This window comes from Strigops habroptila, chromosome 20 (genome assembly GCF_004027225.2).
Source record: "Strigops habroptila isolate Jane chromosome 20, bStrHab1.2.pri, whole genome shotgun sequence".
Lineage (NCBI taxonomy): Eukaryota > Metazoa > Chordata > Aves > Psittaciformes > Psittacidae > Strigops > Strigops habroptila.
The window spans coordinates 4,600,582-4,730,236 of record NC_044296.2 but is presented as its reverse complement, the minus strand read 5'-3'; the positions used below and the strand labels follow the sequence as shown (position 1 = coordinate 4,730,236).

Here is a 129,655-nt window from a genome sequence, read left to right as displayed (position 1 = left end):
CAACCTAAAAATTTCCTCCATAACTAAGAGGCGATACCCTAAATACAGAACTTCCCCCTGTGCCAGAGAGCCCTAATGCGAGAGAGCAGGTTGTGGATGTGATGGGATGGAAGAGGGAGATGGGGAGTGAGACATTTGAGGCCAAGAAACTGTGGAAGTGTTTCTTTCTGCTTAAAAAGGTGGAATTTGTGTTTGCAGGTGACACTATGGAAGGCTTCCCCCCTGGTTGTTTTGGATGGTTTGTTTCTGCCTCTCATCTTCTGGGAAGAGACGGTGCGAGCCCTCAGCGAGCAAATCCTCACTGGTGAGTTTGAACGTATCTACCTCAGTGGAGTTACAGAACTATTCCAAGCAGGCATACAGCTGAGCATTAAACAGCATCCTGCCCTGCAGGAAAGCACACCAAAGGTGAGCAAGCTGTTCAGGATTTCTTTGTTCAAATGCCTGCCTGAGACTGCTGTTGAAGCTCTGCTCTCTTGGACGAGCATTGCCCCATAGCTCACCTTTTTGTCCCAAATTCCCTTCATCCCATTTCACTGCAATATAGACTGTGCATAACAACCAAGGTGGAAAACCCACCTCGCTGGTGCAGGGAAAAAGGGCATGGAGGTTTCAGATCAGATTGGTGCCTGAAGGGAGTGTCCGTGTGGAAAACAATGAGGAGAGCTTGAAGCATCATCTAAAGAGTCCCGCATCCAGCTCCCCTTGGCAGTGGCTCAGATGGTTCATGTCGTGCCCTTTCCAGCTTAACCTGGCTGTGCTGATGTGAAAATCCACCCCCCCATCCTCCTGGCACCTTCTTCCCTCTTTAGGGGAGCAGGGATGGAACAGACGTCCCTCCTTTCCTCATAAAGAGCAGAACATCTCCACCTGCCACACAAACAGATCTGAACGTGTTGTGAAAGTATCTGGGAGTCTGAGCAGCATCTTCTGAGTACAACAGCCTCCAAAGCTGAGCACATGAGGGTCAACAGCCGGTTTCTTTTTAATTTGGAAACGCAGTTTTCTGGGAATTCTATTCCTAAACACTTTTAAGGTCCTTTCTTTTGTGTAGCAGATTTTCTCTTTGCTTCTCTTTCGGGTAAAGCAGCAGAGAAGAACATAAATTCTTCTGTTTGTGGCCAGGAAGGGGCTGTTAGTGCCCCCCAGCTGCATTGCTGCCCAAATCACACCCCTGATGCCACTTTGCAGCACTCAGGGTCCTGATCACTTCCAGTCCTGCTTTGTTTTAGCTTGCTCCTTCATCCTGCACATGCTTGGCCTGGGGCAGGAGCTCAGCAACACCAAGAGGCTTCTTTTTCCCTATGGATGGAGGTTATGGATGAAGATTAGTCATCTTTCTTTGTGTTGCAAGGTGTGGTGGATCTGCAGCTACAGGTACTACTGGCTTCTTAGCAATAATCCTCCCAGTTTATTCTGCTTTAACATTATTACCCTGTCCCTCCTCCAAGACATTTTTGCCTTCTTGCTGTTTGTCCCATGGGTGTGAGGGGGTTGGGTGTCAAAATGTCTCTGTCCTGCCCCTCAAATTGATGTTGTTGGCTGGTATGAAGAGCCTGGGCACCAGCAGCATCAGGAGGCTGTAAGGAGGTTTTGGTGGTGGTCTGAAGAAGCTAACATGTAGATCCACCTCTGTCCTGGTGGTTGTAGCACCTAGAGAAGATAGATAAGTCAGCTGAAATGGAGGTGCCAGGAGATGGAGAAGCACAGCACCACTTGCCCTGCCTGTGTCTTGGGGCATTGCTCCTCTGAAGGTACCTCTTCAGCATCTCCTCCCCAGGCCTTAACTACCGCCCCTGGGTACAATCTGCAGGGCCTGTGGTGAGTTTTTAATAACAAGCATTTTGTTGTCATTTCCCTGTTTTTCTGGCTGTGTGGTCTGTGATTCAGCGAGGTGCCGTATGCCTCCGCTGTCATCTCCAGGCCAGGCTGGAGGAAGGATTTGCACCTCACCCCCGAAGCAAATGCTCTGTGAGCTTCATTTCATTGTAGTGTTTTGGAGGAAGTGAAGATGGATGGAGATTCTACCAAAAATTCCCCATTTCTCCCTCCCCCATGTTTTAGGAGAATATGTAGAAATCTCTGCAGTGTCCTCTTCTGTCTGTTACATGTAGCAGTATGGAAAATGTTATTTCAGTTCTGTCTATTTTAAGATGATTTTATAGGTTAACCAAGCAAGCAGAAGGTCTCTGCTGCTGTTTAACTTGGTGTCACTACATCCTTTTGTAAGACTCGTGGCTGCAGGTCGCTGGCAAGTGCTTGGTTTGTGTTTCTCCTTCCCCAGATCTTCACAGTAATGCTGGAGGTGCCAGTGCTGTCCTGTTTGGAATAACAGCTTGGTGGGGTTTGGAACACAGTGGAGGTGCCATCAGAAAATCTGGCCTTGTTGAGATGGCTTGATATGATCGTGCCATGATGAGTTGTGGCAGAAAGCCATGATCAGGTTTTATTGGGAAAAGTCCCTTTGGTGTCTGGCAGAAAGGAGTTAGGTGGCTGTAGGGATATGGATTAAAAATAGGAACCACAAATGCACATTTCCACTGGTTTGCTCTGTGTGTCCCTTGTTGTCTGGCTTTGGCCAAGGGAAGGGAAGGATATTGCTCTGGTGTAGCTGTGAGAGTGAGGAAGAGCTGAATCCGAACTAGGAACTCATTGGCAAACCCAGATCCAAAGCATTTGAGGTGGGTCTCCCAAGGGTCTCCCAACTCCCCTTCACCTGTCTATAAGAGCAGGACATCCACTTATTTTAATGGTGAATCCTGGAAGCGCAGGAACTCGCGTGGAGCCTGTGGGCTTTGCAGTCCCCATCCATGTCCATCCCCTCGTCACTGCCTCCTCCAGCATGTCCACAGCCACAGGAGGGCACCAGAACCACCCCATGTTCCTTCCCCCAGGAGTTACCACGTAGGTAGATGCCTCTTCAGACTTAAGCAGGACATTTATTGCCCTAAAGAAATAATTCTCTATTGAATGGGGTGTTCTCTGTTTGCAGAGCCCCCAGTGTGCCAGCCCCATCCCTGCCGTGGTGGTTCTGCAGGGAAGGGCTTGGCTCTCCCAGCCAGGAGGAGATGGGAGGAAGGTCTGGTGGAAGTGGAACCTGAATTAGTCTTGTTTAGCAATTTCCTGAACAACACCTTAGAGCAGCTCAGGCCGAACGTTGTGTGTTTAAAGAAAAGAGATTTTATTGTTTTTAATCATTTGGAAACATCTTAATTCCTATTTCAAAGGGGTTTATTATGCTCAGTAAGCCTGGGATAAACCCCTTGTGTAACCTGTTAATCTAGGACTGCCATCTGCATGTATGTGTGTGCCTGTACGTATGCATCGCTGTATACATACATAGATGGATAGAGCCCAAACTCTCTTCACCAGGAATCTTTAATGACTGGCAGGGAATTGTGTGTGTTAGCCTTTCAAGAGATAAAGGGGCGATGAGATGGCAACATCGGGGGTTGGCTCTGTGCAGGTTGAAGAGGGATCTGGAGTTGCCACTCCAGCCCATTGATGATAAGTAGACAGGAGAAAAATAGGCAGATTAAAGATAGACCAGGGTGAATATGTTAAATGCCTGGAAAGAGCATGCTGCTAATAAATAGGAACATAGCACTGCTGTTCAGGCTTCAGCTGTCTCCTAGGTTTGAAATGATGTGGTAATGTGATGTGATGGTGGGTAGTTAATGCAAGCACAAGAGGCAGACTCAGCTCTGTGCATGGGGGAGGTTAAAGCAATCACCACCTTGTTCGAACGACTTGTGGCTGGTTGAGCCCTGGTTAGTCACCAGGATGGTGTTTTCTTCAAGGTCTTCGTAACTCTCTATTCTTTATTTGCTGTATCCTAAATATAACTTTAAAATACATGCACACCCTCCCTCCCTTCCATCCCAGAGATGTTCCAAACAACAGCAAGAGCAGAGGGGTTGTGCTGCACCCTTCCTCATGTGCTGACCAGGTCTCTTTCCTTCCCGAGACCATTTAATGCCTCCTCTGTCATCCCTCACAAGAAATTACAGGTTGAGCAAAAGCAACACTTGGGATTCAGACTTAGATTTGTCTTTGGAATCTTCGCTGCTGGCAGAGCCGGGTCCCAGTCCTGCTGTTAGCTGAGAGGTCAGTGTGTGCAGTGAGCAAAGCGTTGTCATCTCCACTTATATCAAGATGGATTTGGTGATCAGGACGTGGGGACATGCAGTGGATCCATCCCTACCAAACCCAGCCACATTCAGCCAGCACAGCACCATCGGTGCCTGTCATCCCAAGAGAGGAATGTCCAGGGCAGCTCTCTTCTGCATGCTGCCAGGGTCCAAGGGCCATCCTTGGAGTCAAAGGCATTGTGCCCATGCTTTCAGCACGCCGATGTAACAGGGTTTCACTAGTGAACAAGCTCCTCTGCAGACTGATGGGGGGTTTGGCTTTATAGGAACAGCAACGGCTGTCACATGGATCTGGGATGGCTCCGGTTGTGCCGAGAGTTGGTGTTGGATGAGCTGAGGGTGGTGCTGAGAGCAGGAGGGACGTGAGCAGTTGGTGGTAGCCAGGGATGGGCTTTTCCTTCAGCCCCTGCAGCAGTGATGGATGCTCGGATGCGGGGAGGGAAAGCTGTGACGGTTCTTGTGCTGTGCAGCATGGGCTTTGCTCCTGAGGGGAGAGGGGTGTTCTGCACAGCCATGGGCACAGGGTGCCTGTTGTGACACTGCAATGGAAGTGACTGAACTTGTGCTTTCCTTCTTCAGAAATTTGGGAACAAACTCCCTGTATCGCTGTCCCAGTGGATGAGCTTGTTGCGATAGGAAGACAGTTATCTCGGTGCCTACCAGGTATTTACTTTTTCCATTTCATTGTACATCTGTTCAATTACTGACTTGAATTTGCAACCATCTTATTGAGGAGAAGGAATTGATTTCTCATTCCGTTACTGCTTCTCTTGGTATAATAAAGCGTATTGCAACATGAAGAATATCTCTGCCTGGGAACTGGTTTGCCACTTGGTAATTCTGTGTAAAACCAAGAAAGCTTTCCTTTTCCTCTGGAATGTAAATTACAGTTACATTTACTTTCAAGTCTTTGTTCTGCTGCAGGGGACTGAAGCATTCTTGGTTAGGATTGTGCAGAGGCACGAGGCTTTTGCAAATCAATCCTCAGTGGTTGGCATTTAAGGCTGCTGCAGCAGTTGGTTGCCCAGTGCAGCGTAGAGGAGAACTGGGAAGGCCTGCTCCCTCAAGCCCTGAGAAGGCTTTTTCCTGACAGGCACATCTCTGCTGCTCTGTTCTGACCCCCTGCCCATCGCTGGGAGCTGCAGCTTCATGCAGCAGCACCAGGTGGCTTGGGAGTCTGGCTGCTGCTCATGGTCCACAGCAAATGGATTGAGAGAGGGGCCAGGGTGGGCTTGGCATGTGCCAGATGGGTCTGGGACCTGCAGGTTGCCCTAGAAGGGGCTCGGTGTTTCCAGCAGCTGCACTTGAGCAAAGAGTAATTCAGGCTTGACCTTTGGATGGAGCAAAACAGTTGTGTTGAATGGAGAGAGGGAGGGCTTTGAGAGGCCATTTATTAAACTTGATAAAAGCTCATCAGGGTTTGCATATAAACCATGTCAGAAACACCTCGAGGTCCAGCGGGGGCTTTGAGGGTGAGCGCTGTCTGCAGCGATACAGGGCTCAGCCGCGGGGTCCCTGGTGATGGGGCCGGTGGGGCCAGGGCTGGAGTCAGCTCTGGGTGCTGCTGGGAGCCAGGGATGCTCCCGGCTGCATCGGCTCCATGGGATGCTGCCTCCTCGGAGCGACACTGAATACAGCCTGGACACTCCATAAAGAAAACCGTGCACTGTGATGGGTTTGGCTCTGGTCTCAGTGTTTCTCTGACCTTTAATTAAAGAGGGTCTGCAGCTGAGGTTTCCTTGTAAACCCACTATCTGTGCTTTAACCCCGATCCTCTGTAAGGAATTGCATCCGTGTACATCCCGAGCCCTGGTGACAGCCCTTTTCTGTAAAAAACATCACCTGCAGTGATTTACTCCTTCCACCGTGTGCTGGCATGGCTAATAAAAGCTGCTGTCAAAGCTGCTGTCAGAGCTCATATTAAAGATAGAGGAGAGAGACAGAGAGATTTCAGAAAAGACCCTTGGATCAATAAGAAACAAGAGTTTTCCCTGCTGAAAATGGCATTAACGGAGCATTGCCTAGTGTTTAATTAAAACAAAAAGGAAGTCAGCTGCGTGCCAGGTTTTCAGCTGAACTTAGGCAAGAACTCAGGTTTGGTTTGCTCTTTTGCAGCGAGGACCGGTGCAGCCAAGGGCGCACCAGGCACAGCCCCAGCACGTGGGTCCAGCACGTTCAGAAGCTTGCAGGTTGGGAGGCAAGTTGAGCAGTTTATGTATGTGCACAGGTAAAAGGCTGCGTCAGTGGGCTGTATGTGCAGACGGTTTCAGTGTTTCAGCAGTGAGCATAAAACCTGCTGCTTGACTTGTGTGGTGAAATGAACCCATGCAAAGCTTTGCAGTGTGAATTATTACTGAGCTAAGTCACGGTAGCAGTTGTTCCAGCCAGAAGGTTTTTGTGGAGCTGAGATCAGGTCTCTGCAGGTCCTCTGTTATCCCTCTTCACCATTAGGAGCTTGTACATGGTATCTCCTCTTTGCTTATGGGCTTCAAGAGGCGCCATGGTAGGACCATCACCAGTGCTGTAGTGTCAAGGTGGATTCTGTGTAAGTCTTTACAGCTCTTTGTAAGCCTTACTCTTGTGCCTAGAAGACTTATTTCTTGTGTTTGCTTCTCTAACTGGTTTCCTACTGTGTTGGCTGTGGGTTTTTTGAAAGATTTCCAGCTCTTTTTCCCATTCTCTTTGTTACCTTCCTGTACTCCGAGTGGAATTTATTTCTCTTCTGTAAGGGGTTTGCATCTCCACGCAGGGGTAGTCATGCCAGCTCAGAAGAGGATACAACAGAAATAACAGCCTGGAGAGAGATGATGAGTGTGGTTAATGTCACAGAGGGACAAGAACAGTATTGCTGAGCAGGAGAGCAGGCAGGCACAGGCTGGAGGGAGGGGAGGCTGGATGAACAGAGCTTGGGAAAAAATCAGTTTTTCCTTCCTATTCTTTCATGATAAAGTGAACCTCAAACCCCAGCGCACTGATTGATGTACGGTGACGAAGGTGCCTGTCCGTGTTGCAGGGCTGAGCTGTTATTGCTCAGTGCTACAAATCATCTCTGAGTCCAGGAGATAACAATGAGTCAAAAATCACTCTTCACCTGCAGGTTCTCCTGTACATGAGCACTGATTATAAACCAGAGTTTGTAACTTTCTCCTCTTGTCCTGTGCCATCATCAGGGTTGTTGCTGTTGGATGTTTGTCCCCTGCCCCCATTGCACTCTCACATGGATCAACAGCGTATTGAAGGTGATGTAATTCCCCCTGGGTTCCCACTCACCTGAGTTTGATCATGGGTCCGTGCTATAACTTCCTAATTATTGATTTTTAATTTAGGCTTAAGCCCAAATGCTGCTGGTGCTCTTGGAGCAGGGAGAGAGGGTTTGGGCTGGTAAAAGGGAGGGGAAAAATGCTTCCATTGTCCTCCAATGGCCCTTCCCTGCTCAGCTCCTTTGTGTCCGAACACAGATGGAGCAGGAAGCTCCGTCTGGACCAAGCCGACCTGTGAGCAGGAGCTGCTCTTGGCACAACCCTGCTTGGGATGATGGGTTAGTTTAGTAGGTGCTGGCTCAGCTGGACAAAGACTTTTAAATGGCTTGAGTTGGCTTTGAGGAGGCAGCAGTTTCTGCTTTCACACGGCTGCCCCATCGTGGTGTGGTTGTGGGCAGCGGGAGGCAGGGGCTGATCCAGCTGTGAGCTGCTTCCTCTCCCTGGCCTATTCCCCTCAGTGCAGACATGGGAACCTCTGCCAGTGGAACAAGGGAGGCCCCTGCCCTGGCCACGAGCTTCCAGTGGGACCTTTGGCTTTCCCCAAGTCTTGTTTCTTCACCTCTTTCCCAGCCAGGCTCCGGCCCTGAGCGAGGAGGGGAGGAGAGGAGGAGACCTGCTCCTTTCACATCCGCTGCCCCACAGCCAGCGCGGCAGAGATGGAGCTCACCAAAGGTTTGAGACCCCAATGGGGGCACAGCCCCTGCACCCACGGCTGAGCCACGGTGCTGGCCAGGCTCGAACCAGCAGCGAGCCTGTGCCTGCGTCACTGCAGCCCAAAGCTCCAACTGAGCTTGTTCCTTTGCAACCACATGTTTGGCTGCCAAAGGTGGCCTATTTTTAGAAGGAGCATAAGCACAGCAGAGGGAGAGCAACCTGCTCCCTGGCCCTGGGCACCAGCAACAAGCTTTCTGCAGTCACTGCATTACACAGAGCAAAGGCTTCAGTCGGTGCCCGCTCCTACCAACAAAGAGGTTTGCACTCAGGCCTTTCAGACAATCTTCCTTTAATACAAAGTCAATATATCTACATACACAGTGGTGTGAAAACCACTTACTGTTTCAGTTTGAAATAACAGTGTGAAAGCAACAGCACTTTGCTCTCATACAAAGAAAAAAACCTCCCCCCTCCCCCCAACTTGTCCAGTAAGATTTTGCTGCAACATACTTAGAAATTTGGGCAACTTTCACACAAATAAGAAGTAAAATCTCGAAGAAGCCTTTCATTCGATTCTGGGTTTGTTTTTTTTTCTCAGTTAAAGACAGGACCGAGGCGGGTTTGGGGGTTTCTGGGTAGCATTTGATGGCCATGATTAACCCCTTCTAGAAAAATAAAAAAGGACGAGCCACAGGCAAGCAGTGCTCAGGGCAGTGCTGTCCTCGTGCACCTCCACAGCTCCCCTCCTCATCACCTACACGAGCATCTCACCTACAACCCAGCGCACGGGCAGACGTGGGCTGTTACCTACAACACACCGTTGATGGTCAAACCCTGGGTGTGCTGCCGTGTGCCACGGCTCTGGACTCACCGTCCCTCTGCCTTCAGTCATGGTAAGACACGGGTGTGTTTTTAATCCCCCAGTTCACCCCCGGCCCCATTAAGAGTCAGAGGTGAAGGGGAGGGGGGTTGGCGCTGCCACCACCTCCAGGCCTGCCCCTCCAGAGCCACGTGATATGTCTGCGGTTGAAAAACCAAAAGAACCCAAAAGTAAGAAAAATCCAGCAAGGACGTTTTGTTCTTACATGAGCAAGTTCAACCTTTTAAATGGTAGAAAAGCAATATGTAGAAGTAGCAATTTGCACTGCATTTTTATATATCACAGCCATTACACGTAACATTTCTACAGTGAAAAAATAGACTGTCTTTGAACAGAATATGAACAAATAAGCAAATTTTTCTTTTAAATTCATTGACTGATATTCTTTGTCTTTTTTTCTTAAAAAAAAAAGGAAAAAATACACTATTTAAAAAAAAAAAAAGGTAATGTCACTTGTTACAGTTACATCGATACTTTAAAGAAAGCCACTCACAGGATCTGCCTTCGAACCATCACACTTGGTCTTTCCTACTTATTCCTACAGCCAGGACACGGGCGTAGCTGTGCCAAGGGGCTCGGGGTGACACGGCACCGGGGCAGCCCTGGGGGTCTCTGCACCAGGAAGCCGGTGGCTGCTGGAAATGAATTTCTTGGGCTCCTTTCAGTGAGATGCTCCCGGTAGGAACGGGCCCGGGGGGGAGCAGCACTGGGGCTGGGTGAGGGTGCAATGAGAAGGGGCAAGGGGCTGCCTCTCGGCACGGGGTGTCCCAGCTCTGCTCAGATTAATGCCTTTGGGGCAGCTGGAGGTGCTGGAAAGGGGGAACAGACCCAGGGGAGCTGCCACCTCTACCTGTCGCACTGGAGGGCGGGGGCCGCAGCACCCAGCCAGGGCTGGGGTTTGTGCCTCGCTCTCGTTGTCTAGAATTTTAAATATCCTAAAAAATAAATTTTGGAATTAGAAGAAATGAGGAATGTTCCAAGTATTCAAAAGGTGAGCTATAAAACCTCGCGCGTGGCAGGGGCTGTCTGCAAGGTGCCTGTAAGCCCAGAATCATCCCAATGCTGATACTGAGGTTATTAAGACTCCAGCTAGAAGAACTCCTGACCCTAAGTTTGCCTAAGTGTTGAGATTTAGTTCCTTTTCTTAGCTTTTACAGAACACCTTCAATTCTGCAAGTGACTTCCTTTAAAGACTGCCAACTATATTAGTAAATAAACTGAACTCTAATGATGTAACCAAAGTCGGTTTCCTTCCCTTCTCCAGCGGTAACGTCTCGCAAGGTGTGTTTTAGCTTTTGGATCTGTCTCATGATGTCCATACGTCCTCCACAGCGAACACCACTTGAGGTAACAAGAGCAGGTCACCACTTAAAGCAGTCCTTCAGCAGTCTCATGAGCTGCCTCTTCACGGTCCAGGTTACAACATGGAGTTCCTGAAGGGGTGTTCCTTTCAATCCTTCCCCCTGCTCCCCAATGCATTGTCCAGATGAAAAGGTACTTCTTCTGATTCAGTTTTGTAAGTTCAAGCACTCCTCCTGGGTCAAAAGAGGCCTTCCAGGACTTAAGTGGTTGGTAAAGTCTGCACAACGGATGGCTTTTTATGTTGCATAGTGATCAAAACTTCCCAGATACTCCAGAGCTGCCTGGTAACAGAACTGGTATTCATCCTATGGACAGGAAAGAGAACCAGCTTCAGAGGTTTAGAACAGCTCTTCAGGCTCCCTGCCCTGCTTTCCAGCTTGGGCAGGAACCAGGTACAGACTCTTTTAACCTCAAAGAGCTGCAAACTACTGGGGAAGGAAACCCCTTCCCTGTATAGTTTGTGCATCTCATTGACACCCATCATCCCAGCAGGAACCCTTCTGGCTCTGCAGGCAGCAGGGGCTGTGGTTGGAGGCACTGAGGTGGGGATGAGGGAAGACTCGAGGCTGGTGCCCTGGGGTGAGAGCTTTAAGAGACTTTCTAGCTGAGGTGAACTCAGCAGAGCAGCCTGGGCTGGCTGAGCAAGCATCAGGTAAGGTTTCTGCTTGGGCTGGTTTGGTTTAGGAAGGTAAAACACAGGCTCCATCAGCCAGGGCAGCCCAGGGCTTGGCTGCAGCCGTGCGGGTTTGCTGCTCAGCCCCTCTCACTGTGACAGGATGGGTCCCCCCCTCCCCTTACCTCTGTTTGCACCATTGCAGGTCGTTGTGTTCGCAGCATCTTGACTGTCTGGAAAATATCTACAACACCCTCGTAACGCATCCTCTCCAGGACGATGCTCAACGTGATGAACACTCCGGTCCTGCCCACGCCAGCGCTGCAGGATGGGAGACAAAAAGAGAGCTTAATGTTACAGTGTGCAAGTGCTTCTCTAAAGGCTGAGCCTACACCATGGCTGAGCTGTGTCTTATCACCACGTGAGAACTGGGGAGCCTCAGGGAGTCCTCCTGGAGATAGGAAATAGTGGAACTGCCAGAGGGGGTGACCCAAATGTACATTGGAGAAAGTGGAATAAAATAAAGAATTGAAAGCTTTGGGTAGTGGTGAACAGCATCAGTGTGGAAATAATTACTAATATTAGGCTTTTGAAGTTACAGAATGTGAAGAATGCCTTATGCTCTCCTACCCAGGGGCTGGGAGGTACAATTCTTGCTACGAGCAAACACAACCCAGTAGTGCCAGGGATGCAGAACTAGGCTAAGACTGGTACAAAATACTTCTAATTCCGCAGGTCAGCTCTTGATTAACAATGTGGTTCCCATCTCCTTCAGAGGATCAGCATTTCATACCTCTCCCCTAGATATAAAGCGCTGAAGGCCCTGTGGGCAGTGCCCAGGCCTGAAGGGATGTGAATTTGGGTGGCAGAAACAACAGTATTTGGCACCCTCCCCTCCAGCCACCCCCAAAAATCTGCCTGCAAAGATGGGCTGGGAAAGGAGGGAGAGAACTGTGGGATTTGAATTCTTTCTGCTCTTTTCCATCCTCAGCTGAGTGGGATGTTGCCATTGGCACATGCCTACCTGCAATGGACAGAGATGGGGCCATCCTGGCCAAACTGCTCCTTGGTCTTATGTACCTGGCCGATGAAATCAATGAAACCTTCTCCTGATTTTGGCACACCTTGTTCTGGCCAGTCCGTGAACTGGAACTGCCGCACGGTTCGTGACTGACCGTCCTGGGGAGGAAACAGCAACACTGAAACACCCTGGTCTGGGGCACTGAACACACGAGGCAAAGAAAATCCCCCCGATGTTGCTGGGTCATTGAGGGGCACAAAAAGTGAACCAAGTTTGTGTTACAACCAAGTGCAGGCTGTTATCTGGACACACAGTGATGAAGCTGTTCGTGTTGTGGCTGACAGTTCGGGAGTCAGGCTGTCAGCCCTGATCTATGCTCCTGGCAGGGAGCTCTGCCCACTGCAAACCTGCACAGATGGAGGCTGCAGCAAAGGACCATTCAAGGTGAGGTCGTGGCCTCTCTATCAATCTTGAGTGAGAGCTGCCACAGTGCCAGAATTACAGCTGACAGGAAGGTAAATCTTGTCCTCCCAGGACTGATGAGGCATCCTCCTTCTCAACCTTGCAACTAGAACGATCAGGTTCTATAACTGGCAACCTCAAAAGCAGGAGACTGCTTTGAGAGGGAGGGTTCCATTTGCTAAACACATTTCTGAGATGTTCCTTTGGATAAGAAATCTGACACTGAATCTAAGATTATTTGAGTGAATGTGGCCCTTTGAGCATGAGTAACAGTGCCTCCCCTTCATGCCATGCATTTGCTGTAGGGTGCAGAGGCTCCTTTGCAAGTCTGGGGTTTTTATTAGCTGGTTGGAGTGATACTATTTTCTGCTTTCATCTCAAATAAGCTGCAAGTAAAGCCAGAAGCTGGGTACAGCTCTACCAAAGTGAATCACTACTGTGATTAGTGAGCAGAGGTTAGAAAACTACTTTCCATCTGCAAGAAGATTCAAGTATATTCAAGTATAATCTGTGTTTGTGTGGTCTGTTCCTCATTGCAACTAATGGGATGATAATCCTCTCCTCCACTGATGATAATCCCAGACTTTCACAGAGGAAGTGTTTACACCTCAGTCCTTCCTATGGGAGCCAAAACCCACCAAGCTCCCTTGTTTTCTGTACCCACCTCCCCTATTGCATGGGTTTGAACTGCTCCAGCCCAGCCCCAGCTCCAACCCTCACAAGGACATAATGCACCACTTACCCTGGCATCAGTGACCTTGAACTCCCGCAGGATGTATTGGGGCATGTTGTATTCAGCCATGGGATCTACCACAAAGTATTGGTACCGGGCAGAGCGCTCCGCTGGCCAGTACTGATGGCACTTCTCCTGCCAAGGGCAAAGGTAGGTCTCCATTAGCCCTTGTGCTGCAGCCTCCCCCTCCATGCTCCTCCTTAGCACACACTTACCCGACCCATCTCACGCAGCTTCGTCAACATCACGACGATGGTGGAGTTGTTCTCCCACAACATCCGCCAGAAATCTTCAGTGGTCTCTGCCAGTGGCCCTTGGGTAGCAATGTAAGCCTTCTGCTGCCTGCAGGAGAGCCCAAACCCAGCGCTGGGTCAGTGGGGTCGGGGAGAGCTGCCTGGGAAGCAGCTTTGGGAAATGCATGCAAAGGCTGGAGAGTAGGAGATCAAATGGGAATGCTGGGGAAGAACTAGACCAGTGCAAGGTCTAAGGGAGCAGGAGGTGTCGCTGGTGCTAATGGTCAAAACCAAGCTTTCTCTGAATACATTTCCCAGGGGTAAAGCCAGCACGATGCCCCGGATGGAAGAAGGTGCATGCAGGTGCCTTAACCCCAGCACCACAGCCAGGGCCAGGACTGCTGCATGCACCTGACCCTGAAGGTGAGGATATGTGCACGTGGGGTTGCTTTGCTGCCTCAGTTAAGGCTCAGCTTTAGCTGCCTGGGCTCTGAGCACACCAGTGGAAGGCTGCAGCTCGGGGCATGTATTGCTTGTGGGAAGCTGTCAAAAGTCATACGGAAGTAATAAAAAGGCTCATCTGTTTTTAGAAACCTCCCACTGGCAAAATCCACCCCGCACTGACACTCTATGTTTAGGACCTGCAGCTGGAGAAGGGTTCGGTTTCTTTTAGGGAATAAGTAATTTTAAGATCACAGTGAATAAAGCTGATCAGAAGGCTCTATTTGAGTCTGTGTGTGGGTTGTTGGCCATCAGGAAGAGGGAATTCACCTCTAGCATTGTACCACTGTGTGTATGGAACAGAACAACTGACTTCTCCTGTTAAGACCTTGTCCAGCCCTTCGTACCTCTGCATCCTTGGACTCATACCCAGAGAACTCCCAGAGCGCGGTGGGCAGCAAGGTGCTGGTTACCTGTAGCCATCGATGAAGCTGGCATTGATGTAGTCTGACCCCTCTACTCCTCTGATGGGCTGGAGGCAGACCCGTGTGGTCTCGTAGGGCATGATGTTGACCAGGCGATTCTTGAACTTGTTGCATGGGAGGTTGGCGCTGATGAACCTGGAGGTGTGAGCTTTGGAGTTGGCGAGTCGCTGCGGGCAAAGCAGAGTCACAACCATCGCTCAGCTGCTTGGTTTTGGCTTAAGCCCTATTAAGCCCACTTGCCCCCCACGTTCTACCTGCTGTGTCCTCCTTCTTTATTTGAGGGGAGTGGGGACAGAGCTCGAGACCTTTCCCTGAGCAAAACTTCCCAGAGGAAAAGTTAAAAACCCCTAATCTAAGGAGGGAGCAAATTCAATCTCACTGTGAAATGACCAGAGAAGCCCCCTGTGGTCATAGGTAGGTCTCCTCTGGGAACAGCAGTAGCATAAGTCAGAAAAGTAATTACTTCTCTAACATGGAATCAAAAAGTTCCCCTCAGCCTTATAAAGGCTCCCTGGGTGCAATGCATGAATGCCAGCAGAACAAAGCTCCTGGGAGGAAGCCAGAGCCTTCCCCAGGGCCTGCTGTCCCCATCCAAGCACGGACCATTACCTTGAACTCCAGCTCCATGCCCGTCACGTGCTCTCTGGCTTCGATCTGTGCCAGCTTCTGGATGTAGGTGTAGAGATTCCTGGCTGGGACCTCTGTGTTGCCACAAGCAACAGCCTCAAGCAAGGCATCGTGTATAAAGCTGTATTGGTCTTCTGTCTGTACCATGTAGTTGCGCTGTGACCTCATGAGGGTGACGTGCCCATAAATGTCCACTGTCTTCTCATGTTTTATCCTCTCCAGCATGGCATCGATCACAATGAAGCAGCCAGTCCGTCCAACACCCGCGCTGGAAGGGGAGAAGATGAAGCAATGGATTGTTCTGCCACTGAAGAAGGGTTTTCCCTTCCACGAGTGGGGGTCTTTCTACTGCCACAAGCTGCAGTAAACACAGGGTAGAAACAGATGCATGAGGCCAAGAGGTGAACAAGAGACACACTCAGTGCCTGGGAAGGAACCACAGCTACTGATGGCCTGAGGCAAAGGCAATCTTGTTCTGGGCTGCTCTGTACGCAGAAGTACTCGGGCTTAGCCCCAGCCACCGTGTGCAGAGGTTTTGCTTTGTTCAGCTCAGTCTAACAGAAACTTGCCAAACCAAAGTTTGAGTTTATGGCACCTGAGGAAAGGATGGAAGGTACAAAGTTGTCCCTGGTGATGTGCCTGTTGCCCCTCCACGCTGATCTGTCCCGTTTCTCCTGCCTCTTCCTCTGTGACAGCCTCAGGACAGCAGCTCTCCCACCAGACACCCACTTACGACAATTCCAGGTAGGGGGCTATAGGCTGAACTAAAGGCTGGCATCATAGAAGGGCTTAAAAAGCACCTTTAATCACTCAGATCTTTCAGCAGCTGAGAAACTACTGATGTTGTAATGAGTAACATGCGTCACCTCTTTTCCTCAATGTGTGTGTGCATCGAGGTAACATCAAACTTGTGTGTAATGGCATTTGTGCCTCAGCAGGGCTCTGTGGGTCCAGGCACTTCCTGCTGTTAATAAAGGGTTTCCTTTTACCATTCCAGTGCAGCCCCTTTTTGCCCAGAGCCCCCTTGATCTGTGTTAATTAGACTAACACCTGAACCAGGCAGGTGACTGGAACTGTGGCAAGAATGCAGCAGCTGATGTGGGCTCTGGGCTCTGCATGTTGTGAGCTGACAGCTCTTTATTCATCTTCTGAGGTACATGGTAATTGCCATCTGCAAGGTTAGTGATAAGTTGCCCACTTACAAAGCCTGTTTAAATGGCAGCCTCTAGGAGAGGCAGGATTAGCTTCCCCCAGCAGCCTGTACAGAACTCAGATGTCTTCCAGTGCTGAGTAACCTGCAGGTTCCTCCACACCCGCCTGAGGAACACAAGGATGTATCCAAGTTGAGGCTGCAAGCATTCCTTGTTGGGTTGGAAATTGAATTAGGGAAAATACCTGCCCAAAGGAGCTTCCAGTGTGTCATTATCAGAGTGGCTGCAGCACTCAAACCCCCCCCCCTTTCAATCACTGTCAGCTCTCTCCTTGAGAGCTGAGGCAGCTCTGCCTCCCAAACACCCAATGCAGCGACACCAAGCAGCTTCCTAGGTCACACTCCACCCTCCTCCTTTCTCAGTGTGACAAGAAACAACCCCCACACACAGAACCAGATACCAGCACAGCACGGGCTGCTTCCCACTGCTAACACGAGCCAAGTGCTTGGTGCAAACTGAACCACTCGCTCATCATCTCAGGGAATTCTGCACTCAATTTAAACCCCAAGTATCCTCCTCAGATGTTGTCTGGGACAGGAGAGCTCTGGCTGGGCACTCGCTAGGTGACTTGCACACATTCCTAGGTGCAAGTCCACATCCTTCTGAACTGCCTCCCTTGTAGATGGCCCCAGGCAAGAGTGAGGTGAAGGAAATCAGTACCTGCAGTGCACCACGATGGGACCAGCATCAGGGGGGTTGCAGGTTTTCACCCGTCTCAGGAAAGCCAGGAACGGGGTTGGGTACTCTGGTACACCGTGGTCAGGCCACGCTGTGAACTGGAACTGGCGAACCTCCCGCTTTTCACTGGAGCCATTCTGCACAGACAAAAGGGCACCAAGAGTAACGGGAGGTGCCAACACAGGCCATGCCCTGCCTGTGCTGTGTGCAGGGAGCCCATCTCCAGGATAAAACCAGGGGTGGGAGACAGCTCACCTTATGAAGGGAGAACGTTCGAACGCAGAACGTGGCCAATTCAATGGTATCGAGTAATGTCACTTGAATCATCCCATAGGTGTCTGTACCTCGGCCTGGCCAGTACTGGTCACACTTTATCTGGAAGACAGGAGGCATTGCTCAAAGCTGAACAAACCCTGCAGGGGAAGCTCAGTCCAGAAGTGCCCTGTGTTGTTGCAGGTGAGGCTGCCCAGGTCGCAAAGGGGAGGGAAGGCACAAGAACTGTCTTTCCAGAGCACCACAACAGGGAAAAACCCAGCATGAAATGCTCCTACTGGCTAAGCACAGCCTTTGATACACCACATCAATCATGTAGACAATAGACTGGAATGATCCTGAAGATTAGAGTGAATGTACTGGGGCTTGTTAAACAAGAGAACTGAATGTGAAACTTGCCACATGATTAACTCGGAGACAGACCTACAAAGCATGCAATGGGATTGAGTGTCCTCTTGGAGTTGCAAAGGAGGCTGCAGCTTTCCAGGATGAATGCTTTGGGTTTTTTTCCAAAGCAATGAATCACTGGACTTTTAGGGTGCTGGCAAAGCAGCAGCAATCCTCCACTGACATCCATGTGGGCTGCAGATCAAAGGGATCTGCTGTTCCCCAACCCTACCCTCCAATCCCCCAGGATTATGACTAACCAGTCATCCCTCTCCTGCATCTTACCCGTGATTTCTCCTCCAGCTTAGTCATCATAACAATAGTAGCTGAACGCTGCTCCCACACCATCCTCCAAAAGTCTCCAAAGGTCTCTGGCAGAGGCCCCTGCGTGGCAATGTAGGCATTCTGCTTCCGATAGCCATCAATGTAGTTGGCATTAATGTAATCACTGCCCACAATTCCTGTATTAAATCAGCAAAAGCAAGTTAGTGAACTGCACAGGACTTTCTATATAGTTGGAAGCACGAGGAGATCTCTGCAAGAATGCTGTTACAGAGAACTCCCCTGCAAAAGTACTGGAGCCATAATGGCTAGATGGGTTAGAATCACAGCTGGGAGTAACAGGCTTTTTGCAAGTTTTTCCTAGCTCAAGCCCCCGCCTCGAGGGTCTGCATTGCAGGGAGACGAATAACTGCTTGCACAAGGCATTAAAGAGACAGAATATCAAGCCTGGAAATCATGGTCATCTTACTGCTGTTGCTAACAGGAGCAAAAGTCCTGGTCCAGGGCCCTTGCTTCTCTGGTCTCAAAAGGACAAAGCTAAGTCCTTGTCCCAGCACACCCAGCAAATGGCAGCAAATGGAGCTATTGACGCACTGTGCTGTCCATAGTCTAATTCCAGGTGGTGAGCTACAGCTGGACAAAGCAAGGAATAAAACCAGGCTTGATTCAGGCAGTAAAGGCTTTGAAATGACAGCCTCTGACTTGCTTTGAACTGCCCGCTGCCGTTTTTAGGAGTGGGCTTTTTTCCTATGCACGAGTTCCAGGCTATTGAGTTACAGCTGCTTTGCCCATGTCCTCGCTTGAGGGCTTTGATATGAGTGGCAGGAGGTGCTGCCAGAGCGAGGAGGGTGACCGGGACGTGGCAACAGCAAAGTGCTCTGAAGTGAGAACGGACCCTGGCAAGTGCCAACGCTCAGGGTGAGCTTTGGAGAGCCACGAGGCTGGCGAGAGCTCCTGCTGCCCCGTGATTAACTCTGTACCAAGTGCTTAACTCCTGCCTCAAGGGGAGCCAACAGGAGGCGAGTGGTACCAAGATGAAATTGGGTTGCTGGTCCCCATCCTGCTGCAGCAACAGCCATTGCTGCTTCTGCTGGCGAGGTGCGATCCACGCTGAATTGCCTGCCAGCCCTCAAGGGTACTTGGTAATTTCAGCTGCTGGTAGAAATGGCTTTTGATTAAATTTCTGGAGGGTTCCCTGCCCCCATTCCTGCCCAATCTGAGATTCCAGAGGGAAGGCGGCTGTGCAGCAGCAGCGGGAACGTGATCAAGGCTGAGCTTCCGGAATTAATCTCCTCTCCAGCCCCCTCGGGTCCACTCTGTAATTTCAAATGGTGGCCATGAGCTCCTGCAACGTGTCGCTGTGTGACAGGCCCAGTTACAGAGAAGTCACAGAATTAAAGCCACTACTTCTTCCTGACCAAGCAGACGGTGACAATCTGCAGCCTTGACAAATCCAGCTTTAAAACAAAGAAAAAGCAACAACTAATTCCTCCAACTCCTTTCATCTTCCAGCCCTCAGCATAAAATATAGCCTGGTAGGAAGGAACACACCAGCCAAGACCTGTCAGAACCTCTCAGATGCTGGAAAATTAAGCCTTGGCCAGTCATACTTGCACCATCGGTCCCTCACGATGCCACCTGGGCAGAGACAGGATTGCTGCCTGCATCCAACTCCTTCCTGAGAGCCAAGGCCAGCCCAAAGCCTCCTTTGCTTCTACACTCGTGCTCTGTTCTTTCCCCTTGAATGACAAGGCAACTTTTTAGAGCCTTTGCTTGGCTCACACAATATTAATCTCAGAAGAAAACCAAGCCAGAACACAGTCATCTTCACAGTCAGAAAGGTTTCAAATCCTCTAATGGCAGACAGGACCAAACCAGATTTGTGCAGCTTCTTGGCAAATCATCACAATCTGTTGTTACCTCAGAACAGCTCTTCCACTGCTCCGCGTCCCTCAGCATTACCTCGGCAGAGGGAGATTATTCCAGCAATTCCCCTGTCATGAAGGCTTCTGAATTAACCTTTCCATTCACCAGGGGGTTATTAGGACATCCCATATCCTCTCTACTCAGATGATCAGCTCTTGGTGATGCAAGACTGGTCTTAAATGCTTTATCTGTCCAGCACAGCCACACAAAACCTGAGCGGGCAGAACTTGAGTCTTATCTCAGCAGCAGCAACCAAAGCACGTGCCCTGTTAAACTCCATCATCTCTCTCCACCAAAAGCCCCTCTTATCCCAGTGTGTACCAGAGCACCTCTGTCAAGAGCCACGAGTTGTGAAATCTAATGTAAATTTTCTGACTGCAGCATCACTCACGTAAGAAGCTCAAGAAACAATTTCTGACCTACGAGGCTAACACAAACCCCTTCTTCTTCTGAGCCTTTTAGGGGCCAGGACTGCAGCAGGAGCTGCATATCAAGCAATCTTCATGTCAGTACAGCTCAGCAGCCACACCTCTGCTACGCTGCTGACACTCACATAGTACAATTAGCCCTGTGCTTACTTCTCATTCATCCACTCTCCAGGTACCCTCCACCCACTGACCTGCTCCCGCTCTCTCTAAAGCACTATATGGTCTGAATTCTTCCTGTTAGTCAGAAATGCATCGAGCCAGGATCTCCAAGTAAAGGGAAGACAGTTTCTTGCTAAATCAGCTCTCGAAATGAGGGGCTGCAGCTCCAGGGAATGTGCAGCCACCAGAATTTAACAAATGCCTGGTTTACAGAGATATCTCCTCCTTGCTAAACTCCCAGGGAGATGTTAAGAGAAGAATATAAATAGAAGGCAGCAGGGAAGGGAGAAGAGCGTTTGCAATACATTTCTCTGCAGCAACTTCAGCCTGGTGCTACCACGCAGGAGTGGAGGTGCTCAGTACCTTCGATGGGCAGCAGGATGACGCGCGAGTGGTCGTAGGCAATCACGTTGGCGTATCGGTTTTTGGGCTTGTTCACTTCGAGGTTGGAGTGCTCCCAGGTGAACTGCTGGCCAGGGTCAATGGACTGCAGGAATTGGGAGAGAAATGAGAGTCAGAGAGGAGAAAAGCAGCAAATCAAGCTCTGAATACCTGGTTCCACATGGGACAGATCATGGCTCTGAAGATCAAGCTGAGGAATGCAGCGTTCACCGTTTGCTTCCCTCAAGAACTGATCTTTAGTGTGGAAAAGCCCCAGCCTGGCGGCACATGGTGCTTATGTCCCATCTCCCTTGGTCCCAAGTGCACCCAGAGCGGTACCTGACACAACTCCCCCTCTGGCATGATGCAGCCTGCTGGCAAAAGCATCAGTGCAATTCCAGGCTGCAATACAGAGGCCTTGGATCCTACTTCTGCACTGGATTAGTTATAGCCCTGCTGATAAACGGCCGGGGAGAGAACAGGAACAAGCACATCAGGATGTATTTATGAAATGATGAAGAGGCTCCATCTGTGCATGGTTAAACTGAACAACAATTAAGAGAGCATAAATATACCAGTGTCTTGGTGAGTACTAAGACCTAGGAAGAAGATGATTAAGCAAGGACAAGGTTTATAACCACATGTGCTAATGGGATATGAAACATAAGGGAAAAAAACTTGCTGTCACGGGCAGCAGGAAGGGACTTGGCTGCTCTATATAGAGCAGAGACAGCAGAAAGAGCATTACATGGGACCACAACTCAGTGCTGAAGGTCTCCCAGGTCCAAAGGAGGGAGGAAGCACCACGGAGCCTGGCAGGGTGCGTGTGAGGAGTGTGCTTGCCTGGACAGAGGAGGGGTGAGGACCCTGGCCTTAAGAAAAGGAATCAACATGGCTTTTTCCTAGAAGGGATGAAGGAGTCAACAGTGAAATGCACTGGAGAGAAAAATCCTCTCTGCTGTCCTGGTGATTTATGCCAGGTTTGGGTGGTTGTGTTTGGTTTTTTTTCCCCTCTAAAGTCCAGCTGTCCCAGATATGGAAATTAGGTTAATTACATTTACCTCTAAATCCTCAGCCAGCAAATTAAATAAAACAAGGGCTTAATTCCTTCATCATTTTGCAGAGCCCTCGGGGTTTGCCTCAATTGGAGGCTTGGCAGGAACGTGCCGAGCTGCCTTTCCCGCTGTTCGCTCTCCATCTCCCTGCCACTGCTGGATGGTGGGACAGGGTCCTGCCCACACCGACCTGGATTCATCCCTCTGATCCCTCTCCATGCACCCGCTGCCCTTCCCTGCCTGTGCTGACCCCCGAGCTCAGCCCCAGTGACAGTACAAAACCACCTCACAAAATGTCCTCTTGCTGCGGAGCATCTCTAACTAATGTGTATTTATACTATTGTAACGTGTCTGTTTGCTCTCCATCCCTCTCATCATGCCTCGTGCTCACTTCATTAGTGATGTTTGTTTAGCTCTGGCTCTCCCACCAGAGGAGGTTGTGCTGGAATGAAGCCAGGGCACTTGGGATATTGCATTATGCAAATCAGCCTTTGAAATCTGGATAGAGCATATTAAGAGGCTGCTGCTCTCCCTGCACCCAAACGTGGGGTGAAAGACCCCAGCAGAGCAAACCCCCTCCCAGTGGGTGCAGAGCTGTGAGGATGGAGCTGCTTCACACATGATGCTGTTTGCAAGCCAGACCAGGGAGAAACCATCCCAGAACCAGTCCTTTGTTCAGGTAATATCCCCTTGCTCTCTGCCTGCAAACAGCACTGGGCAGCCTAGACTAGTTATCAGTCTAAAAACATCAGGGCATTTTATGTCTTTGAACAACAACAAAGAACATTCAGTCATATGGTCAATCTGCAGTGAAAGCAGCCCAATACCGATGGCTCCAGCAGCACCACTGCGATTTAACCAGTGCTGATGCAGCCACAGTACCAGGAGTGGACAGGAGCAGGTTTGTGCCAGCACACAGCCCTTCCCTGTCTGCTAACAAGGATGCCATTGCTACGCAGTGGCAGAGGTAAGGAGGGGGCTATGATGCTCTTCGCCTTCCCCCCTCAGGCTGCCTTGGGACTGGCCCAACCCCTTAGCCCTGGCAAGGTGGGAATTTTACAGTCTGGGATAGTAACTGGGAATGCTGGTCGCCTGCAGGAGCCCAACTGAATAACTAAACATTAGCAGGAAGGAGAAAAACAGAGCACAAAGCCCCCAGACCAGACATGGAAGGTACAAATCATCCTGTTTTCCCAGCTTTATCTCCGTGGCTGCTGATTGTGTCAGCTGTGGAGGACTTACTGCTCACCTCGATTAACTTCAGCTATCTGAAACCGGGTGTCACATTCCTTGGCTTGGCCCTCTCCATGCTCGGCATTAAGACATAGGCACCCCCAAGGACAACACCCCATCCCGTCTGTCTGGCTGCCACCTTCCAGAAATGCATCCCTTTTCCTGAAGGGAGCTCAGACCCTGCCCAAGACGCTTGCTCTTTGGCCAGGAATGGCTCATGGACCAAGCCTCTTTATGATCTGGAATTGAACCTAGCAAAGTACTGAGCAAGTACTTCATTTTCAATACACAAATAGCTTTTTTTATGTCAACTAAACCCTTATGTTTATTTGGGTGAGGGCCTTTCTGAATTCCCTGATTCCTAGCTCTGCAAAGCCATGCACAGCACTCACTCTTGCTCATACCTCATACTCTTGGGACAATTTCAGGTTATCATTAGCTTTGAGATGCTCTGTGTGTTCAGCCAGCTCGGAAACGGGGATTGGTGGGTGGCTGAGCATACCTAAAAGACAAGACAGCAGGAAAAGAATCTCATTTAATAATACCTAAAATTCACAACCATTGCACATGTTATAAGAAAGAAGAAACAAGAAAGGAAAATAAATTACAATGTAAGATCTGCAATGAAAGTAGGGAGGTTAGAAGAGAAGAATTCAGGGCTCGAAATTGTGTCCTTGGAAGTAACAAATAAAAATCAAGGAAATAATAAAACCAGTAAAATGAGAGTGTTCCCGTGATGGCCCCATTTCCAATGTGTAAATCAGAGCAAAACAAAAAGGAAAATCCAAAGAGCAGATGCGTGTGAGCGATTCCAATAGTGGACTTCAAATGAGCAAACGCTGCCAGAGGAACCTACGCAGCAAATGTTGCAGCGCCCGCAATGATCAGAAACCAACTCCAACACAAAAGAAGGGAAGGGGCAGGGATCCAGCCAACCATGGTGATGTGGGGCAGGGGAAGGGAATGCAGATGGGGGGAAGCAGGGGAGGCTTTTCAGGAATTGTCCTTTGCACAGCCACTGGCTCTGTGAGCTTCTTGGTGAGCTCATGGACGTGGTGCTCTAACCTTCACCGCTCCAAGAGTGCAACCAGGTACGGAAATGGGAAGCACTGGCTCCTCTTCCTGCTCGCGGCTGGTGGATGATGTTCCTTCTACAGCACAGCTCGCAGATGGCCAGTGCTGCTCTGCCCTCACCCTCTTTCACCCACAGGACAGGCTGTGCCAGCCCTGCCACAGCCTCTGCTGGGGACGTCATTACCTTTTGTGATGGATGGGGAGGCAAAAGATCCTCTTGCCCCTTCTCAGTCTAAGTGATGGGAAGCAATTTGCTGCGGAGACTGATGCCTCCTGACCCTGGTTCACCCTTGCAATTCTCACCAGCACTCCGTTGTGCTTGTACTGATGCAGACAGCACAGCCAGGGAACAGACTTGGTCTTCTCCAAGACACACGGGAGGGTCATGCTGCATCAGGCTGAAGGCACATCTCAGCCATGAACGGGGCTGAGCAGCAAAGGCAGCACCTCGGTTTTCAGTCTGAAGTGCAATTTGCACATCCTGCTCCAAGAGGGGCAGCTGGAGTTCTGGAAAGAGCAGGGATCCTTCCCATCCTCCCATCTCAAATAGCTACACTAGAAAACGAGGTGGAAAAGCGCTCCGTGCTTTGCTCATCTGCATTGGATCATGTTTTTCCAAAGGCTTCCCATGGTGTCTGCCAGCCGATCCCGCTGTGAGTGACAGCAGATGGGCAAGGGCAGCAGCATGCCGAGAAGCCCTGCGCAGTGCCCCCAATGAGGACAGGAGTGGAGAAGAGATGGAAGCCAGGGAGAATTTCGAGCCCCGTGGGTGTTGGTGTGTGACAAAGCAGCGGCGGTGGCAGCGGCATGGTCAGATACTCTGAAAACTCAGCACAGAGATGGCAAAGCAAGCATGACATCCTCAGTTTTACAGTGACTCTGGAGAGATGCTGCCTCCCCCAGGCCTGGGGACAGGATGAGTCTGCACAGAGCGGGCATTTGAGCCACCACTCAAACAGGGTTCTCCTAAGCTAACTAGACATCTAGTCTAGCCACCACTCAAACTAGGCATCTCGTGGCTAACTAGACACAAGGAAGTCTGGCTGAAAATAGAAGGGGTAGGGAGGGAATAGACAAAAAAAGACCTCACAGAAACAACCCCGAAGTATTCTGGAGCCTGCCCTGGCTCCATTCTAATCTGCTGAGGATCAGGGCAGAAAGTGCCTCCCTGCTCATGGTCGAAAAGCTCCTAGTGTGTCTTGCTGTCCTGTAGCCCATTGCACCTGGAGAAGGATTTCTCCTTGGCTTCTCACCCTGGACTGGAAGGTGGCTGCCATCCAGCCCAGAATCACAGCACTGGATGCACACTGGGGGTGTTGGAAGAACTGGTTCCCTCTCTGCCCATGTGGGAGGGGAAGGCCATCCCGGCTGAGAGGCCCAAGACGAGAGCCCAAACCAAGTTAATATCATAAACACTCAGTGTCTGTCCTTCTGCCTCTGAAAGTAAGGGCTGAAGAGGTCAGGAAACATACCTTGAGCTGCAGCATTAAAGCCAAACACTACTCAGAAGAACTTCTGGCAACTCAACAAGCTGTCTCCAGATCTCTGTGGATCTCTCTCCCTGACTTCTTTCCCCCTGGGCTGGAGGCAGCCGGGCAGTGCCCGGCCCAGCAGCAAAAAGCTAGAGGTTATCTGCTTCAGCACACAGCACCTACATGAAATCCCACATGGTGAACACACAGGCTGGAAGGAAAAATATCAACAGAAAACCCAAGCAAGAAAAATAATCCCAGGTTCTTTTTGGCTTAGAAGTCACAGAGCAGTATGTCGTTCCCTCTGAGCAAGTGGGCTGTATGGGAAAGGCCCACTGTGCCAATCTGGAATGGGAGGTCACATTCCCCTTGAAGGCATTTCACAAGTTTCCTTCATAAAAGCTCCAGGAAAATTCATCACTGTGACCAGTTCCTGCCAACCAGCTCTGGCTCTTTGCTGGGGGACATCCTGCCTGCACCTCCACCCTGCTGTCAACAGGCCCTGGCTGTGAGCACACGGGCACTTGTCTTGTTTTGCTGCTGTTAAAGACAGAAATCTCCTTGTGGGATCGATTTCTGGGGCTCTTTAGAATAAAAGAAGACAGGAAACCTCTGCAGTGATAAACACTTTCCTGGTCCAAATGCCAAGTACATGGGGGTTCCCATTAAGATCCAGGAGGAGTATGATACGAAATGAGCCAGGAGCGGTGCTTCCCGGTGGCAGCAGCGGCACCGCTGCGGCAGCTGCAGCAGCTTCTCTTTTGTCTGCTTTAACTCAATAACTCTTTGTAGAGATGAAGGGAAACGGCTCACAGGTTCCTCTGCTCAGTGGCCTCCTGGCTACCTGCAGGGCTGCCACCCAGGGAGCCCTCCCAGCAGCAAGGGGGGCAGCAGAGGGACCGCTGCCATGGGCTGAGGGTCAGCCAAGGATCAGTGCGTCTTGAAAACCCCCACAGAACCCCTCTGTTCTAAAGAGAGGGTTAAGGGGAGGTGGCAGGTGGACTGGGACAGTATTGACAGGAGTATTCAATCCCAAAGAGATCAATATTTGGATTAAATTATTCAGAGAAACATCCCAGCCCTCTCATCTCTGAGCACAAGCAGCAGCTGTGACTTCACATTTGTCAGCTCACATCTACTCCCCTGTCCAGCATTAAAACAATAAAATCAAACGCACCCAGCAAAGCTGGGATCTTGGCTTCTAATGGGATGAAGTCTTTTAGAGGCAGTCTCATCTAACATTTCAATCTCTTCAGTCTCTCTAATCTTACCACAAAAGACTTGATTCTCTGTGCAGCAGCCAACTTGCCAGCAACGTCACCCTAACATCTGTTCCATGGGCCAGAGCCCATCTATCCCTGCCATGCCACTGCACCTGGATGGCATTCTGCATGAAACCAGGGAGTAAGGGGGACCACGGAGAGGCCTCTGGTCTTTGTGCTCCTGGAATAACTCGATGCCAAGGAACAGACACCTGCCACGAATGGGAAATGCCCCTTTTCCTCATCCAATATGAAAAGGTGCCTGTGTGGCTCTTTCCAAAGACAGGGGCTCGTCAGCTGCAGCTCTGGCTTTTCTCTTTCCTTACTTTAAGAAGCAACGGACACAAAAGCACAGGCACACAAACAACGCTCACACATTGGTACACAAAGATCACTTTCTGCCCGTGGGGGACACTTAGCCAAGCTTCAGAAATGAAACATCTTTGACAATGGGGGGAAAAGGAAGCCTCAAACCCAAGGTCCTTCTCCTGAAACAGCAAGAGAGACACAGAAGGACGGGCAGTGTCCCACGCTGCTGCCTGGGGCTCTATTCTGCTGCTGCTGCTACCACCTTTGTCTTGCAAAAGGCCTGTTGTTTGATACTGTAAAACTGGAAGCGCAGTTCAGACAAACAGATGGCACAGAAACGAGGATGAGATGGGCAAACATTGCAGGAATACAGAGAATTTGGCAAAAAAAAAAGTATTAATAATAACAGGAACAAAACAGAATTGGAAAAGGAAAGCGACAGAAGAGAAAAAACTAATAATGGGGGAAAAATGAAACCAACAGGAACAAAAACACACAGGAACTAACTTTCAAAGTCAAACTCAGGGTCACTGAGAGGGCTGCTCAGACCAGAATCTGCAGAAAACAGTAAAAAATAAATAAATAAAATATACACTTTTTTAAAAATTTCATGCTAATAAAACAAAAAAACCAACATAAATCTAAAGAGGAAAAGAAAGTTATTTTTTGTGCTGCTCAGGCTAGGAGAGGATACCAAGATGTGCTGGGCTTTCCCCGCTCCGAGCTGCAGAGATGCTCACGCACGCTCCCATTCCCACATCCCCTCTCTGTTTTGCTGCTGGGGACACAATAGAGACGCTGCTGCTGGGCCCTCTGGCTGGAGAAGAGCCTACAGGTCCTCTTCTAAACCACAATGTACATAATTCAAATTCCTTTAGTTCAGACAGCACTTATGGAGCCTTCCCCTGCGAACTGCACCACAATCTCTCCATCACCACCAACACACTCCAAGCTCTGATTTTCCATTTCCATCTTCACCCAACTATTTGCAAAATTTGGTGGGAGGCAGGTGACAAACTCTCCCAAATCCTTTAAAAACCTCTCTCTGCTTTACAAACTATGCAGCAGAGTCAACGAGCTGGATAAACTCTTTGGCTAGATAAACTTATAAAGGAAAGGTGACATCGTTCTAAAGCTAGACTGGACAAAACTCTTTAGAGACGTGCAGACCTTTGCCCAGCAGAGCCTTAGTGGCAGGTCTGCATGTCTGAGCTACCTTTTACAAGCCTCTTAGATCAGAGGTGCAGCATGACCAAACCAGCAGGGTCAATGGAAGACAGACTCGCTCATCTATCCATCGCACTACCTGAAGCTTGGAAGTGCCCTCAGCTGACTCTGTTACCCTGTGGGGACAAGGAGAAATACCCAGCAAGGGAAACACATGGAACAGCATTTCCAGCTGCTTCTTGGCACCCAGGCTAAGCTGGATGGCCACAGCCTGTTATCTTTATTTTGATCTCAATGTAGCTTTTACTTGGGGGAGCTCAGCTCCTTCTCTTGGGTCTCACACCACCACCTCAAGCTCCCAGAAGCCAACCTGAACACTCCCAAAGGGAGCTCCTGTTTGCACCCAGTATATAACACTGAGCCCAGAGAAATCCAAACTGGTGCTGAGCTGCAGCTGGGAACACTCAAAAGATCTCAAACACCTTCGGACTCTCCCGCAAGAGCACCAAGTAAAAGCTGCTTCAGGGACCTGCTGCTGAACTGCTCTGTGTTCAGTCCCTGCATGCTGGATCGAACATTCTTCCATCCCTCCGCTGAGACTCAACCATTCCTAAGCTTGGGCTGATACCAATGGGTTGTTCCTAACTCTTTTTGACATGAAACCCTCAGCTCAGTGCTGCCTTTGTGCTTCCCTCTGGGTACCTATTGACCTACCAGCCCCACCCTAAGAAGACTCAGACAACGCTAAGGACAGGACTGAGATGGGAAGGGGAAACAGGAGCTGCAGAAACATTACTAACAAGCACAACACAGCAAAAAAATACAAACAAACTGAAAACAACAGCCAGCCCCCAAAAAGCACGATAAATTCCTTTCCAAATCCTCAAGCACCAGGAACTCGGAGGCAGAGGTGTGTAACCAGTGTGCAGGCACTGCTCAGCATTGCCAAGTGTCCGTCTGCGTGAGGACATGCCTGCGCCGGGCCGGGTCAGTGGTGGCTTGCAGAGGTGCCATGCAGGCAGCTTAGACATGCATGTGCATGGGGACACACGTGTACAAAAGGAGGGTGCTTCGAGCTGCTCTGCCCAGGAGTGAGGTGCAGTTACACGCCTGCTCAGCGGCCTCAAGCAACTCGCTGCCCTTCTCCCTCCATATAACCCCCGGGGAAGGCCTGGCTCCTCCCAGGAGTGGTTTGGCACGTATGCAGAAAGCACCAGTTCCAGATGTGGCTGAAGCCCTGGGTGCTGGGTAGCACGCCACGCTTCATCTCCATCACCCCAGGGATCTCCCGGTGTGGGGCATGGCGCAGCGCGGCAGCACTGGTGGTCTGGCAAAGCTTGGCACGGCCACGGCTCTTGCAGCTGCACACTTAGCCCAGAGTGCACCAATTTAGTATGTGGGAAAGCCCTTCTTCCTGCCTTGCTAGCGCTGAGTAGAGCCTGTGCAAGGTCCTTGAGGTTCCCCCAGCAAAGCTTTTGTTCAGCAGGCTTGCTCAGCGTAGACAAGGCATGAGGTTCCTTGGCTGCATCCTGGGTCTCAAAGGCAGCACTGCAGCAGCCTTCCCGCAGGCAGGAAGAGGCTATGGAAATGGCAGTTGCTCCACTGCTGCCTTCCCAAGTGAGAAAGGCTGGTTAGCAGCTGGTTACCTGGAGTCTGGAAGTTGATGCGCCTCATTTCCACAGGGTCCTTGGGGTGGTGCGGGGTGATCTCTGCGTTGTTCAGGAGGCATTTTGTCCGTGGCTCCGAATCCTTCCGTTTGCTTTAGAAAATAATTATGATAAAGAAATGAAAAAAACCCAAACCCCAAAAAAACCCAAAACAAAAGACAAACCAACTTACTTATGGGCCTTTTAGCCCCTTTTGTCTTTACAGCTACTCAGGCCACACTGAGACCCAAGCACAGCTCCCACCAAAATCAGGGTCAGATGCAGCCAAAGATATAAGTTACATAAAATGTCTCAGAAAAGGGATGAGGTTTGGAAGGTTTTCAGTGCTGTACTGGATGGGTTCACATCACCCCAGCAGCTTCTGGACAAGCCTGGAAGTTCCTCCTCACAGCAGCAGTACAGGAAGGAGCAGCTGAGGTGTGCGAACTCCCTCCCTGCACAGACAAACCTCCTCTGAACTCTGCAGAGCTCAGCAAGCAGAAACCTTCCAATGCTGGCCACGCCATTCCAGCCTGGAAGAATCTGAGCCAAAACAATCATTTGGAAAATTACAGAACCTTCTGGCTGTGACCTCGGCCATCAAATCCTGATATTGCTCTGTTGGCTTGTTTAGGAGCTCTCGGTGCCTTGCTGCATACAGAGAAGTCAGAGCAGTGGTTTTCAACCTGTTTTGATCTGCAGAACCCTAAAAATCTGGGTTCAAAAACCAGTGTAGACACATCCTCTCCCATCACAGCTGGGCCTGCTGAGATCTGTCTCACCTCCTTGCCAGAAGCTGAAGCCTGCTCCGACCTGCCAGCTGAGCTGCACATATAAGTGCTTTCTACTATATTTGCCTCAAAATGGGTTAGGTTAGCTGAGGCAATGAAAAGTCTTTGCTGATGTGGCTTACTCCCCTTGAAACACATTTGGAAGCAAAGTCCAGTGCTGATCTGGAGCTGTGATAACCTCTGGCAAGAGAACTTCTCCAGTGGGCAGAGAACATGTACCCATACCCTGAGGCTTGCTAACACTGTCCTAGCCCTTCTTTAGCAAGATGGCTGTAGAGCTCCTCACCTCTCCTGCCTGGGTTGCACAGGAGCCTCCAGTAATATGCCTGCAGCAATAACGGCAACTACATAGGCACTGAGGTTACTCAGTACATTTTTAGCTGTTTCTTAATGTCATTAATAGCCAAAGGAAGTGGCATGAGCTCTGCCAGCACTGCATGGGGCAGCATCTTGGAATTACACCACTTTGCAGCTTGGGAGCAGTTTATTTTTGCCACAGTTCTGAAACTGTTGTTAATAGCCCACTGGTTAAACCCATCAGCTACTTCCAGTGAAAGCTCTCCCAGTCTTGGAAATGGTTTGAAATAAGTCTCATTTTTACAGGCATAAACGAACCCTGTTAGAAGTCCCTGGCTAATGGGGCAACAACAGCTTCTGCAACGGGGTGAGGAGAGCTCAGCTGGGAAGATTCTGCTTCCAGTATGCCAGTGGCTCAGGGACAGCCTGGATGGAGCAGTCAGACATGGAGAAAACCCACTTTCATCTCTGACTGCAGCACAAATGGGTGTTTCTCTGCTCCATTAAGCCAGCATTTTATGAGCCATTTACTGTCACTGCTGCTCAGCTTGAGAAAGGGTCATTAAATTTAGGAATGGACAAGCAGGAGAAAGCTGGCCTTTTCTTTGCTTTGTCTGCCCTGATTCAAACATGGTCCCATGCTAGTCTGACACAGCGTTTCTGTTAGGACAGATCTAGTGGTAAGAACTGTACCAGCAAAGCCCCACCACCATGGACAGTAAAACACTACCTAACACACAGCAAGAACGAACCTAAGTAAATGGCAAATCTGGTGCTCTTACCTGTCTGGCTTGCTGTCCAGGAAAGCAGTAAGTGGAGAAAAGACAAGACAAATGTTCAGGTTAGAAAGGACTTGCAGAGGAAAGGGGAAGCATTTGCTCAGCCCTAACCCTGGTAGCACAGGTGGGACCAGCAAAGATCACCCACGTAGATCAGTGCTAACGAGCACCAACAAGGACCATGTGTGGCCCTGACCCCAGAGCACTTGTGTGCATGGGATCAGGTGCTGTGATGTGACACAGCCATGTGTATAATCAAACACACCCGTTCAGATGGAAGATGGAGCAGGGTTAAATGAGCTCCCTCCAGCCTTGGTACAAGATGTCCCAGACAAGGACACCCCTGCACTGGCCATAGTTTCCATCCTGCCCCTTGGACCTATTTTTCTCAGCATCTGCTTCCTCTCCAGTTCTCTTTCGTTGCACAGAGTGGCCTGTGTGTGCTCAAGGGTCCCCCATTCTAGTCCGCACACCATGAGCTGCTCAGAAGGCCAAGGAAAGGGAGAGATTTCCAGGGGTTGTTCCCTTCTCTCTCCTGCAGACTCACACGACAGCCCTGCTCTCATGTCCCAACTCCAGCTGAAAACCAGTTTGAGAACAATGGAGGTCTCTGCAGCTCCACAGCACAAAGGTGCTTTCTCTGCATCACCCCCAGTGTGCACACAAAGAGCACAGACAGGGCAGCCTGAGGCTGTGGCTGACAGCAGGTCTTCTGAAGGAGACGGGCAAGAGACCTGACAAACTCATTGCACATATGCCACAGCAGACTGTAAGACAAGCACAACTCTCCTGAGAGTGCCATTGGGTAGACTCTGAAGCAGCAAGTCCCTGCAACCTACTGCTAATCTCTCCTGCACCCATCAGACCGTTCCATCACATCATTTGTGCCTCAGGGCTCCTCTCTTCTTGCTGGTGGAAGGATTTGCCCTCAGCTGACAACTACAGGACCACGGAGGGAATTCCCTTTATGGGTCAGAGCTGGGGACATTCCGAATGGTCACCGAACCGGACAAGAAGCATCTCTTACTTTTTGTAGAGTAGGATGGCAATGACAATGCAGATGATGAACACGACGGCCAGGACGGGCCCGATGACCCAGATCAGCCCTTCCTCTCCATCAATGATGGGCTGTGGGTCAGGGTTGTCCAGCTGGATGGGGTCAGAGAACGGACTAGCAGCAAAAGTCTGGAAGACACGAAAGATTGTGGAACCCAGTTCAGAGATGGAATGGGGACTGAAAACAATGGGCAAGCATACAGTATTCCACAAGAGGAAGTGCTAGAGAGGATGTGAGCTCTCTGCAGCACAAACCAAATAACAACAGAGAAAATGTACTCTTAATCCTATTGAAAAGACTCTCATCTGTGAGCATCCATATGACAGGTATGTTCCTCCTCCAACGGTCCTGGCAAGACACACCATTGGAAGATCACATTCACTTGATGTTGTAGACTGCCTCGTGCCTATGGCTTACTTGGTCTTGTAGACAGGAAAGTGCTTTTGGAAAACCAGTTGACTCTGCCTGTGTTCCACCACATCCCTGAGCCCTCTCCATGCCACAAACACACAAACCCTTTTTCCAAGCTTTCATGTAACCATCTGGATTTTCACAGTCAGATGGGATTACAGAGAAAGAGGGAAGGGATTAAACCAAGAATTAACGCTCAGGAACAGTCTGGTCTGGTGACTGAAAAAGCCCAACCCTTACAATTAAATATAGATTAATAAATATAGTATGCCTCCTCTGCAGGGAGAGGAGAATCAGAGGCACATTCAAACCCATCCGACTCCTAACTACTGAGCATTGCCTGCTTGTTCTTCATGAGTGCTACAATCTCTGCACCCCAGGAAGGATGCATAGCCATAGAACCTACAGAACCTAAAATGCACAGAGGTTTGGGACAGGCCTGGTTTGGGACAGGGCAAGAACAGGAGATTTGGGCTCTGGGTCCTTGAACTCTATCAGCTCTGAGCAAGACTGAAGTAGTGCTGCATACATGGGAGCTGCAGTGCATCCAGGCTGTTGGGAGATGCAGGACCTTGTTCTAAAGCAGAAATTACCACAAGCTGCAGTAATCCGATTGAGAAACCCATTCAGAAGCGTGTCAGCCTAATCCTTTAATATCAAATAAACAACTCAATATTTATTTGGGGGAAAAAACCCTCTGAAAACCTTTCCTTTCAAATAGCTCCCTGCTACAACTCCACAGGGGGATTTAAAAACAACAAAGTATTAGACTGCTTCCTATTGTGTATGTGGGAGGAGGCAGGTAAATATTAAAACAGTTGTTTTCCTAAAGCCAAACAGCACCACTGAAGGTGCTGAAGTGGTAGAGAGCACATGGAATTTGCCATAAAAAAATGCTCCCCTCTCTGCTTGGCGAGGAATTTAGTAATGACCAGGGTGTGTGACATGCTGCTCTCAAAGCAGGATGTCCAGGGTCGCTCTAAGGGCAGGCTTTACAAGAAATTACTCCTTGGAAAGGGGTTTGACTTAAGAGATCTCTTAACTTCAGTGTGGTTCTGAGCTGACACTTCAGTACTCTCCATTCTGGACTCAAATCTGGAGCCACAAGTGTAGCATGTCCTGCTTAGGAGGACTGTCAACATGCAGCAGCAGTGCACAAAGGCTCGCGTCACCTTGGAAGAGCACATTTGCTGCATGCAGACACCAGCACAAACAGCTCAAACAGCCACATGCAAAAGCTGCACAGTTGCACTGGAAGGGCTTTACAAAGGAAAAAGCTTCAAGCTGTGGAATCTGGTGGGAGAGAGTTATGGAGAATGCCAGGAGGGCACCAGGGTGTCTCTGGTCAATAGTGGGCACAGAGGGTCACGAGCACCTGGAGAGAAAGCAGCAGCACTTACAGCCTCGGGCTCCTGGAGCACAGCCAGGATGAAGATGACGTATTTCTGCCCTGGCTCCAGGGCTCTGTTCTCAAAGTTGTCATAGTGCTTCATGTCCCCCAGGATGAAGTGGGAGGGGAGGGAGCGAAACCGGGCAGCGATGTAGGGCTTGGGGAAGTCCAGTTGTCGGGAGTGACGCAGGCTTCGGCGGCGGAGCCTGGCAATGTCCTGCACGAGCTGGAGGAAGCAAAGGAACGCTCTGAGCCCTGATGCCTTCAGCACCATCAAGGGAGCAGGAAGGAAGAAGAGCCAAACCATCCCACTCAGAGTGGCCTCACCTTAGCTACTCAGAACGTGGAGCTCAGACACGCCTAAGCCACCTTTCCCAGGCTCTCAGGTCACCATCCCATCCATTACAGCTCTCTCCCTACAGTTGCCTTCAGTCTCACCCACACTCACCTCCTCCAGGTCCATCTCCTCAGGGCTGCCCAAGGGATTGAGGAATTGTCCTCCTCGGGACTTCCTTAGAGGCACCACCACAATGTAAAAAGCCCTAAGAAATGGGAATAATCAGAAGAAATAGAAGGAATTACTCTCTTTCTACAAGCCACAGAAGAATAGAGTGCACACACTGATGTGGAAGGCTGGGTTCGCCCGAACAGCCCCACTGGCTCAACCCAGCAAGCCCTTGTTTTTCATTTAGCACAGTTGTTATTGCTGCTCCTAGAATGAGCTTGGATTCAGTGGCAGCCCCATATGACAGCCCCTTATTTACTCCCTTTGCATTTCTTCGGCATCCCCTGCCAGAGCTGGGAAGTGGCTCCAAAAGACAACAGGCTGAAAATGCAGGGAATGCCTACCCCGTACTGCCCTTGTGGCCTCCAGCCATCAGGGCTGCCCCTTGCAGCACAAACTGAGCCCCACACATGTGCAGCTTAACAGAAACCTACTGGACAGGCACCGAGCTCTTCACATCTGGGAGAATCACCACCACGTTGCCATCAGCATCAGGCTTATGGGTCACCTCTGGCTTCTTTGACAACATGTCAGCGGCGGTCCAGGCTGCCACGTTCTGCTGCAGCCCACCCATGCTATTGCCCCGGCTCATCAGGACGAAGTTGTAGAACGTGCGGGGCTTCAGGTTGGTGATGAGCTTCTTGGTGGTGCGGCCGTCCACATCCACGTTCAGCCCGTTGTACTGGATCTGGGGGAGGCAAAGAGGCAGCAAAGTTGTACCAGGAGCAAGGCCGAATGCTCGAGCAACCAAACTCCTTCCTCCTTCCTCCCACGGGGCACCCAGAGCTGGTGCAAACACAGGAATAGAAGGATGTAAATGGGGGGCTGTCTGTCTCTTGTGCCCACTGCAGGGTCCCCAAACATAAAGCAGATGCAGGCCAAAGCCTTGAGACTTCTCTGGGAGGAGGAATTTGTGGTAACCTGCCTAGGGAGGCAGCGATTTGGTAACAGAGGTGGGAACGCAACCCAACAGCCCTGATTTCCAGTTCACCTCCTTGATCTAATAGTGACTGACCATTACCTGCCCATACCTCAGGCAGGAATCCAGAATTCCTGCCTCTTACAATCTCTTATTCAAACCAACAGACAAGACTCCCAGGAAACTGGGAAGAAACACAGTTCTGACTCCTCCATTGCACTTGCCTTGTATGGGGTGGGAGAGTTGTAGTTCTCAGGGAACTCCCAGCTCAAAAGGACAGATGTCTTTGTTACCATCTTCACCTTGAAGTTTTTGGGTAAAACTGCGGAGAGAAAAGTGAGGAGGAAGGGGAGAAAGGAGAAGAAAAGGCAGCAGAGGGAAGGAAGAGCAAGAAAGAGAAGGAAGAGAATGTCAGGCACTGGCAAACGGGCCTGCCAGGCTGGGTCTGGCTGCCACTGCAGGAATGGAAGGACTCGCTCCCTCCTCCACACTTTGCTTAAGTTTTGCCAAGGTCCATCTCCCTGTGCTCCCTGTCCCCACGCCTAACCCCAGGGAGGGGTGAAAGAGGGACATGTGGCTTTGCCCACACACTTATGGGTCTGGGTGGCTGCTGCAGGAACGAGGTGCTGGCTTTCTGAGCATGCTCAGGTGAGGAAACCCATCCCAGGTCACGTCCTGAGGATTTGTGATTGTTCTGTTTTCTTTTGGCTGTTTGCAAAAGCTGAAGAAAATGCTCTTCCCACCTGTACAGCGACTGAGCCCCACTTCAGGTGCCAGTGAAAGAAGGGTGTCCGGACTTAACTTAGAAGAAAGTGGTAAAAGGGACTTACCTGGCACAAGGCAGAGAGGAGCTGAGGGACTCAGTGTGAAACCAGAGTGCTCTGCATTTACTCACGAGCCTGGCTGAGCCTGGCTTGACCTCTCCAGCTCTCTGCCTCCTGGCACCAGCCCCGGTTACAAGGGGAGAGAGGGAGGAGAAACCGGTAAGTCCTACCTTGATCCAGCTGGAACGTCCGATACTGGACAATGGGGCTGTATGGCCCAGGGCCTTTACTGGTGTGAGCCCGGATTTTAACATCATAGGCGGTGTTGGGTTTGAGGCCGTTGAGGGTGTAGGAGTTCTCTGGGGAGGGGGGCAGGTCTTTTTCCAGCAGGTTGCCGGGAGAACCGGCTTCCCGGTAAGCCACGGTGTATTTGACGATGGCTCCGTTCCTCTCGGCCAGCACGGGCGGGAGCCAGCCAAACTGGACCGACATGGAAGTGATGTTGCTCGCCTCGAGGATTTGGGGGTAACCCTTGGGGATGTCTTCAGGGGTGGTGAGTTCCTGCACAGCTTCCTCCCCAAAGCCAGCCCGGCTTTTCACGGCCAGCTTGAAAACATACGTGGCGCCTTTGTGGATGCTGGGAGCAGTGTACTTATCCTCCAGGGCTGTGAACTCCAAGGTAGCCAGGGGGTCGACATCCTTGCGGCCAAACTGGAGCCGGTAGCCCATCACCTGGCCTTCTGCATCCAATGGAGGCTCCCATTTGACCAGAAGAGTGTTCTCCTCTGTCTGATGCACAGACAGGATGGGCTTCCCTGGGACTAGGAGAAAAGAGAGACACCTTCTGTCAAACACCAGGCAGGGTTGCTGGTGAGGAGATGCAGAGACTCTTAAGCCGCGGCAACAGGTTCCTTAAATCACAGAATCCCAGACTGGTTTGTGTTGGAAGGGACCTTAAAGCTCCTCCAGTTCCAACCCCTGCCACGGGCAGGGACACCTTCCACTAGAGCAGGTTGCTCCAAGCCCCTGTGTCCAACCTGGCCTTGAACACTGCCAGGGATGGGGCAGCCACAGCTCCTCTGGGCAAATCACAGCAAGTTCTCAGCTTGACTCTGTGTACTTCAGCGTATCCCCTTGTAAACTGAGCTCTGCTGCCCATCCGTGGCACATGTGGAGGGTCTCTATCAAGTTTAGGAAAGGAATCATAGAATCATAGAATCAACTGGGTTGGAAAAGACCTTTCAGATCATCAAGCCCATCAGCTACCACTGCCAACGTGTCAGCTGTGAAGCACTGACATTTCTGGATTTATTTTCTTCCCTCTCCTCAGGATGGAAAGGTGTGTACAGCTCCTCCCTTATCCCTGCACCACATACCCCACAGCTGGGAAGAACAAACTCAGGAGTCCTGATTCCCAGGCTCCTATCCTAATCACCTGAACAGATTGCTTCCCAGGGCAGGGGAGAATGAACACTGGAGTCCCCCAAACTCCCATCCTCCCTCTGTCTCCATTAGACAGCACAATTCATGCAGAAAGAGACTGGAACAGATTGGCTCAGGCTGGGAAGTCCAGAGCAGCTGAGGGTGAAGTAATGAAGGATGGGAAGGGAAGGCTGGGCAGCCCCAGGTCCTGAGCAGCAGGCACGAGGCCAGCTAAGTGGTACAGAAAGAAGGATGCACACAAGAGAGTGGAAACAGAGCCCCAAATCTGTGCGAGGCAGAGGGTAGGGGGAGTTGCTCTGTGCAGCTTCTCTCCTCTGGAGAGGAAGGGAACAGACAGCTGAGTGTTGGTGTGTTTTCAGTGAGCTCCCTCCTTAACCTGTCAGTTAGTTCCTCCACACGTGGGGGGATATTGCAGGAGCTCGGCAGTACCGTGCCTCTGCCTAATGAGCCCTGGCACTGCCCAACTGCTAAGCGAGCCCACAGCCACAGTTAAATGACATGTGTAGGCCCAGAGGCTCCTGAAGCTGGAGAAACCAGAGCATTAATTCCAGCAGCTCACGCGTCATTTACACTCAACTCCTCTATTAGACATCTAATTTCCTTCTCTCCGCCTTGGCACTTCTTCTGGTTGAACAGGAGGAGGAGAGAGAATGGAGTTAGGAGAGATCCTAGCCCGCTCTGGCAGCACAAGTCCAGGTTGGAAAGCTGTAGTGTGGCTAAGGAAGAGAGCAGGAGGGAGCTGGCAGGGAAGGATGGGGCCTGGGTCAGGGGTCCCGGCAGAGTCAAAGTGGGGAAATCATTCTGCCTGCGGCATCGACTGACATCTGACCACGGGGATGAAGGGCTGTCTCTGAAACAAATCACAGAATCATAGAATGGTTTGGGTTGGAAAGGACCTTAAGATCATCTAGTTCTAACCCCCCTGCTATGGGCAGGGATGCCAAAGGATGGCTAAGGAGCAGTGCTGGGAGAGCCTCCCTCGGAAATGCTCAGAAAGACATTAAAGAAAAAGGCAATGCCATTGCCTTTATGCCTCAGTTTTTATCACAAACGTTACTATTATCAGCTGAGCTCAAAAATATTATATTTGCACAACAAATATTGTTTGGAAGAAAGGTGAGAAGAAAGTGAAGGTGGGGGGGGGCTGAAGTGTTCTATTTTGCAATTGGTTTGGACAGTAAAGGAGAAAACTGGATCTATTACTGTATTTAAATTCAGCCCCTAGCCCTGAATGATAAAGAAAGAAATCTTTCCTCACAGAAACTATATTGACTCAACACTGCAAAGAAGGTAAGAATGTTACAGAGCCATTTGAAAGATTTCTTTTAAAATGGCTATTTCAAGGCGGGGGGAAATTGAGTTTTGGGTAATAGCAGCTGTGCTGGAGAAAACATCCCTCTGTGACTGATCACCTGCGCTGCAAATCCTAATGGGGAGAGATGAGGGAGGGTGACAAGAGAGAGTGACGAGGCAGGGAGGCAGAGAGAAAGGCTCTGGGAGAGAAAAGTTGAAAGAGTAGAGAGCCTTGAGAAGAAGGAAATGAGAGGAGAGAACCAGGGAGCTTGTGAGAAGAAACATGGATAAAGCCAGAGGGGGAAGAAGAAGGGGAGTGAAGGAAAAGGCCTCTGACAGCGCATTGACACTACAAGGCTGAGGACAGGAGCCTGGATGCTGACATCCAAACGTACCCTGCTGTAACATCTGCAAGAGTTGGTGTCCTGGAAAGCAACCTTGTTCTCTTGTGTACTGTTCTCCACGCAGGAGAGGCAAGAGGGCAGAGAAAGGCTGAAATCCCACTCACTTGTCTGAACACAAGAACATAGAACGAGATGAAGATGTGAGTTAGGGCAGGGAAAAGGCAAGGGCAGGGAGGGCAGCCGTGGCTCCAGCCCTGGGTGCTTCAGGGCAGGGCTCCTGAGCCCTCTCTGTCCTGTACCCTCAGCTGAGTGTCTGTGCTGCCTCCAAGGCCTGAACAGAGGCTTCAGGCTAATTATGCAGTGCTGACCAAAAGCCTTCGATTCCTGCAGAGGCACCGAGCAATGTTCTTCCCGAAACAAGGGATGATGTCAGCTTATGCAGCTGCTACAGGCAGGCTGCAGATGACTGCCCCCAAACTAAGAAGAAAAGAAACAGCCAGGGATGGGAAGTTAGTAGACAAAGGAAAGAAACAAGAAGGGGAAAAGCAATTCTTCTGGCAGCAGGAACAAAAGAAAAGAGCACGAGCAAAACAGGGTGAGAGAAGGCAACCACAGTCCAACAAATGATGGGCTGGACAAGGGACAACTCCAGATCTAGGCACTGTAGTCTTTCTCCATTACATGAAGCCCTTCCCACGCTGCACAAGTGGGAATGCAGATGCGGACAGGACAGGTGGAGTGTGTACCTCTCCTTTCTGCCTGCAGCACAGCTCTTTGGAGGAGCTGGGATACCCTGCTGCCCTTTGTCATTCCTCTGCTTCAGCCCTGCCATCCTGGCTTGGCACTACATGCTCTGTACTCAGGCTGGCAGATACTTTGCCACAAAGAATAGGTCAAAGGGAGGAATGAATCGGGGTGGTATGTGCAGACAGAGCCCAGGTCCCAGGAATGCCAGTGATGAAAGGGCAATACTGTCAGTCCTTTTCCTTCCACTAGTCCTGAACAAAACATATATTCAGACACGATACTAGAAGAAGAGTGGGCAGTATAAGGCACCACTGCCTGCCTGCTGCTTTTCAGATCCTTGCAAGTCAGCACCATGACAGCAGACCTCTGGCTCTCCTGCTCCCCAGGGTACCTGTGTGTGCCAAGCATCAAAGCCTCACAGCCTCTCCACAGTGTCAGACCAGGCAGAGAGACTCTTTACTTCTGCTGCACTGGAATTTATAGCACCAGAGATTACAAGCAATGAATACATCCGCTGTTGTATTTCTGGGTGTGTCTGGGCGTTCTGCAGCACTGGACACAAAACTGTCACGTAGTGAGGGCTACATGTGGGGAATGACATTACTACAAATACTTTTGGCTTGGGGGCAGCATGGCATTTGTTGCAAGTCTGTCCTTTCTGAAGGGAGTGGGCTGAAAGAAGCTGAGTCTGGAGGAAGAGCTTCTTGGCTTTAGTAAACTGCTGAATCCCAATGGTTCAGGAAAACCCTTACCTGCACCCTTCGTGGTGACCACTTTCGGTTTGCTGCGAGCACCATCTCCCTTCATGGTGTAGGCGGCTACAGTAATGGAATATGAAGTCTCAGGCTGGAGCCCAGCAATGATCATTTCCTGTTTGTGAGATTGCAAAGGGAAATCGCGTCAATATTCAGGTACATACACACGAGTAGAGCTCTCCTCCCTGCAGGAGTCTCAGCCCTTTTCTAGCATGCAGGAACATTCACTGAATCTGAAACCACAAGATACTCTGGGGTAGATGTGGCACTTGGCAGGAGGATGAGAGCCACGTTCCCTTAGCAAGAGGCACGCACACCCTGGCTGCAAACAGTCCCTCTGTCAACACAGCACGTCTGCAGGGCCCTGCTTCAACGTGTTCTCTTCCAGATCTACCTCTCAGACATTCCCTATTCCAACACAAACTGCTTCAGCCATCAAAACGCTCTTCAAAGTGTTCCTCTTCACCAGGCAGTCTCAGAGGAGGTCTCAGTGGTTTCAGGGAGATTACGGTTTTTTGCCATTTTCCCCCTCCCTTCTCTCCCCAGAGATACTTTTTAATGCCTTCGTAATATAAAGGGATTGCTTGAACACAAAGTGCAAGGGGACGTTTTCTGCTCTTGGCTAAATCCCCAACACCCTCCTTCCTCCATCCTGCATCAGCCTCACCACACCTGCCTCCCAAGAGCTTTTGTAGGATGACTGGCCTCAAGAGGAGCCTTTCCCCATCATGTATTCAGCCCTTCGAAGGGCTGTGTTGTGAAAGGAATACCCGTGCTAAATCAAACAGGATGAGAGCATATGCAGCAGGGTTTTCTCCAAGGCCCTGGAAAGGAGGGACATGTGAATGTTGTGCAAGTTTTATGGCCTTCCTTTCCCCTCGCCCCCCACCACTGCCCTTTTGTGCTTTCGATCTTAAATCTCAGGGCAGCACTTGGGAAGAATTTGCTGGTCCTGAAAATATCTGTATTGCCCCCAAAGCTCAGCAGGGAGTGGAACAGCAGAACTCCAGCACAGTGGGCTTTTGATCAACAAGTTTGGAAGCCGTTAGCTACAGAGACAGGTCTGTCTTCTAGAAGTCAAGAAACCTGCTCTGCTTTCACACTTGCCACCAAGTTTCATTAAGGTCTCAGCCACAAGGCTTTGCCTTTCATGTGACTCAGTTTATCCATCTGCAAAAGAGAGGCCCCTCACTTTTTGTCACAAAAGAGACACTAATACAATCAATTCAGCAGTGCATTATCTTGGGATCCTGCCATTCCAGGAAGGAAGTGCTTTCTCCTACTGCTTTGTAGCTGTAAGATCAGGGAAAACACTTAGCATTTTAGCAGAAGTAGCAAATGCCAAAGAGCCAAGCTGATTTTAAGGTCTGCTTAAAAGGTTAAAGTGTCAATCGTGATTCAGTGCTTTGTATCAACAAGTATCTAAGAATCTTGTTCCTTGAAGGGCACAAAGCACTTGTTCATGCCCTGATAGCTCAGGATTTGTGGGGCTTTGAATTCCCAATGCTCTTCAGCCTATGTTTTTCAGACATGACACAGAGGTGCTTGCAGACCTGCCCACCTCTAAGCATATGTTTGGGTAGTCCCAAATTCCATGTCCCATCTGCTTCCCCATGAATCATGGAGGAGAAGGAGCAGACTCATCTCTCCTTCAGAGCTGCGAGGAAAACCCTGCAGCATTGCTGCATGCTGACAAACTACATGATCACACAGGGCTGCAGAGCAAAGTGAGCAGGGTGGGGACAATGCATGGGAACACCAACAACAGGCTTTAAAACAGGCACGTTGGCACTGGAAATAAAAAAAATAAAGGAAAAAGGAAAATATCACAGCACAACAGGAAATGGGAGAGGGAAGGGACAGAACCAGGATGGGAGGATTTGTACTTTTTTACTTACATATTCAGCAGTGTCATCTGTTTCCCACTGGGCAGAGAACAAGAGAGGTTTTGCACATGAGAATACAAGAGGGGAAAGAAGGGAAAGACAGAGACACAGCATGAGGAAGGAGTCCCTGAGCAAGCAGCCACACAAGGTCAGATGTTACCAGGCCAGCATGAAGGAAGAAGTAGAGTGGGAGAAATTAGTAGATTCCACTGTGGCCTTTGCCTGTCTTAAAAGACTTCCTAGACACAGGGAGGATGGTTGTATTTAGTTCAGTGCTGGGACAGCAGTTCATACTCTTCCACAATAGCTATTGTCTGAGTCTGCAAATGAACTGCAGAAAGACAACATACACCTTGTCATGGATACACTCGTCTACTTTCTCCAGCATTACTGTTGCTTGGGATGAGACAAGGTGGCTGGAGCACCCACCCCCTCAAACCTTCCACAAGAGAAGAGGAGATGAGAGCAGGAGGTGAGCCCCTACCTGGGCATCAGCCAGCATGATGTCCTTGATCTGGGGCAGCCCCCGGGCCTCTCCGTTCTCCATGCGCACGTAGTGGACCTGGTAGCCGCGGATCTGGCCGTGCTGGCGGTTCTGGACTGGGGAGCGCCAGAACACTTGGATCGCGGTGGAGTTCAGCACCTCCACCTCCACCTTCCGAGGCGGCGCACTGGGCACTGCGAGCGGGGCAAGAAAGGGGCAAGAGTCACTTGGGGGTTGCTGTCTGGAGCTTGTCACTTCACCTCTGGGACAGCCTGAATCTACAGCCCTGAAAGGAGGGGGAGGCTTAACAAAGGAGATATCCCTCATCTGTCACTGGCCTTTATTCAGTGGAACAGGGAAGTAGTGCTGGGGGATATAATCTAAGTGGCTCAGAGATATGCATGGAAACAGATCCACCTCACAGTCCAGCCATTCTCCTACAGGCTGCTTTGGCCTCAACTTGCTCAGATGGGAGAAAACACATAGTTCCAGATCACAGTCTGAAGGCAAAGCCCATTTCTAATGAGCCAGAAAAGTTCTGGTCCTGCCTGTGGAATATGAGGGTGGAGAGAATGGGGAGAGGGGCTTGCCCTTGGCTCTAAGGCAGGGCAGGTGGGCTGGTGGTCAGGCTGCTGCATAAACTCAGAACAGGCAACGAGAGATGTCTTGGATGGAATCTGGGCTGTTTTTTACAAATCTTATTATAATTAATAATAATAATAATAATGATAATAATAATAGAGGGCAGGACAGCTTCATCTGCAAGAAAGCCACACTTTCTCTGAGCAAGGTGTTCTATCCATTATATGTGGGTAGATGCTCAAGGAAACAGGACCCACACTGGTGACAAACCTCCTGCCTTTTTTGATAATTCTTATTTGGGATGGTGGAAGAAAGCCTCAGAAGTTGGGAATTTACTTCTGTTATTTACTTGACATATATTCTTTGAAGGTCCTGTGTCACCCTCACAGTGAGGGTGTTTCATGCACACATTCCCATTTCCTCCTGGTTTTATTTTACTGGAGAAATACCAGGACGATTCAAGTCTCCTTGTTCCTGTTTGTGCTAGAAGTCTCTGAGCTGGGCCACTGAACTGGAGTCTCAACTGCTTGTCCCTGAAGTGTTCTGGAAACTAACAGAGATTCTTCCTTTTTATCACTAACCAAAGCTTGGACTTAAGGAGGAGCTGGGAACAAGGAATGTGTGGGAAGAACTTAGTACTTTAAAACACTTTCTGGCAGCAACCGTCTCCTCTGATTTAATTTCCTTGCTGCCTCCTTGCTCAGTAAGAGAATCTTTTCAGGAAAAGTGGTGCAGTGAAGGGTCAGAAGCTTGAGATTAAAGAACCCCCATGAATCCAAAACCACCTCAACCCTAAAGCAGGGAAGGACAACTCTACAGCCCCCAATTCTCAGAGGGGAAGGCGGCAGCAAAGCATGCTGCACGTCTCGGACCAGAGGCTCTTTGAAGCCCCATTCAGGTTTCACTCTTGCACCACACAAGCCACGAGCAGGGACTCGACGTGTCCTCCCTGGTGTGGGAAAAGCCCACTCCAAGGACACGTATTCCCCAAGGGAACTCGGGAGAAAACCAGAAGAAGTGCAATTACCATCTTCATCTGTCCGGACGATAACCGGCGAGCTCTCCGGGCCCGGCCCCACCTCCGTATGAGCCACGACAGTGATGCGATACTCTGTCCACTTCTCCAGGGATTCCAGTAGGATCTGACTGGTGGTTGGGGGGATATCATTCACCTCCTTAAGCTCCGTGTCCTCCGAGTCCAGCGCTCGATAGTAGACGCTGTATCCAGCCAGGACTCCGTTTTGGCTTTCGGCCGGAGGCGGCCGCCAACTTACCAGAATGGCGGTGGATCTGGTGCTGACACATTTTACATCTTGAGGGGGGGCAGACGGTTCTACGAGGGGGGAAAATTCAGGAAGGGGAAAAGGGAAGAAGGAAAGGGGGGGGAGGGGAAAAAAAACAACAAACAAAAGATGGGAAAGATAAAAGAAAAAAAAAAAAGGAAAATGGTAACAAAAAAATCTAAAATAAAACGTACAAAAATTTGGTTTAGGAAGATAAAATTAAAAGAGAAGAGCTTTTTGTTGTTGTCTTTTGTTGTTGTCGTTGTTTAAATGAAAAGGTAAAAACAAAAAGCCAACAGAAATTAAATGGGGCATCGAAACTGAAATGTTATAAAGCAAAGGACTGAAACAGCAAGTGGGCTAGCCAAGAGGGGTCCTGCTGCGCCTACGAGGGTGGCTGGTGCAAAACTGAGCACCCAGCTTCACCCTAGAAAGGCCTTTTCCTTTAGCTCCCTGTTCTACAGCAGTCTGGCACATCCTGCCCTGGCTCGTAAAGCACTTCTTTCCAAACTGCAGTCTCTAGGATCCTGGATTTCTTTGAAGGGATCTGTGGAAAGGAAGTAAGAAAAGCAAATCTTTTGCCAGGAGGCTTAAAACGAGGAGTCTGAACCTCCAGATGGAAGTTATTTGTTGTCCACAGACTGAAGGAGGGGAAAAACCACGGTGGCAATGCCCAGGATAGCGCCAAGCAGTGAGCCCACAATGTGTTTAGATAGGAGGGTTTTAGAGAAGAGACTTGCAAAGGAGCAAGGCAGCGGGTTGTGGAGGTGTTCAGGTACCCAGTGGGGTTTCCACAAGCAGCAGCAGGTCCAGCTCCCGCTGCACTCGCTGCCTGAACCCCATCAGGGTATTTCTGAGCACACCAGGAGGACACCTTTGGAAGTGTGACCCTACACACTCGCATTTCTCAGGGTGGCAGCAGACAACTGTCTAAGGGCTGGTTTTCAGGCGATGGAGAAGGTGTAAAGCACAGCTTCTGAGCGCAGGGCTGCTCACTTTGGTGTTCCTGAGCTGCAGAAGGTAATTTTAGCACGGTCTGCTCAGTAGGAAGCAGGACGCCGACACCAGCTCCGTCAGACACTACGTGCTGGGGCACACACTGCCATGGCACGGCCCTGCCTTGAGGTGCTGCTAGGGAGAACTGCAGGAACACAGGTTTGTTGGTAGAGATACCACAGGTCTGAGACCTTGGCAAAGTCTGGACAGAGCCTGACACTTCTGTACCCCAACCGGGGCACTTCAGGAGATCTTAGACCAGGCTCTTTCAATCGCTAATTACAATCCATCAGGTAAGCAGAGAGAGTGATGTATTTTTCAAGGCAAATCTGCAAATCCAATCTCATCCAATACAGTCGAACTGCAGTAAATCACTTTTAACTCTCTGCAGGCACTGCCAGAAACTGGGGCGTCCTTATAAGTCCCTAAAGCATCACCTGCAAGCAGCACAGCAGTAGATAAATGCTGGTCACCATTTCTCATTTCTCTGTTGCTTGTTCATCAACAAAAACCTCTTTTACTGAGGAATGATTTTTTTCAAGTCTCTTAGTCCCATCCCTGAGTCACAAACAGATGTTTGGGCCCAGCTTGCTTTGAGGACTCAGCTAAATCAAGTCCCACTTTGCCCAGTTTGCACTGGAGTGAAAGCCATGTGCTGTGCAGCCCTTTACTGCGGTGCTGAGCAGTCTGTCCAGCAGGACATTTTGGGTGTTATCCTCCTCATTTCATGTTTTATTGCTGTATTTAATGGCAGAATGGATCCCTCATCCTCAGAAATGCCACTGCAGAGGGTGCTGATCCCCAGCCATGGCTAGCCACGCAAAGTAACACAGAATGTGTCAAACAAACAAAACCAAAAAGAACAAACTGGAAAATAAACCAGAAATCCAGTAATTTGAAACAAAAAAACAAACCAAACACCAGAAAGGAAATCATAATAATAAAATAATACTGGTACAAAAAGTGACTCTTTCCAGAACATTCCCAGTCTGTTTACCTACCTTCCACGCTTCAACTGCTAACTTATAAGACTTTCTTACGAGAGAACAAGAGCAACTGAACTACGAGGCCAGACCAAGCTCCTGGTGGGTTTCTGCATGTGACCAGCTTTTCAAATGCCACCCTGCCCCACTGCTGGCTCCCCTGGGTGAGCAGAGCCTGAGCTACTGCAGCAATGGTATTTTTGGACCCCAGTCTATTCTCCTTTGCTAAGCTACCTGCATGGAGAGACCAGAGAGCAGGGTGGCAGAGTCCCACTGATGGATTTCCTTCCCCCTCTCTCCATCTGCTGTGATTGCTGCAGCGCAGCCATCTCCAGACTGGAGGTGCACTGCTCCTTCCCACACCCCAGCAGCAACTTAAATCTCTTTCAGGGTACGGAGGAGAAGACTCAACCCTCTTCCAGCACCTGCCATGATGCTGGTTGCTTCTTTTATAACTGCCCTCAGGGGCTGGTAGCATTAAAAGCCACCTTTCCTGCTTAGCAGTCCAGCCAAAGCCACCACGGCTGAGAAACCCACTGCAGAGAGGGTCTGACCTGACCTACCCTTTCCATCCTGATACTCATTATGAAAGCCCCAGTGAGCAGAGCTGGAGCTCCAGCGGGCACTTGGGTTCTGGGTTTGCACTGGCGTGGTCACGCTCTCGCTTGCTCACTCACCCTCTACGCTCCAGCACAGGGACCTACCGAGAGGCCCTGGAGTGAGGCCTCCTTTGGGGATGGTTTGCACCTTCTCTGGTCAAAAAGGCAGGGTGGGTGGGTGGGTGGGTGACGGGGGAGAAGGCCCAGATCCCACTCGGACCCTCTCCCCATCACTCTTATTGACTACAGCACCTGGATGAGAACAGCCACCAAGTGCTGGCCGGCCATCCTGGAGACACATCTGGGGAAGTTCATGGCACTGTGAGTTTCCTTCACAATCCAGCCCAACCTGCGTGACCCTGGAGACGTGCATGTGCGTGGGGACAGCGTTGAGGTGGTGGGAGCTGTGTGCAGGAGGCGAAGCACCGCAGCCCAAACCAGAGGCGGCGAGCTCACCTCTGCAACAAGCCCCTTTGCTGGAAAGGGAGCCACAGCACAGGCGAGAGCCCCCCAGCCAGGAGATGAGCATCTTTGTCTGCTGGCCTCTGTTTTTACCAGGCAGACAGCTCTTTGGGAACCCCTTCCCACCCTCCCATGGGCTCCAGGACATACATGAGTGTGTGCAGATCCACGCACGTGAGGGTGAGCCTGCAGCAACAGGGTGGACTGTATTTGTGAATCCGCTTGAGACCAGCCAGTACTCACCTGAGCTGCATCTTTTACATGCTTTAAAGTTGACTGTCCAAGCCACAAGAATGACCCCTGCTGACCTTGTACAATACAATGTTTTTTAACCCTTTAGGTACCATAGACTTTGTATAAGTTTTGTTCATATACTGTAAGGAAGGGGGAAGGGAAGGAGAGCAGAGCTAAGGGGTTGGAGAAACATCCTTTCTTAGGAAGGAACAGAGGGTAAGAAAGCCCCGTTGTTCCTCTACGCCTGCACATGCAGCCTCACAGCACCCACCCTGCCACCCCTGTCTGTTGATGCATGCTTTGCACTCTGACATTTCCCAGTAGGAGAGTTGCCAAGGAGCCCTGGGAAGGTCATGGCAAGCCAGAAAGGGCAAACCTGCTTCCTCCAGCCAGGAGATTCTGTTAGTTTTACAATCTACGTCTCTGGTACTTGAAGAGTTAAAACCCAGCTACTTCAAGAAGAAAAAGATACTTTACCTTTAGTTTAATGGATTTTACTTGGGTTATGATGCTCAGGAGGAGCCACCCTGACAGAGGGAGGTGGAGGGAGGTGTGCAGAAAGGTGTGCAATGCAGGGAGGGCTGCGGCATGCAGGCACATGCAGCTCAGCTCGGAGAGGCAGAGCACGGAGAGCCTGGGCAGGCTGCAGGAGGACAGAGGAGGCTTTGCTGCTGCAGAGACAAGATGCCATCGTGGTGTGAAACCGCCCAGCAAGAGACAGACAGAGAGAGCAGGGAGCCGGTGTCATCGGGCTGCGAGAGCATGCAGGCAGGCAAGCAGACAGCAGAAGAGAAGAGAAAGAGGAGCCAAGGAGCAGGCCAAGGAGGAGCTGAACAGAAAAGGAGCTGCAGAGGAAGACACAAAAGCCTGTCCCGAGCCAGAAGGTCTGTGAGCCGAAGGATGTCGCCCGGACCAGGGAGAATTGACTCGTTCCTCCAACAGCCAGCCAGGAAAAAATGTTTCACTGTGTTCCAGGACACTGACAGCTCCCAGCTCATGTTCTTGAGAGCCTTCAATTAACGAAACTATCCCTATGAAAGCTGAGCTCAAAGAAACAAACCCGGCCTCAATCTGGGCATGTGCCAAGTCAGGAAAAGCCCCAAAGCCTTTTCCTTTCCCAGATCCTCTTCTCTTCACCCTTCAGGGAAAAATCTGCAGTGTCACTAAGCCCTACTGCCATCACTCCCGCCCCCCTCTTCCAGCCTGTTTTCATCAAACCAGAAAGCACAAATCCCAAACCCTCTTTTTCCTCCCATCTCCCATGAATCTCAAGGAGGAAAACCTCTTGGAAAACAGAAGCAGAGCGTTTGACACTTCTTTTTCAGGTCCTTTCAGTTCATTTTCCCCCACCCCACAGTGATGCTCCCTCTGAAAAGTACCACTCTGGGATCAGAACCAGCAGATCTGCAGCAGAGTCAGGAAAGGATTTTCTTTCAATACAAAGAGTAAGGAGAAAGGTAAAAAAAAAAAAAAGAAAAGGGAAGGGGGACATTTGAAGGAAAGAAGAAAATAAAATCCCTTTGAATGGATTGGAAGCCTGAGAAAGCACCAGTAAGGAATTGTGCCTATGCAGAAACAGACTCCCCTTTCCTCCCACTCCTGGGGGGAAGAGAAAGATGAGAGAGACAGGGGGAGAGAAGGACAGACAGCAGGACGTGACAGTTAAACCAGAGAGATGCTGCTCCCCCTTGTTAAGGACTCTGAGAGATGGGGGCAGGCGCCCGCTCTCCTCACACTGGTGACCAGAGCCATGTCTGAGTTAGTTCTGCTCCCGGCTACTCCAAACTGCAGCGGAGTGATTTAGTAGAGATGAGAGGAGACAGAAAACACAAAGAACAGCTGCCACAGCCACTCATGCAGTGAAAAAAACACCTCATTTAAAAGCAAAGATCTGTGAAAAGCCCAGGTTGAAATATTGCCATCCAGGGTTATTGTCCCCAGGGCAACAGCGAAGGGAGACAATCCATTAAACTAAAACCAGCGCGTTTTGGTTGCATACACTCCATCCTGGTGTCACTAACAGCCGCTCCCCTCCAAGCCTCCACATGACTCCTCTTCCCTGCTCTGCCAGAGCCCAAATGGGACCATTCCCAGCACTTGCTGGGCCATTCCAGGCTTGCTGCCTTCCTCCCTGTGGCTACGAAGTCACTCATGGAAAAGAGCATGAGGACCACTTTCCCAAAGGCTGGTAAAAATGTTGGACTTGTGATTAATCACCTTCCCTTCTCCTCTTCCTCCCGATTCCCCCACCGTCTCCCTGCTCCTTTGCTGATGCCCCCCTTCCAGCCAGCTTGCTGCTGGTGGAGGGACAGGCAAGCTGCTGCGTGACGCTGGGTGACGTCCTCCCTGAGCATGCTCAGCACCACGGGCCAGCGCAGCCCATCAAGGAGCTCCTCACTGCTCCCGCCCCTCCAAGTGGACGGTGCTATCTGGCCTCCCATCACCCCCGAAAAGCATGCACCAGCTCCGCTCCTCCTTCACATCTCAGCTCTCTGGGTCAGCAAAGGGAGAAGGTCCCCAAGGTGCCACCTCCCTGCAGAGGAAGCCCAGACGTGTGAACCGCCGCTGCACCGCGAACGTCCGCCCCACAGCTCCGTACCCCTGTGCCCACCATCAATGGCTCCCTGACTGTCTTCCCCTCAGAGAAGGGTGGGAAAAGGAGAGACACCTACTAGACTGCAAGGTGCGCTCTCTGACCTCCGGGGTGAAGGCCCCCAGGCCCAGAGCCGAGCGGGCGGCCAGCCGGAAGACATACTCAGTGTTGGGCTTCAGGCCTTCCACAGTGAAGGAGGTTGTTGGCTCGAAGTTCTTCTGCACCTGAGATGGGCGAGGGGGAAGCGAAAAATAAAACCAAACAAAAAGGGAGCAGAGGCAAGCCCTGCCCCGAGACACCGGCCCTGCTCCAGCCCCGCTGGGGAACAGAGGGCCAGGATGCTCCGTGGGTCCCCCAACCCTTTGCACTGCTCCTCTCCAGACTCACCTCCCTGCCGTGGTCTCCTTCCTTATAGAGGAGCTCATACTTCACTATGATCTCCTGGCGGGGAGGGCTCCACGACAACATGATGCTCGTTTCTGTCTTGGCTTCTGCTCGGAAGTTCATCGGCTGCCCAGGAACTGATGCAGCGAAGGAGGTGATGGGGCAGAGGAGGCAAGACAGGAGAAACCACATTAACTAAGGAGAAGATTCCTACCCTGTGTTCTTCAAAGCCTGTGTGTGAAGAGCATGTCAGCAGCAAAATGCCACACGGCAGGGGGGGCAGGCCCTTCCTTTAAAGCAGCGGAGGGTTAAGTCCCACTGCAGGACTCGAGCTTGTCCAGAGCTGCTGGAGATGAAAGAGTCCTACTGGATCATATCCCTCTTTCCTGGCAGTGCAGAATACAGCTTTTCCCATTAATCTCAGTATTAAAAGGTTATGGAGGTGGGAAGCCCGTTGAGGACACGGGGTTTCCTCAGCAGAACCCCACGCCATCAGCAGAGCACCCAAAAGCATGCTGGGTGACAGCCTATGACAAAACATCTTTTCTTCTCAGCTCAACACATCTGCTGTGACATTTCAGGCTCTGTTTTGCTCCCCACTCATCTCTGAGAAGGTAGTTTCTGGGTAGAAGAAACTTTAGGAAGACATAGGCTTCACCACTGCCTGGGCAGCGAGTGTTTTTAGGTCTCTTAAAGAAGTTTAGAAACTGGAAGCAATAAGATGCATCTCTGAAACATGGCACAGCAGAAATGGATTCTCTTGGCAGAATTGCTTCCCCCACCCATGTAACCAACAACCAGGCCAGAAACCATGCACCAGGCTCTCTGGATCCAGCTATTGGACTCAGCTTCCTCCCAGGAGGTTACTTCTGGTTTAGGACAATCGATAAAGAAAGAAGAGCTCTAGTGACACAGCAGCCACAGCTAGACAATGCTATATACAACACCGCTCCCTCCCGCAGCATCCCAGGTTAGTGATCCAGGTGCTCACCTCCTTGCTGTGTCTTAACCTGGATGGGGTCGGAAAGAGGCCCATCTCCCACGGAGGTGAAGGCCAGGACCCGCACTGTGTAGGTTTCATCCTCAAGCAGGCTGCCCACCGTGGTCAGGAGGCTGTCGTCCACGTTGTGCTTCTGCCAGTTGCTGACGGGTTGATCAGGCTCCATGGTGTAATACACACGATAGCCACGGATCTGCCCGTTGGGCTCCACTGGTTCTTCCCACTGGATGATCATGGTGGTGCTGCTCAGCATTCGGCCCTGCACGTTACGGGGGGCACTGGCAGGAGCTTGTTCCCCAGTGCGAGTGACCACGGACTCGCTGGGAGGCCCCTGCCCGATGCTGTTGACTGCAGAGACCCAGATCTCGTACTCAGAGTTGGGGCTGAGCCCCCCAATACTGTAGCGCGTGGTGGTGATGTCTTCCTTGATCTGATATGGTCCATCCTGGCTTTTAGACTTGTACTCAATGACATAGTAGGACACGGGGTCTGGGTTTCCAGAGTCCCAGGTGATGGTGATACTTGTTGCTGTTGTCTCTGTCACCACTGGCGTCCCAGGAGCCTTGGGGAGTGCTGAGAATCAGGAAGAACAGACATTTAAATAAACCCCACATAAGCTGAAATGGTGCCTAATTGGGCTGGTTATGGCTGTAGGAGCCAGAGGCACAGCACCAATCCCAGCGCGGCAGCTCAGTAAAGTGCTGCTGAAATATTATGAACCTAGTTATCCACTCTATTATCCTCCTTAAACTGCTCCATCAAAAGGGAAGTGTTCAGCTAAACATCTGGAACCATTAGCACAGGCTTCAGCTGCACATCCGCCGGCTCACGTGGCACTAAGGAAAAGCAGTTTCCCCGGAGCTCCTTCCGAGCACGTAATCGCATCTTCCGACAGGCGCTGGCACTGCCGATGCTCCAGGTTGAGCGTGCGGCAGCGGGAGGGTGAGGACTGTGCTCTCCAGAACCAAAGTACTCGGAGTGCTTCCTCTGAAGCCACAAGCATGTGTTAATACTCATCTTCCCTGTCCCTCATCCAGAACACCACCTTTGGCTTTGTCTGTGTAAGAAAATTAAGGCCAGGTTGGAGACAGGGGCTTGGAGCAACCTGCTCTAGTGGAAGGTGTCCCTGCCCGTGGCAGGGGGTTGGATCTGGATGAGCTTTATGGTCCCTTCCAACCCAAACCATTCTATGACTGAGCTTGCTGGAGATCGCACGCACAATGTCAGACACTGTTAGCAGGAAGCTTTATGTGTTTTACTACACGTTTTAGACCCTTTCCAACCTCATCTTCTCTAGACTTGAGCACCTCTAAAGCTCTAATTTCTCCTTTCATCTTCTGCCTGGCAAAGATTGCGGATGCTTACATGCAGGACCAGAAGGGGGAATAGAATAGGAATAAAATGACAAAAGGCAGAAGGTACCAGCAGGGCAAGATTCCTCATCTGAAGAGACAGAATAGAAGCAGAAGCAATGTATCTTACACAGCAGCTTCTTGAATCGATAGGATAAGACAGGAAAAAAGGAGAAGGAAGAAAATACTCAGGAAAATAAAGAGCACCTCAGTCCAGCCCCAGGCATCCTTCTGCTAGCATGTGAGCCCACTTCCCTGTGCAAAAGCTCAGGAAGTGTCATGTCAAGATTCACTTGTCCCTACTCATGTCTATTGTCAGACCATTCTTAGTCTGATGCACTGACACAACAGGATTGATTTTCTTCATCCCTCCCCTTCTCCAAAGTATTTCTCCTCCTCTCCCCCACCCACCCGCATTCCTTTCCCACCCCCTTTTCTCCCCAGATCCCTCGTGAGCAATGCCATCACTCAGAGCAGACACCAGCTCATACAAAGAGCTCTACACTCACCCAACCACAGGGGCATCCCGCTTGGGTTTTAATACTCCCCTGCTGAGGACAGAATAGATTGAAGATTGCACCCGTGCTCCTCTTGGGAATTGCTAGCTGGAAGCTGGGGTTATTCCCCCTCTTGCTGAGGCAACAGCGGCCACTAAGACGCTGGAACTAGGCTCTACTGCAAGGGTACACGTGCCAGAGATCCTCAGAGCCTTGGCCGAATCTCTAACCTTGGAACAGGACGGCATGCAGGTTCCAAGCCATCCAAGGCTCCTTGCAAACTGCCCAGCCAGCCTCACAGCCCAGGACAGAAACAAGCATGCAGGGGTTTGAATCCCACTTTTCCTCATAACAAATAGCCCAGTTGTCCTAAAGCGAGGGAAGATCTCAAGCCACCAGCTTCCCCTTCACTGAGGGTTTCTTTGTGCGCGGGATCCCCAAAGACACATGCACAGATCCCAGCACATGGTACTTGTGCAAAAGTTTGTCTTCCTGCTCATGCTCACATACGTACGCGTGTACATACAGGCTTGTAACAGCACGGGCTTACATACATGCAGTCAGGCACCCACATGCCCATACAGCCACGTTGCTCCTTCTCCCATGCACACACACACACTCATGCATGACCACCTTTTTTACATGCTTAACTGTGTCCCCACACTCCTCAGATGCAGATCAGAAGGCAAAGACACAAGCAGAAACAGGCACCACAGTCAGACAGGCGCAATTCCACTCACGCACCATGAAGGCTGCCGGGCACGACTGAGCTCATCTACCAATGCTCACATGCATGAACGCAACATGAGCCCACGTTTGCTTTGCACACATGCCCAGACGCTCTGGCACTGCCGTGCACCCCACACGTGCTTTGCACACCTTGACACGCGTGCAGCAGCTCCCATGCAGGCAGGGAACCCACGCACTCGCTCACGCAGGCGTGCTCACACTCCCTTACATTTCACCGTGATCTGAGCAACGGCTTCTATGACTCCCAGACTGGACATGGCCACACACGTGTAGTTGGCTGAGTCCTTGACATCCGTGAGCTCCAAGACATTACGGCCCACGGGCATGTCATCTTCAGGCGTGAGGTCCTCGGCTCCCTGCATCCACTTGACGTATGGCATGGGCGAACCCACGGCCACGCAGGTGATGTTGACGTTGCCCCCGGGCATGATTTCGTGGCTGACGGGTAAGATGGAGAAGCGAGGGGCCACCCGGCGAACTGTGGACGAGACGCACAGAGGTAACAAAAAAACAAAAGGGAAAAAGCAAACCAAAACGAAAAACGAAAGAAAGAAAAGGGAAAAAAAAAGGAAGAAAAAAAAAAAGAAAAGAAAAGGAAAAGAAAAGAAGGGAGAAAAAAGAAAAAAGAGCAAAAGATAATTTAAATATAGATGGGGTTTGTCATCGTTTCTTTTCTTCCTTCATTCAAAACAAAACGAAAAGAACAAATAAATGAAAAAACCAAAAACCAAAAGCCAACAAAATGAAACTTCAAATAAATTCTTACTTCACAAACAATATATAGAATAGAGACATAAAAGCGATATTTCATAGCAACAGGGTTCCATTGATCAAGATTAGACCCATCACAGCACAGATAAATACACAAAAATTTATTAGCAATTTCTCATCTTTACTGGCAAGAGCTGGCTTGGCGAGCGGTGAGAATCTCCTCCAGAGCGCTGGGGCCCCCCGCTCCCCGCGCCGCGCCCCAGGAAACCTGCTCCTCCCCTTCTCCAGTGGAGTCTGACTCCCAGATCACCTTCTCCCACATCAAAACGGAACAGCAGCTCCACCACCACGGCCTGGAGTGGTCCAGGTGCCTCCTCCCATCTCCAGAGAAGGGCCCTCTCCCACCGGCCGCTCTGCCCGAGGGATGCTGCAGAGGTGAGGTGGTGAGGAGAAGGTTGGGATGGAGATGGAAACTTCTCAAGGGTTTTTTTGCCTTGTTGGACTCAGAGAATTCAACAAAGAGAGAAGTGTCACATCCCCCAATGCCAGAGAGGCACCACTTGGAAAGTAAAGAGGCAAAAATGTTTAAAAGGGAGGAGAGGGAGTCCTCGGAGCGGGACAGAATTTAGTTGGTGTCTGCGTGTGAGAACCGCCCAGGGGGAGCAGCCCCCCCTGGAGCGAGAGGGAGTTGGAAAAGATGAGAAACTCTAATGAAATTTTTGTGGTTTTCGGGTATAGAAACCCTAACGAAGCCTCTTTAAGATCTGACACGGTTCCATCGATAGATGCAGCTCTCAGAGTCACAAACATCATGCAAAATAGGTAAAAAAGAGAGAGAGAAAAAGAGAGAAAGAGAAAGAGAAAGAGAGAGGAAAATGCAGAGAAATATCATTTCTGGGCGGCTAGCAAATGCCCACATGGATACTGAATAGAAAGTGAGCGACAGAGAAAGGAAGGAAGACCAGGAGAAGGAGAACAAGGAGGGGAAGGGAGAAAGAAGAGAGAGAAAGAGAGGGAGGGGAGGGGGAAACCCACTTTAATGCTGCATACTTTTTCTAGCTGATGTGACCCAATGTGGTGGCTCACATTGTCACATCTCAGCCCTGGCGGAATAATAAATAGAATAGAATTAATAAGAAAAACAAGGTAATGAAACTTTAACGTTGAGAAAACAGTGACATGTTCTGTGCATCTCCTTAGCAGAGAGGTGGATGCAGCTTCCAGACCTTACACAGTAAGAACATGGACGCAAAGGGGAGGCTGCGGTTTCCGTGGCTCCATTTTCTGAACTAACTGGGCTGGCTGAGGTGGGGGCTCTTCCTTAGGGATGAAAGCAGGGGAATGCGCAAAAGAGGCCCTAGGGAGGGAGCTCAGGGTAAGGACCCATCCTGCAAGCAAAGACAAAAGGATACAGACCCCGAGAAGACGCAGGCACAGCAGCAGGGAGCGGGGTTCCTCCAGCTTCAGAGAGCCATGCAGTGAACTCCCCTCAGGCACGGGGAGCAAGGGGGCAGGACGGTGGGAGCACGGGGAGATGGAGGTATCTGTCCCTGCTGTCCTGTTCCCAGGTAACCTCTCTGAAAAATCAGTGGCAACTGCATCCATGCAAAAGCAATGCAAAGGACACCAGAGCTTAGCTTGCCATTGCTCTTCCCAAGTCCTAGTTGCCTTCAGATGTCCCCTGGAACTGATGTCTTGGGTTTTTCTAGTGTTTATCTTCCAGCCCACTTCCCTGGCTGCTAGTCAACATTATGGATCCTTCCAGCTGGAAAGGGCACTGGCAGGAGAGGTAGTGGCTGTTTCCATTTCGTGGGGCTTTGTTGAACAAAAGCCAGCTATAGCCCCTGTCTCCTCCTGCAAGCTGACAAGGAGATGTCTTCATAGAAGGTGTGCTCTTCCCACGGGGCTACTGGATCCTTTTCTGCATGGTTACCAGTACCCAGGAACCAGTACTGAGAGGCAAGGAAGAGAAGACTTCCAGATTTGTGGCATTAGGCGCTCAGAGATGTCAAAGGAGAATTCCTGCATGCATGGATTTGCCAAGAGAACGGATAGCATGCCCTCACCTCCAGTGTGGCTGGGGAAAGGACTGGAATGGGGAGGGAAGGACTGCAAACTCACCTGGACACTAACACTAGAAGATGACTTTCTGCTTAGACAAAGGCTTAAGGAGAGCGCCAGGGTATTTGCACCACCTCAGGCACTAGCACTGGCTCAAGAGACCAGGCAGTATGATCCTTTCTCCCTCCTGTTGTGCTGCAAGGGAAGACTTTTAGCCCTAGACATGAGGGCACGTCCCTATTGCCTACTCCATCCTTCTGTCCACTGCCTGCTTCAGGAGGTACCACACTTCAGAAAATGGAGCCATGCGAAGACCACGCCGGTCACAATCTGAGACAAGATGGAGAGAACTTGAAAAGAACAAGTGGGGTCAACATGCAGACAGATCTGGGGGGCAGGGGGGGATGACTCTTCTGAGGAGGGGCTGGTATGTCACCTTCTGGAGAGGGGAGGCAAGGTGGGAAGAGGTGAGGAGAAATGGGGAGACATACGCCGGACAAGATCCGGCCAGCAAACAGCATCAACAGCAAACAACGGCAGGTGGGATGCAGACACTGAGTTGTCATGGAAACGCAACAAGACAATTAATTCAAACCGAGGCTAATTACAGAGAAACCAAAACCGAACTGAAAGAGAAAGGAAACCAAAGAGAAAAATAAGAAGAAAAAGGAAGAACGAACCAGAATTTAAGAACTGAAAAGCATCATTTGATGTATGGTGGAGTGCTGAGAATCGGAGTCTGAAGGGAACAGAGCGCTGCTGCCTGCCTGCCTCTGGGCAGGGATGGAAGAGATCCACTCACACAACACAAGCTCGGGGCTGGGGCTGTGTAGAGCATGGTCACAGCACTGCCAGGCAGCTCTGCCCACCCTCCCTGCAGCAGCCCGCATTTTAACAGCATTTATCACACTTCACTAAGGGGAAGCGACATCTGGATGCCACCAGCCCAAGCTGATGTGCATTCTGTGAAAAGGAAGGGTTTAGATTAGGGTTAGTGCTAACCGAGACCCAAAGAGGTCGTAGCACTTCTGCTGTGCATCCTGGTTTAAAAAAAGCTACACACTTGTATGTGCACAAATATACAAACATCCACACATCAGTCTAGGATGTGAAAATAACTCCACCATTAAATGCTGGAGACCTCAGAGAGTCCTTGGATACATCCCTGCTATGGCTCAGGGCTGTGACAACTGAATCTAGTTTAACAGGCAATACTTGGAGGGCTCATCTCTGGGTACCAGGAGCCATCCTGCTGCTGTTTGGTTTAATTGCTGTACCACTCTGATTTGGCTGTTGACATGAGATTTGTCCAGCTGAGAATTTCTGGGTCAGCGTTTAGGTGATGGCCGAGGAGGAGGAGCGGTGGTGGGAAGAAAGTGCAGCTAGAGCTTGAGTCAAGGACAATTTCAGCTCTGGGTCCAGCTGGGGTTCACACAGAGCAGCTGAAAGCCTGAAATTTTACATGGAAAAAACCATGGTGAAGAGATTCCTTCCATTTTGCTATCCAACACTTTCAAAGGACTGGAAAGAAAAGAACGACTGCCCTCTTTGGAAAGGAAAAGTTGGGACGAGACACTCAGGGCCCTACTACAGACACTTCTCTAAGACTTTTTACCAATTGCTGGTTTCAAGAAGCACCTTCCCTGAGTTTCAGGGATGTTTGATTTCCACGACAGCTTTGTCAGACCTGTTTTACGAAGCCAACCTTGCATGCATACACGTATGTGCATGCTCCATGTGCATGTGCAACATCTCCCGATAGACACACACAAGCAGGCACACACAAACACACAGTTCCAATGGCCAAAAAACTCCCAGGAGCTTTTTTCAAACAAGGATACAGCTCGTTATTGGTAGAACCAGATTTGAGAACTGGAGCTGGACATTTGGGATGCAAGTCAAGTTAATTCGATGCAGAGAAGCCATTTCTGAGGCACAGAAAGATTTAAGTGCAGTTAGTTGTGAGTCTGTTTAATATTATCTGTTAGATAAGTATTTATTTCACCCAGGCAAATCTGCACCCCGAATTCTGCTTAACATAAATTTCATTAGAAAAGGAACAGTTCCATAACTTCAGAGCCTTGTAAAGCCAATTAGTTTTGCTGCTGTTCACGGGTGCAGGGAGGTTTAACCCAGTTTGTGTTCTGTGAGTGGCTTTTTTGGTGCATTCTTCTTTCCAATGAGAAGGTACCAATCAACACCGCTGAGGTTCCCCACCACCACCACTCAGTTAAAAACAGAGCTGGGGTCCACGAGGTGAGAGATGTTTTGGAAAGGGACAGATTTACAGACCTGATCGGAAGAGACACTGGGAGATCCAGGGTTGACTTTTGCAACACCAGAATCCATCCTTAAAATGTGTTCCCAGGAAGCTGCTAGTGAGAGAAATCTGAGGACCAGCCAAGCAGTTTGTGCTGAGGAAACCCACCAGTTCCACTTTTTATGCCCCTTCCAGATTAGCTCAAGGAGAAAAATGTTGGAGGAGGAGCGAGGTGGGGAAGGGAGAACGTACTGGACAAGAACCCGTCACTTCAAACCCCGATTCACATTAAACCAACTCAAAGAGAAACATATTCTGTAATCTTCAAGAAGAAAATTAATCGGAAAAGGAAACCAAAGAAAGTGAAGTGACTGGTTGAAAGCACCAAACAAAACCAAATGGTATTAAACATTTTGACACTCAGCAAGCTGCTGCTCCAAATGAGGTGAGAAGGCGGACATTATTGGCCATTTTGGGGAGACAGGAGTCATTCCGTCTTGCTCCAAAATGAGGAGGGGGTAGGGGAAAGGGTGCCAAAATAATGTGCAGCCTCTACATTATTAGTGAAGCTTAGATTACACCTGTCCTCCCCTCCCAAAAGGTGGTCCCTGCCCCTGTGCTGTCCGTGCAGCCGCCTCCGCCTCTCCCTCTCCCATTCCAATTGCAAGTTCATTCCGCTGGGGCGAGACGCTGTTCGGGTTTGGATTTCCGACCTCCGTCCCTCCAGAGGACGAGACATTTCCCTGCTCAGGCCCATCTCCTTCCTCATTTCCTTCACAGTAAATAAAAGTAAGTAAATAGGTGGATAAATAAAGAATGAGACCAAGGCTTGGATTTGGTCTGGAGGAAATCCATTACCTTCCCAATCATTGTTACGTTTCCAGTTAAAGCGCATTAGTTGAGTGACCGGCTGGCTGAACATCTCTGGTCTTTTGTAATTCTTTTGTTTTTCTGCTGCTTTTTATAGGATTGAATAGAAAATAATCTGATCCCAATTGTGAGATTTATTTTTTTTCCAAGCAGCTCTGTAACACTAAACACACACTTCACTGGTTTATTTTTGTTATTTGAATTTGACAAGGTGTAATCTAATTTTTTCCCCTAAAACAAAGAGAACAGCGATGCAAAAGGTGTAAGAGACACAGGCAGGCAGAGATTTCAAGATCAGTACAGCACAGTGTTCCTGCAAAGTGCCCTCTATACAGAGAGAGTCATATATATACATATATATATGTACAGTTTTGATTTGATTTTGGGGGGTGGCTTTTTGTATCCATTCCCACTTCCTGATACCCTTGAGAAATCCTTCTGCAGAAACACAGCAAAGTTGCTTGTTTTGCTTTGATTGAACTAGAATTTCAGAGCTGAGGACACCCCAAACACAAGACAGGGGGCTCCCCCACCCATGGAAGTGCTAACATCACATTCAAAAGCCATCATAGACCTCTCCCTCCCTAAACTCCAGTGCCTGGCAAACGGCACTACAGGGGCAGCTCTACAAAGCAGCAGTGGTTCTGCCTCCCTCCTTTTCCATTAAAGAGTTTAGCAATGCTAGGCTAAAAACGTATTAAAATGGTACGTTTTAAAACACCAGTGAGGGTTTTGACCTTGTGGCTATTTGTTAAGTCCATGGTGCAACTGAAATGATTTCCCTCTGACCTCGAAATGGCATTGGAAGCGAAAAGCTGAGCACCCATCCACTTGTCTACCGGGGGCCGGGCTGAGCACCAGCAGCTCTGGTTTGATGCTCAAATTATACATGAGCCAAACTTAACCCAGGAGCAGGCTACAGGCTAAATTATTTGTGGAATTAGTCACATTTTAATACATTTTGAAGCTTTATTTCCAGAGGTCCTAGGCACACTATTTGTACATTTTCTATGGTTTTTATTTTAATGGATTTCAACTAGTTTTGCTATTATGTGTTTAGCCCTGGCCTGTTTTTATCTTTGCTTCTCTCAATGAGTGGAGGTTTTCTAGAGAGCCTTGAAAAATGAAGTGTTCTCAGCAGGACCTGGGCTGCAGAACCTGCTTCTGGGTGACTCAGCACTGTACTCCTGCAGCAGAAGAGGCAAGGGCTGAGCAGGCACAGCAAGGGCCCTGCGCTGCTCTGAATGCCTGCAGAACCATTTCAGACTGCCTGTGCTTGAAAAGAGCAGAGCAACCAGAAGCTCGAGCGGAGGGGGAAAAGGATTATCCCTGCAGCACCACAACTGCTGCCTTTTGTAACTCCTGACGGGGCATCACTGCGTGGAAGAGGGGGAAAGTTTTAATTCTGGTCAATCGAACCACGACAATTTGTCCTGTACCAAGAGCAGAGAGGTTGCTCTGCACACTCAGAGGTTGCTAAAGCCCAGCTCCACGGTGCGATGTTCATCCTTCCTTTCCCTTTGTAAGGTGGAAGGGCACAGAGAGACTCAGTCCACACGCCAGGCTCTATCTTGAGCTAAGCAGCTGGCTATTTGGATCAAAGCAGAGCAATGGAGATGGCAGCGTGAAGCTTTCCAAATGAAGGGGAGAGCTACAAAGTGCTTGGTTTCAAGGGTGCAAAACAGCTGTGGGCATAGATCCAGGACAGCAGATACATGGGGCAAAGCCTGGACCCTGCACGTGTTGACTCACTGATGGCTGTAGAAAAACACCATCAGGTACAAGTGAGTCAACCTGGTTTTATCCACCAAAGCGCAGTGAATGTCTCAGCCCTCTGGGGCAAGATTCAAAGCCTCTCAGAACGGGCAGAACTGTTTCCCTCCCATCTGAGCTTAAAGAAGGCCAAGCAGCTCCCTGCATGGAAGCTATTCACAGCCATTCCCATTCTCATTAGCTCTGAGAACTGCCAGGCTCCCAAACCAGCCTCCTCTGTGCTAGGCACATCCCTGCACTGTGCAAGGAGAGGCATGAAGCGCTCAACCATCATGACAGACATCTCCTGACACACAGAACCTGGAATCTGTCCTTTCCTGCAATCACTATGGGCCACTTTGACAGTATTTGTGTCCCAATGGATACAGAGAAGCATCCAATGGCTTTTGAAAGCCAGACACAGCTCCCATCAAAATCAGCATCCCCATCGTCAGGTGTGCTGACTTCCTGGACAACTGGCTCAGACTAGAACCTTTCGTATACCCTGGACTGGTGGCAGAATTCATCTCACCTACTTCTGCTTCTGCTTTTGTGGGTCTCCATGAAGATACTTCTGCATTTGAGCTTGGAAATTCCCTGTTGGCAAGATTCTTTGTTATTCTGGAGGATGGCATGATCTGATTGATAATAACACACAAGGCAAATCCTCAACCAAGAATTTCAAGACCATGCCCGTAACTTCTAGCAAACCAGATGAGCTCTTTTAGCCAGGTATTGAGTCTCTATTTCCCTGCCCAGTGTCATTCCAGCCTATCAGGACTACATCCAATTTAGCTTTAGTTTAGTGTTGTTGATATTATTATTATTTTATTGGCTCTTAAGGAAGAATTTCAAGTTAAAACCTTCTCAGATCACAGAGATTCTAGCAGCAGCAGTGCAATTTGGACACGTTAGAAATACTTTAGGAAAGAGAAAATAAACAAATAAAAACCAATGGTGTATAAATCCCTTTTTAATTGCACCTAAAGCCTGAAACTCAAACTCCTATTCATGAAGGAAAATCCTGTAATTAGTAGTGATTATCACCTTTTAGTCCTAGGCAGGAGGGAGGTGGGATGGGAACACCTCATTTCAAATACTATTCCTTCTCTCTTGCTCTTTTTAAATAGAACAAGCCTTTTTTTTCTTCTTTTTTTGGTTTGTTTTTGTGTTTTTCTTTTTCTTTAAATAGAGCATAGGGCTGGAGGGTGTCTTTTGGCTCTTGTTGGCATCAAAGTTAGAAGAGCCACAACTGGCCGCTTCAGAAAGACATTGTCAACAGTGCAGCATTTCGGAGTGGTACCCTTGATTCTATGGGGAGAGGGGGAGAGACTTGAAAGGGAGAGGGGAGAATACCAGCACTGAGGGTCCGAGCACTGAAATCTCAGCATTTTAAGAAAAAGAGAAGGACAGACAGAGAGAAAGAGAGAGATAGAGAAAGAGAGAGACAGATACTGTGTCAATACTGCACTGGATTTCTCAAAAATCACACAGCTTTAATACCTGTACACTAGGAAAGCCACTCCTTGGGTAGGTTATTGAGTAGTGAGGACTGATGGGCAAAAGGAAATGCATAAACAGGGAGAAGAAGGGCATTCAATTCTGCAAAGGGCAAGAGCACCAAGCACCAATGGTACGACTAACACACTGCAAAAAACCCGCCTGTTTCCTATCCCATGTGGCTCACCGCCTCAGGAGGCACACATGGGAGGCAACAGAAGCTGATTGGGGATAAACAGGGAGATGAGAAGAGGGAAAAGAGGCATTTTCAGCTAGAATGTAACTTGTCAGCTTTGTTGTTGCTGTTTACAACGGAGATGCAGCTGCCAGATGTGTCCCAGCAGCCTCCTTCAGTCTACCACTGCTGCAGTTCTCTTTCCACCCTCCTTCAGAAAGGAGGGTTCTACTGCCTCTGGACCAGGCTGGTTTTCAACGTGCCTGTATAGCCAGGTAATAACGGTTCAATGATGGGAAGGAAGAGGGTAAATGGGGAGAGGCAGAGCCATGAGACCCAGCTACCCTTCTGCAGGTGGCTGGTTGCCCTTCCCTCCCGACACTGCGAGGATGAGGCATCGCCCTCCTTCCTACAAGCTCTGATGATGGGGCTCGGCTCTGCCCGCGGACGGGGCTCTCCAGGCACACACGGGTGCTAAGGAAAGGTGACTGTGATTCAGTAACCCGGCAGCACGCTGTGCCTCTACCCCTCCCGGGCTGACAGCAGCTCAGCTCCCGCACAGTGTCTCAGGTATCAGTAGAGGGAAGCGGCTGGTTACCAGTGAGCGAGTTCTGCATCGCTGATGAAGCCCTTGGGAGCAGGGAGCAGGGTTTTTCTTTGTGTGCAGGATGTGGAACAAGGGCCACACCTCCCACAAATACGTAAGTAATAACGGGACCCAGGCTCTGCTCTAACTCTTGGATCGACAGCCTGGCTTCTTACCATCTTTTCCACTTCCCAGATCCTTCCCTCCCCCCAAAACAAAGGCTTGTCCCAAATAGCAGGGCTTCCATGGACAGGCGTTAGAGCTGTGTGACTCCTTTCCTCCTGGAGGGATTGAGGAGTTCAGTTACCACCGGGTGGGCAGGAACACTGGCTTCTCACAATGCGTTTGGAATCAACTACAGCACAGCATAACCAATCCAAACAGAAACAGGAAATCAAAAGAGAAAGCAAAAAACCCAACGGAACAAAACCAACTGAGAAAGTAAAAGAGTAAATCCACTTTAAAGGAACCAGAATCGGAAAAGAAAAAAAAACCCAAAACGATACATTATTTATAGAGAGAAAAAAAGAATTCAGAATTAATCGAAAAAGTGGCATGCAAAGAAGATTGTTACATTCTCCTATCATGCATCAGGCCCAATGTCCAAACGGCAAGGTAACCATGACGACAAAAAAGTGCAAGAACTCAGCAACATTACCAAAGGATGCATAGAGAGGCCCACAATGCAACTCAACTCATCTCCGCGAGACCCGGGAACGGCGGGTCTCGCTCATCTTAAAGATTTCTTGTTTTTTCTCTTTTTTTTTTTTGTTTTTAAATAGTTTTAGGTTTTTTTTTTTTTAGTGTTTTTTTTTTTTAATTTTATTTTTTTTTCTCTTAAGAATGTAAAAATGTGGGTAAAGAAAGTAAAAAAGAAAAAAACCACACCAACCTTCTCGTAGCTCTGAGGGATGTTAAGGGGGTTTGATGCGGAACACAATGACATGAGGAGAAGAGAAAAATAGGGGAAACACAGAGAGAGTAAAAAAAGGCCTTCTCAAGGCTGTCAGCTGCAAATTGATTGATTTTTTTTTTTTCCTCTTAACCAAAATAAAAAGAAAGGAAAAAAAAAAGGAAGATAGTAACGACCCTCTTCCCTGCCTTCCTGACGTTCCCCCTCCCATCCAAGCTAGGTACCTTTTAAGAACAACCAAACTCTGTACAGGCCAGGCTGTGAGCAATCCTGGTGCAGGACCAGCACCCCGCAGAGGTGCCAACCCCAGAAAGGAATTCTCACATCCTCAAGTGCATCTGCTCTTTAGAGAAGGGGGAGAGGAACCTGCCCCGGGCAGAGAAGCCCCAACTCAAAGGAGGTCCCAAGTTGGCCACCGCTCCCCCGGCCCGTGCTCCCACCAGCCCCGCGCCCGGCCCTGCTTGTGCTATCTCCACAGTGGGACTGAATAAGGGGAGAAAAACAAAAAGAAATAATTAGAAGAAGAAAAGAAAAGCAAACCAAAAACCAAAAACATTTCCTTGCAATGTTCAAACTTACAACTCCTATCCCAGGTGTTCTATAGAGACAAGCATGTTATGGGAGAAACAAGTCAATTGGAAACACAAGAGTGTTCAGGACTCTTTTAAAAGAAAGAAAGAAAAAAAAAACGGGAAGGAAAATGTGCATGAACTTTCCCCTCCCACCAAAGCAAATCCATTTCAGAGATTTGTTACCTTTCCACGGTATTAACACACAAGAAACAAGGAATTAAACAGCATGAGAAACACCCAAACCACAGGCCGAGCTCGCTTACGCGGTGGTTTCCGCACTCTCTCAGCCGGTTAATGCTGGCTTTGTTTGTCAGGCAGCCTCAGGAACACACAGGCTAACTTGGATAGAAAGAGGGCTATCCACCTGGAGCCGACTCTCAGCCAGGTGTGGAGACAAGCAACACCACGGTTACAACCTTTGTCTCCCGGGTAGTTTCCGAGTGGCCAGAAAGGTAGAGGAAATTTAGAAAGAAAAGCGAAAAATCCCCACGGTTTTTTTTCCTGCTTCTTGTTGGGGTTTTGTTGGGTTTTGTCTTTCAAAAAAGATCCCAAACCATTCCAGCTAAGCTGTCTGCAAAGGATTTAGCCCTGAATTAGCATCCGATCCAGATTGACGTTCCCAACAGCAGAATTTTGGGGCCCAGGCGAGAGGGCAAATTCCAAACGCAATTTTCCAGCTGGCCACAAAAGGCTATTTTAAAACTGGAGCTTGGAAACGTTCAATTATGAAAAGCCTTCTCTCCATGTGCATGTGATTTAGTGAGCGTGAGACGAGAGAGAGAGAAAGAGAGAGAGAGAAAGGAGTGCACACAGGAGCATGGCTCTGCATGGGACCGCAGAGTTAACGTGAGTGTAGGTGGGAGGCGCTTCCTCTGCCGATGGGATGGAATGGGCACAGTTTGCTGGGATGTAACTTTCCTTTTTAACTCCCAATGGTAGTTGTTTCTTTTTGTATTGTTAAAAAGAGGGAGAAGGACCGGCCCTGCTCTCTCATTACCAAAAGGGTTTTGCTGTGGAAAGATATTAAACCAAAACTACACACAAAATAGTACAGATCAGAGAGATTAAAATAAACCAAGAAAGGAAGCAGAAAGGCTCTTGCCCCACTGGGTGTGAGAACATCGAGGGGGCATCAAGCAGAAGCCCATCCCCCTGTCATCTGTTCCCAAGCTACATGGGTGAAGGGATCTGGCACTGTGGCAGAGCTGTCTGCTAGCCCTCTCCAGCTCTCTGCGAGTCTGTGCCCAAGGCCAGCATTTGTGCCCAAGGAACCAGTGACAAGTTACTGCTGGCAAAGGGAAAACCAGCTGGGACTTAGGCAAGAAGTGAGAATGCACCCTCCTGTGGCAATCTGGTGAGACCAGGGGCACTGAGAGCTCAGTGGAGGGGGCTGAGAGGGTCCTCCCCTCCTCTCACACCCACACCAGTAGAACTGAAACCTTCCCACTTCCAGAGAGCAAGGATCTTTCGGGAGAAAGGGGATTGTGGCCTCTTTGCGGCCAAACCTGCTCACTGCCCTCTGGGCTCTGCAGGTTGATGCTGGCAGACCCTTGGGCACACTGTTTTGGGTCACATTTGGTGTCGCTGCGGGTGACACAGCCCTCAATTGCTGCTCTGCAGCTCTGGTGTGGTAGCTGGAGCCACCCGCTATGGGGACGAAGAAGTCGGGGTGCACCAGGATGCCCCTGAGCGCAGCAGCGCACTGTAAGGATCCACCCCGGCGCTGCCCCTGCCCCAGGGACAGGATGGAACCAAGCAGCTGGGGACACAGGAAGGCCATGGGGAGGGAGGTATTTGGCAGTGTGTGAGCCGATGCGCTCCCTACCTCTCACGTAAAGGTTAGCAGGGGAGGAGTAGCGCACTCCAGCGCTGTTGCTGGCCACGCATTCGTACTTCCCCTGGTCTGTCTCCTCGCTGCTCTCAATCTGGAGGCCACCTGGGAGGAGAGAAGAAGACCGCAGCAAAGACACGATCATCACCTTTTGGTCTGGGCTTGAAAAGAGAGCAATAGCCTCAGCGTTTTGCTTTTGTCCTCCCCTTTGGGCTAACACTTGGATGCTGTCTGCAGTTCCTGAGCTCTGGAAGCACCAAGCCCTCTGCCAACATCAGCTACTGTCTGTGCTCAGTGTTACAGCTGGACGCATACCCAGCAGGAGGAGAAAACTCAATCCCTCCCCCCCCCATACCAAGTGTTACTCTCCATATTGAAATGATCAGCAAAAGAACCAACTTTTGTGGCTTCTGCAATGCAGGCGTTCTGCACCAGAACTTATGGAATCAACTCCAACAATCCATATTACCAGGATCCCCAGAAATCCCTCAGAAGGCAGCTGACTTTCCCTTCCTTGATTTGAAGCAGAGACTGTAAAAGCAGGAGGCTTTGTCACCCCCTGCCTAGGATCCCTGGAGTATTTTTATCTCTGATACCTTTGGTTTGTGCCTAAATATCTGCTTCACAGGAAGCCTACAGGAGAGAAGAGTCAGTGCGAAAAGCACCTTACTATTAGTGAATATTCCCAAAGGAAAACGCTGTAAATACTGCACTGGAACTTCAAAATTGCCTGGACAAAAGGATTAAGGTTTTTTCTTAAACCTGTACATTACTGCAGCCTACAAGAATATACCCAGAGCCCCTACTAAACACTCCTGTCAGCAAACATGCAGAGATAGGCAGCATGTAACTACATGGAAGAAAATTGCCTCATTTACCTCAGAAGGCTTCATCCCAGCAAAACTCCAGTTAAAATACATACTATATAAATAATTCAACAAGGCTATCAAATGTTTTATGTATTAGGAGTACATGATTATACTACAGATATGGACAGAGCTCATATGTGGTAAGACTCTTAAACTTCCACCTCTGCAAAAAATACCCTTAAATATGAAAACCAAACAATTCCAGCTCGGTGTAATCTTACTGATAAAATCTTAAGTGAGAAACGTGCAAATGGTATCACTGTTGGTTGCAGACACAGCCTCTTCAGGAAGGAAAACCCAAGGTGTTCACATGAGGAGGACGTGGGGCTCACGTTCCTCCGTGTGTGCACGGGTGACGAAGGATGCTGCGTGGGAAGACGTGATGTGCGAGAGGGTTTATGACAGGGATGGGGTGTGACAGTGCCAGCATGTGCTGTGCCTCATAGCTCCCAAAGGCAGAGCAGAGAGAATTAAACCCCAAACCAACCCCACCCAAGCCACTAAAGCAAATGGAATTCATTTCAGCAGAATCTGCGGCTATTGCAGCATAAGAGGAGTTAGAAACCAAATAGACTGAAGCTTCCCACTGAGACACCAGCTGAGCACATTTCATACTGAATTACAGCTCGAGCATGCTCTGTCATTGGAAGCTGCACCGTGGTGGAGAGCTGGCCAGTGAGTTCTTCTAGAAACTTCTGTTCATTTGGACAAACTGGGGGCTGCTTCCACTGCCTCCAGACAAATCCTGTGTGCAGCCCATGAGCATCCCTTGTCTGAGAGCACCGAGGGGAGAGGAAGCCACTTTGTAGAGCAGCAGCAGGAGCACGAGCTGCAGGCAGGCTGCAGGGGAAGAAGAACTCACCCCTTTCATCTTTACTGCTGCAGCTTTGCTGGTGAATGCAGTGGTTGCAGTGATACTGTAAGGAGCTCAATGAGTTTTCAGCACTTGTCAGGAGCCCATAGAGATGATGTGTGAAAAAGTAAATCCCACCTACAGCACCTCCTTTTGCTCTTACCAGCAGAGAATTATGGACTTTTAAATTTGCCAGTGTAGATAAAACCAAAGCACGTCTTCCAAGGGGTGCACACCCAATTCCTTCTGACTTGCTGTGACCGTTGAGGTCTAGTATCTTTTTAGCTCCATTAAAGAGACAATGCAGAAGCTACTTACCATGGGTATCTTTCCCAAGGAAACCTAGGGGTAGGAGAGTGGGGAGGAAGGGGAAAGAAGGCTCTGAAGCCAAACAAATGAGTACACGGAGATGGTAAGTGCTGAAGATCTGACTGAGCAAAGGACTGGGAAACCTCCACCATCATCAGTGGCTCGGGAGCACTTTGCACCAACCAAGAGAAGGTCCTAAGTATTTCCCAAGCTTTGACAGCATTTAATGTTCCAAGATAGATAAACTTCAGTCCTTCACAGTTCTGGAGAGATTAGCTCTTAAAACTCTGCCATAAATCTGAGGCAGGACAGGCTGAGATGTTATTAGAATAACAGTATCAGTATTGCCAAGTGCACCCAGCAAACAAAGAAGGACATTATAACCATATACAAAATAAAGACAGGTATAATAAAGATCCAGAGGTGAAGCAGGACAAGAAAACATAACAACAACAACAACAAGAATCTGTACTGAGCACAGGTCAATGAAGCAGGAACTGAGTGGAGAGAAGTGTTTGGAGAGTGGCTGAGTGAGTGAGCTGGGGTGTCTTACCTCGGATCGGTGTACCTTCTGCAAAGGAAACAAAGAGAGTGAGTGAAAAGACTGTCAAACCCCAAGCACCGGCACTGCCCGTGGGAAAAGGACCTGAGTCAAGGAAGACAGTTCCCAGGTGGAAACTTCCTGCTCTACCTCATCTGAAATTATAGGGACAGACTGAAGAGGGCTCGGGCTATTTAAGGTGGGGATGCCCTTTTTAAAGCAGTCCAATTCAGCTGGCTCTTCACAGAGCCTCCATGGCACTTGGCTTGAGAACTCTTAAGCCTGGTTCCATTTTGGTGCTAAGAATGCAAAGAAATCTCCAAGCTCTCAGTTAACATTACTGTTTGCTACTTGCAGAACTTATGATGAACCTGCATTTGCCTTCATCACTCCTGGAGAAAAGGGTTGGCATTATGGCCGTGTTAGCCCAGACAGGGAAAGGGATATCCAGGGACCTTGCATCACATTAAGAATTGCAGGTTCGATCCCACCTTTGCTAACAAATTCCCAGTTCCAAACTTTAGTTGTTGGCACAGATGTGTGAGGAATGCAATGCTTGTCCTTATCAGGACCTTCAGTTCTCCTTCAGTGGTTCCTCACAGAGACTGAAGCCAGATGCTCTGCTCTGAAGAAGGCCACACTACTGCCCAAGTGAAAGGGCTGCTTCATGCAACTGCTCAGGAAGCCTCCCTAGAGCCAGTGCAGGAGGGGGTTGTGTGGAGGGAGAAGAGTCCTGCTACACTTTTGACTGCATCTCCCCTGGGTTATTTTATTCAACCCCCCTCCAGTTGTGCCTCATTGCCTAACACAAGTCTCCTGCCTAGGCAGGTCTCAGAGATGAGAGGAAGTGACACCGTGGCTGGTGAACCGGCCCCAGGCAATGGTAAAATCACTGTCCCCCCAGTCTGACCTCCTGAGGTTGCAACCATCTTCCTTTGAAAACCCGGCAGGTCCTTTTGCTCACAGTGGCATTCAAACTTGTCACACAGCTTGTCAAAGAGGGGGGTTCACTTGGTTGGTTTTTACCCCAATCCTGAGAACAGGGCAGATCCCGCAATTCCAAGTATTGCCTCTTACAAGGGAGCAATGCAGGAGCTTCTCTGCACTGGTTACAGTGCTGTGACTCTGCAGCACCTCCCAGCAGGGCACATTGCACGGCAGACACCAGCCTTATGCTGCTCTCTGCCCCAGCGAAGTACAGCAGCATTATTACCCCGCTTTACAGGTGGGGAAACCGAGGTAGAGGTGAAGCAACTTGCCCAAGGTCACAGAGGGAAGGTCTGGCAGAGGCAAGAACAGGAGTCAAAGCCTCCTGCATGCCAATTTTCTGCCTTAACCATCAGAAAGCTCCTTCCCTCCTTATCCTTCAGCCCTGCTCATCCTTCTTGTGCTGCGGTTCAATCCTCCATTTTCAGGATAGAAGGTAAAAAGATGTAGATGCTGATTAGAGTTCACCTTTATTTTTCAAAGGAGGTGAGGGAAGAGAGGTATTATAGTGTTAGGATATTAGATTCTAGTTATACTCAGCTTCTAGTTAAGAGGTTAGGTTATTTGCTAGAGACAAGTTAGCATCTAGTTAGGGTTAGGAACTAGCTAAGGTTAATAAAGCAGGCTGGTTAGCTGTCAGGACAAAGGTTGGAGAGGCAGCGCTTGGAAGAGGTGTGGGGAGCGTGTACTTGGGCAGATCTCCACACAGGAGATGGCAGGAAGGTTTTAAAAAGCAAGAGAGAGAGAGAGAGAAAGCAGCAAAGGGTTATAGTTCAACTCAGTCGAAATACAAACAGCCTCAGATACATCCTTCTGTCTCAGAACCGGAGTGAAAATCTGCCATCTGTGGCACAAATCTGGAACAAGGCTATTGGGAGGAGCGTAGAGGAGGGGAGGAGACCCCAACATCACCCACTGCTATAAAGCTGCTTTGGCCTTGGCTAAGCCTGGCAATTTCCTGCAAAGGTTCACTCTAACTGACAGGAGAAACACGCTGGAAGCTCGAGCTGTGTAAGCACAGGCACACCAGCAGCCGTTGCCTTCTCGTGTCGCTGTCGATTAGTTATCCCCTGTTCCCTCTAAGCACCAGCGATGCTCCTGGAAATAGGCTGTCAGCAGCTCTTGGAGAGCCAGGTAAGCCAAGCAATGCCACCTTGGTCCTTCCAGTTCTAACTCTGGCACACAGGACACAGAGGTGAGGAGCAAAACACGTTTTGCAAGACGCCCCACACCAGGGCCGGACGGGACACAATTTGAACCCGAATGAGATCAAGGCACTCGCAAGGGAAGAACAGCAGTTTGAATGGTGGCAGAGACACAGATGGTAGATTTTCACTGTTGGAGTTTCACATCTAACCAGCTTCATATTCAATATAGGGGCAGCAGAATGGTGCTAGAAGACGATATGAAATAGATTAATCATTCTGAAGAACTCTGGCAGGTCCTGTAAGATTTGATACAGGGTTGTGGTGGTGGAGGGGAGGCACCTGTGTTCAGTAGCTGCTTGCCTGGTGTCCCAAACAGTGCCGGAGCAAATGCATGAGGATAACCACTGGCCAGAGCAGACAAACTAAAGCAGGAGGAACTCACACTGGATGCTGCCTTTCCGAGTGAAAAGCTGGCTCTGAGGTGCCACATGCAAATATTCATATTGCCTTCCACAGCCTCCCGGGAGCCAGGGATGTGCTTATTTAGGGCAAATCTGGAGGCTGCATGAACCCAGATGGCCAACCGAGCATTCAGCAGCAGAGGCAAAAGGCAGCTTAAAGGACTCTCCTCTGGATTCTAAAGGACCAAGATGGTGCCAGGTAGAACACCACATGCAGGTGTCCCCTGCTGTCACAGAGGATGGGATCTGCTCTTCCCCCAGCCTTGCCTCTGACTTCCCCCACACCAAGCTGCCTGTGGATTCTCCAAGCCTTGAAATAGGGAGAGGAGGACAGTCACCATTGCCATGGTAATGACAGAAAACACGTCCCCACCTTCTGTCAGGCCACGTGTGAGCACATGTGTGTGCTGTGCTCCTCTCCCCAGGCCTGCAGGGAGCTTTCTGTTCCAAACAAGCGAGCAATCATCCAGGGTCTTGTGCAGTTTTACAGTGTTGGATCCCGGCTGGCAGCTGCAATTGCCACATCTCCGATAACAAAAGGGGCCTTGGCACACAGAGGAAATGTGACGTGAGTTCTGCAGGAGGCTCCTGCTCCTCAAGGGAAGGAGATGATCTGGGACACACACACACGCGACGTTGCTTTTCCCTTGCTCGACCCTTTCCCATAGCTGATGACCTGTGATTTACAGCTTCAATTTGAACATGCTGCCCCCCCACCTCTCCCTTCTGAGAACACCAATAACCCTGTTAGATGTGAAACTCCAAGACCTCCTGCAGGTGTGAACACAATTATCACAGTTCCAGGGTACAAGCTATTGTGTAATTGGGGAATTCCAGGACAACTGTTGCTAACATACCAAAAGACATCTATCAAATGTTAGGAGGTTCATATTTAGCTGTTATCTCTTTATACAGATATATTAATTAGGATGATTATTATTCTTTCTGTAGCCTGCAATACCCCTGCAGAAATTCATTAAGAGGGCAGAAGATCCTTACTGAAAGAGTTAGTACAAGAAATGCATAGCATGCCTCTCAAGAAGCTGTTACAAAGGAATTAGGTTAAAGGGCAAGGGTTACAAATCTGCACATCAGCAGGTTTGGGGGGTTTTTGGTTTGATTGTTTTGGTTTTTAATTGAACAAACTTACCAAAAGTCTCTGAATGTTAAAAAAAGTGAGGGGGGAAAAAAGGAAAGAGAAGTTTGTTATAGGCAGTTATTTAGAGAACAAAAGACACACACAAGACAAAAGGTTTTTGAGTTCCTCCGATGGGAGAAGGTGGCCGGAGGCTGCCTCCCTTATCCCCCCTAGGTGGCACGGCTGAGCAAAGGACATTGGGCTTCTACTCCACATGTCCTGAGACTGCTTGCACCGGGTTAAGCAAAACATCCAACTCCCTTCCACCACCAAGACCTCTTAAACTCTTAAGACAAGCTGGGTCTCTAAAGCTGAGATGTTCAGGTATGTCTAAGGGAAGAAAGAGGTTCTTCCCATCCTCCTTTGACTGACAATTCCGCTTCTCATTCAGTCAAACCCCTCAAGTATTAAAAGATTTCCAATTGCTTGGAAAGTTTATCTGGAAATGAGAAGAAATACTGGATCGAGAAAAGCCACTATGGTTAATGACACAGCAACTATTGCTCCATTACACTGACGACCCAGTAACACAAACGGGTCCCCAGGATGATGTGAATATATTGACCATGGTCTCGGAGGCCCATTGAAATTGCCAGCAAAACACTGAGTTTTAGTACAAACAAGAAGCAAATGTGGCCACAGTTACCCAGTTCTGCAGAGCTCTGTGTATGCCATTTCACTTGTACCTTTTAATGAGCTCATGTGCATGTTTGCCACTAACTCACATACCGATATCAAGTCAGTTCTTAACACCCTCCACCATAAAGCAGCAGAAGTGCTATCCCAATGGCTTCATCTCCAGGCAGGATCAGGGTGACTGTCCCTTCCTGTCTCAGCCTGTCCCAGTCTCCATCAGGGAGCAAGGCACAGAGAAGTCCTCAGAGACAACACAGTCGCTGGCTTCTGTGCTAAATCTGTTAGCACAAAGTGCAGTGATGAAGTTGTGCTTTAGTACCAGGGTCACTCCTCCTCCCTGCACTCCTACTGTTACTCCCCAGGAGGCTGGGCTGGAATCATACTGATGACCTGTAGGTGAAAGACACTGCAGCTCACTAGCAGTGTCCTGAAGCATCCAATGCCCTAAAATGTGTGCTAGTGCCACAATTCTGGAGGCAAAGTTTGTTTTCTGGAAAGATAAATGTATTAAATTCAGTTCTGACTTCAGCAGGACTCGCAGCAGCAGCACCCGAACAGGCACCACATTGCCCATCACACTCAGGTCAGACATACACATTTGAAGCTGCTCTGCCTTGGTCTTGAAACAACTCCTTTCCACTGACCAAAATACTAACGCAGTCCGGATGGCCCTAATGTGAATGTGTTTTGCACTGTCACAGGCCTCTGCATCACAGGACATGCACGTTTTGAAAGGCCCTAAAAGCAGATGAAATCAGAGAACTCCCAAGTCCAGGAATCTGCACTCCCTCTCACACAAGCAACAGGCTTCCACTCCTAAGGCTGACACAGATGCTCAGGGTTTCACCAGTTTACTAATTCCAAGCAGCTGTAAACGAGATTAATTCTCAGCAGGTATCTCCTGATTTACCAGAAAGGCCAGGAGTTCACTCTGAGGCTAACCAACGCACTGGAATGAAAACACAGCACTCGGGTGGCTTGAAGGAAAACAGCAGATCAAACCCAGTTAAAGAGTAGAAAGGCATCCTAGCAAGATGATGAATGTATTAAAACTAATCTGCTTGTGCATTAGTCACACTTCAGATGATGGGCACAGAGCATGATATAATGCTAGTTTACCTCTCATTATTTATGCTGAGTGATTTGTTTGATTTGCATTTGCCTCAGCTGTTAGGATAAAACAGGGAGGTCAACCTCATCTGCGTCTGCAGGATTCACCAACCCAATTCAACAAAGCAGTTTAAGTATCTGCTTGTAAGTTTGCTTCATTGAGTAAGGACGTGGCTGTGCAGGTGTATAAACAGAACTGGAACTACACTGAATCTTTTCCTCTGGTGGCCCACAGAACTAAAAATCATTCTATGGTACCTCTGCCAAACAGGGCAAGAGGAAAACCAGATGGTGACACTCTCTGATGTTCAGCTCCGGTGTCACGGTAGGCAGAACCGGTTCCTTTGGAGCTGGCAGAGAGGTCTGGACAGAAGCGGTTGGCTCTCCCCTGACCAGATGACTTGTAAAATGTCTAATATGAACAGAGCAGCCCCACTTGCTTCACCAAAACCTCTGCTCTCCCTTTGCCATGCTTCTGCCAAGGAACTCTTGAAAATGTTCCCTCTCTTTGCTAAAGGAATGTTCTGAGTAGCTGAAGTGACTCTAGTGCTTGCGAGGTCCAACCACAGAGACACATCTTCTTTAGGCTGGGCCTAAGCCCTCAGTCCAAGGAGTATTTAAAAAGGATTCCTTCTCAGGTTAGTTTTTGTCAAATGGTCAAACTTCCAAAGCTTGTTTCATCTTTGCAGCTACGAATGGAAGTGCTTTCTCAGTAATATTCCAAAGTAAATACACCCTGTGTGCCCTCCTTGCACACACACACTCTCACACACGCACAGAGTGAATGGGCAGATTTAACAAGTGTAAAACCATCTCCCGAAAAGTGAATATTAAGAGATGCCACTCTGACACACACACAGAGAACAACAAACATAAAATAAACAAGAGGGACAGATGGACAAGCAGATGGGGAAGATGGAAAACTGACAAGAGCCACGGAGCTGGGGTACATCTGTTCATGGAGATCTGCTCCATGGAGCACCAAGGGTCACTCCAGAATGCTCACAACTGCTCTCCAGCGATGACGGCAGGGACTTGATGCTGGAGAGATCCTGCAAGAGCTGTTCTTCAACGCCAGCTTTGAGAGGCTCAGTTTACAGCAACAGGCTCATGTTTTGACAGTAAGAGGCTGCCTGAGCTGTGGACCCTACCCCAGGCGTGTGCAGCCTAAAGAGCCGTGTCTGCCATAGCAGTTGGTTCTTCCTTACCCGGTTCTTGGTCTGAGGAGGAAACCCTCAGCCCGCATCCAGTCCCCAGTTTCCCCTGAGACACAAGAGCACTGTTAACCAGGGAACTAGCTACAGCATCTCCTGGATGGGAACCAGCTTCCCTGCTGTGATTCCCTTTAGGTCAGGTAGGCAGTAGGGAAGGCCAGGAGGATGGGTTGGAGGAGAAAATACTCCAGCCACTTCCTGGGTAAGAACATGAGTCCCAAACCCAAAGAAAAGATAATGCCCCAATCCACACCGGTGACACCTATGTCTCTCAGCCCCCTCTTCTGCTTCAGAAACCTCTGAGCAGTCTCTTCACATCTGTCTCTAGGTCTCAGTTCCTCTAGTCTCACACAGAGACCTTACCTGATCTCAGCTGTTTTATTCTCCCATTGCTTGCACTGGGGTCCACGGGCAGGAAATCTTTAAACCAAGTGATCTCTGGGTCTGGGTTCCCACTGGCTGCACAGAGCATCGTGGCTGTTCGTGTCCGCTCCACCACTTTCAGCTGGGGCCCCATATCAATATTTGGGAAGCCAGGAGGTAACTGGTCCTCTGGTGGTAGAGAACAAAGGAAGACTGGTTAAGCACACACTGGGAATCAGGGCAGTTGATGGAGCTGTTCGATGGAACACACTGAAGAAAGCATCAGGCAGACTTGCTGCCCAGGACTCTGTGCACTGCAATTTAAAACAAGGCAACAGTAAATGGCCCATAGATGATTTGTGAAAATGCATTACACAGTAAAATTCATCAGTTTATCCATTCTGTGGGACTAATCTAACGTCCTGCAAGAAGATTCTGCATTTTAATGCAAACTCTTAAAACCCTTTGGGGCATGGGAGTAGTCACATCAAACTTGCTCCAGGTCTTGCACTGAATCCCTCTGTCAGGGAAGTGACTGGCACTTACTTGCTTTTACAGCAGAAGCTGTGCACACGTACGGCAAAGATCCCTGCACCACAGAGCATGGGCTGCAGAGTCACATTTAAAAGGAGGGGTCCATCTTCCCCCTCCAAACCCCACGGTACGAAACAAACTGCACAAGAGAAATAATGACAGTGACTGTATGAGGAGGCCTGTCAAAGAGACAGTGGAAGTTGGAAAGGAGAGGAAAGCATCAACCAGCTGCAGTTGGACACACATAACACCACTGAGCCAAGTGGTGTCAGACAGGGTGTGATTTTTAGGTTTATTAATTCAGATGCTGCTGCTCTAGAAGAAGAGGGATGTGGCACCAGCACCTAGAAGACAGGCTCAACTGAGCTTCCTGCTTCCTCTCAATCTTGTCTTTGCCTTCACTAATGAGGGTGAGGAGGGCAATCCTAACCCGTGCTGCCTAATTTGTGGTAACTAATACAAAACCCCAGTGCTTCCCCCATAATATTTGTCACAACCTCCTAACTCCTGGGGAAGAGAGCTGTCTTATCCTGACTGATATTGCTCAGGAACATGCCATTTTTTCCCCCTCAGAAAATCAGTCTTTGAAGGAGGGCTGCTTGGAGGGAGGATACTGGCACCAGGGTGAGACTTGACAGGGATTCTCTGTCATTTCAAACAAAGCATGTGGAGGAATCGCAGCCTAAGGAACCTGTGGCATTGAATCCATCCCAAAAGCAGGTGAGGGAACAGAGGGGAAATAACAGAGGATTTAAAAAAGGCAGGATTTTTAAAAAAGCCACATACATCACCATCAGCTCCCATGAAACCAAGAGGAGCTCTCACAGCAGCAGCAGAGATGGCTGGAAACCCTTGCCTTGGTTGGGACACATCCCTGCCCACTGCAAACACAACTAAAGCTCATTCCTACTGCTGGCACATTAGGTGTTAGAAGGAATGGAGCCAAACTGGGTATGGCTGAGCCCAGAGATGGTGGAAGAAGAGAGAAACCCAGTGGCCTTGCTATGGTGGGTGCTTCTTCCTCTAAGAGCAAAGCAGAGCGGCCAGACCCCAGCACTGCTCTAACAAGCTCCAAACACACATGCTTTGGGTAAGAGATATTACACACCGTTGTGCCTCACACTTGACTTGTACAAATCTATGAAATCATGAAGGCAGAGCTAAAGGTTTCTGCGGTGCTCTGATACTCGAGGCCAAGAAACTCTTGTCCAATACTGTTATTAGCAGTGCACAGCTACTGTAGAGAAGAAAAGGGTTTAAATGCCCCAATTATGTGTTTAAAAATGTGCATTGTTTCCTTCCTCTGACCACTGCTGGAGCGTTATAAAGGATCTATTGTGACTCACTGGAGAGTGAAATGTATTAACCACACCTCTCCTCATATAGCAAAGGAATCTGACCACCAACAAAACCACGGACCATTTTATAACTGTTGAAGTAATACAGATCCAGTATGGACAATAAATGTCGTTGTTTTGGTGCATCTGAGGCACTTCTAAACCAGGACATTGCATTCTAAATGATAAACAGCTTTAACCAGGGACTGAACCAAACCTTTGAGCTCTCAGTTCACCAGGCTGTGCTTGGGCATCATAGGAGCCTCCAAACAGTGTGTGCTCCTGCAGATCCCATGTCCTGCAAACCCCCAGCCCCTCCACGAGTGAGCTCGGGACAGAGGGGCCCTGGGAATTGCTTTGCGTTTGCACAGCTTCCAGCCAGGCAGGCTTTAACGTCTTCTCCTCCCTCCTGCTCTTTAACCAGGCGGTGGTGTGTTGTGAAGGAGCCGTGGAGCTGCTGCCGCATTGGCTGCAGATGACATCATTATTGATTCCTGCTTTCATCCTGCTCCCTGGTGCTGCTGCTCCACCTGGCTCAAACCCCCGACCTTTAATTTCATCAACCAATTAATCCACAGAGAGAATAACCCTCTCGACTGGCGGGGTGTCTGCGTGCACGTGTGTGTGTGTTGGGGGAGGCCTGCTACAACTATTATTACTGAGTGTTTCTAATTAAACAAAAATGTTAATCTTGCAGCACAATGTGCACAATTCCTCTGAGTTTAATTAAAACAACTGCGACTCGAGGCGTGATCAGATTTGAGGATCAGATCAGTGGAGGAAGCATCTCTGAACATCACATATTGCACTGATTCAAGTGCTCAGATTTCCTTCCTGCCAGGAAAGTGAAACTGCTTTCATCCCCTAACTAGATTCCCTGTAGTAATGCAATTACAACCTCAGCTCAACCCCCACAAGACACGCACACGCGTGCCCTGCCACCCTCCCCATCAATCCCCAAACACCACCCCACCAAACCTGTTACCAAATAAATAAATAAGGAATGGTTTGGATTGTGAATTCTCCTTCTAAAAGCAGCCCAGGCAACTGCAAGAACAAAAGAAACAAGACACGAGCCGAAGATGCTTCAAGGGCACATCTGGGCAGCTGCCTGCTGCTGACTACCATGTTAGCTCAAGCAGGCAGATGTTTTCACGTTGCCCTTGCCATATTACCAGAGCACCCCAAACACCTTGTTCATACCTGCTCTTAGACTGAGGTGCTTAAAGACACCCCCGATGAAAAGCTGATGAATTACCTCAAGGCCTCCGAACAAAGTAGGGTGAGAAAGAATAGAGGCAGGCAAAGAGAGAAGAGCACTTCAGTGTTCATCTATAATAAATCCTACCAGAGGATGTGCCTCGAACCAAGCTGGGCGCATGCGCTGGCACACACAGGGTCACACAGAACAAGCACGGGTGGCACTTGCTGCCTCCCTGGTGCTGTAGAAGGTGGCAGCTCTGGGGTTACCTAATTAGCTGTGCTGGAAATGTGGGTGATAAAGAAAGATAAAGCGGGTGATGCCGCTGCCCTTCACCCCACAGGGCTGTTTAATAATTAGAGGAGAAGGAGCGTGTGAGCGTTACGGGCGCTCTATGTATTGAATGCTGAAAGTCACAATGAGGATGCTGCTCCAGTGAGGAAGAGGAGTCATTTTTTGCTCTTCTCTGAAGGCATGTGGCCCAGCTCATGGATGCTGTCAGGTGTCCAAGCAGTCAACTAGCCTTGCTTCAGGGTGGAAGAACCAAGAACACAGAGATGAAGCAGCTTGAGTGACAGGAGTTTTAAGCTGAATCAGGATCAAAATGCAGCACTCCTGGAATTTACTCCTGTTCTTTTCATTAAGTTTATGAACACTCACAGCTGCCCCCTCCCCAACAGGCATCCTGGCATTATGTGCCTTGGGAAATTACAAGTTATTTCCATCAATCTGTATGTACCCGTGCCTTAGTTAACTGTTACTTCACAGCCAAAGACAATGTTAATACATGGAGGAGTCTCATTAAATGCTCTGTTGAGTCCATTCATTTTGATCTGAAAGTTTTACTATGAAAACAGAAATAGCCTAACAATGTTATTAAAAATGTGCAGCCTTATAAACAATAAAACATGCTTAGATCTGCGTGTTGGACCCCTTAACAGCGCAGGTAACCCACTGTCTTCCCTGGCTAATGTATCCCTATATACCCTCCTCAGAAAGGCATCTGAGGTAAAATCACTCTGACATTATTCACAAGCTACACAACTGATCTGCTTCCAACGCTGCCTGATTTTCAGGTCACTACAAGAAAAGCAAAACAAGTCAAGTTTGAAGCAAGACTGCCAAGAACTCATCAAGTGGCAAGGTCGCATTTCCGAGGGGCCGGCTGCTCTTGAAGATGTGCTGCTGGGGGACCCCATGCTTTCTGCTCAGCATCTAGAACTGATTTATCTTTAGCTTTTGCTGATCTAAAGCCAACCATTACAAAAAGCCCCAACAACACAGCAGGGATCTGGCTAGAACTTTAGACATGCCCACACTAGATCTCCTCTTGGAGTAGGAAATGTGTGAGGAAAAACACGGGCCAGAATTAGTAAGAGAAATATATGACCGTTTCCTAAAAAGACATCGACAGGGAAAAACTGCAAAAAGAAGTTTTGAAAGTCTGTCCAGAGCAGCCTGAATCATACTCTGGTACTAAGTACCGCAGACCTTGCATGTCTAATAGCTCTCCTCAATTTTCCAGACCACAGTAATCCTCAGGAAGAGGCAGCATCAGCCAGCACGCAGCGAGCGACAGATCAGGGCACAGTGAATTTTGTTCCATTACATTTAACTGGACCAAGCACTGGTTTTTATGGGATCAAGCTGCAGTTACTACTGACTCTCCAAGGGTAACCTCCATGGAACTGTCTCTATCAGCTTCAACAGAGCAAAGCACCAAACCAGCCTGGCCCCTGCTTGAACCCCAGCTCGTGCCTCCCAGCAGCAGAGGCAATGCAGGCAGAAAGCTGAGGCAAAGCCCCCTGTCCCCTCAGCTGCTGCCAGCATGGGACAACCCTTTACAGCATGAGAATCTTTGTCTCAGGCTCCTAAACAAGTGGAGAAAAAGTATGATCTGTACAGAGGGAGCAATAATGATAATAAATACGTATATTTTTCCTGGGAGTGTGGAGCTGAGAGAAATGATACCAACTGGGAGCTCGGGTGCCTGTGCCAACCCTCTTCCTTCATGCCTAAGTTATAATGAAAAATGACAGCAGCTGGAGTCAACAATAACTGGAAAATGCTTCCCAAAACCACCTTCCTTCCTTTTCTTCGGGCTCTGCAGCAATCAGGTTTGCAGGCACTACGTCTAGCCAGCTGTGGAAAGAACAGCAAGTCTCCACAGCCCTATCAAAACTCAAATCCCTTGAGAAGCAGAGCAGGAAGGACAAACAAGCCAGAGGAGCTGCTGTTAAGAGACTTTGTGTAAGTTGAATGGTGTCCATCACAAGCTCTGCTTCCCAGAAGCTCCCAAAGGTTTCCTCTCCTGCAGCGTCCTGTTTTTAAGTGAATGCATGTGGCTTTCTATCCGGGTCTGATCCAGGAGTAGTCATGTACATAAGCAAAAAGGGGTTTACTCTCAATCCCTCCAGCAGCTGCATCTAGGAGGGAAGAATGTATTATTTTCTTGTCTGTTCATGAGATTGTCCTGCACTGAGGTTGAGGAAATCCTGTAACAGCCCATGAATGTGTACAGCATGAAGGTACACACACCTATGTCTAACTGTGATCACAACAGCAAAGCCAACAGGCTGCAGCACAACTGCAAAGCCCATCCTGCCGACTATGGAACGGCACAGGCCCAGGTTTCCCTGCTCCACAGTCCGCCAAGGGAACAGCTTCCACAAGTGACAGCTCACATTCCTCTCCGAGCTGTGGAGCAGCCCCCATCTTTATGCTAAGCATGAGTCCTGAAAGTGAGAGGAGACGGGAAGGAGGAGGAGGCCTTGCAAGGAAAGACAGAGAAAAGACAAACAGGAGAGTGGGAGAATGCAGAAGGAGAGGAAAGGAGAGGAATAGATGCCAGCATGCTAACTTTGTGGAGATTAGGGGATTTTTGCTTGGTCCTTTTAACTTTCCCAGCACTTAAAAGTATGGATAAAGAGGAGACAATCTTTGCTGTGGGAAATCTAAGGAAACATTAAGGATGGAATAACGCCAGCTGAGCAGGGAATGGGAAGGTATGCTACAGAAAGTGCTTCCTTGATGCTCTTCAACAACATCTTGGCCGAGCCCTGCAGCTGATCACTGCTCCCCTACATTCCCTGAAGCAGGCACCTTCGCTGCTCTTGCACAGTCCGTTCACAAAGCTACCAAAGAAGGCAAACAGCACAGGAGTGCTTGTGTAACACGGGAGCAGAGCACACAGTCATCATGTTGTGGTGGGATCAGCAAAGTGCGTAATTAGTCAGGTGGTGGGGAGATGCAGCTCCTGTCCTGTCATCTGCCTCTCCAGCTGACGTGTCTGACGCTGACACCGGAAGGAAGAGCTGCAAAAAGACACGTGCAAAGAACCTTGGTCCCTAAGGACAAGCACTGAGCTCAGCTCATTTCCTATAGACTGCAGCTTTCTTCTGGTGGAGAGTGCCTTAAAAACGCTGTGAGAATCCAAGGGATTTCTGAGGGCTGCAGCTGGAGGACAACCTTCTCCTTTGCCACTGCTTGTAGCTAAATTCAAGGGGTAGAAACTTCGGAGTATGCTTGCAGGGCACTTCTTTCAAACTGTCACAGCTCCCAAGGAATATACAGGAATAAGTGTGAAGAATAAGGCTCCCAGCCCTCTGCAGTAACTTCAGCTAGACACACTCTTGTCATCAAGCACTGTTCCAATCTCCTGACAGATACATCCCACCACGTACTGCTAACAGAAGGTTAAATGCCACGCCAGGCAAAGGAGCTACACAAAGATTTAAGTGCACCTACACAAATCTGTCAGGCATGACTGGACCATGGGCCCACATGCTCAAAGGCAGCCAGCATCTTGACAAGACAGAACCTGCCAGGTGGGCAGCAGAAGGGATATTCCCTGCTACAAGGGGAGGTCAAGGGCTTTGCCATGTGCCCTTTATGTCTGGTCTTTATTTACTGCTGTACGTTGGGGATTTGCAGACAAATTTCACTCTGCACTATGAAGGATGTGCTCAGTGTCTGTTCAAACAAAAGGATTTGAGATGCTCTTGGAGAGAACACTGAAGAAAAAGCAACTGGCACACATGCAGAGCTTCCACTTGGCCTTGGGAGGATCACACGCTGCCTGGAGCACCTAAACCTGTTGTTACCCATGCTCGCTGCAGAAATAATGCCTCTTACTGCAAGTACCATGGCTTTTCTGCAGCACCTTCTGCTGCTGGCTTCATCAACAGCCAGTGTTCCCAAGCTGGGCTCCCTTCAGGAGCTCTCAGGCAGGTATCCACCACAACCCTCCTGCCAGGGTCACTCGCATTGGCCTGTATTCGAGCAGAGAACCCCACACATCTTTTCCCCTAACATGGGTCAGTTTTAGCAAGCAGCCTAGCTGAGTGCTTCACACAGCGATGCTGCACATCTCTGGGGTAAGAACAGCAAACATCCAGAGGCATCCACAGCAACAGCATATTGTTCCCTCCCCCACATCAAGTTCAGGGAGCATATTTCAAACAGATGACATGAAGGAGGCATCCATGCAAACATCCTCTATAGGGGAGAGAAGTGAAAAAAGAACCAGAACAAAAATGGAGAGGGGAACTGTTTTCTTGGAGAGTGCATGAAGCAAAGGACTCTGTGCTTCATGCAAAGGGGGAAGATGCCCAGAAGGACAAAACAGGTATCCTGCTCAAGGGAAGAGGCTGGCACTGCTAACAACTGCACAAAAGCCTCTGTAGATGCATACTCATCTTAACCTCAGCCCATTAAGTGATTCCCCCAATGAAGGTTTTCTAGTGTGTCTGGATGAGTGGTGCCATGTTTCTGAGCAGAATGATGGGGAGGTTTTGGTGCTGCTTATAAACCCGAGGAAGGCATTTTTATTGGAGGGGAGGGAAGATCATAAAGTCATAGAATAATTCGGGTTGGAAGGAACCTCGGCCCATCACCCAGTCAAACCTCCTCGAGTGGTCCAGTTTTAGCTTTGTTTCTTAAATAGCGATTTTACGACTCTCTGCAATAGCAAAACAGATCTGACAGTTCAAACAAACCAAAACAAGGAGGACTTGTGCCTTGGCCATGCATTTTTTAACAGCCTTCCCACTCCTAGGAAGGAACAGAGAGGCTGGAGGCTCCCTTCCCCCTGTGACACTGACACACTGCAGGCAGGCGTGCTCTTACCTCGGAGGACGGTGAGCTTGGCATGGACGGTGACCTCCCCGTGAGGGTTCTGAGCAACACACTCGTAAATGTTCTCATCCCGGGGAGTGCGGAGGGGCTGGATCCTCAACACAGCACCTGCACTTTCATCAAATTCAATTGTCTGGGGGATAAAGGGGAAGAGAGACATATAGTAAGCCTCTTTGGCTTGTGAGTAGAAGGTTTGTTCCTGCTTCTAAAGGAGGCACAAGCATTTATAGAAGCACACACACTCACAAACACACTTCGGCAGCTGCCTCACAATCCCCTACACATAAACGACATGGTCAACTTGTCTCTCTGCTGACCTCAAGGTGACAAGAGAACTGTTACACGCCAAGCCCTGTCTCTGACCCATACAAAACTGCTATGTACATCTCAAGCACTTTGAAAGAGTGAGCCATGGTGATGGTGTGTGTGGGGTGGGTGTTCAGAGCACAACTGTGACGGAGGAGGAGGAAGCAGAGCAAGTGAAAACAAAATAAAAATGAACCCCCGCCTTGTTCCTCCATCTGCATGGGCAGCTGACACCACAAAGCTCCTCTCAGCACACAGCTGCCTGGCAGGGCTGAGGCCCACAGCAAATTCCACAGGATGACCTCCTAGTCCTTGTTCCTCCACTCTCATTTCTATCTAAACAATGCCAATTGCTTGGGTCTGGTTGCCAGCAACTGTAACGTTACTCCAGGCCGTCCTAGGGTTAAAATAATGAACCATGGATGAGTATGAAAGGTGCATTTACAGAGCTGAAGCGCCATCAGCTTAGTTGGGGTTTCTTAGGGAAGGAAGAAGGCAGCTTTATACCATGTCCCAGGAGGGGAAAAGAAACAACAAAACAAAAAACTTCAATAACGTAAGTGAGCCAAGACTCACTTGCTTTGGAACAAGCCCAGCGGTTGACATGGCCAAGAGCTTGCATTTCGCTCCTGCTGCTGTTAAAACTCCTCCCCTTCCAAACCTCCCTTTATTATCAGGCCTGAGAATGGCCAAAGAAGAGCACTAGCTGCTTTGTGTCAGTCTCTCTCTCTTTACACAGACACAGAGTTCAAGGACATCTCTTACCTCAAACCTCTGAGAGTTCACTTTCTTCCCTTTCTTGTTCCAGGTGACCCGTGGCTTTGGGTCTCCAGTCGCTTGGCAGACAAAGGAGGCCACCCCTCCTGACACACCAATTTGGTCCACAGGTTTCTTAATGAACACAGGAGGACCTTTAAGAGAAAAAAGAAATTCTCATCATTGGCACAAGGGAAAACAAATTCTAATAAGCACTGTTTGTAATTAATAGTTGCATTATCACTGCTATTCTCTAACGATCTCAGATGAAATGAAACCTCTTGGCCTGTTAGGAAACAACAGTCTATACCTCCATTTTACATATGAAGAAGTTACAGCACAAAATGATTAAGGGCTTGATCCAACAAAGAGATTTCAATGCAATGATGTTGCAAAGTTTCTTTTGCTTCTGAAAAGCGGACTTTTAAACTGTTTTTGCATTTTGCCCTTGCAAAGTCCTTCTAATGATCACTACCAAAAGCTGGTAGACCTGAAAACAACACCGAGAAACATTGAATTGTGCTCCCCAAATCCTAGCAGATGACTGCAACACCAAGGAATGGGGGACATTTATAGGAACATACCCAAGGCAGGGGTAAAAGGTGGGAGAAGGACCATGAAATAAATGGTGTAGGAACTTGGCTTTAGGATGTGAAACCTCCTTGGCTTATAGTACCTCTGTTTTCATCTGCAAGTCTTTCCTCTGCCCCTCACTGGTACACATACACAGCAACAGATATACCATCCTGTGGAACAGGACACAGCCCAACAGACAGAAGCTGTGATCATTTCAAAACAATCCAGTTGTCAAGACCAAGACCATGGCAGCCAAGTCTGCAGTCTGCTCCTGCAGTTCGCCCTTCCCCTCTTCTCATCATGAGACATCTGAGAAAAACAAGGGATTCATGCTGCTGACGAAGCCAAAAGCTCTTCAAACTCCTCTCAACCAGATGCTCAAAGGTGCGGTGATGCCTCAACAAACACACTCGGAGCCTGGGCTCTGTTTTAGCCAGCCTGGACCCAAAGGAACACCACCTGAGCTGGCAGCAGCTCTCCCTCACACCCTGCCACTGACTTCCATCCATGTCTGACTGCCTTCAAAAGCACCTCTGCAGGGAGGGGAGAGGATGCCGGGATGGGCTTTCTGACCAAAGAAGGTGTCAGCGGCCTTCTTGTGATAGGACGATGAGGCCAGAAGTGCCTGTGCAGCACCTGTATTGCCTCTATCCTCTGGGAATCCTCCCTCCATGCTCTAACCTGCTTTCCCTGCGCAGTTTCCTCTCATCTAGTTAGTTTAAAATTGATTGAAATATTGAAATCACGAGGCCACAGCTGTGTTCAAATAAAATCACTCAGATCATAAAGTTGCCGTCTGTTACTCTTGAGAAAAGCAGAGCACGTGACTCCGAAACGTGTGTATTTAGATGTACATACTCCCAGTCTATAAAATAAGATGGAAAGAGCCTACCACAGAGCTCCAGAAGAGGGCAAATGGCAGCTAGAGACAAGTCTCCAGGGTCTTTTAGGGGTTGAAAGACAAAAGGAAACATGCCCCCCTTCCCTGCCCGGTGCGGCCAGCAGTATATAAATAAAAGCCACTGAGCAAGCTCATGTGATGCAATCAAGCATTTGTTTCCATGCTGGAGGTAAATACAATTCGCTGGAGCTGTTTATGTCCCCCTGAATGCTGTGTGTACAAAGCATCAGCTTTATAAATATCCAAATCTATATTTAGAGGTCAGTCGTCTTTGCAGTGTTACCGCTAAAGGTTATCAAGCAAGTCCCAATGGAGGAGATGGCACCGGGGTATCATCTGAGAAAGGCAAACCCAAAGCCTTGCTTCAGGCCGAAATATAAATGCTCACTCTGCCAGCAACCTGACTTCCTTCCTCTCTTCTCCTCGGTTCAATATCTGAAGAGGTTGCGGAAGTCAATTCTGAAGGTAGTCAAAAACATCCAGGGCTTTTAAGAACACTTTATTGATGCAAGTTCATTTCCTAAAATAAAAGCCCCTAATAATCCTTAATGTCACATATACATTTAAATGAGTGCATGCAGGATGATGAGAGCACAGCTGAGGAGGAAAATAAGGTTCTATTTCTGTCTTGAAGAAAAGGACGGTGCTCCAAAATAAAATAGCCTGCTTGGAGTCATTGCTCAGCAGCCGTTTTTGGGGAGCTCCATCGACTCACTGGGTGGTAATGGGGACGCTGAGCTGCTCTGTGAACGGAGCTCACCGCAACGCTGAGCTGCCTACGAGAAACTCAGCAAGAGACACAGAAACCAAACCCGAATCCCTACCACACAACCCCTTACATTTTGCTACTCACTTGGAAAATCAGCGAAAATCAAAGCTAAATTGTTGATTCTAAAATTGCCCAAGCCTCTGAGCTCCAGACGCTGATTTTGGTCCTCCCCCCCCTCCCCGCTGTGCTCCCCACCTATGCACCCCCAGTCACTGCAGCACTTGTCACTCCAGCCCACGCTGAGCGCACAACAACCCTCTCCCCTCCGAGAAGAGCAAGCCAGCGCTATCGCAGGCAAGGCGGTGATGATACAAAGCTGAAACAAATTCCTACGTGCTGCGTAGGATTGCCACAGCTCTGCCGTGCCAAGTCCAGCCTGCAGCGAAACACGGAGTTAGGATTCAGTCTTCAGCTCTGCAAATCACTTTGAAAGCCTCCAAAAGCAGGAACAAGGAAAGTGAAACGCCATCAGCCCCGCTCTGAGGGGCTTATGTGTTTCCCCTCATTTGCCAAAATTGCTGGACGTCTGCTTTAAATGAATAAACAAAAATCAGAGACAGGCGTCTTCCAGATGACATACTTGCAATCCAGGAGATGTTATATCACTCCACCATCTTCTCTCATGGAGAGCTGAGAACAAGCCAGCCTTGGAAAGTCCAAGTTTGAGTTTCACCTCGGCCCAGTGGTAACAAGAGATTTTTCTTTTTCCCCTTTCTCTGCTTGCAAAGTAGCAGAACCTGGGTTTTTCTTCCAGTATCAAAACAGGAATGGAAAAACCTCAAGCTTAAAAGACTATTCCTACTACAAGAGTCTTCCTGCAGGGTCTGGGTCTCTGGAGAGAAGGATAAAAAGATCGGATGACTGCTGTGTACCTATGATTCTTCTCTACAGCTTAATGGAAAGCCATCAAGTCAAACTGAACCTTTCACTCCTGCCCACCACCTACACACTTCCCAAAAGCAACAGCCAGGGCAAGCAACACACGCTGGACACATGTAAGGAAGAGACACTTATTCACCACCCATTCCGCGCTCTGTAATGGCATCCGCAAAGATCATCAGCACACATACCCCCTGACCCAAGTCCTGCCATCCCTTCCAGACAGCTCTGCTCCTGCCCTGAGTCCCCGATGAGAAGGAGCTGCAAGGGGATACGTGTGGGGTGTCCTACTCCTCCCCAAGGCACACGCACTGGAGGAGCGCGGTACACCACCAGCCCACGTACAAGGGCTGCACACCAAGGCAGCTTTCCTCACAGAAGAGGAAGATGCTGCTGCCTCACTTCTCCTTCCATCCTTCTTTCATGTGGCACCAAAGCAGAAAAAGTTCTTCAAATGCAGTCATGTAAAAAAAAAAACCCCAACCCAACATCTCCTTGCTAACGATACACAGATGACAAACCAGTCTGAGCAGCTTTACAGCAAGGAAGCTTGATAGATGTAGGAGTGGGGAAAAGGAGGGGACATCTCACCCTTTAAACCCAAATGTCCCTCAGGAACTGCTGCTATGGTGAATAGTGGGTGATAGACAAGGAACAAGGGAGACAGACCGGCCACCATATGCCTGTCTGAAACATCAAAAGCCAAAGACAGAGGAAAGGATGGAGAACCCAGAGGTGGTTTGAGGAGTGGGAGAGAGGCAGGAGCACAAATGGGCTTAAGAGGTCTGAGATGACAGCCGAACAGGAGCAGGGTGGGGAGACAAAGCCAAAGCAGAGTTATGAACTTGCTCCATGGATCCTTCTCCCTTTGTCTCCCATTAGCCTGGTCTGCAAAGTGAGACCAGCACCGCCAGCACTGCCGGTGGGGTTGTGGAGGGACCAGGAGGTCAGGGATGCATTTAGCCTCACAGACACATCACAGGGTAAGAGCAGCTTTCTCCACGCTACCCCAGTATGTTCCAGCCACAATATGGGAGAGACAGCCTGAAAAGCTGAGGGGAGAACTCGCACCAGCTCAGCTAAGGCAGCCAAACGAAGCCCCAGCTTCATGGCAGCCGGCAGCTCCCTTCCCAGCCCCAGGTAGTTTCAGGGAAGGCTGACTGGAGTTAGCCTGAATGCGGGGAAGGAGAGAGACAGATCATGGTGGGGAAATATCGACTCCCCTGGGCCTTTCTGAGATGAAATTGATTCTCAAAGCACTCCATGCCAGCCTGCAAAGATGGATACCAACATCCACCTCAGCCAAAATGCTCTGGAGCTGGCTCAGGAATGGGGGACAACTTGGGAAATGTAGGGACCAACAAGAGCAGAGTGACGACAGCCCCTGCCCCTCCAGCCTGGGCTGCACGAGTACACACGTATGGGCAGAACCTGCCCTACACCGTGAAGCTCTTGAGGTAAAACCCTCACGGTGATGGGCACGGGAGCAGCCGGTGGCACACAGCCTTCCTCCTCTCTGCCATGGGGACGAGAAGACCCCTCACACCTTGCTACCAAAATGGCTAGGAGACCTCACTGTGATCTGAATTGCTCCTCCATGCTAAGCCACAGCCCGCCAGCCTTGGGGCAGGTCCAAGCTGCTCCCACAGGGAGGAGGAGGACATGTCCGCCATGTCCCCTTCCAGCCGCTCCCCACAGGGGAGGCCTGAGGGCATCGCCGCCATGGTAACAGCCTGTCTCACCCCACAGGCACCAAGGAATGGCCAGAGCATGGTCCCTGACCACATCGCTGTATTACCTGCCTCAGCTTTGGCAAGGAATGAGCAGCGTGTGTGTAAGACATCCCTCTGCCCCATGGCTCCCCCTGAGGGGGCACATCCCTGCTTCCTCCTGCACCCCCCAGCGCTCTCCCCTCATCTCCAGCCCCACAGCGGGGACCCGGTGCTGAACTGAGATGGCAAAATTCACCTTTGTGCTTAACACCCCTCCCGCCCCCCCCCCCCAGGAAAGCACCTCGACAATAGACCACAAATAAAGACAAACCACTTATTCTTTCATCTGGCCCCAGCACAGAGAGCAGCGTGAGCCTGGCTGAAAGGGCCCCTCGCCCACAGCGGCAGCGATCCATGGAGACAAAAGAAAGGCAGCTACAAAACACGTAGTTTAAAAGGTTTTGCTTCCATTTCTGGTGCCCCGGGTCCCTGCTGGCAGCGCTGTGGTGGAGGCCCACGCGCCGGGCACACCGCGCCGGAGCCAGGATTCGGCTCCTCCTTCGCTGGTGAATAAACACTCATTATTCCCACCCTAGGGAACGCGGTACCTGAGCTCCGCCACAGGAACTAAAGCAAAAGCAAGAGCACAGCAGGCAGGCCATTTTCTTGCCGTTTGGCCAGCTTATCATAGCCTTCCTAAAGGCGTACAGCAGCTCCCCTTTTGCCTGCTGTTCCCAGTCGACCTTCAACAAATGGCCCCGTCATGCTGAGGCCGACATTTCCCTGTGGAGCTGCCCACCCTGCCAGTGCGCCCACACTACAAGAGAGATTCAGGGCACATTAGCCAGCAACAACCTTTATCCTAGCTCAAAAATACCGAGCAGATCCAAATTTACCCTTATTTGCGCATATACATACACATATACGCTCCTCTACCTTTCAAGAACGAAGGTAAAGATGAGACCATTAAGCCACTCATGGTCAATGTTATTCTGCTATTAGCACACCCCACTCTGCTCTTCCAGGCTCCAGATGATTCTTGTAATGGGGATTCAGATCTCTGGCTCTGATGCAAACTGGGCTGACCTTGGGCACTCACCCTTCCCGCACCTCAGTCTGCCATCCATAGCGCGGAGGTGACAATCCTCATTTCTCACACCTGCCTTAGTCTAGACAGCACGAGCTATTTGGAGCAAAGGCTGGTCTCAGAACAGCACTCAACACCCTAGGTGGTACTGCACACAACTACAGCCTCTAAATACTGTAATACAAACCAAGAAAATAACCACCAGAAGATCACTACAGACAGAACTCGGAGACGTTCTTCTAGAGGTAGTTCTTGGTGGGAAAAGGATAAAAAACAAAAGTCAGACAAAAGCTTTGTCATCTCCCAACAACCAGGTCACGTTAGCTTAAACGGTGACATCTCTCTTCATTATTTCTCACCCCTCGCTAACTTCAAGAGCAAGCAGGAAGGAATCCCATGGTGTTCTCACTGGCATACAAAGCGTTAAACCCCCTCTCTTCCTCCTCCCCCTTCCCTTTGGTTTTTGGGCTGAAACTTTCTGCTGATCTAGTGAAACTCCATCACCGTTTTCCACAGCTGCTGACAGGCTCATAATCACAGAAGGAGCACAAGGTGCTCCCCAGCTACAGCCCTGGGCGGTAGCGCTTTCATCTCCCCTCCTAAAATCCTCTCCAGGAATGTGAGATCTGGCTCCAGCCATGCACTGAGTGTTTCTTAGCTGCTGTAGGAAATGTGTTTTACACACACGGGCTGCTGCATGCAGCAGATGCATGCCCTGCATTTGAGGGATCTGGGTGGGAGTGCTGAGCAGCGGGAACAACCTGGAGGCACGGCCAGAGGAGCAGAGGAACAGCTTTGTCACACCAGTGACCAGGAGATAAAGAGGAGAGCAGAGGGTAGGAAGGATGGGAAAATCAGTGGGGATAAAGAGAGATCAACAGGGAAAATTTCGATTAGATATTAGGAAGAAATTCTTTATTATGAGGGTGCTGAGGCGCTGGCACAGGGTGCCCAGAGAAGCTGTGGCTGCCCCATCCCTGGCAGTGTTCAAGCCCAGGTTGGACACAGGGGCTTGGAGCAACCTGCTCTAGTGGAAGGTGTCCCTGCCCGTGGCAGGGGGTTGGAACTGGAGGAGCTTTAAGGTCCCTTCCAACCCAAACCAGTCTGATTCTATGAAAATGCAAGGGAACTGGAGCAAGATGGAAAGGAGGGAGGTGTTCAGAGCCAGAGCAAGGAAGTGAAGATTAGACAGAAGAGACAAACCACGGAGCAGATGAAAACAGGAGAGAGCAGCCAAATTTGAGACAGATGGAGAGTGGGGAGCAAGAATGTGATGTTTGGAATGGGTATGTATTTCAAAGCAGAGGCATTAGGGAGCGGGGGGGAGCTTGCAAGAGGGGTAGAGGCAAGAAAGATGGCTCTGTAATTTACATTTGTCTTCGCAAGAGGAGCGAGAGCTGCAAACCGGGAGCAGGACTGATGCAGGTGGTGGGGAGGGTCTCTATGGAGACGCTCAACAAGACTGAAAACACCCCTTTGGAAGGGTCCTGCACAGACTCTGGCCCTTGAATCCAGGGTTTTACTGACAGATTCTGCAGGTTTTTTTCCCCACGGGCTGTTCCTCAGTGCCTCACAAATAAAATTAAAATGAGGGGTTTCTGACAGAACAAACAAACAAGGAGTGAATTATATTCCATTTCCCCGTCAATAACTTCTCCCCAACCCAGTCGTCTTATCATCATAAAAAGTCCATTAAGCAGTAATTGGGGAGGCAGCAGAACGCGGGGCTGGTCCGTGGAACACAAGCACACTCGCTCCCCAACTGGCCTTTTCTGGGAAGGCAGACAGGATAATTATAGGCTTCAGACAGAGACTTCCTCTTACTGTCAGCAGCTCTTGGCTCCCTTCAGGGAGATGGGACTGGCGAGGCTGGGAAAGGAGGGTAAAAAAAGATTGAGGATGTTTTTTTAGAAGTGAAATGCTTCCACCTTGCTATTCCCCTGCTGCTGATCCACCAAAGCCCTTACCCACCTCAGGAAAGCTGGGCTACACCGGAGTGAAGGCACGCTTTTTCCCTGTTGGACACAGGGGAATGTCACTTGAAAGATTACTCCTCTCCCTTCTTGCAAGGCCCCAGAGAATGAAGGACAGCAGTGAAGGATATGACCCAGCATGGGATTTAAGACAAGCAGAAGATGGGTGAGAAAGATCAAGAATTAATTTCGTCCTCCTTTGCTCCACTGGCTGTCCAACAACCCCAATGCCTGCTCCTTTCTGATGCCAGCGCGTGCTGCCAGCTCCCACCTTGCCCCTCAGCCTGAACGAGGCAGCACACCTTTCATAGCCAGCACCATACCAAGCTGTTCTTGCCATGAGGTTTATCATTTTAGGGATCTGGCACATCCAGGCAGCCTTCAGGCTCCTATCTGCAACTCACTCAGATACAGACCCTTTGGAAGAGGAGGTACGAGCCTGCAGCAGTGGAAGCAGGATAAGACTGAGGCTACCAAAGATCTATTCCTAGTTCTGACACCCAAGGTGAGAAAAACCACGTTATCCTGCCTGCTGGAGGGGAAGCATAACTCTTCCTTCTGGTCTAGTTTTCAGAGATGGGACCAAGCCTTATCGCAGGGGAACAGCAGCTAGCATGAAGTCATCCAGTTTCAGCAGGAATTCTCCAGGCTACCATCATACATCCATATGTATGGAAGGGATCCACCTCCCTCCACAGCACGCAGGGTGTTTGTCACTGCCATGGATCAGTCACAAACCCAGTGCCTGGCACCCTGATACAGCCAAGGAAAACATTCTTCCAACTGGGATTTATGCAAATGTACAGGGCATATTGTAAATATACCCTGCCCCTGTTCTGCAGGGGGTGGGATGGTATTCTGGACCTTCCTCCCTTCCTCACAGGAAAACTGGTATCTGGTGCTTCCCACCTGAGATGGGCAGTGTCCGGTAAGAGCTGTGGCATCGCGGAAGCCTGGAGCACCATGTGGGCTCAGTGTAATGAATGAGAAATAGGGGATTAACACTTGGGTGTTACTGGGTGTTACTGGGTGTCACTGGGGGTGAAGGGATCTGGATTTTGGCAGGCAGCTGGTGCTCAGCATCAGAATGGGATTCTGCACGTCGGGCAGGAAAGGACGGAAAGAGGCAGCATGTAGCTGTGTAAGGAGTATGTTAATGAGGGAATGTGATCTAGAAGATGCAAGATTGAGTTTGCTTTTCAACGCATTCTGTGGCCCCCTTCCACAAATCTCTTCTTCCCGTGCCTCAGTTTCCCCACCTCCCTGCTCTTACCAATTCAGATGGAGAGCACTTCAGGTGTACTGACTGCTTCTCTCCCTGCTTCCTGCCTGCACCCAGCACAGCATGGTTCCATTCCCCCTGCCTGGTACTATCAACCAGAGGAGCAGAGGAGCAAGTAGGTGGTAGTGCAGACGGACCTCTGGCCAGGATTCTCGTTCACCTTCTGGTACTACAACACAATGGCAGGAAGAAAGCTGCTCCTTGTGAGCAGCAAGAGCTGAAGCAGACAAGCAATGCTGTCATGTAAGACGGCAGCCCTGGGATCAGCTGCTGAAGGGCCACCAAGCACAGGGGCACACGCAGCCTCAGAACGTGGCCAGCCAGCGCCCTGGGGGTACACGAGGGCTTTCAATCAACTGTAACAACATCTCATTCCGTATTTGTCTGCAAGTCTTATAACAAGGCATAATAACCCAGAGCAAGAGCAAGAAACCCAAGGAGCTATCCTGGCAATTTAATGAGGCCCCCATGTCCATCAATGTCATGTCAGCAATCCTGGATTGTTTGCAATCAGAAGCTTAAGGCAGGGAGCTCTGCCTCCCCTTGCTACATTGCTAGCACAGCTTCTGCTGTGCCATCGATATTGGCATCCTGGAGAATGCACTCCCACCTGGAAAAGACACAGCCAGAAAGGACTTGGCTCTTGACTCAACTTCCACTGCTCTGTTTGAGTCGCTAAAAAAATCAGTCTATGGGAGGTACCAAAACATGAAAAGCCACCTCCTACGGGACAAGCATGAAAGCAGCAAAAGCTTAACGTGCAAGGATCCCAGCTCCCAGGGGGACATGCCATCTTAATATAGCCCAGCAGAGGTCCTGAGCTGCTGAAAAGCGACAGTGGAGTCAGCAGCAACGGGGAAAACAAACTGCTACAACCTTCTGCATCTCATGGTCCTTCAGAGCAAGCGCAGCGCTGGAAGCCCCAAGGATGTGATCAGCGAGATGGGTTCTGATCTCTGGGTCAGTGATATGACCAAAGACCTTTGCAAAACGTAAGCACGTATGTGAGGTCCCATCTTGTATCACTGTTCAGATGGGGCTGCAGCACTACAGTAGATTTGCCAGCTAATACATTCTTGTAGGGACCAGCTGGGGGTGAAGGGCACTCCAGGTAAGTAATACACCATCTAATAAAACTCTTGTCCTTCTTTTGCTCTTTAATTCCTGTAAATAAAAGCTATATTACTTCCACTTCCTACCTGTTGTCTGCTTCTTTCTTTCAGTCAAAAGAGGAAGTTTCCTGGTCTACAGGAAAGGTACAATTCCTACAGTACAGTTTTGGGTGTTTTCAAAAGCTTGTTACATCATTCCTATCAGACCTCTGGTAAGAGAGTCCAGCTCATATTTTCCATGAACCAAAAGTTGATTCTGGGTATACAACCTTGAAACACCTTACCCTGGGCCTTACCAGTAAATTGTGAGCTTATCAGTATTGAGATTGGGTTGTTGAGGGAGCTCAAGATGGGAGATCTTGAAAACAAGAAACCAAAACCTACTAAAGCCATGACTAATGGGTGAACACAAACTTCAACAATCATGAACTTCAACTCCTACCACACATTACAGTTTCTGTCTCTGAACCACTATACTCATCGTTCAGATTTGTAGCGGGCACATCAACACAAAAGAAGGGAAAAATGGGAGACTCCAACAACAGTGCTGAGAACTGAGAGCAGTGGGAATCTTACAGAGTCAGCTTTGGGATAACCAGAGATTCCGTGAGCCAGAAACAGTGCAACACATGAGCAAGAGAGACTGGAAACATGGAAAAGCAGCAGCAAGGACGCCTTAAATTCTTCTATCTAGACAGTAATTGAGGAAGGTGAGGTTTTGGGTTTAGTAGGACAGTTTCTACTCGTGTTAGACCCCAGCCAGAAGGCTGCAATGCAGCCCCTCCAGGCACTGGGGCAGAAGGTGAAGGCTGTCCCTCAAGTGGCAGCTACTGGAATTAACCACAATTAGCAGATCTTCTAAGGAAAGGGGCCTATCATAAAGAGAAAGACTACGCAGAAAGCCCTCAAACCCAACCAGATCCTACCCATAGAACAGACAAAGACCAACGAGAGCTGAAGGATCTTCCTGGGTCACTGGGTGATGATCACGAGAGCCAGTCTCAAGGTGATCTTTAACAGCTCATCGGCACAATACCCCCACTGTCATTTTATACATCCATTGCAAGAGACCCAAGTCCAGGCTGAATATGTGTCAGTGTCGGCACTCAACAGCACGCTCCGCCTGACGAATAAACCCACCAGCTCCACGGAGGTGAGGGAGGAAGAGGACGGAGCCAAATTAATTTGACTTTATTAATTAAAACCCCCACCAAGTCTGCTCACCCCACCACTGTGGGGGCTGTGTGTGTGCTGGGGGGGAGCTGTGCTCATTAATTATGCAGAAAATGCAAAACTATCGGCCTCTGAACGAGCTGAAACTGAGGAGAAACCCTTTCAGAGCGGGCAGAAACGGTTCCCCAAGGCAGCTGAGATTTCTCTTGCAACTTCAAAGGACAATAAATTATTCAGAGCGCTCGCGCCACTCTGCGCGCTCTCACACTCTCTCCCCTTCTCAATTTTATGCTCCTGAGTCAATTAAAGGTTTGGAGGACTCGGAGAAACTTTGTGGAATGCTAAACCACTTGCAGCTCTTTCTGTGGAGTTGGGTGGGTTTTTTTCTTCTTTAAAGCTTTGCTTTTCCTCTTGGCCTCAAAAGGCAACAGAAATGATTCTGTGCATTCGAGATGAAGGTACCAGCGTTGGTTTTAAGTAAGCCTGCATGATACAGCAGTGTTTCATGTCTGCAACAAGCAAGATGGGACACGCTTAATCTTCTCTGCGCAACGATAATGTGAAAACAGGTCAAGCCATATTCCATGTCAACTGTGTGAATCATTCGTTGCAATAGCCCCTTTCAAAGTCTTAGTGGTAGATGTCCAAAATGTATTTATAATGCTCTCTCCTGGCACTCTTCAGGTCTAGGTTAGCTGTGATCTCTTCCATAGTCACGCTGTTATCTGCTGTGCCCTTGGACGGAACAAGCGGCTCCTCTGCCAAGCCCTAACAGGACTGTTTAGCGTTTCCAGTATGAGAACCCCAAACCGAGCCTGAGCCTAATTACACCGGACAACAACATGGCAAGAGAAGTCCTTGCTCAGAAAAGCAAACCTAGGCAAGCAAAAGGAGGGCAGAAGGGTTGAGAGGTGCACTCACAGAGCAAGGACGCTCCCGACTCCCGTTCAGTGCGCAGCCCACTGATGGTTCTGCATGCAGCAGATGGCATAAAACGTGACTGTGTTCATGAACTTTAACAATCCCCCCAAATTAAAGGCAGCTGCAGTGCAGGGAACATCACAGCTTTCTAAGGTGGGAACTGGGACCAATTGACTTGCAAGAGAACATCCTTGACTGGAGGGGAAGAGTGGCACAGAGTAAATAAAACCGTTCTTCAGAGATTGTGTCCCACAGGCCAATTCGAGCCCAGATTCCATCCCACACACACTGAAGAACGACATTCCTCTGGTCAGGCGGCCTTGAAAAGCACTCTGCTTGCCTTCTAAGAATAATATTGGGCTTGCCAGGCCACAGAAAGGGTGGGAATACCCTCAGAGATTCCCTTTAGTGACCTGGGAGATTCCTATCTAGCTGGTCTTGAAAAGACACAACCACACAGCCCTTGCCGAGCAGATGAAGAGCTGATGTGCGCCAGGGTTTTGGGGAGATAACCAGGAAGATCTTGTCCTTCCTGGTAGCAAGTGCAAGAACTGTCTGAGTGAAACGGACACCCAAAGGGGAAAGTCACAAAGACGTAAGTATTGGCTTCCTGGTAAAGCCTGACACAGAGTGAAAGCTCTAATTTTGGCATCCAGGTATGGTGAAGACATACTTTTTCTCTCTCACAAATACTCTGTAGATGACATTTCCACACAAGGCGCTTGTTTACACAACAAACAGATGCTCTTTTCCCCTAACTTAACCATCTAATGAAGCTGAGCAGCAAGAACCTCTGGCTGGGAAAAGATCCTTTACCAGGAGACACCCATGACTGGGTCCCAAGCACCCGCAGATGCTGCTGTCCCCAGGTGCTCCTCAGCAGACATTAATCTAATAAGCATTTGTAGTGTGGGGCACAGCTGAGACCCGGGAGGTGACAGCATCTCCTGCCCCCAAGGAAGCTCTTTCAAAAGATGACTTATTTCCTCTCCAGTTCCTATAGAAGGCAAACAGAGAAGAGCCAAAGAGCTACATCACTCAATCCAAGCAGCGAAGGTTTAATTTAATCAGGCACTTAAACAAGGTGACACAGAAGCTTAATTCAGTGTCCTTGAGTGGGATGACAACTAGTCCAGAACCCTCAGCAACCACAGCCTGGGTGGCAGCTGGCAGATGGAGAAGGCAGCAAAGGAAAGGGCAATTCAGAAACAAGGACAGCAAGGCATCTCCTTGCCTACAAAGGCAACCGGTACCTAGGGAACACAAGCAGCAAGAGCATTCGGGAAGGAAGCAGGGATCTCTGCCTTCTAGGAGGCTGCAATTCAGATGCTGCCTTCTCTTGCATACCATGAAGACCCTACTCACTGAAGGAACAATGTGCAACATGAAGTAGAAAATCCACCACCTACCAACTGACCACACAACTTCCTAGATGTCCCCACCTTAACTTCTGCAACCCCTTCAGCCCATACCCATGGGAAAAAAGCCTTTCTGCAGTATCCCCCCAGCTCCTCACCCGCAGCAGGCACACTGTCATGTACCTGAGTTGCTTGCGGGGCAATTCAGCCTCATTTCAACATCTTCCTTCTCGTGGGTCAGTGCTGTTGCGTTGTCACATACCAGTCTCAAACACTTGTAAATGGAGCAGCTTTCTCCCACAGTGCAGAAAGATTCACTTCCCATTGATGTCGTCTTAACACGTCTAAGATGGAGCCTCCTTGATTTTTACAGCCATCTTATCTGTCAACTGCTGTCTTGGCCAACAACAGATCAAAGCCAGGACCTCCAGAGCTAAAAGCTGTGAGCTCTGTTGCGGAGGCTAATCCTCTGTGGATAAAAGCATGGGAGGGACCATTCAGCAGAGAGGAGCCAGATCCATCTCTAAGTTGCTGTGATCTGGATCTCAGCGAGACAAGCCTGCAGCCAGCCACCAGCTCCTACATCACATGCCATGGAGCACACACGTTCCACACACCTTTCTTCGTTGCACCAGCTCCTGAAGCACAGTGCTGCTTCATCAGCCTGAACATGGAGACAGGCTGAGAACATTGGGGCTGTTCAGCCTGGAGAAGAGAAGCTGCGTGGAGACCTCAGAGCAGCTTCCAGTGTCTGAAGAGGGCTACAAGGATGCTGGAGAGGGACTCTTCATCAGGGACTGTAGTGATAGGACAAGGGGTGATGGGTTCAAACTGAAACAGGGGAAGTTCAGGTTAGATCTGAGGCAGAAGTTCTTCCCTGTGAGGGTGCTGAGGCGCTGGCACAGGGTGCCCAAAGAAGTGGTGGTTGCTCCATCCCTGGCAGTGTTCAAGGCCAGGTTGGATGGAGTCTTGGGTGACATGGTTTAGTGTGAGGTGTCCCTGCCCATGGCAGGGGGTTAGAACTGGATGATCTTAAGGTCCTTTCCAACACAAACCATCCTGTGATTCTATGATTATGACCTGCACGAGCACCTCTCCCAACCCACCACACGCGTTTTCCACCCTCTCCACCAGCCCCACACGCGTGGTGCAGCCCCTGCTGCCATCTGCTGCCAGCCTCCACGGATGCTCTGCAGCTCCGGGAGCACGAGAGCCCCCCGCACACATGGGCCCAGCATGAATGACTGTGTTCTGCAAATTACCAGTGGAACAAGGGCAATGAAAAGGGAAGCGAGCCAGGGTAATGCGTCATCAAAGGGGCTTTATTCTTTTATTTTGTCAACTGCAATTTAGATTTAATTATTTATGGTAATACTCCGGAGTGTGCTAGTAAGCGTTCTGTAATGTCATTTATAAAAGGAAGGAAACCTAAGTAATAACTAATGTTTGCTACTGCATCTGCTATTAAATCTTTGCTGGGGTGGAGAGAGCCACACACCAGCCTCCTGCGTATGCAAAGTACCAATTAGCAAAGCACTATTGTAAAATGCAAAGGTTTAATCAATGGGAAAAAACCACTTGAAAACAGTGAGCATGCTGATTTCAGTTATCAAAACCACCACATTTCTATACAGTAAGGAGCTTTTTATCTGCAACTGAGGAGCACTTAAGAGTGGGTACGTTGCTCCTTTGGGTAGCAGAGGAGGGCAGGAGTACCTGACCACTGCCCTAAGGCCCAGCCAAATGCACTTTGCACAGTGCTGGCAGGAAACATCCCATCCAGCACCAGCCACTGAGATGAGACTGATTTTGCCTACGCTCAAAATGAGATGTTTCAAGGTGCTCACTGCAGAGGTTTCATGACTCAGGTTGGGTTTGACTGGGAAAAACAAGGCTTGGTTCTGTGCCCACGTACATCAGCCATTTGGGAAACTATTCCCTTCCCCAGTCCCATACCCACACCTTATCTGTCCATGCTGTTGGGTTTTCTACCAGCTCTAAGGGGCACAAGTCCTGCCTCTGGCTGTGCAGCACATCTGGGCACAGCTCTTGGGGAAGGTCTCCCCTAACTCACTGCAGCAATGCTGATTAATGCTGCTCGTACAACCAGCTGAATCCTTAACAAAATAATACATTCCAGTTAATGAGAGACCATTGAAAATAATCATGGAGGGAGCAATTTCCAGGGCTATGGCTGCCCTTGACCATACAGAAGAAACAAAGAACGTGTCCATATACAACTGAAGAAAAAGAGAAGAAACAGGTCTGCTTTATACCTTCCAATGATTATCCTCGTCAGCTTCCCAAGGAAGAACAGCAGGCAGAAAGTGCTGTGGTGCTTTGGGTTTTTAATTTAAATGGCAGTTTCCTTTAAATAGAATGTTCCTGCCATGGAAAGATTTAAATCACTGACTGAGATCAATTAGCCTAGGAAACAAGGGAAGTATTTTAATGGCCCTTTGATTGCAGAGGCCACAGCTCCTCCAGCGCTGCACTGGAAGAGGAGGCAAGTTCCAGCTTTCAGCCCCATGTTTTGCTGCAAGGGGAGCCGTTCCCCTGCGAAGCTGGGAAGGTGCTGCCCTCCCAAGAGCTTCCCAGGAGAGTCCCAGGGCTTTCCTACCTGGGATGTTGGGCTTGCACAGCCCCTGGGGGCTGCAAGGCCTTGGCAGCCCTTCTGGTGAATTAGGGCAGGAAATCGGGTCAGCGCCACGGCAAGCGCCAGCCAAATGGAAGCCAGCCAAGGGATTACACGAGAGGCAGTGTGGCAGAGCCCAGGGCCATCTGATGGGAGAGGACACTGTCAGAACAGAGTGACAGCTCCTCACACAGCCTCTGCAGTTGTGACAGACAAAGCTGTTTGCTGTTTGCATGCCTCAGTGGGGAGCATTGCAGACCGGCTCGGATGCTCCTGACTGGCCTGGCACAGACCAGGCCTCTCCAGGCGGAATTCAGCTGCCCCTCCAAAATCAGGAGCTACCAACTCAGCAGCAGCAGCAGGCACGGAGCAATTCCAACAACTGGCATCTCCATGGCATACAGGTCAGGGAGGTGCTGATGTGCTCTACAGGTTAGGAGAAGAGACAATGTCTGGCCCAACTTCAGTTGCACCTCAAGCAGGTACGAGCAGCCCCACCTCAGACACCGTGTCCTGCAACTTGCAATGTTCCCTATGTACATCTGTGAGCAGAAGGAGTTAAAAAAGCACAAAACCTCCCCATTCAGGATCCAAGGACACTGCAGAACTACAGAAGAGAGAAACTTGGCTGCTAGCAGCAAGGTGTCTGCTGAGCAGTGACAGATTTCAGCAGGGCTTGGGCCACACAATTGGTGCCTTCTGTGTGTGATCAGCATCAGCCCTTCCTCAGGACAGGTTTCCACCAGAAGTGCTTCGTAGCAGTCAGACAGCATGTGAGATCTCCTGGCTCTGCTGGAACCTCTGAGATCTCACCCCACAGAAGACAAGGACAGGCAAGACGCTCATTCCTTCCCAGCAAAACCAAACCCACGGGAAAACTGAAGCCCCAGAGCCATGATTTTGAGCAGCCTTGATCCTGCAGAGCGCCCACTCCCAGCAGTGAGCACCCAGGGCTTATGTACACTTAAAAGGACCCCAGTTTTCACAAGCATGCAGCCATTGCAGTACATGACTCAGGGTCCTGCTTACACAGAGAGGCACTTGCACACACACACGCACTCCATCTGTGCCTGCAAAGCTGTACTGCTTGCTTAGAAAACAAGAGGACAAAGCGGTTTAGCTACTAGTGTTACAGCAAACCAGTGGCACGAATGGGACCCTGGAGCCCTGACATGGGGTTTTCCACCTTAAGTATCCCCTCTACTTCATCAAGAGCCAGGAATGGAGATCTCTGCTTTGCAGCCTCCTGCTTTTGGAGGAGCCAGTGCAGGTAGCAGGCTACCTACCACCAGTGCCCACCTTCACAAGCCAACAAGGCCACTCGTTCCAACTGGGCCCAGGTGGAACACAGCAGCTAGCTTGACCATCTACCCTAGGTGCTCACAGCCTTAACCATGTATCCTGGGTGCTCATAAAGAACCTACAAGAGCACTGGCTGCAACATCCTGGATAAATACTTGGGCAAAAGGCTCGTGCCAGGCTCCTTGCTGCCAAACACCGCACTGTTCCTGCTACTCAACACAGGAGTAGCTCAAACTGAAGCTTGCGTATGTCTTTATGAACACCAATGGCACCATCTGAGGTACAGCCTGACCCACAGCTACACACCAAAAAAGCGGCCCTAGAGTGAACCATCCAAGAGCAAAAGGAAACATTCTCTTTCTGCACATGAACGTGCCTCCCTGCAAAGAGGGGCTAAGCATGAACCAAACCAACCTCAGCAGTGAGGCAACGGCAAACGTATCCCCGCTCGCCTACTGCCCAGAGAGACAAAGCACTGGTAGCACTGGTCAGAACACATCTCCCAGCAAGAGCAGGAGCTGCTCACGGTAATAAACCTGATACTGAAGCGATTACGTTAAACGCTGTCACGGGCTGCGCTGAGCAGAGCAGCCCTCTCACCAGCTCCAAGCAGCTTTGTGGGGAGGAAAAAAAGTCCTAATTCAATCAGCTTGGAAGAGTCTATTCCCCACTGATCCCAAGTGATCAGCCTTCATGTCGGAGGAACATTACATTCAAGTCGCTGAAGATTTTCACTTGGGTTTTTTTTTTTGTTTCCCCTTTTCATTTTTTAAAGCAAGAATTGAAAGGCAGCAAATCTGAAACTGTGTTAAACTGGACTTGGTTCACTCAGGGGAAGGAGAAACATCATATTCTTTCTTCGGATGCTGTTTTGAATCTATCCCCGGCAAGTAACATGACAACAGTCACTAGTGTCTGACATGCCTGAAAGGCAAGAGCAGGAGAGGACAATATAGGCGAGCTGGGTGGAGATGGGGCTGGGAGAAGGGGAAGGAAGGCTCCATCAGGAGATGTCAGGCACTTCCCTTCTCTCCAGTTCTTTGGCAGTTTTAGGGGCAACCTAAGATTCAGAGCTGGCTGATTCAAAGCAGAGGAACAGCAGAGTAACTTACTTTCAGCTACGCAGCCTATCAGCAGCACAGACAGGAGGTTCACGAGGGAGACCAGCGAAGACATCCCAGGGCTGGGAAGGATCCTCATCCTCTGCAGCGGCCTTCAGCCCCAGCCGGGAAGGCTCCGGGTCAGCAGGACTCGCAGCGTCTCCCCAGCGCTGTCAGCACCTGCGGATGCACAAAGACACTCAGAGGGAGGAAGGAGGGAAGCAGCATCCAGAGAGAAGGGACACCCAAACGGAGCCCAGAGAGGCAGCGGGGTCTTGAGAGCGCACTTGCTGTGGGGGGAGCCCAGGCAGCCCTTCGCCTTGATACCACAAAGGACTCGGGTCACATATAAGGCAGAAGCTCTTCCCTGTGAGGGTGCTGAGGCGCTGGCACAGGGTGCCCAGAGAAGCTGTGGCTGCCCCATCCCTGGCAGTGTTCAAGGCCAGATTGGACACAGGGGCTTGGAGCAACCTGCTCTAGTGGAAGGTGTCCCTGCCCGTGGCAGGGGGTTGGAACTGAAGGAGCTTTGGGTCCTTTCCAGCACAAACTAGTCTGGGACTGGTCCCATAGCTGGGATTACAGCAGCTATTCTGCATGTCCCAGAGTCTCCACCCTGCTCGGTGCCTCAGCTTCCCCACCTGCCACACACAGAGGAACCGCGTTACTGAGCTATGCCTCAGGCAGCTCCGTTGCCAAGAGGCCTGGCGGGGGCCCGGGGGCAGCCTGCTCCAGCCTCCCTGCCCAGCAGGAACTGCTGAATTCCCATGCTCACACTCTCACAAAGGGAGGGAACGGCGCAAGGAGGAGAAGCGCAGTGAGGAGGCACCACCTGCCAGAGCCCGTCCTGTTTAAGGTTGAACACCCATCGGCCTCTCTCCCCCCCAACAAGGGAGAAAGGAGCAGTGAGGTGTGAAGGGATCTGAGCCGACAGGGCCCAGGCACCTCCTGAAAGGGCAATTCTTCCACATAAGCACAGGGCAGGCAAAGAAAACCACAAACCTGGCACACGAGAAACCCAGGCGGGATGGAAAATATCCCCCCCCCCAGAAGAGGGAAGAAGCAGCAGGAGATGTCTCCCATGTCCCCTGATGCTTGCTGAGGAGCTGTGCTGAGGGACTGCTTCCCTGCCTGGGCAGGGTCTGTGCTGTGCAGCTCTCATCACCCCATCCACCCAGCCTGACCCTCAGCCCTGGCATCAGCGTTGGCGTCCCAGAGCCCCTCCTGGAAGGCAAATGCATGCTGACGAGTCTCCCGGGATCCCTACCACAGCTGGGATCACAGCAGCTCTCCTGCATGTCCCAGAGTCCCTACGCTGCTTGGTGCCTCAGTTTCCCCACATACAAAGGAACCACATTACTGAGCTAACACAGAACTGGCAGAGCTAAAACCTGGAGCAGGAGGTACCACAGTTGATCCTGATGGCACAGCAAGCAAACACAACCTCCAGAGGATGCAGGAGAGGTTTTCTCCTGATGCCTCTGCCCTGGCTGTGGCAGAACATGGATGCAGCAGCGTATCAGCATGGCAGTGACAAGCTCAGCCCCATCCTGCTCCCCTTGCCCTGCTGGCACATTCCCATGGAGACAATGCCTGGCTCCCAACAGAGCTGCCTGCTTGCAGCTTTATCCTGATCCCTTTGCAAAGCTGGAATGGCATTAAGGGAGCTGTATTCTTAGCAGCTACCCCAGTCCTGTGTGTCAATACTGGCAAACGCTTCATCCTTCAGTGACAGAGGGGAGCTTTGCCCCAGAAGGGCCACAACCTCCTCATAGGGTCAGCAGCTGAAGAGGTTCCTCCATCAGACAGACACTGAGCACCAGAACAATGGGCCGCAGTGGTGTGAAGGATGCTCTCAGATGTGTACAGATTCCTTCCTGCTATCAGTTACCCCAATTAAAAATCAAACCCGGGGTTTATCACCTTTTGGAGAAGAGCCAGGTAGGAGATATTGTACAGGATCAAAGGCTTTCAAAGCACTAAGGGGATAGAGAGGTAGCTTAAGCTTTCTGATACACATCAGGGTAAGAGACCGTCGGGACAGGCAGTGTGAAGGGGCACTGTAATCTTTTTGTGTCCTGTTAACTCTCCAAGGCTGGACTGGACAGAATGAAAAGCAAAGGCAGGATAAACATGAAGTCCTCATAGGTACTTGGCCCTAAAGAGCAACTTTGCAGTGGCAGCTTTGGACTTGCACTTTGAGGCTTACAAAGCCTCTGCTGTGTGCTCTGTGTTAGTCCAGCTCCATCGTGCTTAGGCACTGGCTTGTGCAAACCCAGCAGAAATACTGATACTGTCACAAAAAAGAGACCAAATCGGGATTATACCACTAGGAATCTCTTCAAATGTTTGTTCTAGACACACTCAGAGAAACACAAAGGCTCCAGCCAGACTTAACACGGGGTTCACGGGGTTCCAGGGCACAGAACAACGCATTGGGGTTTCTTTTGTTGTTGTCGGAGGCAAGCAGAGACTGGGAACATTCTGAATAGCTGTGATGGGAACTGTTAATTAAACTGGGGATGTGGTGGCAATGCCAGCACAACAAATGGGACCGTGATGCTGTTTGCTGGCTCTCCCTCCTCCAGCCATGCAGCTCCTAGTTCCCACCAGCGAGTCTGGAAGGGGGGACAGGGCTGGAGCCAGAGAGAGCATCCTCCCAACCACATCGGTTCTCTCTGTTACCCCTTTCCAGGGCTGGCTCAGCCAGCAGTGCAGAAGCTCTTGTTTCTCTTTATCAGAGCAATATCCCCCCCGCCACAGTCCCAGTAAATGCCACCAAACACCTCCTTGAGCCTCATCTGCTCTCCAAATGCAGCACCAGGGACCTTCCACAGCTCAGAGCAGCCAAGAGATGGCACCGCCCCGTGCAGCATCTCCCCATGACACCCCCAATGCTGGAGCTGAGCACAGGCACATCAGGGAGATGTTCCACCTCCTCTGAAGAGAGGAGCCTGGCAGCTCTGCTCTCCCACATCTAGCACAGCTTTTCCTGCTGTATAACGGGCTCCGATAGAGAAGGTCTGGTAAAGGGGACACAGCAACAGCTCCAAGATTAGAGAAGGAGATGCCAGAGGGTGACACTTCCGCTCCGGTGCTAATGTGCTTCCCAGCCCTTGACGGAGACAGAAAGTGCTGGCAGAGATATTAGGACATGTCAACTTCAATCCAGCAACTCATCCTTCAGAGCAGGTACGTCACTGCCTCTCTCCCCCTGGCTATGGGATTTTCAGGACACCAAGATGTGCACCCACCTGGATCCCCCATGGATAGCAGGAGAGACCGGGACAGGAGTTTGCTCTGCTTTCCTGGCAGCACCCTGCCAGCAGGGAGACTGGAAACAGACCCTTATCCTCAGCACAATTCCTGCCTACAATATAGAACGTGCCACACGTGGAAACCCATTTGGCCACCACGCAGCAAGGCTCTCCTGCCCTCCTGGAGTGCTGAATTCAAGTGGGAATGGCTTTGTGGAATGCTCAACTCACGAGGGCTCTATCCCAAACCCTCTTCCCCTCTGTGTGCACAGCTTACCTTGTCTGTGCCCTTGGAAGCAGGTCTGCATCACTCCTGCCTGGCTGCTGAGCACCCAGCCAAGCCCCTGGCACCATACAAGTCAAGACAATGGCCGTTTTCCTGCACTGCTCCACAGACTTTCAAACCCTCTCTGAATTCTCTGGCACAAGATCTCCTGCAACATAAGCAAACCACCTAATAGACCTCAATCCTTGCTAAAGAATGCAATTAAGCGAAGCCGTGGCCCCCAGTGGGGTCAGATTTGTGCTAGATACGGTCACATTTCAGGAATAAGATTAATTCTTACAGTAAAAGAGCTCCTGTAAGGCATTCATTCCGTGCATGGCCCTAATCTCCAGTTCTCAGTCTGTACGTGTGTGCCTCTCGTAAGCGCTGAGCACAGGATCTGCAAGAGTTATTATTAACAATAATAAAACTGAGAAACATTCGCAAGGAGCAGCTTCCCATTGCGGCTCCTGCAGCCAGGATGGAGCGAGGGACCCAAGGGTGCGAGGCACAAGGGGGGAAATGCTCAGCAGCACCTACATTTCTTAAGAGCTTAAGTTCCATTGAGAGTCAAAGGGACTTAACTTAAGCCGCTAAGATGCTTTTGAAGATTTTCCTCCCAGCAACTCCCATTTCAGAGGGTGCTGGACACCCAACTCCCCGAAGCCACTCTGAGGGGATACAGGAGGAGGGGGCCCAATCTACAGACCAGTTTGGCTGGCTTGGTCCTCAATGCTTAAAGAGGAGCCTGTGGGAGATGCTGCAGTTACAGATGTGGGGATGGGTCAGCCCTATGCAGGCATGTTGCCACGTGGTGCTTTTTCTTAGCCCTCATGGAGCCAGCGATAGAAATGTCTGTTCTGCATTTAGAAAACCATAAATCCAGGAGGGAGGGACCATCCCTTCATTTCAGATTCACTGGAATATAACAACTTGAAGAACGATTTCACCGCAGAAGCATTTGGGCTTCTCTTCTGTTTCGGCTGCCTGCGAAAGGGAGAAGGGTGACTTTAAAGCAATTCCCTGCAAGAAAGTTCCACCCAGATCTAGCAGATGATTAAACATCTTCATTTTCAGCAGCTGCTGCAGGAGAATGACTCCCATTAGACATATCAATCGAAGCAAACACCTCGCAGGCAGAGGGCTGTGCTGAGGTCCCTTTTCCTCCCAGCAGCACCAGCTTAGTTTGTGCTGCGTATTAACAAAGGTCAGTGGGTCGCTTCATTTCCTCCTGGCAACCTCTTTATAGAAAGAAAGAAAAGCTTTTAGCACAACCACGAGCTCATTTGTCACCTCCCTTGGGGAGGGCAGAGATGAAATTTCAATTTGCCACCCCACGTTCCTTGTTTGCTCCCATCTAACACCCTGCCCTGGGCAAACCCAGCGCCACCAGGGCAGGGACCGGGAGCCAGGGACCTTCCCCATGGGTGCTGGGGAGCCAGGAGATGCCCATGTGCAGTGCCGTCCCATGGGGGCCATCCCACACTCAAGCTGCTTTGCTGGCAAGTATGAACCTTTTTTCCTGGGGAAACAGAGGAAAACGTGTGGATGAGGCCCTGAGTGACGTGGTTTAGTGGCAGCACCTTGGCAGTGCTGGGGTAATGGTTGGACTTGGTGATCTTAAAGGTCTTTTCCAACTGAGCTGATCCAATGAAGACATGAGCTTCCAAGTACTTGTTTCTAAGGCTCATTTCCTCCTCCCCAGCCACTCCTGTGCTGACCAGCTAAGCCCTATTTAATGGGGGGAGAGCCCACAGCCATGCCAGTGCCCTATCAGGCACCTGAAAGCCAGTGTCGGGGCAGAGGGAGATGCTGGTGATGCCTCTGCTCGAAAAGTAGCCACAAGCCCCCAGATGCTGGTTAGCCAGGAGAGCCCCATCTGCATGGAACAGCACCACTGTGCTGCTCCCAGGGTTAGCTATGGGGAGAGTAAAACCAAACCAGACCTGCCAGCCACCAAAGCAAAATGTTCCAGCAAAAGCCAGTGCTGGAACTGCCCCAGATCCTGCCCCCCAACAGAGAGGCTCCCAATGCCCTGCAGACCCCCCTGCACCGCTTCATCCATGCTCCTCAGGCCACCAAAGCCCCCAGAATGACTCTGCCTTCTGGGCCACTTCATCTCAGCAGAGACCTCCTGGCTATGTGGGAGCATGTTGCTGTCCAGAGGAGCCCCATGGCTCATGGGGCTGCCATGCACCCACAGCACCAACCTTCCCCACAGCTTCAATACACCTTGAGAACCCAAATACACCCCTGCCCAGCAGCAAAGCTCACCTCAAGACTAAGCAGTGGCTTTAGGTGCCCAGCTCCAAGGGCTGGGCAGAAAACACTGGTCTCAAAAGATGATCCTGCCTGAAGAATGGGGTGTCCCATGGAGTACTGCCAAGCCTGGCTCTTCCCCTCCGGACGCAGTTCCTCCTCTCCACTTGAACACAACTCTCCAACCCACTTCACAACGCAGGCCACGGTGCTGGCAAACACAATTAGAGCAGCCAGTGGAGATGCTTCAGAGCTGAGCACCACTGTTTATCTAGCAGGGAGTTACTTAGATCTTAAAATAATATTTACAAGAAAGAGTCAGAGTATTATCTTCCATGGGGAAACAAACACAGATGGAGAAAAAAAGAGCTTTGATCAGGGCTGTCATGGTCCTATACGCTGCTTTTCATCCCCAGATCTCCAAGTGCTTTAATATGACAGTATTACCCCTTTTTACAGTGTGGGAAACCAGAAGCAGCTGAACACTAAGACAGTGCTCTGAGCACGAAGTGACACTGCCTTGCACTGTGTTTGCACACACACACATACACACTCTTTTTCTTCCTTCCTGCAGTATTTCTGGTCCTTCCATGAGTGCAAAGTGCCCAGTGCTGCTCCCAAGCAACAGGCACAAGGGGCATTTTGGGGTGTTGCAAGAGATGCTACTCCTTGCCCAGGGGCATGATGGCACGACAAGGGCTAAGCCGTGGTCACTGCAGGAGACAGGAGAGCTCCGGGATGCGTTCCAGTCACCAGGAGAAATTAACTCCCTGCACGGCATTCCTGGTATTCCCGCAGAGCCCGGGAAGCGCTCGCAGGTGCAGCACGGCACAGACAGGGGACAGGGACAGAGGGGACAGAGCCAGAGGTGACCGGCAGTGAGGGACGAGGCCGAAGCACAGCGCCCGCGGCTGGGCTGCACCTCTGTGAAGCCCAAGTCCACCCGTGCTGTGGGGTGCTGCGGCTGCAGCCCAGGGAGGACCCCCAAGGACCAACCTGCTGCAGGGAAGGCACGGCAGGAAGCCTGTGCTGGTGGCAGCTCCACGGCATGGCCAGAGAGACAGAGGCAACATTGGAGTGACCACAAATCCCAGGAGCATCCTCCTGGGCCCAGCGCAGCGCTGGGCTGGAGACATGGCTTCTCCTCTGTGGCTTCCCCTCTCCCTCTACACACAGGGCAGGGGCTGGGCTCTCCTCTGAGATGCACAAAGGCACGAGGCAGGGAAGCATCTGCCCCAGGATTATGTATGTTCCCCTTCGCCTCATCCCTTTCCCCTCGCTCAAACAAAACCACACGCCACGCTTCAGCACCTACCAACAACCCATCGCAGATCCGCACCACGCGCCTGACAGCACCAGCGGTCCTCAACGACTACATTTCCTTGTGGTTCAGGGTAATACTTTGTGTTTCTTTCTTTTTCTTTTCCAGGCCTTTGAGCTTTATTTATTTATTTCAGAAGTCATTCATCACTAGCCCCAGCTCTGCTGCCTGACACACTGGCTGTTCCTTGGGGCACAGGCTGCATCTTGTCTCCGCGCCCACCACGCGCGTGCCGCCAGCGCTGGGTAAATAATCATCTGTCAGCCTCATCTCGCAGCATCCTCTGCAGAGAGGGATCACCTCCAGCTTCTGGGAGAACATATCATGCTAAAGAGAGAACCACCAACATCCCCTCCCAAAGCACCTGCACCCCACAGCGGGGTGACGCTGGTTAATGCAACATGCCCAACACTGGTGGGGAAATAGAAGGCAGCAAAGGAGCGCACGCCCAGCACCAAAGCACCCCGGGCTTTGGGACACAGGGCATGCTGCCAACTAAGGTGATGTAGGGCTCTAAATGGGGGGGCACAAATGTTGGGAGCAGGTAGGGAGTCCTGAACAACTCTGAAGAAAAGGAATGCATGCCTGCTTCTGACCTACAGCAAAGGCACCAGGCTGCAGTTCACAGAACCCCAGCCTGGCTTGGGTTGGGAGAGACCTTAAGGCTCATCCAGTTCCAACCCCCTGCCACGGGCAGGGACACCTTCCACTAGAGCAGGTTGCTCCAAGCCCCTGTGTCCAACCTGGCCTTGAACACTGCCAGGGATGGGGCAGCCACAGCTTCTCTGGGCACCCTGTGCCAGCGCCTCAGCACCCTCACAGGGAAGAACTTTCACATACACACACCTCGCAAGAGCAAAACCAGCAGAACCACAAGAACTGCTGACAGAAACCTGCCTGCCCTTCCTCCAGCTCCTGCAGTTTTCTGCTGCCTTCCGAGGGTGACTTAAGCTGCTTTCTAACAAACTAGGCGGTTGTGACCCAGAAGTCTTGTGCAAACGCCCTCCCAGAGATAAAGGGTTGGGTTCCAGCCCCAGCAGCTGGGCCAGGAGCATGGGAGACCAGTCCCTGCCCCACAGAGGCCCACTGCTCCAGTGCAGGACTGCAGCAACCTGCCCCCCTATTGCTGCAATGAGATTGTGTCCAAACAAAGCGTCTTCCCCCTGCCTTCAGCCCAAGCAGATGTCAGAAAATAGATGAAAAATCGAACGAAGAAAAACATGGAGGCAAGTTAATTAAGAACATGGGGCACTTTATCAGTTCCAGCTCAGAGTGCTGGTGCACGATGTCACCAAGAACAACCTTCTCATTATAGGCAATTGATGATCGATCGCCTCCACTCGTTATCTTCATCAGTGCTCTGAACCTGACACGGAGCATGCGGGACCTGCACCACCCTGGTGCTCCCACCGGAGCTCACCACGGGTGCGCACAGGAGCAGCACCCCTCTGCCACCAGCTTCCCGCACGGACACCCCAGCTTCCTCCAGGTTTTGCATCACTCCTTTTATTCTCCAGGTAGACCCAGTCCTCAGTAACATGAACTATGATAGAAATAACCCCTCAATCCCCAAACCACACACACGCACAGCTCAGGCCAAACCCCAACCCTCCTTCCAAACACAACACCCTGGAGAACCTCAACCAACCTCTACAGACCCAGGCAAAGGCCCCACTCCCTTATGCCCCACTGAACCCCAAGAGGCTCCTGCTGCGTAACATGAAGTTGGTCTGAATTTACACTAAGACAGAGGAAAACTCAACCCCCTGCTTATCCTGTTTAGGGTCCTGCATAGCCAAGAGGGTACAGAGGTGCCTTCTCATTCTGGAAGAGAATTAAAGCCCAGGGGCTAGAGCAGCTCAAGCCCACACACAGGCAAAAAAGCCTTGGGAAACAAAAGAGAGAAGAAATATATTTCCTTCTATGGCCTGTATTTGACATGGCCACTTGTGTGCACGTCCCTGGGTACCCAGGCTGGCAGACAACACAGGAGAGCTGCAGTCCCTGTGCAAGGATGGAGGCACCTGCACACACCCCGCTTTCATCAACACAAGTGAGAGGAAATAAAAGTAAGTGAAGCAAACACACAAAGTTGAACCTAATTACTAGTTGGTGGTAAATGAAAATCATTGTGGCAACAGCGCAGCTGATGATCTGGTTTGTTTCCTCATCCCCCAGAAAAAAGGTCCAGTCGTGCTCCAGTTAGGAAGCAGTGGTAGGAACAGGAGGGTGAGCCTGGCTGCCCTGCGCTCCCAACAGCACAAACCACGCCAGCAAATCCCCCAGCAGCCGAGGACGGGGATCCTGGGCCACGGTAAGAAGGATGAAGAGGCTTGTCTGCCTTTGTCCACGCTGTCGAGCTGGCTTCACCAGCACGGCTTAGTGACCAGCAAGTAAAGCTAATCAAGGTTCTTATCTTCCCTGTCAGGAGCCCTGCAGGGGAGGACCATCCCCGCACACTGCGGACGCTCCGGAGAGGGGCTCTTCATCAGGGACTGTAGCGATGGGACAAGGGGTGATGGGTTCAAACTGAAACAGGGGAAGTTCAGGTTAGATATAAGGGTGTGAGAGTGCTGAGGCGCTGGCACAGGTTGCCCAGAGAAGTGGTGAATGCTCCATCCCTGGCAGTGCTCAAGTGACAAGGCCTTGGGCGACATGGTCTAGTGAGAGGCGTCCCTGCCCATGGCAGGGGGTTGGAACTGGATGATCTTGAGGTCCTTTCCAACCATTCTATGATTCTATGAAGACCCATCACCAGCTGGCACACAGGCAATGTGGCTCCAGCCGGCCCATCAATGCCTCCATACATGGCTTTTCCACCTCAGGATCAAGCACACAGCACTCAAGCCCAACTCCAAGGCAGAGTTCATCCCTTGGGCACTGAGGACAAGGGGGTGTCGCTCCTGTCCTGCTCTCTAGTCCAACCTGCCTTTTCCTTCAGTATCTGTCCCCTCTCCATTCCCTTGCCAGGCACTCCAGCCCTGCCAGCCAACACAGGGGGTTAAACTCCATAAAGAGGATTTGGTTTTGAGCTTGCAAGACAGAAGATGAGCAAATCCCTTCCCTTGCTCTGGCAGGAATCCTGTGTCTCAGACCCACCAGCCAGGGGAGATTAAGAAAGAAGGAGAGAAAGGAAAAAAAACCCCATCCATCACTCGCTGCCATGACTTCATCTGAATTGAAGAGCTAAGCTGGGAGGATGCTAGGTCACTGCTTGGGCTGGTGGAGCCCTGCAGACCAGCAGCCACCAGAGCAGACCTGAGTGTGTTAGGCTGCGCTGTTCAAGGTCAGCAACAGGGCCACGAAGCCGCATCCATGCTCTGTGCTCACATTCTCTCTAATTCTGGCCTGCCTGTCTAGGGGAGCCTCTGGCTCTTGCCATGTCCTTGTAGAGAGCCCCCAGCTCCAGCGGGTGCCTCCAGGACTTACTTCAATGTATTGAAGAAAGCCCCCCAGAACACACCAGCGTGCAGCCACGCTTGAGTGCTGCAAGCCCGGAATGCTGCCGAGCGGCTCGGCCAGGCAGGGCTCTGCTGCAATCCTCACCTCCCGGATGAGATGCAGAATTAAGAGGCTGCTAAATAAGCAGGAACTGGGAGCTAAGCTCATCCTCGCAGTACTGCAGCTCCTGCCTGACAGCCTCATCTCACCCCGCTGCCTCGCTCCTCTTAAATATGATTTTCCTGCCTTTCTGCTCCGAGCCGCTGCAGAGCGCGGTCCTGCCGGGCTACCACACAAGATAAAGCAACCCAGCCACAGCCCGTCCACACCAGGGATGCATCAGAGACGGCTTAAAACATTTATAAGCATTCAGAGATTGATAATATCCCTTCTACAGCAGGCTGCAGGAAAGGAGCTTGTGAGAGGACCCATTACCCAGGATTCAAACAGACCCCACCTGGTAGGCACTTCATTTTGTGTTTGACTTTAAACCAACATAAGGGATTTTTTGACAAGCTGGTGAGATCATCTCGTGTCTTTGTTACCCGTCAGGCATCACAAAGATCAGGCAAAGAGAATTTTCCGAGTAGGTTGGCTGAGTATTCCTGACAGTGTTCCTGTCATGCCAAGCAGCACATATGCACACACACACCCCCCCCCCCCTCCTCCCGGGAGAGGTGGGCAATGAATTAAACATGTAATAATATTTACTTGGCAGGTGAAGACCATCATCATGCAACGGGCTGAGCCTGGGCTGGGAGGAAGAGGATGGTTTTCATCCTCCATTTGCAGCAGGGCAAGGAAAAGCAGCTTCTTGCACTCGTGATGCTCGAAGCTGTCCCAAGCCCACGACCCCTCTGCCCGCCCCATCAGTGCTCACTGGTGGCTTGTCCATCCCCAGAGGCACGGAGCCAAACAGGAACGGGTCCAACAGCAAACCTCTCTTTTCAACGCACAGAAGCCACCATATTGCAGAAGAGGCTTTTATTCTCCCTGCACCATCTGGAGGCACCAGGAAATGCAACTTCTTTCTGACCCCATCCATTAATGCAGGGAGAAATCTGCTGTCCCCTGAAAGACAAAACTTGCTGCTTCCTCCCCATGCAAGGGGAGAAGAGATGGGTGAGACAGAGCTGAGCCCCCTCTGCAAGCCCTCGGGTTTTACAACATACTCTGCTTTTAGGAGGTGACCCACAGCACCCCATATCCCAGCTCAGACCCATCCGCACCACTCAGAGGTTCCACCTTCCTGGAAAACAGAGATTCTTGTCCTCAAATTTCCTAAACAAAGAGCAGATGAACAGGATGGGGGATTCTCCTTTCACCAGAAGCAGGGGACGGAGGGATGATGTGGAGCATCTCCCACGGGGAGGACATGGTTGGTGCCCCAGGCAGCACGCAGACAGGAAGCACAGGGATGGGAATACCATCCCCTGCAATTCCCAGGGACTAGAACACCATCGCTGCAGGTATGCAGAAGGTCAGGCATGCATCTGCCTCGAAGCACCTCCAAACGTGCGGTGCTGCCTTGGGCCAGCGAGAGGGAATAACTGACCTTCCAACCTCCCTTCTGCTGTTACTTGTGATGACTTTACAACCTCTCAAACGGTTCATTTATCCCGAGCAAATTCCGGCTGCATCCCGCTCAGCAGCCGCTGGTGCTGCTCCTTGCTCCAGCCATGCAGTGCGAGGGCAAACCCACTGCAGCTGCATGCATGGACCCAGCATGGGAACAGGGAAGAAAACAAGGGGTGGGGGGAACCCCAAACACCTCTTAGGGACAAACCCCATTCCCGTTCACTGGCCTGAATTCCAGCCTAGCCCCTGAGGGTGATACCCTGTGTCCAGGGTGGCTTTCACCTCGGGGGGAGGGTTCAGTGCTTCCAGCAACAATCAAAGCTTTTAGTGATGTCCATGACCTTGCTAAGCCCTGAGCAGCCTTCACCCAATGCTCCCTGTGCTAATAACCACAACGACGATGGGTGCTGGGCTGCCTGAAATATTTATGACCATTGTAGCTTGCTCTTCCCTCTCCACCAGGATCCCCCCACGTGTGCTCCAGCAGCGCTCGTCACTGCTCTCCTCCCAGCACACCTCCCAGAGCATGGGCACGTCTCCCGAGCACCAAGGCAGGGTGCCAGGGAGGGATTGGATTTTGGTTTTAAAGCCTCCCCCCAACCCTTTCCCACTACAGCTTCAGCTCGAGTTCTCTCGTTAATCTAATTGTTCTCCTAATGAAGATCTGCAATTCCTCAAACATTAATTACCAACGGCAGCAGCAGCAGCAGCTGTGGAACAAGAGCTCCCTGTTCCTAATAATACGCTTCACACTTTTGCCTGCCACAGCTCAATTTAGCTTTGCGTGATTTGGCGAGGGGGAGATAAATAATCCTCCAGCTACGGGGAGGAGGGTCTGCAGACAACCCCAGGAGGGCGCAATGCTCCCCCCATGCCCAAGGTGCTCTTGGAGCACTATAAGTCCTTGGTCGGCTCCGAAAAACCCCTTTTCTATTCCAAATGGTCCAGGGTGGTGCCTCCATCGCAGCCCCATCTCCATCAGCTTTCGGCAGGTGTAAAGAGCTCTGCAAACAGCTGGACCAGCAGCAGCTGGATGCGAAGGAAGAGGTGCTACATCCAGAGTCCCCATCCACAGCGCGAAGAAACCAGCAAGAACGCGAGAGGGAGGAAAACAAACAGCAGCAGGATGAGCTCAGGCGGCCGGGAATGAGTCAGGGGCTGGAGGCAGAGGGAAGGGGAGAGCTGCTGCAGGCGGCGGGGGCAAAGCTCGAGCCAGTGTTTGTTTCACTGACAGCAAAATGGAAATACAGATGAAGGGGAAGGTTAGTGGGGATGTGAGACGCGAGCAGGGCTGCAGGCTCACGCACAGCCCCAGGCAGGGAGCCAAGGCAGCAGCACCGGGACGGGGGGCTCAGGGCCTGCAGCACCGCACGCTGCGACTGGGAGCTTCTCAAACCCATGGATGCACCACCCAGGACCCAGAGCACGCTCCCATCCTGCCCATTAACCAGCCACGGCTCCGGCTACAGATATGAAGGAAAACCAAACGCACAAGGCCAGAGGCAGCATCCATACTCTCACTGTATTTTGGGGGGCAGCTGATCTTTTCCACATGCCTCATCCACTGCAATCCATAACGCAGTCGTGGAAAACCACTGCCCACTTTCACTAAGGTCAACATAAGGTTCCACATGGTCGCCTCCAACCCAAGGGCACACAGGGGGAGCGGGGAGAAAGATGTGGCCAGCCAGAGGAGAGCTGCCAGCCCGGTCCCTCCTTACAAAAAGAGGCTCTAAACCAGAGGTTGGGAGAAGCAGCTGGAACGACTGGAGCCAGCAAAAGCTGGAGCAGCCCCTCTCGCCAGTGCTGCGCAGCCAAAAATACACAAGGGAACAAAACAACGCATACACACACACACACACAAAAAAAGCCCACAAGAGTTTTCAGTGACAAAAGCAAACAAATAGATTTGTGAATAAATATTGATTTGACAGGAAGTCAGACAAACCCTTCCAAAAACACATGCTGGCACCGGGTCCCTCTCCCAGCAATGAGCTGCCGTCATCATTCCATGGGTGCCTTTGCACCATCGACACTTGGAGCTGCTTTGAGGGGTTTGGTTTCCAAGGGGTCCCAGTCTAAAGGAGTTAAATCTTTCCTTCAGCCAAAGCCCAGGGCTGACTCAGAGAGCCAGGGCGCGATGGGATGCTGCTTCCTGACCACAAACACATCTGCACATGGCCTGATGCTTCACAGACACACACACACGGGCCTTTCATCCCGGGAACCCCCCCAGCACTGCTGCTTCGCTAAAGTTCATTAGTGTGCCCAGAAGGGGAATTTCAACACTTGCTTTCCACTACAAAGCGAGTGTCTCCAGGGGAGAGACGGGTACCAGATCATCGCTGAACACACTGGGATCGTGGGGTGAAGTCCAGACCTAGCACACAGCATGGACCTGCCTTTCCCCTACCTCACACAGCCCTTTGTGTTGGGTTAGTGAAGCTCCTGCCCGACCCCACTTTGTTCCCTGCAGCCCAAGAAAGCACCAAGGCACTGCTCGCCTTCAATGGTTCCCTCTCACCTCCCAGCCTTGTTCTGCTGATGGGACCCACCAGAGGGATCAAGGTGGCAAATTTCACCTCACCCAGCATCACCATGGTAGTGGAAAGACCCCACCACCACTTTCACGGGTTCTCAGGTCATGGCTTGGGCTTGGCCATGGACCAGGCCTCATGCTGCACCCCAGGGCTCACCAGGCAGCAATTGCGGCTGCGATTTCGGGGTGAGCATCTCAGAACGGATCCTGCATCCTCCGAAAGAAGATTCCCTTTGTTCCGCTCCCTCCCGGCCCCATGAGCACTGCGAGGGGCCGGTGACGCTGATCACAGCTTTCCTGCTCATTTCTTTTCCAATGAGTGAATTAGCAGGCAGGCAGCTGACTCGAACATCCCCTTATCTCTGCTCCGAGCCCGCTGCCGAGGATTTGCATAATTTTAATCTTTCCCACCAATGAGCATGAAAAAATTAGTTTTCCACTATTTTATCTTCTAGTTGTGTTCAATAAACAGAGCTGGTGGCTTTGCTCCATGTAGTTATACTGGGAGCCGTGAGGAGGAAGGAGGGACGGAAAAATCCCATGTCTCCAGCGCTTGGCCAGGTGGAAGGTTAAATGGGAGGAGGGAGGCCGGGGGAAAGCTCTGCAAAACAGCTCCACAAACCACAGCTGGAGCCAGATTTGAGACTGAAGCCCGAATTTCCTTATCCAATCCCAGCTGTTTTCTCCAGAGTTCCATTCCTATCTCCCAGCACCAGCAGCCAGGCCTCCTCCCCTCATCAATACCTTTGACTTCCCTCTCAAGCTAAGATTTTGCTGGACTTACTACACATAGGGCAGAAGTTCTTCCCTGTGAGGGTGCTGAGGCGCTGGCACAGGGTGCCCAGAGAAGCTGTGGCTGCCCCATCCCTGGCAGTGTTCAAGCCCAGGTTGGACACAGGGGCTTGGAGCAACCTGCTCTAGTGGAAGGGGTTGGAGCTGGATGAGCTTTAAAGTCCCTTCCAACACAAACCAGGCTGGGATTCTATGATTCTATGACTTGCCCTGAATACACACTCTAGATCCCAAGAACATCAGGACTCCAGGGATGGGGTGGGAGATGCCCCGACAATGAGATCCCAACTGGAGAACCTCCCTTGTCTCTGTCAGCAGGGACAGGGTTACCTCAGGTCCCTGCTCATGTTTCTGCACCCAGTGAAGGTTTCAGCTCCTGGTTGCTGCAGGTACTCAGCTCTACAAGACCTGTCATGCCCTTCACATGGCAGCAGCCCAAGCTCAAACCCTGCTCTTTGTCTGCAGGAGCTTCCATCTGAGCTCCTCACACTTGGTGGAAGGAGGGAAGGGAGAAGGAACCACGCAGAAAATCACCCCCGCCAAGGCAGAGCTTTGGGTGTTCTTTCATTTAATGCTTTCTTCGAATGAAAAGGACACACCAAAAATTAAGCTTGTCCATATAAAAAAGATAAAACAAGGCATTTGAAAGACAAAGCTGCTGCTTTTGCCCTTTGAGCTGCAGAATGAGAGCATCATTCGCGGCAGCACGCAGCAGCAAGCGCCGCGCCGAGCCCCATACCCCTAACCAGGCACTCCTGGATTACACATGTGGAATCAGGGCTGCTCTGAAGGGAAAGAAAATGCAGAGAAAACTGAGGCTGTCCCTGCACACACACAAACATGCTTCACATTTCCTTCCTCCCTGCGGAGCCCAGTGCAGCTCAGGCACATCTCCAACCAGGGGCACATAGACCAGCCTCTGTGCCCAGGGAGGTCCCATCAAGGTACCCCAGAGGCAGGTTTGAAGCCAACTGCCCCCAAAATGCAGGGACTAAGGGCAGTGGGGTGGCTCATGGGATGATCCTCACTCTATGGGGCTGGAGGCCCCCCCCAGGCACTTGCTGTGGGGTCCCCCATCAGCACCATGGGGAGGATGGGGCACAAGGAGCTCAGGCCAAGGCAGGGCACAGCCACCCCACAGCAGGGCACAGCCACCCCACAGCAGGGCAATGCCTGGCAGCCCCAAGGAGCTGATTTCTCCCTCTCCCTCCACCCTCTTCCCTCTGATCCTGGCCTCCACACAGCCTCTCCCTGCTCCCAGCTAATCTGCACCCCGAGGTGCAATTACCTTCCATACGTTCTCTATTTACGCTCTAAGAACCATATAATTTTCTAGACCAAAAACATAATTAAAGACTCGGAGCTGCCTGGAACGGAGCCTCCCTCCTGCCATCACTCCTATCTCCTCTAAAAATACCCCAGCACCACAGCTCTGTGCCAAAGGGGGCAGCTCACAGCAGGGCTGAGCCATGGGAAGAGGAGCAGCCCTGCTGGGATGGGTGTCCTGCGAGGGGAAAGCACCAAAAAGCACCCACTTTGGCCCCAGAAAGGGGCTGCCCCACGGGGAACCCTGTGCTTTGCTGCAGTCAGAGCTCCAAGGGGTCACCTGTGCAAGGAAAGGTTAATTCAGATTTAACTTTTAATGTGGTTTATCTAAGCAATTTTAAAGCCTTGAGCAGACAGACTAATTGAGAATTAAGGGGACTTTGATGAGCGTTGCTGTTCCAACAGAACCGATCTGAGGTTGCATCCAGTTTATTCCAGGATAAATCCTTCTGGATGAGATGCAAAAGCACATCTGCACAGGCGGAATAGCGGACCCCAAAGACAAATGAAGCCGCGGCTGTGGTCCTGCCGCAGGAGGAACAGAGGAACCCCAGCTCCAAAGGCACTCACAGCTCTGCACCCCCAAACAGGCCTCCGACCTCCCCACACACTGCTGCCTGCACCAGGCTGGCAATGACACCCCAGAGCTTTGGAATTTGGCTGGAGAGGGCTTGCTTAGGCTGGAGATGAAATAAAGCGGGCAAAAGGCAGCCTGAACCCCCCGAGAAGCGGGAGGCAGAGAGCAGCTCTCACCCCCTAGCCCCATATCTGCACCACGGGGACTCAAACACTCACCCCTCATCACCATCCTGCTGTGTGATGGAGCACCACAAAGTTCAATTCACATCCACAAAGCCCAGGGCAGCCCACGCTGTGGAAGCAGAAGCAGCACCAACCCTCTCTCTCTGCTCCTGCTCACATGCTCATTTTGGTGGTGAACATGCTCAAGTAGGTTAAGGGCAGTCACCCTGCAAAAGAAACCCCCTTCACACGGAGGATGTGCTCCCACAAAGTGCCTGTGCACCCCAGGGAAGTGCTGTACAGACACATGCCAGAGCAGGAGCCCACAGGGCAGTCGGGGTGCCAGGGTGAGCAGCAGGGCGCATGCCACTCTCTACCTTCTCCATGGAATAACGGCTTCACATCCTATACACAGCTGAGCATAACCAAGGTCACACAGCAGGGAAGTGGCAGAGCCATGCATCCACTCCCCAGTCTCCCCATCCCTCCCAGATCCCACCGGCAGGAATGGCAAAGGAGACAGAGCTGCTCACACTTGCTCCCCGCCATGAAAGCGCTCAGCGCTTCCTTACCCCCAAAAGCAAGCAGCGCTGCAGCGGGTGCAGGATGCCCTGGGTACAACCAGACCCACATCTGCTCAGAGCAGGGAGACAGGGACATGCCACCAGACCCACTGCTCCCTGGACCTCTCCTGCCCTTGTGATCCCAGAGGACAACCCGAGACGCTGCCGGGTGCCGAGGCAGCACAGCCTGCGCTGGAGTTACGCACTTTCCAAGAGGCAACCAAACCCAGCGACCCTCCCTGCTCATGGAACACAGCACCCAGGAGCAAAGCGAGCGCCCGCAGCGTGCCCACCGCTGCGGGGAGCCGGGAGCCGCTTCCCGGGTGGCACAGCTCCATGTGCCCGCCGGTCCTGCGGAGACACAGACACAGGGGCTGGGAGCTGGGCCCGGCTCCCCCGGCCAGAGCAGCTGCGCTGGGCCCCGTCCAGCCGCTCCTCTGCGCTGGCTGAGGGTCTCCTGGCGGCAGAACCCCGCCGGCTGCTGCTCCCTCCCAGCTCCCATCGGCTTCATCTGCTTCCTGCGGGGCCGGGCCGCGGCCCCCAGCGCTCCCGGGCTCTGGGGAAGGAGCGGGGTCCGCACGTGCGTGGGGAGGTGGAGGAGTAAAAGAGCAATAACGGGGAGGGAAGGAGGGAGGGGAAAGAAAAAGAGAAGTGAAAACCAGCTCCGAAACAGCCCTGGGGCAGAACCGCTCGTCTGGACTTGCTGTAATTACACTCCTGCTGCTGAATACAAAGCTCCTGGCTCGGCCTCTCGTCAAACTGGGAGAAGGAAGGTGAAAGATTATTAGGGGTTTTTTTAAATATCCTGAAGGGTCAAAACAACCTTTTAACTCATCAATGAACAAGTTCAAACAGGACTGCAAGCACTGCTTTCCATAGCTTGCAGGGAGAGACATTCAGAGCAGTCATCCGAACTCAAGTCCTCCCAGCCCTTACGGCATTTTCAACAGCCAGAAAAATCACGGGAAAGGTATTGGCAATCTATCCCAAAACCACTTCCCAGGAGAAGCACCGGCCTGGACACAGCACGAAACGGAGCTGCTGGGCTCCAGCCCCAGCTCCATCACCCCGTGTCCTTGGGCAAATCAAGTTGCCTTTCAGCGCACTGGTTTCCACATCCTTCCCTGTAATTATGCCCTTCATCGCCTGCTCTTGTTCCCTGCCTGCGTGTGCCTCACGGCCTATCCTGCCAGCACAAAGCCCAGAGCCAGGCAGGCAAGCTCTGCCACCCCCTCTCCCCCATTCACATGCACCTTTGCAAACAGTTCAGCCAAACCAATGCAAATCTCCAACAAAAACACCTCCTTTAAGAAACCTGCTCCCTGCAAACTCTGGCATGGTTTTAGCATGAGCTTGTTAGAGCATTGCCCAGAAGCCAAAGTATATCCCGAGTTCCCAGGAGCTAGGTGGTGAGGGAAAAGCCAAGGGACCCCACAAGTTTTGCCTTCGCTTGTTAGTTCACATGAAAATGTAAGTCTGCTCTGAGAGAACCTTCTCCTGAGGTTGCTCAGCCCATACACAGCCTCTGAGTAACCAGTTAGCAACCTGAAGGAGAAGAAAGCAGCATCCTCAGAGCCTCTGGACTAACTTCAGTAAACAGTTCCCTCAGTTCGCCTTGGCTTCGTGTGCCAGGTCTGTACATTGCTCACAGCACCCTAGCGCTGCTGCTGCTGCTGCTGAAACCAGTGGCAGAAAACCTCCTGAAAACTCATTTTTACTGCTTGAAGTGCTGGCAGCCCTCTGGAGAGCACTGCAGCACTCCTCACCATCCTTGGACATGGGGTCCAACATGGGGAATGAGGGTTTGGAAGTTCCTCCAGCACAGGGGAGGCTGAAGGATGCTCTTCTTTCAGTGACTTCAGGGTTATTTTAGATGCCTTTGAATACACCGAAGTAATCCTTCCCCATCAGAGACTGGATGGGTCCACCAGAAGAAGGACTGAAGCTTCTGGAGGCAGGACCCTCAGGCTGATGAGTGTGGAGGTGCTTCCCTTGAGAGCCCCAGTGGTGCTGAGCGTCCCTGCTCGGACAGACCAGACCTTTACGGGAGTCACTGCGCTGGGTCTGAGCGAGGGGTTTTCTGGCTCTATCCATGGTGCCACCTGCGAAGCTGCCGGGATACATCTATGACACATCCAAGAACAAATCTGATTTTCAGGTTCTGAAGTGATTAGAGGAGGGGTCTGATGAGGCCTTTTCCATGGCCGTTTTCTCTGGTTTTCATTTTGGCTTCTTACACTGTATTTACACGGGGAAAAAGGTGTCTGAACCAGCAGCTTTAAAACACGTGCATTTTTGTAAATCCTCCCACTTCCAATATTGTATCAACAAAAGAAAGGAGGAGGAAGAAAAACAAACATAAATAGGAGTTTCACATCGACAGGGTCCCTTTGAAGCATTTTCAAAGAGCTCCACTACCTGTTCTCCTATTTGATTTTGTTCTTTCTAGAATATCTACAGCATGTTCCTCCATGTAGCCAATGATTCCACCAGTTCAGGGCCCTTTTCTGAACTGTTCCTTGAAGAAAGCACCCCTGGGTCACCAGCTACCACAAGAACTGCTTCAGATGCCTGCCCAGGACTGTGGCTGCACTGGGATCTATTGCAGGGTGTGTTCAATGGATGAGGGACTGCATGTTGATGCTGGAGATCCAGGAGTAGCTGTTGCCCTTCAAGGCAGAGGTTATCTTCCATCAACGATATCCAGCACAGAGAAACGCTGAGCCTTTCTTCTGGGTGGTATCATCGTGAGTGAAAGCCAGTGGAGATCTTGAGCATACACCAAACTTTGGCAGTTGAAGACATTTAAAGCATCAGAGCCCTTTGCTGGATGCCACGACCTTACTTTGAAATTAGTATTTCCAGATATTGACTTACTACACTCAGTGCTCATAAGAACAAGTAAAGCAAGAAGAGTCCCAAACCCCATCGCATGCAGATTGCAGAGACCAGGGAGAAATCCCCCCTTAAAATCAGTCATCCCATCCTGAACCAAACCATTTCTACACCATCAAAGGCAGGAAATCTTGAAAAATTATTAACCCATATCTAAAGCTGAGAATTTTACACACAATCCAGGTGGTGCAGGGGGGGTCTGCTCCATGTTAACAGCAACCCGGTGCAGTTGGAGACTGGAAGAGAGCTGCCATAGCACCATGCCCTGCTGTAAGCGCTACTCAGTTGATACCCACCATCCTCCCCCTGTGCCAGAAGCAACCAGTTGTAATTCTAGCTCCTACAGCAGCACAGACAGCTCTGGGCAAGGGTAATTGCAGGAAGAAAGCATCTGCTGTCTGATCTGAAGGACCCAGGTTGCCCTGGATGTCCTATCTTCTACCGTTTGCTTCGCTACATTTGTCCACCTCCAACAGAAAACTAAGTCTGAAAAGGGGAAGGAAGAAGGCGGTTTGTGAAGCCCAGGATGTGAGACTGTGCAGAAAATCAAACAGGCTGGGGCAAATCACCAGCAGCCAGACCAAGGAAAGCAAGGAAAAGACAAACAGGGAAGTCAGGGAAGCCCTGTTTCCAGGGAAGCTCACTCCTAGCATGACTGCACCAGGAGCTCCATGCCCTTCTCTCCCCTCCTGAAGCAAATTTCCAGAGCAAGGTTGATGTAACGCCTACAGATCCTCCCCTCCATCCTCAGGGAATACATACATAAATAAATAAAGACATCAACCTGTGCGAGAGAAGCAGCCCCAGGACCTGCACAGCTGATGCTGCAAGTGACAGCAAAGCCAAGGGACAATCCCGTTCCAGATGATGACAGGAACGAGGAACCGCATACGCATGAGCACAAGCCGTAAATACACAGGAACTAAATGCCACGGATCTGGTGACAACAGCCCCCGGCCACATCTTTGCAAATTGCCTTTTCCAAGTAAATAACATTACATCAGGTTTACGGGCTTCCCTGCGATGGGCATGGGCAGGGCTGTAAATGCCACAACGGCATCAATGAGGCAAAAGGCAAAACCATGAGGATTTTCTTGGTGCCCAACAACATGGCTCTGCTCTACAAGGGCAGGATGAGATGGGGAACGGGAAAGGAATGTGGTCTGGCATCCCCAGGCAGTGGGAAGCACTCCTGGACATGGACATTTGCCATTCTACGCCACGCCAAGGAGTCATGGAATCCCCCATGAACCAGATCCCCACTTCACCCTTCCCATGGTGAATGCACTGGCCAAATCATTCTGCCTCAGTTTCCCTCCATGCTACATGACTAGGGAATGCTGAAGAGCTATTTAATAACACCAAGTATCTAATTCACTGAAGATGTTTAAGTGCCTCAAGATTTCTGAAGAAGCTGCTATAAGGAAGGCATTAATTTAAATATCTAGTGGCATAGAACATAATGCCAGGCAGATTTTCTGCCATTCTTTTATAATAGCTTAATAATCCTCAAAATAGTTTCATTGTTAATACCCCTGTTGTGTATTTCATTAGGGCTTTTCAGAGTGTAAAGGAAGGTAAACACTCCACATCTCTCTAGCACCTACCAAAGCCCTTCTCAGGAATAATTACTTAATCTTCACAAACCCCTGCGTGGGGGGACCCTTCCTATTCAGACATGAGTGCATCATCCCCCTTTTCATCCAAAGCCACCCAAGATACTCTGAGCCAGAACAGCAGCGAAATGCACTCTCCTCCCCCGGACTTTCATTGTCAGTTATTGTCTCCTCTCTTTAAAGATCCACCGATTATCACAAACCAAAGGAGCAGCTCTCCCGGCCCCCATGCAGCCCATGGATACACCAGCTCCAGCCCCACAGTGCAGGCAGGACCCTGGCTCCTGACCCCCTGGCAGACACCGCAGAGGAACCAGCCATGGGCAGGCAGTGCAGGAGGGATCCATCTCCTGCCAGCAGAGGAAGGAGGCAGCAATTTCACTTATTTCCTTTAAACTCTGACCCTCCCTGTGGCTGTAAAAGACTGTCCAGATCCAAAGATCCAAGCAGAGCACAGCATGTGTTCCCTTTGCCTTCTGCTCCCTGTGACTACTCATCTCCTGTGGCTTCCCACCTCTGCAGCCCTGGCACATACCTACTGCTGCATTTATTGCAGAGCTCCATGACATTATAGAACCACAGAGCCATAGAATGGTTTGGGTTGGAAAGGACCTTAGAGCTCATCCAGCTCCAACCCCCTGCCACGGGCAGGGACACCTCACACTAGACCCAGTTGCTCCAAGCCCCTGTGTCCAACCTGGCCTTGAACA

The 129,655-nt window shown here is 50.3% G+C and overlaps 1 protein-coding gene across 10 annotated transcripts; it reads right to left on the bottom strand.

Moving 5' to 3' along the window:
* Window positions 1-8,397: 8,397 nt before the first annotated feature.
* On the bottom strand, window positions 8,398-106,535 carry PTPRS (protein tyrosine phosphatase receptor type S). Of its 10 annotated transcripts, XM_030509390.1 has the most exons (35): window positions 106,368-106,535; window positions 87,585-87,730; window positions 86,505-86,646; window positions 78,306-78,494; window positions 68,671-68,781; window positions 66,253-66,264; window positions 55,654-55,923; window positions 52,838-53,419; window positions 51,850-51,983; window positions 51,542-51,686; window positions 45,340-45,645; window positions 43,731-43,924; window positions 43,259-43,285; window positions 41,358-41,475; window positions 37,009-37,599; window positions 36,239-36,336; window positions 35,530-35,783; window positions 35,039-35,132; window positions 34,601-34,816; window positions 32,760-32,917; window positions 31,736-31,747; window positions 29,866-29,978; window positions 27,560-27,607; window positions 23,340-23,437; window positions 20,630-20,753; window positions 17,757-17,932; window positions 17,067-17,186; window positions 16,794-16,948; window positions 14,905-15,190; window positions 14,284-14,462; window positions 13,352-13,478; window positions 13,146-13,271; window positions 11,945-12,099; window positions 11,106-11,241; window positions 8,398-10,612 (listed from the first exon to the last, which is right to left on the bottom strand). In XM_030509390.1, exons 1-35 carry the CDS (start codon window positions 106,453-106,455, stop codon window positions 10,544-10,546), a joined length of 5,799 nt encoding a protein of 1,932 aa, XP_030365250.1. In that variant the 5' UTR covers window positions 106,456-106,535; the 3' UTR covers window positions 8,398-10,543. The 10 variants fall into 10 exon arrangements, with proteins under 10 accessions (XP_030365250.1, XP_030365254.1, XP_030365252.1 ...); XM_030509394.1 differs by lacking the exon at window positions 27,560-27,607 and having other exon boundaries at window positions 9,345-10,612; XM_030509392.1 differs by lacking the exon at window positions 43,259-43,285 and having other exon boundaries at window positions 9,345-10,612.
* Between the last annotated feature and the right edge of the window lie 23,120 nt (window positions 106,536-129,655).

What these genes read in the sequence shown, in the direction of transcription:
- PTPRS (XM_030509390.1), bottom strand. Translation starts at nt 106,455, where the DNA reads ATGAGGATCCTTCCCAGCCCTGGGATGTCTTCGCTGGTCTCCCTCGTG. An exon ending in TGCTCCAGGAGCCCGAGGCT is followed by an intron (nt 32,918 to 34,600) that starts GTAAGTGCTGCT and finishes CGTGTCTTCCAG; the next exon opens with ACTTTTGCTGCTAGTCCGTT. An exon ending in CCCTGAGTTTGACTTTGAAA is followed by an intron (nt 23,438 to 27,559) that starts GTTAGTTCCTGT and finishes CTTGTCTTTTAG; the next exon opens with GTATGCTCAGCCACCCACCA.